Source organism: Callospermophilus lateralis, chromosome 11 (assembly GCF_048772815.1).
Source record: "Callospermophilus lateralis isolate mCalLat2 chromosome 11, mCalLat2.hap1, whole genome shotgun sequence".
Classification (NCBI taxonomy): domain Eukaryota; kingdom Metazoa; phylum Chordata; class Mammalia; order Rodentia; family Sciuridae; genus Callospermophilus; species Callospermophilus lateralis.
In genome coordinates this window covers 95,958,265-96,102,443 of record NC_135315.1, presented here as the reverse complement: position 1 = coordinate 96,102,443, position 144,179 = coordinate 95,958,265, and positions in this window count along the sequence as shown.

The following is a 144,179-nucleotide window of genomic DNA, read 5'->3' as shown; positions in this document are numbered from 1 at the left end:
GAATAAGCAAAGAATCAGATTTGAGAATTTTTAAATTCTCAGAATAAGAAGCATTAGTTAGACAAGTGTACACAAAAGTAACCATAGCACAATTTTGAAATGTTTAGGAATGTCAGCATAAATTTTTGTCAAACATTAATGGATTAAAAAAACTGGCATATATACCCAATTGAACACCCTTCATCCATAAAAAATGAAGGAAATTTTGTCATTTGTGACAATATGGTCAAACATAGAAGATATTATATAAATTAAAATAAATGAGGCACAAAAAGACAATAAGACAAGATCTTACATGTGGAATCTGAAAGTGAACTTGTAGGAGTATAGAGAGTAGATGGTGGTTACCAAAGGCTGGGAGAAGGGAAAGAAAGGAGAAATTAAGATGTTGGTCAACGGGTATAGTGTCACAGTTAGAGAGGAAAAATAATTTCTGGTGTCCTATTGCACAGTAGGGTTACTGTACATAACAATAGCATAATGTGCATTTCAAAAGAGCTAGAAGAGAGGATTTTGTTCTTATAACAAAAAATGATAACTGTTTTAAGTTATGAATAGCTAATCATCCTGATTTGATCATTATACAATGTATGGAAACATCACAATGAAGTCCATAAATATGTATAAATCTTTTTATAAATGAAAATTAAAAAATAATTTTATTCAGATGTTTTGAACCATAGTCTAAGTGAAAATAGATGTTTCAAAAAATACTTTGAAGAACAGAAATAGTAAAGTATAAATCAATTTAAGTGATTAATAAGTAGCATAGTTTGTCTGTGAGACAGGCAATTACAGCATTCTAATATCTAATGTAGAAAATAACAAATGTGAAAACTTCAGAATAAAACAAACATTAAAAGTAGTATGAGGAGTTCTATATGTTGAAAGAGACCATATATCAAAGAAGACAAGGGGGGATAGTAGTGGATAGGAAAGGTAGCAGAATACAACAGTCATTAATATGGTATTATGTAAAAATGTGGATGTGTAACCGATGTGATTCTGCAACTTGTATTTGGGGTAAAAATGGGAGTTCATAACCCACTTGAATCAAATGTATGGAAGATGATATGTCATGAGCTTTGTAATGTTTTGAACAACCAATAAAAATAAATTAATTCATTTAAAAAAGAAAGAGACCATATAATGAACAAGAACATAGCTATGAATACAGAATGATTTATTGCTACTTGAACACACATAAATATGACAAAACTTCAGATGAATCAAACATATATATGCTAAAAGACACGGCTATGGTAATTAGTATAACATGAATTATTACCAATAATCAGAATTATGATTTGTAGGGGAGGAAAGAGATGAAAATAGAGGGATGAATATGAAAAAATATATACACAGAAAAGTAGAATATTTTTTCTCACTAGTGCTTAAAAATGTTTTGCAGCACAAATCACAGAATTTCTTTTTGGAGTGCTTTGTTTATGAAAATTCTTTGTAGAAATCAGTGCCTAAAATATGAGAGTATATGTCTGAAAAAGATTTTTGGAAAACATGAGTTGAGGGTCATTTTCTGTTTGGTTACTAAAATTGTTTTAGTAGTTTGTGGCATTGTAAAGTGCTTATTATTCAAGAGCTTTTTCCTCCATATAAAACTGTTAGATATTGACTTCAGCTGTAGATAATATCTTCCCAGATCAGTGAAAGTAGAAAAATTCTCTCTAAAATATTTTCAATTTAAATCAAGCTACTATTTTTGGTTTATGTAAAATTCATGCCATCAAACTGTGGAATTTGACAAAGGGCTCTAAATCATAGTAAAACAATAAATAGTATGGATGGTTCTCAATTAAAAAGTCAAACTATATCAGAGAAAACATTTGGTTTGGTTTTTTTGAGATTGGCTTATTTCACATAGCATGATATTCTCCAATTCCATTCATTTACTGGCAAAAGCCATAATATCATTCATATTATTTCATCGTGTGTGTGTGTGTGTGTGTGTGTGTGTGTGTGTGTGTGTGTGTGAGATAGAGAGAGAGAGAGAGAGAGAGAGAGAGAGAGAGAGAGAGAGAAAGAGAGAGGATATATATATATATATATATATATATATATATATATATATATATATATATATAAATTTTTTTTCCTTCATCCATTCATCTGTTTAATGGTACCTAGGTAAGTTTCATCATTTAGCTTTTGCAAATTGAGCTGCTATAAACATTGATGTGGCTGCATCACTATAATAGGCTGATTTTAAGTCCTTTGTGTATAAACAAAGGAGGGAATATATGGTTCAAATAGGGGTTTTATTCCAAATTTTCTGAGGAATCTCCGTACCACTTTCCATAATAGTTGTACCAATTTTCATTCCCACCAACAACGTATGAGTGTACCTTTATCCCCATATCCTCACCAATATTTCTTGTTGTATGTATTCTTGATAATTGCCATTCTGACTGGGGTAAAATGAAATCTGAGAGTAGTTTTGATTTGCATTTATTTAATTACTAAAGATGTTGAACATTTTTTTCATATATTTATTGATTGATTGTATTTCTTTCTCTGCAAAGTGTTTGCTAAGTTCCTTAGGCCATTTATTGATCGGGTTCATTATTTTTTGGTATTAAGTTTTTTGAGTTCTCTATATATCCCAGAATTATATAAAAGGGGGTGGGCAGCTAGGGAAGAATAGGGTGACTTAGATTAGGTGAAGGGAAGTGAAGGAAGGGGAGTGCATATAGGGGGTAGCAAGGATAATTGATTGAATCAGATATTATTACCCTAAGTACATATACATCTATACATCTGGTGATATTCTTTGTCATATACAGCAAGAAGAATGATAAATTATACTCAATCTATACGTGATGTATCAAAGTGCATTCTATTGTCATGTATAAATAATTAGAACAAATTTTTAAAAATTAAAAATTTTAAAAAATCAAAATATAAAGTACTAGTAATACATATTTACATTTAATAATATCAGTTATTACTACAATTAGGCAAACTGTGTTGGGGGCTGAACAAAAGCCAAAATATTATAAAATCTAATTTTATCATAAATCATCTTTAAAATTTTTACTATTATACTGAAGAAAGTAGAAATTATACTAAAATCAAATTTTGAACATTTATTGATACAAGCTTATCTAAAAAGGTAGGAGATAGAATTTTAAAAAATAAATGAGGAGATATTTTTCTTGTAAAAAGTGTAATATAATTTTGTATTACTATTTTTATTTGTCACATGTTTGTACGGTTACTTATTTATGGGGTAATGGTGTGATTTTTCCACAACATATACAACATGGAATGATCAATTAAGGTCCATTGTGTTATTCATGTTTTCATTGCTATGACCAAAATACCTAAAGATAACAACTCAGAGGAAGAACAGTTTATTTTGAGTTCAGGGTTTGAGAAGTTCAGTTCATGCTTGGCAGATTCCAATGCTTTGGACTTGATTGAGGCAGAGCCTCATGGCCAAAGGGCACATCAGAGGAAAGCTACTCAGTTTGTAGCATTTGGAAAGCAGAATGGAGAGGGGGGAAGAAGAGACAAGAGGACAAGTTATAATCCCCTAGGGCATACCAGCAATAACCCAGCTTTTTAACCAAGCTTCACCTGCCTACAGTTACCACCCAGTAGCCCATTCAAACTAGAATGGATTGCCTAGGTTACAGTTCTCATAATCTGTTTTACCTCTGACTATTCCTAAATTAACACAGGAACTCTTGAGCGACACTTCATAACCAAATTATACAATTAATATATCCATCCACTGCCATAAGCATTTATTATTTCATTGTGTTGAGAATTTTTATAATATAATTTTAAATTACAGGCATACATTTGAATAATAAAATATTTATTTAATATAGGAGACAGAAAACTATTAAATATGTCAACCAAAACAAGAGAAAATCAGTTGTTTTAAAGTAAATTCTAATAATGTATGCCTTTGAAATTTTAAAGTAAACCATAATTTTAAACAACATTTTGACACTATTAAACCTAAATAATAAGAATTTTTAAATATGTAAGTATGAGTGTTCACTTACTTTAAAAGGTAAATATCTTAGTTCAGAGAACATAAACCACTTTCTCTTCTGCAGAACAACTCCTGTGAAGGGGCCATTTCTCGGCAAGCTTTTACAACATCTGCATCTAGACCTCCTGGTAAGTCTTTCATTGTCAAGAATAGAACAAATGTTGAGGCAGTTTCAAGATGGTGGAGTAGAAAATGTTACTTTCCTGGCTGCTCTATGGCATAAGACCAAGAAACAGATAGGGAGCTTCTCAGCAAAGTGGTTGAACAAAACTTTTTTCAAAAAAATTGGGACTTTCCTGGAATATAATATTGGACATTTTAAACAGAATGGGGGCTCAGGCAGTTGGATAAGGAGAAAATAAGAAGAAAATTTCCAGCACTACAGCCACTGCTGCAGCTGGAGGAACCAACCAGAGTGGTCCCTCCATAAGAAAAGTGGAGGAATAAGGTAATTAAAGAAACACACCTTTTTACAAGGCCTGAGGAATGTCTGGGTATGGAGAGTTTATAGATGAAAGAAACTGTCCAACTAAACTGAAAGACATGCTGCACAATAACCTTTTGCAGGTAAAAATGCTCCATCTCTCCTGGCTGCATGTACAGGCCAGATGGAGGAACAATTTTGCAGTCACAGTGCAGGAATCAGCAGCTTGGGGGATGGGGTGGGGATGATTCCTGGCAAATTCCTGTATGGCCCTAGATACAGATGTGGCAAAACCACACTGCACAAAATAGTGAATACCTAAGTGATCAGAAGAAAATCAAATGTGAAGAGAGGTTTTCAGAGAGGTGAACTGATAGTTGTGAAAACCCACCTAGCTTTTTCCCTCCCCTCAAATCTGGCTGATTGAAGCAACAGTTGGTAGACATGTGCCTGACTGGGAATTTTAAAGGCTGGAGGCAGGAGAGATTTAGTTTGGAGAACGAACCCGAGATTCTTAGTCGTGGACTAAGAATTTGCTTCTCTACCACAAGAGTTGAACCCAGGTGCAGAATTCCAGCATAGATCTACATTTCCAAGGCTTGGAGTTGCTCTTATTTAAAATCTCCAGACCAACTGGCATTAAGCAAAGAACCTGGAGCATGCCTAAGCCTAAAAACAACCCCCAGGAGTTTGCTTATGGGATTACCTCTCTCATTCCAGCAACACTACCCTGGAGGTGAAGCAAGAACCATGCTTTAGATGACCCTCCATAACACTCTGAGAAAGGAAGCTGAGAATGATTTAAACTCCATAAAAAAAAATTGTTTAACTTTTCATCAAGTTTTTTTCCCCCTTTTCTCTGTTTAATTTTTCTTCCCAATCCTAGCATTTTTTTAGGCCAGTTATTTTTTATTGGTCAGTAGTTTGAGGACTAGGATGTTTGATTATTATATTTCTGTTTTCTTTTGTATTTTTTTTATTTTTACTTTTTAAAAAGTTTTGCCTTAAATATATTTTTTTTTCTCTCACATACTGTTTTCCTTGAATATCATTTCCTCTTTTCTTCTGCTAAAACCAACCTCTATTATTCTTCAACTCTTTCTTTAATTTCAATCTTCTCTTTTCTTTCCTCATAATCATCATATTCTATATCATTTCTGTTTTCTCTAGCCTACCACTTAAAAAAATAAAAAATAAATAAAAATTATAAATCATTTTGCAAACTTACTGTTTTTATTGGAGGCCATAACTGTTCACATCATTTCTGTTCATTGTGGCAATTAATATTGGGACATCTTAGCATGAATTATTTGGTTTAATTCTTTATATTCTTTGCATTGATTGTTATTATTGTTTGTCTTCCCCTAAACAATGAGGTACTGGAAACCCTCAGGACACTATAAGTCTATAAGAATAGAAAGTCTACTGCCTCAGATTTATATTGTAAGATGGGAAGACACACAAACACATTAAAAAGTAAGAAAGCAAATCACACCCAAACAATCCAAGATACCTTAAATTACAAAATCCATCAACAGTACAGTGGAAGAAATGCAGACAAGAAGTTTAAAATATACATTGTTAAACTAATCTGAGAGGTAAAGAACAAATTAAGGTGCAAAAAGAGAAAGCCCAGGATGTGAAAGATCAGTTCAATAAAGAGATATTTTTAAAAAATGTGAAGCACAAATCCTCAAAATGAAGGAATCAATAAACCAAATAAAAAATTCAATGGAAAGCATTGCCAATAGATGAGACCACTTAGAATACAGAGTTTCAGGAAATGAAGATAAAATATATAATATAAAAAGTAAATTTAACTATAGAGAAAAGATATTAAGAGATCATGAAAAGAACTTCCAAGAAATATAGAATAAGAGGAAAAGACCAAATTTAAGATTTATCAGGATAGATGAAGGCTGAGAGATACAAGCCAAAGGAATGTACATCTTTTCAGTATAAATAATGTCAGAAAAATCTCCCAAACCTAATGAATAACATGGAAAACCAAATACAGAAGGATTATAGGACTCCCAATATACAAAATTATAACAGATCCACCCTGAGTCACATTTTATGAAAATGCCTTACATACTGAGTAAGAATAGAATTTTAAAGGTTATCAGAGAAAAATGACCAGTCACATTTAGAGGGAAACTAATTCAGATCTTAGCAGATTTCTCAACCTAAACACTCAAAGCTAGTGGGTGTTTTAATAATAAATAACAAGCACTAAAAGAAAATGGATGCCAGCCGAGAAGACTATACCAGCAAAATTAAGCTTCAGAATTGATGATGATATAAAACTTCCATGATAAACAAAAGTTAAAAGTATTCACAACTAGAAAGCCTGCAATATAAAATGTACTCAATAAAATATTTCATGAAGAAGAAATAAAAAATAAAAGTGAAAAATAGCAAAGAGAGGAACTACACTGGAAGAGTCATCAATCAAATGATAGACTAGTTAAAATTAAAAAAAAACTAAATAAGTCAAAAAGACAGGGAAGGAAAATTATTTCTAAATAATAACATCAAATACAAATGGTATAAACTCATCAATAAAGAGACATAAACTAGCAGATTGGATTAAAAAAAACAAGACCCCAATATGCTCTTTCCAAGAGACTCGGTTTATAGGCAATTGCATGCACAAACTGAAGATAAAAGGATGGGAAAAATTATATCTTGCACATGGATCTTAATAAACATGATGGGGTTACTTTCCTCATATCAGATAAAGTTGACTTCAAGCCAAAGTTAACCAGAAGAAATAAAAAGGGACATCTCATATTGCTTAAGGGAATAACACATCAAGACATAACTATTGTAAATATTTATGCCCCAAGTAATCTAACATCTATGAATATCAAATAAACTCTTTACAATTTCAGGAATTAAATAGAACACAACACAATAATATTGGGTGACATTAACATGACTCTCTCATCACTAGGTGGATCCTTCAAACAACTAAATAAAGAAGCCATAAACTAATAAATGCAATTAATAATTGAGTCTTAAAAAACATATGTTGAATATTTCATTCATCAAGGACTGAATACACTTTCTTCCCAGCAGTATATGGATCCTTCTCTGCAAAAAACCACATCATAGGCCACAAAACAACTCTTAGAAAATTTAAAAAAATAAAGGTAATACCTTGCATTCTGTCAAATCATAATCAAGTGGAATTTTAAGTCAACAATAAAATAAAAATTAAAGCTACTCTAACATCTGTATACTAAATAATATGTTATAGGTAAATGATAATAGCAACTAACAAATTCTGTGATACTGTGAAGGTAGTTCTAAGAGGAAAATTCATTGCATTCAGTTCATTCACTAAAAGAATAGAAAGTTACCAAATGAATAACCTAAAATTACATCTCAAAGCCCTATAAAAAGAAAAACAAATCAATACCAAAAGCAGTATAAGATATGAAGTAATTAAAATCAGACCTGAAATCAATGAAATTGAAATTAAAGAAACAACTCAAAAATTAATGAAATAAAAAGTTTATTTCTTGAAAAAATAACATTGATAAACCCTTAGCCAGATAACAAAAATAAAGGGAAAATTTAAAATAAAAATTTCATAATGAAAAGGAAATATCATAATGAACATATAGATGATATTGATAAAATATTTCGAATATTTATACTCTAATAAAAAAAATTGAAGACATTAACAAAATTCCAGAGACATGTGTGCTGCCCAAATTAAATCAAGAGAACATACACAAGGGCCACAATTTATTTAGGTTAATTTCAAGCAATGAATTTGAAGATACCATCAGAATTCTGCCAACAAAGAAACCCTAAGACCAGACAGATTCTCAGCCAAGTTCTACCAGATCTTCAAAGAAGAAATAACACCAATATTCCTCAAATTATTACATAAAATAGAAAAGCAGAGAATCCTTCTAAACTCATTATATGAATCCAGTATCACCCTGATACCAAAACCAGAGGAAAACACATCCTGAAAAGAAACTTCTGATTAATATTGCTGATGAACTTAGATGCAAAAATACTAAATAAAATCCTTACAAATCACATATAAAACACATACTAAAAAGGTAATACACCATGACCAAGTGGGGTTCATCCCAAGCACACAGGTTAGTTCAACATACAGAAATCAATAAACATAATTCTCATATGAGTATCTCAATTGATGCAGAGAAAGCATTTGACAAAATACAACCTCCATTCATGTTCAAAACAGAAGAAAAACTAGGGATAGTAGGAACATACTTGAACATTGTTAAAGCTATATATGCTAAATCTAAGGCCAATATTATTCTAAATAAAGAAAAATTGAAAGACTTTCCTCTAAAAGCTGAAATAAGACAAGGATGCCTTCAATTATCATTTCAATTCAACATTGTCCATGAAACTCAAGCCAGAGCAATTACACAGAAGAAAAAAATTATTAGGATACAAACAGGAAAAGAATAATGTGAAGTCTCCATATTTGCCAATGACATGATTACATATTCAGAAGACACAAAAAACTCCACCAGAAAACTTCTAGAACTGATAAATAAATTTGGCAAAATAGCAGAATATGAAATTAACACCCATAAACCAATTGCATTACTATACATCAGTGATGACTCAATTGAAAGAGAAATTAGAAAAAACTATCCCACTCACAGTAACCTCAAAAAAATAAATAAATAAAATATTTGGGAATCAATCTAACAAAAGAGGTAAAATTTCTCTACAATAGAAACTACGTAATGCTAAAGACAAAAATTTAAGACCATTAGAAGATGGGCAATTCTCCAATGTTCTTGGATAGGCAGAATTAATGTTGTCAAAGTGGCAATATTACCAAAAGCTCTATAGAGATTTAATGCAATACCAATTAAAATCCCAATGACATCCTTCATATAATTAGAAAAAGTCAAGAAATTTATTTGGAAAAATAAGAGTGACAGAATAGCCAAAGCAGTCCTTTGTGAGTAAAGTAAAGCAGGAGGCTTCATAATACCAGTCCTTAAATTATATGACAGAGCTATAGTAACAAAAACAGCATAGTATTGGCACCAAAACAAACATAAAGACTATGGTACAGAATAGAAGATACAGAAATATAAATACAGTTTTCTCATACTAGACGAAGAAACCATAAAAAGCAAATTTGAGAAAAGGTAACCTGTTCAAAAAATGGTGCTGGGGAAACTGGAAATTCATATGTAGCAAAATGAAATTAAACTCCTCTCTCACATCCTGCACAAAATTCATCTCAAAGTGGATCAAGGACCTAGGCATTAGACCCGAGATCCTGTAAATACTGGAATAAAAAGTAGGCCTGTCGGGGTTAACAGCACCCCACTAGAGCAGATAACTGCTTGAAGGTGTGAACTGGCTGGGAAAATAAAAAGGTCTATAATAAATATGGAGTAAAAGACAAGAGACAGAATATAGCTTTAAAAGTGGGGAACCTAGTGGGTCTTCCAGCCATGATAGGAACTGGAACTGAGTAAAGAAAAAAGGGCCTAATCTTTTATAAAAGGGGAAATACAACAAAATGTTTCAGTGTGGCAAGCTTCTTGAGAGAATCGGGATAAGAATGGGGAAAACAAGTTGTTTGGGGCCTGGAAGGTTACTCCCATCTTCAGGTGGCTGCATTTGAACTTAGGGCCGTGAGCTAAGGCAGACCACCAGCATGATCTGGGCTTTCTCAAACTAGGAACTTACATCCAGGATTACCAGAAAAGAAGCCTCCCTGCCTTATGTTGATTCAAACAAATCCACAATTTATACAATATTTCCAAAATAGGCCCAAATCTCCATCAGGTCAGCTTAGGAACAGAATTCTTCATCAAGACTCCTAAAGTGCAAGAAGTAAAATCAAAAATCAATAAATGGGATAGTATCAAACTGAAATACTTCACGGGAAGTAAATCAAGGAAGTAAAGAGAGAGCCTATGGATTGGGAGAAAATCTTGGCCATCTGCACCTCAGATAGAGCATTAATTTACAGGATATAAAAAAGAACTCAAAAAACTTAACTCCATAAAAACAAAAACCCAATCAATAAATGAGCTAAGGAACAGACCAGACACTTCACAAGAGAAGAAATATGATCTATTAACAAATATATGAAAAAAAATGTTCAACATCTTTAGCAGTTAGAGAAATCCAAGTTAAAACTACACTGAGATTTTATCTCACTCCAATCAGAAATGGCAATTATCAAGAATACAAGCAACGATAAATCGTGGTGAAAATGTGGATATAAAGGTACACTTATACACTGCTGTTAGGACTGTAAACTAGTGCAACCACTATGGAAAGCAATATGGAGATTCTTCAGAAAACTTGGAAAGGAACCAACATTTTACATAGTTATCCCACTCCTTGGCATATATCCAAAGGAATTAAAATCAGCATATCATAGTGATACAGCTACATCAATGTTTATAGCAGCTCAATTCACAATAGCTAAGCTATGGAACCAACAAAACAAAAGTACCCTTCAAGAGATGAATGGATAAAGAAACTGTTCATACACACACACACACACACACACACACACACAATAAATATTACTCAGCCATAAAGAAGAATGAAATTATGGATGAAAATTATAGATCATGCTAAGTGAAAGAAGCTCATTCCCCCAAATCCAAAAACTGAATGTTCTCTCTGATGTTTGCATGCTTACACACTATAAGGGGAATGGGAGATGGGAAGAATAGAAGTTCATTGTATTAGACAAAGGAAAATGAATGTAAGCTGGGATGGGAATAGAAAAGATAGTAAAATAAACGTAACTTTCTTATGTTCAAATATGAATACACGACCAGTGTAAGTCTACATCATGTAAAACCACAAGAATGGGAAGTTACACTTCATGTATGTACAAAAATGTAAAAATGCAGTCTCTTATCATGTATATCTAAAAAGAACAAATAAAATGTATATATATGTATATATACAGAGAGAGAGAGAGAGAGAGAGAGAGAGAGAGAGAGATGGAGAATGAATATAGTCTTTAACTATCAGTAAGAATGTTTTGGTAAATATCAGCCTAACTGAAAAACAAAACAATTCAAAAAGAGCAAAACAAAAACAAAGCAAAACAAACAAATAATAATAATAATAGCAATAACACCACCAACAACAAAAACCTGAAGAGCAGTCAAGGAGTGATACTTTGAGATAACTGAAGAAAAATTCAGCAAAGCTGCTAATCTCAGAGACATTGGCCTAACATTGTAAAGAAAGACAATGATGAGAAGAGAATAAAGAATAGCTCTTAATGTTCCCTGTTTATTTTCCATTTACATGAAAACATTCACACGTGAACCAAGAGGGTTAAATTGATTAAACATTTGTATGATTTCATTTTTTTCTCTTTTACTTGTCAGTTCTAAATGATTTTACTCCTATTTAGCAATCATTTCAGAATGATAGTATATTTCCTTTATTTATTAACATTAAGTTGTGTTAGTACTTTTACAAATTCCAGGTTGACATCATCGAACACTAATTCTCCTTAGCTCTTCTTTTATGTTTTGTTTATTCTTTCTAACTTTATGAAATGTTTTCCTTATTATAGACTCTATTTAAAACAAAATATGCTTTTCATTTCTTGTTTCTAAGTTGCCATAGATGACCACGTTTTTTTAATTGAATAATCCTTGATTATTTTTTCTCATACTAAAAAAAAACAGCCTCTTCCTCAGAGCAAAGACTATCCAAGGAAGGGACATGACCTTTTGTCCTTGGAAAGACCGACAGAGCACCCCTAGGCACATTCCCACCCTGCTAAGTTGTTTATCTACAAATAACAGGAGAGATCTGCTGTGCCAGGTGTCCCTGACTCAGTCAGGCTAGATCCATAGCAACCCCCTAGCAGCCACCAATCAGCATGAGACAGGGAAATACCTGGGATGCCAGATGACCCTCCCAGTAGTCTATGGTGGTTGATAACGTGTTGGGAAATCATGTAGTTCAGCACGAACACCCGTCTTGGCTTAAACCAATCAGTTCAAATGAATCCCCCTCTTGTAGTAACCAATCACCCCTACCCAACTTGTTCCCGCCAGTGAATGTGCCAATCATGTTTTAGAGTTGTTATTTGACTTTCCTGTGGTGTGTGATGATTTGCTAAGAGATGCTATGATGTCTGTGGGGGTCCCTGCCTTCTCCAAAGAATGTATAAAACTGCTGCAAACCCTGAGCTCCAGGGCTCTCAGCATCACCAGTTGCTGTGTGTGCACAGAAGACCCAGCTAGCTTGCAATAAACACCTCTTTGCTGCTTACATCAATCTTGGATTCTGGTGGTCTTTTGGGGGTCCTGAATTTGAGCATAACAATACATGTATACAGAAAATAACCTCTCAATTTCAATATATATGTAATGTCTTCTTTTCCCCTTTATTTCTTGAATACAAACGTTAAGGTTAACAAATATTTTCATTCAATATTTAGAAGGTTCCCATTGCATTCTGGCTTTCACTTTTCTGTTATCAGTAAGATCGCAGACATAATGTAGCTGATTTACACTATTGTGTGTTTTTCTGTCTCCTTTTTGGTTTTTGCAGATTTTACCATGTCGTGTCTTATTGTTTTTGTTGTATTTGTCCTGTTTTTTGGTTCATAAGACTTCTCATTTCCATGAATTGTTTCTTTTGTTAGTTTTGGAAAACTTTTCTCCACCAAATCTTTCAATATTGATTATTCTGCTTTTGTACTTCTAGAACTCTCATTACATGTATTTCAGATCTTTTCGCTGAGTTCAACATGGCTCTCCCCTTTCCAAATTTTCATCCCTTTGGGCTATTTGTGTTTTTGTACATTTTCTCAAACTCATTTTTCAGTTCACTAATTCCCCTTTCTTCTACGTCTGATTTACACTTAGCCTAGTCTGCTTAATTCTTTAGAGATTTAGATGCATGTTTTCCTCAAGAATTTCAATATGTTTTATTTTTAGTATCTTATTTTTCTTAAAATTTCTTGAATATATTAATCATACTTATTCTAAAGTCCATGCCAAATAATTCTATTATTTAAATTCTTTGAGGCCCTTTTTCTTTTACCTCTCTCACTCTTTTGCTTTGATCAAGTATTATGTCATTTTATGCCTAAAGTACTTTTATAGACTTCTGGTTCTGGCATATAAAATGTTGTCCAGAAATTGTTAGGCTCTGGATAATCTTAACTTCTAAGAAAAAAAAAATTAGTTTTGATTTTGTTAGAGTTGATTTAGTATCTTCTCTCCATAATCTAGTTAGAGATAAAGATGATTAAAAGTTGAGTTTTATCTTTTACCATTCATCCTTACTCATTTTTGGAGCACAGAAAGAGGGAAAAAAGGAACAAAATTTGATGCTTCTCAGGGTTGTTGTTTTTTATTTATTTTGTTGATCAGATCCTGAATTCAAATTTTTTTGAGGGGGCCCATAAAATTGCTGAATATATGCTCAATTTCTCAATTGCTCTACCATAACTTTCATTTTTTTCTTTTAGAGGTAAAACTAGGGCCACATACTAAGTTTATGTCTTTTGAACACCTTACTTTCTTACAGGTTGGCTTCTCAAATTCTTAATTCACAAAAGGTACATTTTACAATTGTGCATCTTTATGGAATATTTAGCTGAATGGTGAGTTTAAGACCACAGTCTTATATTTCTAAACATCACCTTGCTTATGCATTCTATACACTCCTAGAAGCCAACTGTTTAAATCTAAGCTCACTGTCCTGAGAATTCTTCTGATGTTTGCTCTAAAAGTTACAACATCATTGTGAAAAAAGAAAAGAAGCTGTCTTTCAGAATCACCACAATGAATGACAGGCTCTGGATTGCAAAAAATAAGGAGATAACTACATTTTGCACATAAAAAAACAGTCTATTTTCTAAGAAAAAATCTAATATACATATCATAAATATATTTAATGCTCAGAGATAAATTTGTAGACATAATCCCTAAACTTACTTTGTTTTCAACATCCTCTCAGAATATTATATATATATATAATATATATATATATATATATATATATATATATATATATATATATATATATATATATATTACTATATCAAGTAGAGAAAAAAGAACACTAAGTAATCAGAGGTAAAAAAGAAATAAGTAACAGATGATCACCAGACCTTATAAACTACTTAGTACAAATTCATTAATAAAATGTTAGCAGAGTATATTTATTTCCTTTTCATGTAATATATGATCAATTAGGTAAGTTTCCAATCTGAGAGATCTATGTGAAGATTCATATTTAGAGTTTCCCAATTTTTATTTACTATTAAAATACCAAGTCTAAAAATATCCAGTTTTTTTGGAACCACTGCTCCTCATTTACAACTTGATGTATTGTATTATCTGACATTGTGGTACCCATGTCAGAGTTATCAAGAATTTCAATAATTCTGTAGGTGTCTACTAGTGCTTCATGCTGCCAGAAGTGGTTTGATGAAGAGAAATAACCATATTATCTTGGTAATTTAGAAGGTACCAAAAGATTCCACTGGAGTAAAAATGATATATAATCATAGTATCCCTTTTCCTATTCGGCATTCTCACCTTGAAATAAATTATGAATGAATTAAAAACTGTCTCCAGATAAATCTAGCAAGAACCAAATCATGTTACAGCATGGGTTGTTTCTGATTTAGTTTTCGGTGTTAGCTGGAATTGGCAAAGCATCATCTTTAGGCCTGCATTCACAGGAAGGCATCCTCATAGGGAATAAACTGTCCTTGAAGAATTTTCAAAGACCAAGTCATAAAGCCTGAAGTCACAGAATTCACTATCCAGTTTTCCCCTGTCCTTTCTGAGCACTTTTTCAGCCTCATGTATCCAATGCCCTCTTAATTTTCTGCCTTAGGATGTTCTACTTTTCTTATCTGAGTCATTTTCCTCTGATTAATTTATATTCTACTTCTCAATATTAAATTAAATAAACTACAGCTCAAAAATTCTTACCTTTCCTGAGATCAGGGGCACAAGCTTTTGCTTCCCTATCAACTGAATGGGCATGTTATTTACTAAAAACCTAGGTAGTTGCCAAAGAGTATATGATTGTTGCTAAAAATGTCGATTTTTATAGTCTTCATGGAGAAAAGAATTGGCAACATATCCACATGTATGCACATAGATTTATTTGTAAGGTTTATCTCAATGCTTTAATAAAATAGCAAAAGTAAAGCCACTAGGATGTTCCTTAATTTAGGAACTATTGAATATATTTGTTATCTCATGGTGAAACATGATGCAGGATTCATTGCCCCCAAATGGAAAGATCTCCAAAATGTAAAGTTAACTAAAAACTAAAGAAGCAGAAAAATGTTTATAGTCATTTGTACATATAAGCTATAAACTATACATACCTGCACAGATATATCATCACAAATCTAGAAAATTGAACCCAAAAGGTTAACTATTGTTATTTCTTGGGGGAATAGATAGGCATGTTTGTTTACATGAAGAGATATTTACTTTATCTATGCTTGTAATATTTTGATTTTTCCACAATTATTATATATTATTTTCATAAGAAACAATGAAAATTGTACCTGCTTAGCAGCTAAGATTCAGCTTAAATGCCAGAAACACAACAAAATAAAAGTTTTAATAGTGATGATGAATTAGGGAGGGCTTAGGAGTTCCTGGCTGTCTTCAAATAGTCAAAACAGTGTATCTTGAATTTCATCAACAAAGCTTTATGACTCAAAGAAAGAAACACGATACAATTTTCCAGACAATTCTGGAAAAAGGAAAGGTTACTCTGAATTATCCAGGGAATGATCATATTTTTCTACTTCCTTGAACAGTGGGAAGTACATGAGTCTGAAATGTAAATCTCTCTAATATATCATAATGATTTTGCATCTTATATTACATTCCTAATAGCAATTATTTCTGGCTAAATAGTAACTTATCTTCAAGTAATAGAATCTGTCTTTTGAAACACCATATCAGGTGTTATCACAGCTCTTAAGAAGTTTCCATTCTATAAAGTCAAAATAGACAAAAGGCAATCAATCTATTTTTTAGTTAATGTTGCCAAATGGAAAGTATAACATAGAAACCAAAAAAAAAAAAAAAGCACTCACAATTCCAGGAATCTTTTTTTTTTTTTAATAAAGCAGATGGCTTGTTACACTGTGATAGTAGGAGTGTAAGAGTTAATTTGGCTTCTTTAATGCAAGTTAAGTGATTCACATGGTATGCCTGTTTTTCTTTAACTTTAGACATTAACCAAACTGTGTCAAAATAATAAAGGCTTTTAACATTAATTATGTTTTTATTTTCTCAGTCATTTAATGTGATCATTTATAAATGTAAAATATTTAGCTTTGCAATAGCATTTTAAAGTATAAGGATGACTTGCTTTGTAGAAGACATGAAGACGACTTTTAAAATATTTTTTTTTTCTCCAGCAATAGTACTTAAGTTAAAATAACTTAGGTATCCATACATTAAGCAAAATTTTATCAACTGGCATCAATCCTCTGGGAAATCTGTTAGATATTAAAGAAGAAAGGACAGCAGGAAAGCATACCGTGGAAAATGATGGAACTGCTACATCAAAGATTCAAATGTTGGCATCATGGAGCTTCCCTCATTCTATCTATTATATCCTACCAATTAGCTTTACTTTATGATGAACTTTTAAGTTCTGGTAAAAATAGGGCTGGATAAACATTTAGATATCCAGAGCAGAGATTGCCAGTAGTAGATCAAGAGAGAAAAGTGCAATTCATCAGTGCAATAATCAGGTGAATAAGGAGGAAATGATGTGCCTTGCCTGCATGTTGTAACAATATCTAACAATGAAGATACCCTTATCACATTTCAGACATATTTTAAGTACCTGATAACCTTAAACTCTTTTAAAATGCATAATAACTCTAAGAAGTTATTATTATCCTATGTTTCTAATGAGAAAATCCAGGCTCAGAGGAGTTAAATAATTTGCTTCAAGTTGCATAGTTAGTAAATAGGATTTATATCCTGAGTGATCTAACTCGAGTCCAGAATCTTAATCCCTATGCTACACTGCAAATGATATTTCTCCTTAAAGGGAGTAAAGTAGTTTGTTATGTTTTTCTTTTCCTTATAGAATTTGAAGAAATCACTTCATTAATCTTAACACTAAACGAAACTCTCAAAATCATCACTTTAGCGCCTTTGAATTAATACTTCCACTACAGTGATTCATGTAGGTCATGCACATGGGAGCATACTGCTGATTGATACAAATAATTAACATCTAACTTTACATACTAAAAATTGGAAGTCAGTTCATATTTGTTCACAACCAACTCTCACCGGGTGTCTCGTAGTGACAGAGAAAGTTGGAAACTTGCATTCATCTTGTAGAAAAAACATTCTCACTAATATTTTAGTCCAGTGCAGCTAAGTGTAAAAGCTTTGAATATTCGATGGGACGGAATGTTAAATCCACGAATAAACCGCTTACTCATTTTGGGATATCTCTATCCAAAAGCAAGGGGAAACCTGGTAGAAACCCCAGATTTGCCCCTTAGAGGACAGAATTGATGTTTAATGAGAGTATACTGAAAGGTCTGTGTCCTTGGACTCTTCCTCTCTTGAAACTGCACTAGAGTCCTCCATTTTTCAACAGTTGAATTCTTTTCTTACTTTCAACAGACTATATTTGCAAACTTTGTTACAAATTATGGGTTCAATATGTACCCTTTATATCCTTCAACTGATTATTAGTACCATCTACATATACACACTGCTCTTAAAATACATTAGTGAACTCAAATACCATTAACCCTGCATGGTGTTGGCAACACATAAAGTAAAAGCCAGAGCTTCATGTTCTTCTAAACATCTATTGCATACCTTAGAAAAATTATCCAGAGATAGTGTTCTAAAATTATTCAGGAACTAAAGAACTTTTGTCAAACACAAATATTTTCTCAAAATGCTAGAAAAAGGTAACTTTTGGAGTCTGTTTTTGTTCTCTGTATAAGGGATCTCCATAAAAATTTAGTAAACATTACTGAACAAAGACAAGCTGTCACATTAGCATTATCATTACGTGGAGAAGTCTGGGGATTAGCTATTTGACTTAAAAAAACAGATGTGAAATTTACACTTTCTAAGTTTCAGTACAAAGCAATATCAAACCAAAACAAGTACATTAGAGGATTTCAGAAACATATTTTAATAGTTTCTTTTTTCAATTTCTTTAAATAAAAATTTCATGACAGGAGAAAGAGCTCTGGTGAATGGAAAGATGAAGACTATTATTTGCCCTCCTCTTACAGTGTCTCACCAAGGTATTTAGAAATCCTGGTGAGTCTGTTATCCAAACACTTTGTAGTCCCAGCTCAGTGGGCTTTCACCCCCTCTGTGCCAGGTTGCCCTGCCTCTCCTGTGGCTACACTGTTTTTCCACTGTCATTTTTATTGAAAAATAAAAGCTAAATTGGAGTTTCAGAATACCTTCCATTTAACTCCTTTAATAAAACGGGAAAGATAAAAGCAACCTAGTCACAAGAGAAGTGTTTTTGAAAGCTGTGCCTTGGATATCAGAGATGCAGAAATAAAAGGATGCTTCAAAAATAGAGCCCACTGGCCTGGCTCTGGCCCTGTGCAGCTCTCCTCCTGTCCTAGACCTGCTTTTAGCTTTAATTTTTTATTCAAGAAATTAAATGGGAGACTTGAAATAGTTTGGATCAAATATTACAACAAATGAAAAATGGGCAGCAGATCATTCTTTTTTAATGCATTATTCTTATACATCTGGGCCAGACAACTTCATCAGGCAATTTTACACATGTCTGTTGGAAAAGCAAATATTATTTATCTTATTTTTCTTTACATGGAGAAAAATACTTCCTTCCACTAGTCCTGGGGAAGGATTAGCATTCATCAAAGTGTGTAGTACTTAAATATCCTCATTGGCATTACAAAATGCTGTGAATAAACCTATAACAAAACAAATCTATCTAATTTGGGAATTGTTTATGGATTCCTTTAAATTGTTCCATATATTACTAGCCAAGGTTCTAATTTAGAGTTATGATTCTAATCTTCAGTTTTACTAATGATATTGTTTTAAAATATTTTAAAGAGAAGGCCCCTCCTTAGCTGTGTGATTATAGCTCTATTTGGTATACTTATGTTGACTATTGAACAATACCTTCCAAAGATAAAATAACTTCTGTTAATATTAATATCTAAGTCTAAAGTAGCTGAGAAATAGCAGTCTTCAAGACAGCACAATACAAGAGTATTAAATATAATGTTGCACTAACAAATAAAATTAAAAAGAACCAGTAGCTTTAGTCAATGGAAATCTTTTGATTTTTGAAGAAAATTTTAATTTTACTATTAAACATATGCTTGGAACAACACTGTTCAATAACTACAAGGCTCTGATTTATTTTTCCTATAATTTCAACTAATAATTTAATGAAGCCAATTCTAAAATACCCCTCATCTTTTACTCCCTTAATTAATGCAAAAGACTCAATTTGAGCTTGTAATATTCCTTTCAAGCTCTTATATATCTTTAAGTATAATTTTTTTTTCAAAAAAGAACACTCTGTATCAGTCATTTCATACTATTCCAACCAATCAAAGAGAAACGGGAAATGGAAGCCATAATGGTATTAAGTACATCTCCCAGCATAGGCCAGTCTGATGAAGGATGATTTGTGAAGAAGCGACTGCCCTTTGCCACCGCCAGATTCTAAGGCGTGTGCTAAAAGCATTCTAGTGGCCTTCAATCAGAGCTGCTTCATTATTGTGAGCATAGTAATATTTTAAATTAGCTTTTTATATTTAATTAAATAACACCTAGTCTACAAAGTACCTCTTATTGCCATGCCAGCATTTTGTACGACTATCTTCAAAATAAGTTTCATAGAATAGGCAAAGAATAAACAGAAAGCAATTACTCTTGCTTCATGGAGAAAAAGAAAGAGGGAGGAAAGTGGGTAAATTTGGCAGCCTGTCTTTTGATCCTATGAAACAATCTTTCTTTCTTTCTTTTTTTTTTTAAGCACCATTATAGTTAATAATTACATAATTCTCCCTAGGCTCCAACAAAAACCCAAGCAGAATATTTCAACAATACTAAAATGTAAATAGCTTTAGCATTGTCTTATGGTCTTCAAAAGGGTATACCTGATCTGACCCAAATAGTGAGCCTTACCAAATCATTTTGCTCATTCAGGGAATCACTTACTTTCTTGATATAATTTTCTGTGGCATATAGTCTGGTCAGAGACAAAGGATAATTTTGAAGGTGCTGAATACCATATTGTCTTTCAAGTACTCATAGAAAAGTTTCCTTTGTAGCAATAACATTAGTTTTGCAAATGCAAAGGAGAAAAGTACAAAATCATGGAAATTCTAATCTGAAATTTGTTAGTTTGATATAAAGTGTACAGTAGGGTCACATTAAAAAATATATATATATAGTATAAAATACTGCTTTGTAAGAGAATATTTTCATCCAGATGTGATGGCACATATTGACTTTCAGGTTTTGCTGAAATAAAATTCATTAATTACCTAACATGAGGATGTAAAGTTAAATGCATCCTAAGTTAATTTACATGATATATATCTGGAATCATTGACATTTCTTTAATCCCTAAAGTAAAGGATACTAAATATATGAATTTTTTTCTGCCTATACTATAAATGTACCATATGTTCATTTCTTATTAATTGAATAAACAAGCACATATTTAGGCATAGTATATGTACATTGTTATTTTGAAAGCATTTTCTCACTAAAAAGATGTAAGGAAAATATGTATGAGCTAATTGTAGCTTGATGATTCAAATTAATTATTATTTCTCTAATTGTTATATATATTTGGAGAGAATCAATTTCTTCAACAGTGCATATACTTGTACATTATGATAAGGCAGTATTTACTTTTGGCCTGTGTTCATTATAAGTGACAGTCGGCATTGAAGGTGACTAAAATTTCACTGATTAATTTTTTTCTGCAAAATACTGTTGATACAAGAAGCAAAATGAATGTAAAAATTTTTCTTTCATTTCCTACATTTAATATTTTTCAAAGTCTGATAAAAAATAACTTCCAAATTTTCAGATACTTTAAAGACTGATATGTACTTACATAAAAATGGTAGTAGCAACCATTTGGTTGTTTAGATTGAACTTTTTGAGGTAATTTTAGATTTACATATAGTTGTAAGAAATAATGCAGAGTTTGTATGTACACCTTCCCCAGTTTGCTCCAATGTTAGCATCTTGCAATATTAAAGTACAATACTTTGTCTAAGCTGTTGGAATTGATAGTCACAACATAAAACATTTCCCTCACTTCAGAGATCAAAGATGCCCCATAGTGTTTTCATTTGTTTGTTTGTTTTGTTTTTTTGTTTTTTAGTAGCCATATCCTCTTTCCTCCTACCTCATCTCTTCTTAACTCCAGGAATTATTTGTTCTCCATTCTCTTATTTTTCACTTTGATTACATATTATGAATGGAAGTATATAGTATACATCCTTTGATATAGACTCTTTTGTTCATAATTATCTGAAATTTTATTCAGATTATTATATCTATTAGTAATTTATTACTTTTACTGCTGTATAAGGAATCACTGACATTTCTTTCCTCCCTAAAGAAAAGGACACTAAATATATCAATTTTTTTCTGCCTATACTAGAATTGTACCATATTTTCAAAGACATATCTTACTAATTGAACAGACAAGTACATATTTAGGCATCATATGTGTACATTGTTATTTTGAAAGCATTTTCTCACTGAAAAGACACAAGGAAAATATGTATGAGCTAATAATAGGTTGATGATGCAAATTAGTTATTATTTCTCAAATTACTTATTATTGCTCTAATTGTTAAATATATTTGGAGAGAATCAATACATAATGTATGTACCACAGATCTCTAAACATTTATCGGGTGAAGAGCATCTTGGTTATTTTCCCTCTCTTTCTTTTTTTTGTGGTTATGAATAAATTTGGAATAAATAATTATTTTCAAGTTCTTTCATAAACAACATGTTTTCTTTCTCCATAGTAAAAGTCCAGGAGTGCAATTGCTGGTTTGTATGGTAATAGTACAATTAGTATTTGGTTTTATTTTCTGTTTCTAAATAACTGCCAAACATTTTTCTCCAGAGTGGCTGTATCATTTTACATTCTCACCAGTAATACATAAATGGTATGTTTTTTCTCCATGCTTACCAACATTTAATGTTACTTTTAAAAAATGTAACAGCTCTAATGGAGATGTACTTATATCTCATGGTGGTTTCATTTTCATTATCCTAATGGCTTACAAAGCAGAACAGATATCCATGTGCTTAACCTCTATCTTTACAACCTCTTTGTTGAAATGTCTTTTGCTCATACCTTCTAATACATAAAGATGTTAAATTATTTTATTATTGTTCTTTTACTGGCTTTAAGAATTTTTGAAATTGTTACTTATATATTTTTATTTGCTCTTTATCAAGCTAAAGAATACCCCTTCTATACCTACTCTTCTGAGAATTTTTATCATTAATGAGTGTTGAATTCTGTCAGTTTTTTCAATATAGACTGATATGATTATGTGGTTTCTCTTCTTTACATTGTTAAAATAGTGGCTTTCAGTGATTGATTTTGAATATTCAACCTGTTGTGCATCCTTTACAATAAACCCAACATGTCCGTGATGCAGTGTTTCTATTTTATATTATTGAATTATAGTTAAAAATTTTTTTCTAAGAGTTTTTAATCTAGGGTAGAACATTGGCCTATCAAGTACAAGGCCCTGGGTTCAATCCTAAGTACCACATAAAAGTAAATAAATAAAGGTATTGTGTCCTACTACAATTAAAAAATAAATATTAAAAATGAGTTTTAATCTATATTCTAAAGCAATATTGATCTATATATTTTTTGTGTGTCAGTAGTTTTTGTATCATAATAACGTGAGCTTCACTAAATGAAATAGTGAATGAACTCTTCTGGTTTTGGAAGAGATTATAAAGTATTGATATCAATTCTTCCAAGATTTGGTAAAAAATCCCAGCTAACCCATCTGAAACTGGGGACTTTTGTGGGGGATGATTTTTAATTAGGGATTCATTTTCCTTACAAATTGTAAGCCTACTTAAATTTTTATTACTGTTTGATTGAATCTGTGTTGGTAATTTTTGTTAAAAAGAGGAATTGGTTAATTTTATCTCAGCTGTCAAATTTATACATGTAGTATTTCTTGTTCTATTTCTGTATTATCCTTGTGATGTCTTCCAGGTCTGTAGTGATATCCCTTTTTATTGGATATTATTAATATTCATCTTCTTTCCTCCATATTCATAAGTCTTTCTAGACCTCTGATAGTATTATTACTCTCATCAAAGAATTGCTTAGATATTTTAATAGTTTTCTTTAATGTAGTAGTGTTTTCCATTGCTTAGATTTTGTTTTTATCTTCCTAATAGCCTTCTATTTGTTCATTTTGGATTCATTTTGTTTTTGTGTACCTAGTTTCTTGTGGTAGGAGTTCAGATGATGATCTTTTCTAATACATGCATTCAGTACTCTACAGTTTCCCTCTCTCAGTATGATTCCCACTGCTTCCACAAATGTTAATAATGTCCTGCATTTTCAATTTCATTCAGTTCAATATACTTATAAAAATTTTCCTCCCACATTGACTTTATATATTCAATTGTTTCTAAGCATTTGAAAATTTTCCTATTTTTTGTAGTTGATTTCAAATTTGATTCCATTACATTCACAGATTAAAATTATTATGATTTCAATTTAAATGACCTGAGGTTTGTTTTATGAACAAATATATGGAATACTTGGCATATGTCTCATGAGCACATTTAAATATGTTTTCTACTATTTCTAGAGGAAGTAATTAGATACTATTGCTCAAGGTTTGGTTGAATTTCATAATATGTATATTATGTTTTTACAGCTCTGTTTTATGGTGCATACACATATATTTATGATTACTGTTCATGATTGATTCTTTTATCATTTTTGAGATCTCACATTTCTGTAATTTTCTTTGCTCTGACGTTTACATGAATTAGTTAATATAGCCACTGCTACTTTTTTTGATTCAGGTTTGTAAAATATATTTTTTTTAAAATTTTGCATCTCTTTAATTGAACTTCTGACATTGTTATATTTGAGTTTCAATAGTATGTGATAATATGTTTTTCTAAAATTCTATTTTTCCATTTTTGCATTTAAATTATTTGCTTAATTTAACGACTGATATAGGAATGTTTAAGTCTACAATTTCATGTTTTGTTTTCCTGGTTCTGTTTTTCATTTCTTTTTTTTTTTCCCTTTATCATCCTCCTATAAGTTACTGGAACTTTTATTTAGAATTTAATTTTTATTTATATAGAGTGTTTTTTTTTTCAGAACAACTCTTTGTAGAATTTGTTAGTAGTTCCTTAAGTTATAATATACGTGTGTGTATGTACGTATCTGTGTATTTCCATTTTTTAATTTATTTCAAGCATATATATGCTTAAAATATACATGCATTTATGTGTTTATATATTACATATATACATACACACACACACATATATATACATATATATATACATACACACACACACATATATATACATATATATATATATATATATATATATATATTCTTCTTTCTGATATTCTCAGATTTGTTTATCATTTCTGTTTATTAAACTTTCTTTAGCCATTCTTTTAGCATAAGACTGCTGGTAAAAACAAAACAGAAAACAACTTTTAGTTTTCCTTTATGAAGACATTCCTTTCATTCTTGAAAAATATGTTCTCTGAAACCTATAGGTTTCTGAACTGGTGGTTCTTTTTTTTCAGCACTTGAAAAAAATGTTCAGCCACTTTTCCAAGCCTCCATAGTTTCCACTGAGAAATCTGTTGTCATTCAACTGGTTTGCTCCTATTTGTAAAGTTTGATTACTTCCATAATGTCTACAAATGTTTCATCTATATTTAGTTTCAAAAGTGTGACTATGATATGTCTTGTCTTAAATTTCTTTGAGATTATATTACTAGGGTTAGTTTTATTCTTCAACCTATGGTTTTTCACAAAATTTGGGGTGTTTTTAGCCACTATTCAAGTATTTTTCAATCACTGCTTTCTTTCTCTTCAGCCTCCAGAACCCTAATGATACAGAATTTAATACTTGGCAAGTGTTAAATACTTGTTGTCCTTTGCAGCATCTCTGAGGTTCTCTTTCTTTTTTACTGCAGCATATTTTATCCATTTCAATATTGGGTAATTTACCTGTGATTTCAGGTCTCTGATTCTTTCTTCTGTGTCTTCCAGTCACTTTTTCAACCCATATGCTACAGTCTGAATGTTTATGTACCCTCAAAATTCATGCATTGAAACTTAACCCCCTTGGTGATTGTATTAAATGGGAGTGCCTCTTTGAGGCCTAGTCATCTGGGTCATGAGGCTCTGCATTCACAGATATGATTAGTGCCCATATGAAAGGACTGAAGAAATTTGTTTAATTTTTTTCTTTTTTAATTTCAGTATATGTTTTTTTAAATTTATTAATGTATTCTAATTTGTTATACATGACAGCAGAATGCATTTCAATTCATAGTACATATATAGAGTGCAATTTTTTAATATATCTGGTTGTACACAAAGTAGAGTGTCTTCATACATGTACTTAGGGTAATGATGTCCATCTCATTCCACCATTTTTTCTGCCTCTTGCCCCCTCCCACCACTCCCTCCCCTTTGGCCTCTCTAAAGTTCTTCCATTCCTCCTATGCTGCCCCACCCAGTCACATTATGGACCAGTATCCACATATCAGAGGAAAAATTCAGCCTTTGTTTTTTTAGGATTGACATACTTCACTTAGTGTGGTATTCTCCAACTCAAATCATTTACCTGAAAATGCCATGATTTTATTTTAATTCTGAGTAATATTGCATTGAGTGTGTGTGTGTGTGTGTGTGTGTGTGTGTGTGTGTGTGTAGAATGTAGTAGAGGATAGATAAGTAGACAGATGGATGGATAGATAGATGATAAGAACACTAGACAAAAATATGTCGATATAATTTTAAAATATTCACTTTGAAAAGGAATATGAAGGGTATAATTCATATATCTTACATCCTTATTTCTATCTCTGAATATTCTTAAAATTTGTGATTATTTAAAAACCGACTGATATTCAGTAAAGCATTTTTCTAATCATATACTAAATATGGCTTTAGGGCTTTCAATAATGCTATGCTGGCTCTATATAAATAGCTTCAGAGATGCACACAGATGCACTAATTCCATCTTCATTTCTTTGCTTACAATGCTGTCCTATTTATTGCCAGCTGTCTCAAGATTGTTTAAGATATCTTTTCCCATGACTCCAATTTTCTACTTCATCTCTGGATTTGAAGTTCTTTTCTTGACCACAAAAAGACCTTATGTTACCCTATACTAAACTGTCTATCTTTCAATGAATAAATATACCTACCAATTGAATAAATGTCATATGTTTGGCTTGTTGCTACTTTGCCTCCATACTGGAATACATATTAAATCATTGTTGCCATGACAAAGGGACATGAAATTTGAAGCTGCCAACACTGACTGCATCCACCCAATTTTCATTCATGTTATTTTAAAAAATGATAAAAAGGGATAAAAGGGGGATATGAATCTATTTTCCCCCAGGATGATGTGATTTTAGTACTTAACATTCCTTAGGTAAGATCGTTATTCTGGTGACAAGCCTGCCTATCACTATTATCATTAAGTTCACACATTTCCATCTTGCACAAAAGAATATTGAAAAGTGTCTTCTTAATCCAAATATGCTATTTCTATATCAGTCCTCTAGAATATCAACTTAGTCATTTTGTCAAAAATAGGGAATGAAGACAGTCTACCATACCTTTTTTCTTGGTGAATATGTTCTGACTTCTGCTAATGATGACCTTTTTCAGTACTCAAAAATCATCCATCCATTTAGAATTCCCTTCAAATATTTTACTGAGCATAAATGTCAAGATCCCTGGTCTATAGTTTTAAGACTCTGCCTAACCTTTTCAGAAACTTGGGACATTTGCCTTTCTTTACTCTCATGGCAGCTCCCCTATTATCAATAACTCTTCAAAGATTACTGACATCGATCTTATCTTCAAAATTACTCAGTGCCCTAAATTAGATACTTTCTGAACCAGAAAAGCAAGTCATTCAGAAAAAAAATTTAGACCTTTTCTGTCATGTCTCTGCAACTTTTGTGCTTTAATTTCTCTTCATCATTTAGTTTCATCCTTCCAACGTGAAGAACATTCTCTTTGACAGAAAAGAAAGGAAGCAAAATTGAAGTTAAGAAGATAGTCTTTTTGTCTTTTACTATTCCCAATTGCAGTATTTGGCCCAGAGAGAAGAACTCTTATAATTTTGTTCACAGCATAACTTAAAACTTTTTTTTGGTAGGGAGTTTGAAAATATTAACCCATTCATAAAAATCAACTTTCTTATTATTATTCTAAAATACACCTAATGTCTTCTCATATTCTTTAATTTTCCCTCTTTTTTACATATTTTAACTTTAATTGTGTTTATTAAAGAATGTCATATACAAAATTTTTATCTTCCTAGACAAATTTTCCTATTCTTTTGCACCAAAGTTTTTCTTGACTCCATGATCAAGATACTGTTTTAAGAGCCTCTTTCAGACCAATCTCTTCAGGTAGTCTGCTAAGAATGACGTCTCTGAATATATTGAATTATTCTTATTAAAGTCTGAAGTTAATGAGTTTAATATTAACATTTTTCTACATCATTTGTTGACCTTTAATAGCTGTGGAGAATACCACTAGGAATAGTATATATAAAACTACACCTGGTGTAATCAGTTTCTCCTAAAGTCACAATCATTGTCACTTCATAAAACAGATACTCTATATTGGTTAATTTAGATTTATATTACAGTTCTCATTTTCTCCCTTTTTTCCTTGAAATACAAAGTCATTCCAAAAGAAAATATCAGTATTTTTTTAGTACCTGAAGGAACACACACACACACACACACACACACACACACACACACACAATTTTTCTACACTCTTGCACAGAACAATTTGAAGACTAGAAGTACATTCCTCCCAAACTGATGAATTCTCTGACACCAGCTGATTGTCCTACAGTTCTGACACTGTCTACCTCAGTTCACATTAGCTCCTAAATTGGAAGGCTCGGGGTTATAAGTGCATTCCCAGTTGAGGTGCCTATCACAAGTCTGATTGGGTATAAATTGGGGGTTTCTCAGGATTCCCCCTTCATTATTGACAAATGGTTAGAATGGATCATAGAATTCTGGGAAACATTTTACTTAGGTTTATTGATGCATTATAAAGGACACAACTCAGATACAATAAGATGGAAGAGATATATAGACAAAAGAATTGTTAACTGGGCAATATCACTCCTCAGTTCTGGTCTTCTTGAAAGAAACATTTCAGCCAAGACACTTAGAATAAGCAGAAAGGTTTTATTTAGTAAAATGGAAATATATTTTAGAGTGTGTGCAGTGGGCCATCCCAAGATATTAAGTTGTATGAATTTTTTCACATGGTTGGGTTTGGTGTTTGAAATCTCCCTCCTGATATATTATTGTATTTGGACAATAATCAAATTTTCTGCCATGGGTTAGTACCTTTATGCTCTACACATGCTCCAAAGTTGGAAAAACCCTTAGGCTGGTTACACTGCTTCTTTTCAGTGTTAAGAAGGTAGTCTCTCCATGGCCATGAAGAAGTCAATTTTATGGGCAATTTATTTGATCACCTGAAATGGAGTGAGTTTTCTTCACTCAAGATGCAGCCAGTTCTATTCTCTCTCCCCCAACTCCCCTGCTCATACCACCTTTCTACTCTTGCAGTATAAGGAGTGAGGCAGAGGCCTCTATGGCCCATCTGGGCATTATATAACTCTCAGTCCCTTGGTGGACAATAACCTTGAAGATCATAAAATATTTTTTGGGAATTTTTGTAAAATTTAATCTCAGTTCCCCTTACTTTCCTGAAGGTTGGGGAGTGGGACTAAAATTTCCAACCTTCTAATTCTCTAATCATTTGATCTTTCTGGTTACTGGCCCAATCCTGAGACTACCTAGGGGCTCCACCCTTAGTCAACTCATTAGCATAAACTTTCCTATGGTATGAAGGAGCTCATTAGGAATAATAAAAGACACTCTTATCATGAAAGAAATCGCAATGGTTTGGGGAGCTCTGTGCCAGAAACCAGAGACAAAGGCTAAATTATTTCTTGTACAGCCTTACTGTTATTTGAAATTCCCCCATGGTATCATTGACACATTTGCAGCTCAGTTTTGAGATCTGTATCTCACTAAGTATTTTTAATAAAGGTGCTCACATGCCCATTTGCAGGCAGCTTTAAAATGGTCTAAAAGGTAAAGCCAGTTAAATACCAAATATTTAAGTGTGTGAAGTTGAGGCCAAAGCTATGAATGACATCTTTAATATCTACCCAGATGCTTGTGAAAATAAGCCATATTTGGGAAACATTCATGTATTTATATCATACTTCTATATAAATGTAGCTTTTATTCTGCCAAATTCTTTGCATTTTGATATTTTCTTCCAGAATTTCACTATTAAGTTCTTGTATTTCCAAATGACTTGGTAGTACCATTGCTCTCCCATCATGTTCCTTTATTCTCATGTTTACAAATCCTTACTGTATTCTATTTGTGGATCTAAACATGATCCCATCAACCTGTAAAGTCAAAAGTATCCTCTAGGTAAATATTTATTCTGTTTGCCCATTGTTAATAACCTTTTTGTTTGGAGATTTCGTCTAAGAAATTAAACTGTGACTTTCTTCACTCATGTACCACACCACGTAATGTAATGCATTTTATTATCTTTGTCTCCAATCAATTTCAGCTTTTATCATTTCTTATTTTAAAGCCCTCTCTTTCCTACTAACAAGTCCCCTAAAAATCATATCATCTTTCTACTTGTTTTTGTTGTTCTTGTTGTTTCTATTGATATGCAGTTAGGTAGTGAGGAGAGCATAAATATTTTTCTGCAAGAATTTCTTATATCTGAGACACTTAAATTCCTAAAGATGTATTATTTTACCCTTATAAAAAGTAAAATTTTATATATTTGACATATTTGAGGTTGAGGGAGTGAAATAATATATGGTTTCCATCACTGCATAGATATCTCATAGCCTAGAAAAATAAATTTCATTTATACATATGAGTTTGTTTACATTCTACTCATGATTCATTTATTCAAAAAAATTTTTTAGCATTTTGTATTCAGCATTTTCTATGAATAGAATGTCACAAGGCACAAAAAGGAAAATCTCTTAGGTAAACTAAGTGTACTGACCTAATGGAGATTCCAACAAATGAAAAGCAATTACCAAAGAATAATAAATTCTATTTTAAGGAAAGGCCTAACTACTGTAGAATGGACACTCAAATTCTACTGGAATCCAACAACAGTAATCACCATCCTGAGAGCAATCAGAAATTTACCAAAGATTCCCCTTATTTAAAAGACAAGAAAAATCTCTCTCTCTGTGTTTTTTTTTTCTCTCAGAAAGCTTAGAATCATTGCTTGTGGGGGAAATTCTCAAGTATGTTTGTATCTTCTTTACTTTCTCTTGTTTTCTCATGTACTCAGTTTGCAACTCTAGCCTTGATTTCTATCACCTTTGCTCATTTAAGCTTACTTTTTCATAAAACTATAAATGATATTAATCATATTATAAGTTCAGAAGTTCGCAATAATAAAATATTTAACTTTATATCTCACATAAACTTCACAGTATGTGATTTTTATCTCTGTTTTAAAGATGAAAAAATTGAGGCAGAACAGTTAAATTTAACAAGATTTACCAGCCAATTAGTGGGGAAAATGGACTATTTATGGTTTTATTTATTCCACTATATTATATCTCATATCTCCCACATGGATAGTATATCAAACAGGAATGATACTCCAATTGTGAATAACCTGACATAAACTAACCAAAAAAAAATTAAATAAAATGATTGTGTTTAACATGGAGGAGGCTGAGTAAGAAGTGGTGATTGAAATCAAATATGTGAAAAAACAACATTTGTAATACAAGTAGTGTTGTTCCAAACGGAAGTTTTATTCATATTTTGGATCAAGAGATGGAAGAGAATTTTAAGTATTATTAGTATTTGTCTTGAATGACATTTCATATGTCTTCAGCGGGGCTGCTAGCCAATGTGTGAAATTTTCATGTCTCAGCCTATGTGAATAAGTATGAATGCAGATATATAAAATGGAAGTCTTCATTAGGATATTAAGGAACAACTGTCTTCACAAAGGAAAAAAAATCCTATAAATAGATGCCTATTTGATAGCACCCTAATGTCAAGTCATAATAGCACTATTTGAGAAGAACTTTCCTGATTTTACTTTTCTGAATTCATCTTTAAATGAAATGAAATACAGATAAGAACAATATTTTAAAAATCACTTGTGGACATTTTACTTGTAATTGAGGAGTTTTATTTCTATCCATGTTTAATATATCATTTCACAAATGAAACTTGATAAGAAAAATTTTATATGTGAACTAACTGAGGTGACTCACATCACACAAAATAAAGGTCTAAATGCAAAGTAAAAATAAAAAATGACATGTAACTTTTATATTTTTAACACAGAAAAAAGTATCAGTTATTTAAAGGACATTTGCAAGATTTACTATAGAGTTGGATGTAGAATATTAAAGAAGGAGTAAAGATGGGATCTATGAATTGGGGCTGAGAAGCAATGTATTATAATTTATTATGATGGTTAATCTGAGGGCCCAGCTGTTAAGAAGTTCTATATAAATCAAACATCTCTATAAAAATATTATATTTCAGTCCTATAGTAAATGTATGTATGCAATAATTAACCTTGATGAGTACTTAGAATCCACAGTACACCCTTTAAATACATGAACCCTGGATTTTACAAAGTTAACAGATTTGGAGTCAGGCAATCTTGCAAGTTGTATTTCCTGGCCCCATGAGATTTGCTGACAAACTCCAATTTTTGTGTATTTGGAAATGGAGTATGGCATCTCTGACTCAAACCTTGGAGAATTAATGGATATTCCATGGTAATAATTTACCACAAATAACAAAAAGCAGATAATACAAAGTTTAATTATTGTCTTATTTTTTCTGGTCACATGGATACTATCATAAATTTGATCACTGAGAAATCTAAGTAATGTTCACAATAATACTTAGCACTAAAAGACAGAGCTACCAGGTAACTGATTTCATATTGCTGTTTTCCTCCATATACCCCTCTGCTTCCGAAGGCAGATGTGCTATAAGCAGTCTAATAAATACCCTTGATCAAATCTCAGTCCACAACTAGCATGTATTAATTTTTTTAATCTAGAACTGTGAAGATGTTATTTTTTCTTTTGTTTGTTTTCCAAAAAAGCAAAAAGAATGATTCTAACGCTATTTATACCTATTACAAAGAATTAACCATACAAAAATTATTTACATAAAGATAAGAATAGGCTTATTGCTATACACAAAACACACCTATTGATTCCCTCAGTGTGAATGCCTTTCAGAAATTCCACATTCCATCTTATTCATGCTGGAGAAAAAGTACATATAAAAATTGGGGTCTTTAATGCTATTTTTATGCACAATTATTTTTCTTTCATTTGTGCTAAGAATAATATATATATATATATATATATATATATATATATGTGTGTGTGTGTGTGTGTGTGTGTGTGTGTGTGTGTGTGTAGACTCGTATACACACACACATATATATGATTTAAATATTTCATCCTGGATTATCAGAATAAGGAAACACATTAAAGTATTACCAGTTTCCAAACAACCAAGAAAGTTTTTGTGTATCTCTTGTTTAATTGGGACTTAGGGACCACAGTCAAGTCTAAATTGCTTTACTCTGTGAGAAGAGAATATAATTATGATAACTATTCAGAAAATTTAGGGAAAGCAAGACTTATTTTCAAAAACTATTCAGAGAATTTCAGGGGAAGCTGGAACTGATTTGATATGCTTGTATATCTGAATATGAATGCATTTGCACTTAGTTTTATGGCATATGTATATGTGAGGTGTCTAAATCTGATGAACAATAAAATTTAAGCCAACAATAAGAGTAATTCAATTAAAAAGCATGAGAGTTGGAGGAATAGCTCACTGTTAAAGTAATTCTTTAGCATGGGTAAGACAATGGATTCAATTCTTAGAACACCCCCCCCAAAAAAAAAGACCTATTGTTAACATAGGGGTAAAACTCATGTATAAGACAATGCAAGAATGTTCAGAGATGAAAGATTAGATTAAGAGAGCTCTGACTCTATCAGTAGATTAACCCATTAATATGAATTAACTGGATGGTATCTGTAGACAGGTAGAGTATGGCTGGAGTAAGAAGTCACTGGCAGATTTTTATTTTGTCCCTGGTAATCAGAGCACTCTCTCTCTCTCTCTGCTTGCTGGTGGCCACATCCTAAGTTGCTTTCCTGTACCACGCCCTTCCACCAAGATGTTTTCCTTCACCTCAGGATCAGAGGTGTGGAGTCAGGCTACCGTGAACTGAACCTTAAATAATCTTAAGCCAAAATAAACTTTATTTCTCCTTCATGTTCTTCTTATCAGGTCTTTTGGTGACAGTAACACAAAAGCTGACTAAAACAACTATTAATCAACATACTTGATGGTATGTTTTAGTTAACTGTTGCATTGCTTTGTCCAAAAACCCAACAAGAACAATGTAGAGAAGGAAAAGTTTATTGGGGGTTCATTGAATTTTGCTCTTAAAGACTGTGGTAAACTAGAATACATCAGTTTTCATCCAAAAATAGTAAGAATTAATTTCCAAATTAAGCACCCTACTCTACCTATTGATATTTGTTAACTTTGACAATAATTTGATTAAAAATTAGTTCAGGCTATGCCAAAATAAATAATTAACCAAAAGTGAGCTATTTCAAAGTAACATGTCAGGTATTTGTCCTTCTAGAAAAACAATGATATAAACTCCAATAAAACACCATAGTTTTTCTTAGGGGAGCAAAGTTACCTTTGAAAAAGCAATTCTGATTTCATTCAAAACTTAAGAGAATTTAAGTCTCAAGTATCTGTGTGTTTCTATGTCAATATTTTCTAATCATAGTGTTTATGATAAAAAACTGTAAAGAAAGAGAATGGTAATTTCCTATAAATATAATTAGAATACAAAATGCAATATAATATATATGTATATATTTACTTATATATATTTGATAACTAAAAGCAAAAGGTAGCTGCAGTTTAATAAAAAAACAAACTGAATCTGCAAATAAGTATTGGAGGAAAACTGTTGCTTTTCCCAGGCAAATCTACCTGTTGTGACTGATAGTTTGAATTAACTATACTGTGTTAACATTTTGGGGATTTGTTTTTTGTTAAAGATACCAAAATTTACAATAATTTATATTTCCTCAGTTACCCAGTGAATTTAAGATATGCCAGTGACTTGTGGCTATGCATGAATATAATTTTTCTGGGGGATATGATGAGTAGATGGTAAATATACATCTCTTTTGAGTTTGAAATATTTGGTTGCTAATGATCTGGAGATGAAAGGCTTTAGAACCCAATTATAGTTTCTTTTCCTATTCAAATATTTTTTACATAACTTTTTAAATAATGAACCATATTTTCATGTATATTACACAATCATGAAGGGAATATAAAATGAACAAGATACCTTTCCCAAACTGCTTATATATTTTATGAGATTACTCATTGGTTTTGAGTGGATTTGTTATACAATCTTCAGGCATTCTTAAACTCACAACTTAAAAGAGAAAATGAGCTACACTTTAAAAGTGAAGTAAGAAAATAATACACTTTTAAAGGATTTTGGCTTTGTAGCCAAGATTTTACATCTTCCTCTTTTGACTCAATGAGACCAGAATTTCCAGTATTTAAACAAGCCATATAGTGTGATCAGAGCAACTGCAGGGAAACCATATGAAACATCTTTTAAAAAGTCTGGTCCGAGGAAGTTTTTAATGCTATTGACGCTCTCCCCACTCTTTAAAACTTGATGTCTGTTGCTAATATAATTTTTTAAAGCACATGAAAAATGTATAGTCAATAAAAATTTTTCAAAACCAAAACATGCTCAGTATTACTGTTAATGGTTTCTCCTTTCCCTCAGTTTATATAATATTATTTTATTGGTTGAAATAGGGTATTGATTCCATGTGTTAAGCTTTCAGACTTTTCTCCTTTGATAGAAGTTTTTTGAATGTGGCCAACTACTTCTGGATCTTGAAGTTATGAATATGACTATCTGCATAATTTTCTAAATAAAGAGATATTTCAGATGGCAGTATATATAATATGTTCTTACAAGATGCAGGCTCTGATAAAAGAGATTCCATCAACAGGGTGGTAATTAGACTTTGTGGCACAGAATTTTAATATTTTAAAGTATCAACATTTCCTCATGCTATAAGAAGCAATATAATTAATGGCTCTTTCAGTCTTTTTTTATTTTTATTATTTTGCAGTCTAGAATTTAGCTGAAAATAATTTGTGCCCAGGTAAAATGTTTTCACTTTTGTATTCCAAAGATAGACCATGTATGGGTACATTTTACCAGTTATTGAATTTTTTAATGACTTTCCACTTAGGGGCAAAATCATATTACCACTTAATACAAGATTACAAAGAAAAGCCTATTTCTGAAGGAATTTTAACTTTATGAAAGTAGCAGTGTCTGGAAATTACATGAATGGGCTTCATTCTCCCTTTCAGGTTTGAGTGGATGAGAACACGGTGCTTCACATATGGAAGAAATGTCTCCCTCTGCTCATCTCCATCCAACTCAGAGTTTCCTTGAATAGAGAGAAGTATGACTTCGCTTAGGGAAGAGATGCAGCAACTCAGTGTGCTTCTGTTACACTACTTGGATAAAAAAGCATTATTCAATTTTTCCTGCAATTCTGGGTAAACATTTTATTAAGGATATTTTCAAGAATGTATACAAGTAGAGATAATAATATACTAACCTATATCTACCTATTGTCATTTTCCAGAGTTATAAATATATGACAGAAAAGACTTTATCTATAACCCTCACATTTCCTTCCCACAGGTTATTTTGAGTAAAACTCCAGACTCCCTATAATTGGATCCATAAGTATAATCGTGCACATCCCTAAAATATAAGGGATTTAAAGACCATTTAATTGATTAAAAATATACAATTATTATGTACAACATGATGCTTTAAAAAACATAGTTTGATACCTCTTCACACCTAAAGTATTTTAATTCCTTAATATCATTAAATTTCTCACCAACTTACAATGTTACCGCAATATTTTAGAGAGTTTGTATGGAACTGTCCAAATCGATCATGTATTTAGCAATCAGTTGGTATGTTTAATAAGTCTTGTTTAATTTATAGGACACCCTGTCATTCCTTCTCTTTTTTCCCTTGAAACTCATATATTCAAAAAACTATAAATTGGCCTGCATTTTTCCACAATCTGAGGTTTACTGATTGCCTCATCCAGGTATGTTTTTAAATATGCTTCATTTTACACTTTATATCATATAAATTGTAAAGATATAAATGAGAAATAAAATTGGTAAGAGTTAATTTTTAATAAGAACACTTTATAAATGAAACCAATAGAATTCTAATACAAAGAATATTATATCGAGCTGTCTACTATGATCATTGACTAAATTAATTTGTTAGATGTTGAAAAACTTTGTCAATCTTTGTTCATTAATTAGCTGAAATGTTCCACAAAGAATAATCTTCCCTCATCTATCATTAAGGTATCGTGAAGTGTAGTTTCATTAAAAGTCAGTATAAAAGCTTACTATTTCCTTTTTATGAGTACTTTATTAAATATGATTTTTTTCTAGTGTTCTCCAAAGTGAAGTTGAACTTTGTTGGCCAAATTTAGATATCTTTTCAAGTGAAAGGGAGTATTATCAGTCATTATATTAGGAGAATAAAATAATCCAGACTGCCTGCCCTTGGTAAAACAGAACAGATAATCATTTTAGGCAAAGGTGATTATCTATCCATAAGGTTTCAAGCTTTGGTTTTTGCTTTGCTATTTAAATTATCCTCATAAACTCATATATTTAAGTATACTTGATATATTGCAATACTTGCAGTATTTATATCATTGATTCTCAGATAATCGTGACAGAATATGATGCTACAAAACTGTACTTATTTACCTCCTGATACAAGATTTTCCAAAACCATCTTACATGTTTCAGGCCACAAATCAGGAATTAGCCATTTTATAAGTACCTCTTTTCTCCTCACTTTTAGAAATGATATTTAGGCACAAAGATCTGGGCACCCGAGTGTTTATTGCTAACGGTTTGGTTGTTTATTGATCTTTTTATTTTGTATTTTACTTTTTCATTTGTTTTAATTAGTTATACATGACAGTAGAGTGTATTTTGACACATTGTTTACAAATGGAGCACAAGTTCTCCTTCCTGGATGAACATGGTACAGAGTCACACCAGTAGTGTATTTATATGTATACATAGGGTAATAATGTCCATTTCATTCCACCATTCTGCCCATCCCCACACACCCCCCACTTTCCTATGCACAATCCAAAGTTTCTTCATTCTCCCCACCTCCCATTATGGATTAGCATCTGTTTATCAGAGAAATCATTTAGCCTTTTGTTTTGGGGTTTGGCTTATTTTCTTAGCATGATATTCTCCAGCTCCATCCATTTACCTTCAAATGCCATGATTTCATTCTTTTTTATATGTACCACATTTTCTTCATCCAATCATGTATTGAAGGGCATCTAGGTTGGTTTCATAATTTAGCTTCTGTTAATTGATCTTCTACAACCATTGATGTGGCTACATCACTGTAGTATGCTGAATTTAAGCCCTTTGGGTATAAACTGAGGAGTGGCATGACTGGATCAAATGGTGGTTCAATTCCAAATTTTCTGAGGAATCTCCATATTGCTTTCCATAGTGATTACATCAATTTGTAGTCCCACCAGCAATTTGAATGTACTTCGTTGCAACATGCACGCCAACACTTATTGTTGCTTGTATTCTTGATAATTGCCATTCTGACTAAGGTAAGATGAAATCTTAGAGTAGTTTTCATTTGCATTTCTCTAATTGATAGAGATGATGAACATTTTTTCATATATTTTTATATATATTCATATAAAGTATCTTGAAATATTCCCTCTTTGGTGGTTATTAGTTTTGCCATCTCTTTGTTATATTAGGTTAATTTGTTTTATTTTGCATTAGATTTTTATGGGTGAATTTTTAAAGATATTTTTAATTATACAAAATATTTATATGACTTCAAAGATAAATTTATAAAACAGATCTATTCAGAGGTATCTCACATTCATTACTTACAAAAATATATAACTACATGCACAATTCTTTTATCTTATCACAATAAAAATCATTTTTTAATATTGTAGTTTTCTCTTCTCCCTTTTCATTTGACATAAGAAAATATGTCTTGTGTATTTGTATTTTATGAACTTTTCTGAGAAAAGTGTCGCATGCTATGTACATTTTCCCCATTTTGCTGTATTCCTTTAGGGAAAAACACTAAAGTTATTCTACAGTCATATGGAGCTACTCATTCTTTTTTTTCTTAATTCTTCCTTCCTTCCTACCATGCTTTCTTCCCTCCCCCTTTTCCTTCCTCCCTCCCCCTTCCTCCCTCCCCCCTTCCTCCTTCACCCCTTCCTCCTTCTCTCCTTCCACTCTCCCTCCCTCCCTGCTTTCCTTCATTTCTTCCTTCCCTCTTTCCTTCTCTTATCTTTATTCTTTTAGAATTACTTAGTGTTCCATGTGTGACTACAACTTATTATGTCCTGGTCTACTACAGATGGACATGAATCTTTGTTTGGTCCTTTGCTCCTTTATATAGTACTACTATAATAGTTTGCCTCACACACCTCTCAGACATTTGTCAGGATAAGTTAATGCAAGATTCATAAAAATGAGATTTGTATATTAAATGGTAAGTGTATATACAATGTTACTAGATAATATTCAAATACCTCTTTGTTGGATTTTTATAACTCTTCATGCCCACTAAGAGTGCTTATTTTACCAAAAACTCATCAAAAATTAATATTATCAAAATTTTGAGTATCTGGGAGATGGTACATTAGTATACATTTAACTTTCCTTTCTGTTGTTATGGGTATTTTAGAATTTTGTTCATATAGGCTTTGTACATTTTTTTGTGATGTTAATACCTAACAATCTATCTATAATGTAGAGAAAAAGTGTTCCCTTTCATTTTAGATTTTACTCATTTTTATATGCATACATAATTATAGATTTTATACTGACTTTATATGATAACACTTCATCAAATTACCTTATTTTTTATAACAGCTTTCTTCATGGATTCTTTGGGCTTTCCATATGTATTAATTTAATCTTGTAAATATGGGGAATTTCCCCTTTCTTTCCATTTATTATGTCTCTATGCACTGTATTCTAATTGCATTGCTTAATATTTACAGTGCATATTCTGGGTAGTTCTCATCTTAGTATTATTGTTGACTTTAGTACGAAAACTTGTGCTTCCACATTAATTAAGAGGTTGGTTGTTAAAGTGTATATCTGATCATGTTAAGTACTTTTTTTTCACTTTCCTTTCTATTTCTTCTATGATGATTCAGACCATTTTATTCCAAGGTAACTTACTTTTAAGTTTTAATCTTTAAAAAATTTTCTTTTCAATACAGTCTGCAAGGCAGTCTCGTGGTTTCAAACCATAAGTTTCATATCACCTTTATGCATAAAATGCATGCACCATTTTAAGGGTCCATTTTTATGAGTTTCAACAAACGTTTTAGAGTTCTTTCTCTATTTTTCCCAATGTTATTAAGGAAACAGCCTTGTACTTTATGAGGATTGGTGCATCCTCCAGGTTCATCTGAATCCTTTTTTTTCCTTTCTTTTTTTACTTCTAATGTTATTTCCAGGCCCATTTGGATTGTGCTTCCCACAAGCTATCATCCTCAATACAGGGATTTTTGTAACTAAGTTGGCTCCAGGATGTCCTCCTTTGGCAGTAGGCAAAGTTGATGTTTATCATAACTAATTCAATAAGCCAAGATGGCAGAAACTTATGATTACATGCATATAACTATGTAAAAAAGGCAGAAGCATCTATTTTGCTGGAGTTTTTCTCACCCTTGTTGACTCATATGCCATAAACCTGATTTCTCCCTACTGTTATGTTACAGTACATGTTAACATGTACATTATCATGGTACATTTATTTTATTACTTTTTATGTGATACTCTTTTCTTGGAATAGAATATTTTCCAGAATAACACATTATGTGTAGTATCATATCATCTTATCCTTTTATGGTCTGTGAAAGGCTCTCATATTGTCCCTGATTTCATTAACTTTGAGAGTATTAAAAACTGTTGTTTTTAACTCAAAGAACTATTAAAAATTCTACATTTTAGAATTTCCTTTTACTGAGATTTGTCAATGTTTTTCTCATGTTTCGAAGGGTGTGATGGGTTCTGAGATAAAGACAATGGGGGTAAAATGGCTCTTTTATCATATTAAAGCAGGGTATATACTATGCATATGACTAGTTACTGATTATGATCATTTTGACCACCTGGCCAAGGTATTATTTTTAAGGTTTCTAGATGATAAAATGCCTGTTTGCTCATTTCCATTCTCTGACTTTTGAGAGACAAGTCGCTAATCGCAACCCATACTCAAGGCGTGGGAATTTAAGTTCCATCTCTTCAAGCAGGGATAGTCATATAAACTAACTGAAGCTCTTTTTTTGCAGAAAATTTACCTGTTCTCTTTCATTTTATACTTAATAATTTGTTTTATTTTTCTTAAATGAATCAATTATGCATACAACTGAGGTTCAGTGAGAAATTTTACCACATTATACAGCGTGTGTTGATCAAAACCAGACTCCCTTTATCTACTATCCCATCCCAGTGACCCATGCTCTACCTGCCTCCTTTTACCACTCAGCCAGTTTATTCAAACTAGGATGAACTTATTAGGTTACAGTTCTCATAATCTAACTATTTTACCTCTAATATTCCTGCATTAATGGGAGCTTTGGGGAGTGACCTTATATCCAAATCATAACATTCTGCTCCCAACCCCAAAACCCATGTTCATCTCACAGGACAAACTGTACTTAGCTCATCTCTAAGAATCCCATAGTTTTGATAGTTTGAGTATTGCCGAAAATCCAAATTTCAAAGTCTTACCTGAGACTCAAGATAAACTCTTTGATGTAAGCCCCTGTAAAAATCAAAAGTTATACGTGCCTAATATTCAATGGCACAGAGTAAACATTCCATTCCAAAAGGGAGGAATAGGTGCACAGAAAGAAGGGAGAGTCCAACACCAGCTGGGCAAACAGGTCCTCTAACTTTTTTTTGCATACAGCATCAGGACACATGGCTGCAAGATGTGCTCTCCACAGGACTTGGGCAGCCCTGAACCTTTGCTTTGCTAGTTGCAGCCCCCATGACTTCTTTTTATCCTGGATTTCTCTTCAGCCAGAACTTTTTTCTTGGGAGATAGGCCATGTTACTAAAATCTCTTTATTTCTCAGTTGACCATACTAACTTCAGCTTCACCTGCAATGCTTCATTCATCACCCTATTAAGGGCATCCCACAGGAACTCTTGTATTGTTACAATTTGCCTGAGCTCCTAGGCCTTCCTTCAATATTTTAGTGAAAGCTTTCATGACCACTTAAATTCAGCATCCTGCATTCCTGTAGAACCAACACCATTTGGATGATGTCAAAGTCTCCTGTCAGTATGGGAATATCTAGACCCCCTGGGATCATGGGTGCAAGAGGCTATAGGGGGATATAGTCCTTCCTATGCTAGTATGGTTCCTCCATGATATTTTATCAAAGAGATTTTTTTTCTTTCTACATCCTTAAGCTTGCAGGGAGTGTGGTCTTGCAAATTCCTAAAATGCCCTTGAGGCAATTTTCCTATATCTCTGTGTAAAGTAATTGGCATCTCTTTAGGGTCTCTAATCTTTTCAATAAACACAACTTTCTTGACCCTAATTTTACATGCACTTTTCTTATCAAATTGCAAGTTTTTAAAATCCTTTAGCTATGTTTTCTGATGTCAGTTCTTACAGTAAATCTTCTAAAAGCTAACACCAATATCCAGGCCACTGACTGAATGCTGTAGTGCCTTGAAATTTTTTCCACCAGATAAATTAGTTTATCATTTTTAAATTCAGCCTCACACAAAGTCTCAAGACATGGACAGAATGTAGCCAAATTCTTTTCCATAATATGAGTGGCTTCTAGTCCAATTCCTAGTAAAGTCCTCGGTTCCCTTTGAAACCGCATAAGTATAATCTGCAGAGCTATCAGCATTTTGGTCTTTTGAGCTCCCACCAGATTCACCCATTAATTTCCACTTATATCAATCTAAAACTTTTATTGTGTGCATCAGCATACTTTATATAATGCCCACCTACCATCTCCATAGGCTTATGATCCACTTTGATGAGGTTAGACACATCGATAACCCCACTTCTCAGTACCAATTTCTGTTTAGGCAACTTTTTATCACTGCAGCCAAAATACTTGCCAAGAACAACTTAGAGGAGCAGGTTATAAGTTTATTTGCGGCTCATGGTTTCAGAGGTCTCATTCCATAGGCTGGTGAGTCTATTGCTTTGGCCCCAAAGGGCCAAATAAGGGGCTGGTGGAAGAAAGCTGCTAAACTAATGATGGGGTCAAGAAGCAGAGACAAAGAAAGGGTGGGCTCACATGGAAGGTGTCCCCTTCCAGATGATACTTCCAATGACTCCCCTGCTCCCAACCTTCCTCACCTGCCTAGAGTTACCACCCAGTAATTCTATTCAAACTAAGTTGGACTTACCAGGTGTCACCTTTCACAATCTCATTATTTTATCTCTGAATATTTCTTTATTAACAGGAGCTTTTCAGGAAGATCTTATGAACAAACCATAACAGCCACATCACATTACTTATTTTGTTAATCAGAATGTTCCATCTCTTTCATAGAGCATGTGCCAAGTTTTCTACCGTGTCTCTTTGATGTATTCCAATTTTTCTTTGTTTTTGTTTTTATTACTCATGTTCTTACCTTTCTGTCATTAAAAGTGACCTAGCTTCATTCATGTATTTCTTGCCTAGCCCTCAACACAGCCATTTCACCAAGGAGCTCTGATTTCTTTTATTTATTGGTCACGAGCATTAAAAATCATTATCAGAACACTTGACTATATCCTTTTCAGAGGGCAGACCTAGGAGAAATATGGGAATGCATACCAATTCCTGTATATGTACACATCTATAATTATATATATATATATATATATATATATATATATATATATATATATATATATATATATATAAAGAAAGAGGGAGAGAGAGAGAGAATTTTTTTAATATTAATTTTTTAGTATTTGGCGGACACAACATCTTTGTTTGTATGTGGTGCTGAGGATCAAACCCGGGCTCCACGCCTGCAAATAGAGTGCGCTATCGCTTGAGCCACATCCCCAGCCCATTTATTTATATATTTGTATTTATATAGAGATAAGTAAGAATTCATACTGATATATTTGATCCCAATACAATATGATTCACTCTAGCTTTTCCCTTTTGCTTAAGTCTATGTCCCTCTCTACTAGTAAGAATCCTGGTTCCTACCATCCATCCTAATTTACTTGTTTGCTTGATTTTCAGAACACATATTCACAGTTACAAAATTTTCTATAGTCACATGAGAACCAATTTTACCAACTATAGTACAGTGTTTTATTGTAGATTATTTAATTTTATTCTTATAGTTTCCAGTCAAAATATCATTTTTCAAAGGTATTCAAGTTATTATTCTTGTTTCTCCACACCCTTCAGTAAGACATGTTGTATTAAAGGGCTAAATATATAGTAATTTGTTATGTAGCAACAGAAGATTAATGTGTCCTTATCCTGAAAGTAAGGTTTTTTGTTTGGCTAGATTTCAAATTTCAGAGGCCCTATATTATTTCATAATTATTCAAACTTTGTGCTTTTCACTGCACACTGGAGCTTGTGAAGCACATCTCCTACTTAGGCTATTGTCCAAAGTACCCCCCTAGGCCTTTCAGGGGAAACTCTTGGTGAATTCGCAACAGGCCATATCTTGGTGATCCATCACCACACAGCACTGTTAGGAATTTGAGAGATACTTTGCCATGAGCTTTTGCTATTGATAATTTTTGGTGGGTTTGGATTTTTCTCTTATTACTATTTCCATAGATTCTTGAGGAAGCTCAAAAACTATATTTCTATCCCTATCAAATATACTCAAATCTTGGCATTTTTTCCTCAAAGGTATTTATTTTTTATAATGGGTTCAAAAGGGATATTTGTCATTCTTTACTGGATAAAAAGAGATAACAAAGGTTCAATATAATTCCAAGGCACACAGTTAATTATTGAGGCAGAAATAAGAAATAGGGGTTGGCAATTAATTTCATAAGTACACACAACACAATCTTCTGAGTCTCTCAGGCCATTATGAAATTTCTTCTCTCTTTTGGTGCAGGAAAAGAAGTTTTCCCTCAATATGTATCATTTTCTTAGAATAAGTTAAGTAGGTAAGTAAGGTAGTAGTCCAGAGTATAGATTTTCACAAGCAAAGTCAGGAAAATATGTCAAATTTGTGCATTTCATTATCGTGATTCCTTAGAACCTTGATTTATTTTTGTTTGTGGTATTTTAACTTAATACCTAGAACAGTAATCTCAAATTTAAATTGTTATGGATCATTTTGAGAAATTTTAAAAATTTCAGATCCTGTAAATCTGAGGTGATAACTGAGAGTTTGTATTCCTAACAGGTGATACCCATGTTGCTGGCTCCTGGAAGTCACATTGACTAGCAAGGGGTTGGAAGATCCATTAATGGTCTTACATAGCGGTTAATTTTTCTGATTTTATTATATATAAGAGAAAAAAGAGAGAGGAGATTTATATTTTTCATGAGATTTAAAGTAATTCTTGCACTAAAAATGTTAGGGACCATTAGACAACAAGATAAAGTTCAATCTTGATAGGATAAATATAAAGTACTCTTGAATATCCTCATTTTATTTTTCTCCACTTCCTTCTGAGGATAGTGGATTCTAACCATGCTCAATATTTGTCATAGCATCTGAAATAATACATAATTTCTAGGTCTATCACTTTAAAAACAATTGAAATCTTCTTTTGTTTTCACAAATCACCTTTTATATGTGTCCAGTCATTGCTTCAGCTAGCATTTACTAAATACTTTAATTACAGGTATTATAGTATGTACTAAATATTAGGGATATAAAATATGCAGTAGACTCTTCCTGTGACATCACTATCATTATTGTTACAAGATAACTTTACTTTAGTTGAAGATCTCTTTTGGAACCATCCCTTTGGTTGAATGAAGAGAGAGAGAGAGAGAGAGAGAGAGAGAGAGAGAGAGAGAGAGAGGACAAAGTAGGCAAGCATATAAAGAATCAGAGTAAAAAGAAAAAAGAACTGTATTGGACAGTCTAAAGAATTCTGCTGTTAGAAATTTCACAACTTCTTAGGTAACATATCATTTATAAAAGACTATAAGATATTTTCATTTAAAATATGTTTTGAAAGTGATGATCTATAATATCCCAAAGTTCTAAATTGCAAGATCGTATTGGGTACTTGTGTTATTTTTTTCTTATAAATGCAATAAAATTATTAAGAATAAAAATTAGCATAAAGGTCTTTTCAAAATTTCTGATTTGAAAGGAAGCTATTCAATAAGATGGGACAGCAGTAAGCAAGAAAATAAATATTCAAGATGGTTGAGTGGGACTGTCAGTATTTTATTGATACAAAGTTTCACTCCCAAAAGGCTTCTGATCACTGGATTTATAGAGATGTCAGAGAGAGTGTTCAAATATTGGCTTATCATTTATAGTGGGTTATTTTCATGATGGAATGGTAGTGCAGGGATTTTTTTCTGCCATGCGTGTACCTTCGTTGCTATTGTTCTCATGCATATAGGAGATATGGAGGCATTGTAGGAGACACTACCAGGAAATATTACCATTTGGTCAACAAAAACCTACTTTGTTTTGTTGTCCTTGTGATATGTAATCCATGGACTGAACTAAAAATTAATACTTCCTGTACAATACTATTCTTTTGTGAGAAAGTCTGGTATAAGGCAGATTGATAAATAAGAGCAAATAATGCTGCATGACATCATTTACAATACTGCTTACAAAATAATTCATTAAATACATGTGTAGGCATTTGAAGTTTCATCTACTGGGAGGCTTTACTGTAGAGAATATTCCTTGTCCACCTCAATGTGTTTAATTTGCTTCTGCTCCTCATGCTCAGGTCTGGCCTCATTATTTGCATGCTATTCCTGGTGAATTGGAAAGAAGTTGCATAGATACCTTGCCATTATTAATCACTGCCTCTATTGTCAAAAGCTATTTGCAGATATTTTATCTCATTCTATCTAAAAATTATTCTGATGTATTTATGGTTTGCTCTTCTTTTGTACTATAATTTGGTACATGAAAATGGTGCTCTACAAATCAGGGAATAGTGAAAGTAATAATTTGTCCACACAAATTAGACTCTGATGTACTACTATTCTCTAATGTCTCTCATATTCGTCTTTGCATCACCAACCACTGTGGGCTCTTTCAGATGTGCAAAGAAAATTGCAGCTATTTAAAATAACCTAGAGAGGGAGAATTATAGGCAATATTCTAACTACCTGAGCCCTTTACATTTCAGCACCCTTGTTGTCAAGGAAACCACTTGGGACTTTAGGGAAATTTGTGGATATTTAAAATGGATTGTGCCTGTATATGGATAGACATTTGCACAATTCACATTGCGGAATAGAAAGCTTCCAGCCCTGCAATATTAATCCTAGAATTTTAAGGGCTAAGGATGAGAAATAACAAAATGCAAAGGTTTATTCACTTATATTCCAAAGTGTGTGAAGTGTATATTATTTCAGATGATTATCAAGCTAAGATGTTAAAAAATAGTCTGTCTGGAAGAGTAAACCGTGCAGTAAAAACCTTATAAACATTACATGGTTATTTGCATTTGTACTTTGTGATTTTTAACAATGCATCATCATTTTGACAATCAATCCCAAGTCTGATTTTGTTTTAAAGTCTTAAGGGTAAAATAGATGAATTCCTTGCTGGAGCTCTACTAGAAACTGACTAAATTCTATAAAAGTGCTGACATGAATCTTCATTCACAATACTGTAAAATGCAAATATTATAAAAGAAAGTAGATAGGCTGTCATATCAAAACACGAACAAGTTTTTCCATTTCTGTGTGTTTGTATCTTCTTATTTTTATCCCTTTACATATTTCTGCTGAAGATGGTATATGGTGAGACAACTGACTGCTGAATAGAAAGCAGCTATACAAGTGGATTCCTAAATGCTGTTTTTACATAAGTGTGTAGTTAATTTTTGGTCTTGCTCTCCCTGGACATGAGGCTAAGTTTTCCTTAGTCTCGATCCACTTCTTTCACATGGGAAAGTGAGCTTCACTCTGAACATTTGGAGTATACTTTAGTCCTCACCAGTACATTTTAATGAACTGCAGAATATTTCTGCAAAATATCTGCAAAGAAATGAATCTCTACCAAAATAATGTGTATGCATTGTGATAACAAATATTTAACTGATAGATGTATCCTAAGAGCTCCTATCTTTCAGAGTTCTAGAGTGTAAATAGTGAAAATTCATGAATTCAGAAGTAAAAGAGTATAATGGTAGCTTCAATTTTACCACAGGGCACCCAGATATTTGGTTAAACATTATTCTGATCTATGAAAGTGCTTCTGCCTGAGATCGATGTTTAATTGGCAGACTGAGGAGACTAAGGAAAGGAGATTGTCCTCTTCAATGTGGGTGGGCCTCATCCATTCTGTTGAAGGGCCCAGAAGAACAAAAGATAAAAGAAGAGAGAATTCATTCATTCATTCTATGACTGTCTTCAATTGGAAACATTGGCCTTGTTCATCTTCAGACTCACACTCAGAGTGGAACTTACACTATTAGCAATCTTGGGTCTCTACCTTGCTGAATTTAAATCAAAGACATGTGTTTTCAATAAAAGATAAACATTTATAAAGACTTCACTTTTATATACCAGGTGACTATTCATAATGAGCATAGGTAGCTGTTTTTTTTTATTCCAAATTCCTTCTAAAATTGGAGTAACAACATATCAGCACCTGATGGTAATAACAGGTATAATATCTGCAATTCAGCTAGATATTTTCTAGATAAAGTTTAGTTGAAATTTTAAAAATAACCACCACAATAAAGTAAAAGCAGAAGGCAAAGTAGAAAGTAATGAGAAGAATATTTAGACCTAGAATATGAACCTAACTGATCCAGGTAAGAACTCGAGAATGGGTAGTGGACAGGAAATGTAGGAATGCTGTGGAATCACTTCCTCCTACTGGAAACATAAAATCATTAGAAAGCGATACCAGGGGGAAGACTAAGGGGATCTCCAGGTACAAAGGTGAGTGGACAGCAACAGCTATGTTACCCCTGTCCCAAATGAGTAGGCATTTCTCTGCATGAGCAGGCCTACTACCAAGTACAGAGGACATTGATTTCAATGGGACTTCGAGGAAAAAGCTGAATGTACACACCTGATTGGGGGGGAAAGGTGGTTATTCATAATAATCTCACAAGTTAAAGAGTTGGCAGAGATCAATGCCATGACACATGGTCTGTAAAAATTGTACACACATTTATCTGAGTTGAGCACAGCAAGTTGCAGAGGAATGACTAACTTAAAAAAAAAACTGCAGAATACAGAAGTATATTTTAGAAAGTGTCTGCTTTGTCTTGCAGTAAAAAGAAAAAGAAATGAACACCATGAAACAAGAGATGAAAGATGAGAGGATAAGACAACAGACTGAGATATAAAGAGGAGCTAGGTGGGAGCCAGACAGAGGGCAGAGGGAGCTAAGCAAGATAAGGGAAAAATGAAAGGAAACTGAAGATACAATAACTAATTTTAAAACTGCTTTGAAAGCAGAAAGGAGAAGATTTGTACTATAAAAACTAAATCAGTGATGTGAAAGCTGAACTTTGAGCTCCTTAAGTTTTCTATTATTAAGTAATAATAAATTTCTCATACCTAAACTAAATTTTTAAAAAACACAAATGTAAGATTAATGGGGAAATTAATGAAGATTATACTTTTTAATGATATATTTTCAAAGAATCAAATTTTGAAATACCTACCTCACTAAAATAATAGATGAATAAATAAAAGTTCAGAAACTTTTCAAAAGTTGTGTATAAGTAAGATAGATTAATTAATACGCATGTGCCAATATGACACAATTAAACTCACCATTCTATACAATTAATATGCACCAAAAGGATCAAAATGCATCAATTAGAAAGTGGCTGAAAAACAAAAAAGGGAAATAAATACATAGAAACATAGAAAGGAATGACTATGCTAATACTTTGAAAAAACTTGCTGAAATATTAAGTGTTTAGTAAAATATAACGGTTCTCCCAAAGGTCAATGCTTTAAAAGAAAAATAATCATAACATAGATTTAATAATTATCTTGGAGATTTTTCTGAGGAATGTCTCCAGATTTATTTGGTATTACAATTTCTTCCAAACTTACAAGAAAAAAGTAATTATCTTCTAGAAATGCTTTGAGGACACAGTAAGGAAAACATTAATTTGTTTCTAGAAGATAAAAACCCAGTAGCAAAAACTGACAGAGAAACTAAAGGTAGACTCATTTATGAGTATTTTTAATGAAATTGTAGCAAAACAAAATCAGAATGCTATTAGTCAAGTAATGAACACATTACCAAGTAGATTTTATTTTAGTAAGTTTGTAAGGAATCAATATTAGAAAAACTTATTAATATATAGTCCTATCTGAGAAACTGAATAAAAATTACATAATCATCATTGGTGCTGAAAAGACATTTGCTAATATTACTATTCATTTCTGACAAGTGGTATTTGATAACAGAAAAAACAGAATCTTAATATTATTAAAATACATAAAACCCTGATTAGTAGTAGTATAATGATGACATTTCTCCCCTGAATAGTCTACAGAGTCCTTTCATTCTTGGTCAAATCAAAGTTGGTGTGTGTGTGTGTGTGTGTGTGTGTGTATGAACACAAATCAAAAAACTCTTTCTAAGATGTATATGAACAAGTCAAGAATATAAATAATAATAATAATAATAATAATAATAATAATAATATAATAAATAAGCAATTAGTTATCAGAATGTGGAGTTCAGATGAGATATAGTTCTCTAGAGAATAATAAGTGTGTGTACATAGCCTGGGTCACTGCATGTGTGACCAACTCTGCCAAATACTACCTCTCTTCAAGGAAGATGAGTGCTTAAAATTGGTCATTGGTTTGACAGTCTGGAGGTCACTGCTGACTCTGTCAAAAGCTATGTTGGTAGAGTGGTGGGGTCAAATGACGGACTTAAGTGGGTTTAAGAATAAAACATTCATTTTGACATAGATGTTACTATTAGATGATATTAGCCTTACAAATTTAATTTTTTTAATCATGACAAAAGTATTGTGGTTTTGTAACAGAACAATCTTATTCTCAGTTGACATTGCCGATGTGTGAATTTACTTTTAAAATATTAAGAAAGTAAATTACTTATATAGGGACAGATAAAGCAAATGTGACAAAAACAATGGAAAGAATTGGGGATGATAACAATTATGATTTGGATCTAGATTTGGATCTAGAAATTTGGTCTGCTTAAAAGTTCCTGATTTAGAAGCATGATCTCTAATGCAGAAACATTCAGAGGCAGGGACTTCAGTCAATGATGAGAGCTATCACCTCATGAGTGGATGAATCCATTAATAATCAAATGAGCAATTGGGTAGTAACTGTAGGTAGGTGAGGCATAACTGGAGGAAGTAGGTCATTACACGTGTGCCTTTGGGAATTATATACTGTCCCGGGCACCTGCTCTGTCTGTGTCCCAGCTGCCAGGAGCTGAGCAGCTTTCCTCTGCCACACTGTTCTGCCATGATGTTCTGCCTCATTTTATTCCCAACCAGAACAAGGGAATTGGGTGACCATGGTCTGAGACCCCTAAAACCAAAATAAACATTTTTATCCTTCTTGTCAGGTATTTTACACAGGTATTTGATATAAAATGAGCAAATAGAATGAAAACTCAGGTGTGAAGGCATGGCTGAGAGATATTTAACTGACTGATACGACTATGTACTTGAAGACTAATAGGAATAATCTAGTAGAAAGTGAAAAGTAATGTTGTAGAGAAAGAGGTACAGTAGAATCAAAGCATTAAGGATCTTACATTTAACTTCATCTGAACTTCATCTTTATTCTCTGAGCAGTTACTCACTCTAGCTTGTCCATTGTGTAATATGTCAGGAACTGTCCACAAACTAATCAGTAAATAAAACTACTCACCATTTTTCTTGAGACTGAAAGGATTGAAAACAGGTTGCAACTAGGTGATTAAGATCAGAAGTGCATCATCTGACCACAAACCCTGAACCTTCACCTGTTATGAGAAGAGCCCACCGGTCAGCACGTACTCATACCCATCACTTACCTATATAATTCCTCCCTGAATCAGCCTCTCCAAAAGATGAACTTTTGATAAAAGCTCTTCATCCTCTAAGTCAGCTAACTTTTCAAATAAAGCCACCTTCCTTGCCTTAACACCTCGTCTCTCCATTGTCTTGTCATTCAATGAGTAGGAGAATGTGGGTCTGCTAACACAACTGCAGACACAATGTTAGTAAGTGAGCAAGATGGATGGAATCTAGTGCATCATTGTAGGCATGACCTAATTTTAGTTATTTTCTTAATTTCAGATTTCCTATAACAAAGAGATATCATTATCACACTGTGACTACTAACATAAACACTATTTTATGTTATAAAAACATGTAAATTTTCCCACAAATGTGCCATCACTTTCTATAATATATTAAAAAGCAAGAGGGATTTAGAAGCAATTGTTGAAAACTGAGCAATAAAGTAAAAATAACCCATATGAAAAAATGACAAATAATATAGTGTGAAACTATTTTGTGCACATTAAAATATTATAGATACTGGGTTTAGTGAGATGATTTCTGTATAAAGAGATATATGTATATGTTTGTGTATCAATATGTATGTCTATATATGAGTGTGTGTGTGTGTGTGTATATATATATATATGTTATATACATGGAGAGAGAAAGATTAAAAGAGAAAGAATGACTTTTTATAGAAGTCCTATTATGTGTCCATTTGCAAGCTTGAGACCCAGGGAAATTTATAGCATAATTCAGTTTCAATCTGAATACCTCAGAACAAAGGGAGCCAACGATACAAATCTTAGCTTGAAGACAGGGTGAGATGATATGTCTACTTCAAGTAATGAAACAAGAAAAAGGGGGCATATTTTCCTTCCTTCATCTTTTCCTCTACACAAGCCCCCAAAGGATTGGATGATACCCACCCACATTCTTGGAGAGCAACCTGTATTATCAGGTCCATCATTTCCAATGATAAACCCATCTGCAAAAAACCTCATAGATATAGCCAGACAAAATAGTTAATCTGCTTCTGGGCATCCCAGGACCCAGTCTAGTTTACATGTAAAATTTAACCATCACATGGTCCTTTAGGAAAAATATTTCCCAACCATAAAGCCTTAGTGTTCACAGTGTAGTCTCGAATCTGGCAGCAGGACCATCACTTGGTTGCATATTAGAAATGTATAATCTCTGGGGCTGGGACTGGGGCTCAGTGGCAGCATGCTTGCCTGGCATGTGTGACATATTAGGTTCGATTCTCAGTACCACATATAAATAAATAAATAAACAAATAAAGGTCTATCAACAACTTAAAAAATATTTTAAAAAAAGAAATGTATTATTTCTGACTGCAGCCCAGACTCAGAGAGAAACTTTATTTTGAACAACTTCCCAGGTTATTCAATGCATGTTAAAGTTAGACAAGCTGTTATGTAGAGTGTACCCAGGGTTATAAAATATATTTTCTTCTGCAATGCAGATGAAGTTCCTGAGTTCTTTGTCAACTTTACCATGATCAATGAAGCAGTGACTAAACCTTTTAGTATACTATTAGTATAAAATAATAAAATTTCGAAAACTTATTATTTAGTCTGTCATATTTTGAACCAATAATCACGGAAACCTCAGCAGAAAACAAGAACTAAAGTGATCCTTTTCCTCGGGTTATTTCTTATGAAGAAATTCCATAATACCTGTGACGTAGATTGAGCCATTTATGTTGATCAGCTTTCATTGCTCCAGTTTATAAGCTGACTACTTTCTGTTTTCACTAAATTTAGATTTGATACGCTCCACCCCTCACAGCAACCCTCAGGGAAATGCGTAGCATTCCAGACAATATGCTATGGTTGGAAAAGCAAAACCAGGGTGTCAACAAGTTTATTCAAGTCATCTCTTAATTATCTAATAGGAAGTCAAACATCACTACTTCTATTTTATTTGGAAACATAATATACATTAATATAGCAAAGTCACTTTTCTTATATTCTGTGAAAGTTATATTTTAATTGCATCACTATGTAGAGTAGAGGCTAATTGGAAGGTTGAGGAAGATGCAAAGAAGAGAAGACTTCAATGCATAATAAATTATTACACTTAAAGCAAGTGTTTATTAACCTCTGTGAAGTGCAGTGTACGTGAACAAGTTAAAAAAATTCTCAACCAAGTAACTGAAAGTTGACAGAATTATCCTACAATCCAGAAAATCATATGCAATTGAATTATTTTTTAACACTGCTCAAATATAAGTATAAAAAGTTCTAAACTCTATTTATTACATTTCAATACCTTGGAATTAGTTAATTTTTTCCCCACAGAACTAGAGAGCATCCAATCTTCTTAAAATACTCTAGGATAGTGATATTTTACATAATTTGCAAAATAAATTTAAAAATATTTTGTTTTCTTCTTGGTTTAGGACCATGTGAGAAGTGTCTCACAGCTATATCTGTGTAGAGAAACAGTATTAAAACATAAAGAGTATTTTTGTTCTGTGCCTACAATAAAAGGTTTCCATGTAAAATTAATGTTATTTTATGCTTGAATTTCACTATAGGTAATTAAACAAAAGTTTTGTTTACATTAAGGGTTTAATGATAAACTTCAAGAAGGCATAGTTAAGTTCTGTTAAATAAGTTAAGCTCAAAAATTATGTTTCACATTTTTCCTCAGTTCTCCTTATCTTTCAGTATATTAGTAAGTAATTTTAAATTTCAGGTTTTTGGACTGGGGATGTGGCTCAAGCGGTAGCGCGCTCGCCTGGTGTGCATGCGGCCCAGGTTCGATCCTCAGCACCACATACAAACAAAGATGTTGTGTCCGCCGAAAACTAAAAAATAAATATTAAAATTCTCTCTCTCTCTTTAAATAAATAAATAATGTTCAGGTTTTTACTTTATTTTTCTTTCAGTTGTTGACTATGAGGCCTTTACATTTTTGGTTATATATAAAAGCTAAATTAACTAAATAGTATAAATGGTGCCATCTTTAAACTTAATCTTGACCTAGGTAGGAAAATCACAAGAATAATACATCAACTTGTTTATCTTCTGAGACATATAAAGAGGTAAAATTTTTCAAATGCTAATCACTAAGAGAATGAAAAAGCAAAAAGATCTCAGTACCATATATGAATATCCATTTTTTGAGTGATTTTATGGCTGCACTTAACGTGTGAATATTTCAAAAATAAAAATTTTTCATTTTCCTATATTAATCAATTCATCATTTCTCAAACATTTATCAACTAAGTCCTGTGTGACAAGCATTTGTCCTACATACCTAGGACACACTTTTTACCTTCTTAGAATTTCCATTCTATTGGAATGTTGGAGTGCAGATAACAATAGTAAATGCATATGAAGTCAATTCTAATAGTGAACACCATTCTAAAGATAATGAAACAGAAGTCAAATTCAAGCTTTGCTGTGAATTATGCAAATGAGTTGGACTGAAAATTACTTTAGAGAATAGTTTCTCTGCATGGAAGGATGGGATGCAATGGCCCTCTGGCATAGGCTTGGAGAATTTGAAGGTCAGCAAAAGACTATGGCTGGAGACAAATAAAAAGAAGATGGTCAGACAAACAGGAATGACCAAGATCAAAATAAGACTCACATATAAGAAGTCTAGATTGAGTTCTAAATGTCACCATTTATGCTATTTAGTTAATTTAGTTTTTATTAAATTACAATTAAATTAGTTCTAAATGTGATTGAAATACATTGGAGGGTTGTAAGTAAGTATGAAATAACTGGACTTATTTTTTTTTTTTGAGAGAGAGAGAGAGAGAGAGAGAGAGAGAGAGAGAATTTTTTAATATTTATTTTTTTAGTTTTCATTTGTATGTGGTGCTGAGAATGGAACATCTTTGTTTATATGTGGTGCTGAGATGGCATGCGTGTGGCCTGGGTTTCTGTTAAGGTCTGTAAACAAGTCAGGATGGCACCTGGTATTTTGCCAGAGAAATGTTAGAATCTGTAAACAAGTCTGCATGGTGCCTGGCAAAATGCCAGAGGGTGTGGTTTGTGAAGTAACAAAAGCGAGCCATTAAGTGTGGAGATTCCTTATTGGTTGACTGCTGTATCTATTTTATGCTAATTAGATAAGCTGTGTAAAATGTATAAATACCCCTCCTGTCCTACAATAAATGGCTCCTACTCCTGCTGCATCAATCTACACAAGTAGTTTGTCTGGCTGGGCACAATTCAGGAGCCACTTGCAAAAGAAACTAACTTTATTTTTAGAACCACACACGCCAAACAAAACAGCTCCTCAGGAAAAAAAAAAAAACCCTCAGAGCTCAACTGCCACCACTGGCTTCCCACAAGCCACACACCACAACCCAGCCTCTTCCTCCCACAATCCTCCTGCTCTTGAGGCCGATTGGCTGGGTCACATGGGCGGAGCCTAAAAAGTCCTCCAATGAACAGCTCCATGGTCTGAAAGGGCAGGGAAACAGCCCAATGAGCATCACCGCAGAGGAGCAAATCAGCTAGATGTTGCTAGATGTTGCTGGGGCCACTGTGAGCCAATCATCAGCTGGTAGTCTGAAAGGGCAGGGAAACAGCTCAATGAGCATCTCCAATGAGCATCACTGCAGAGGAGCCAATCAGCTAGATGTTGCTGGGGCTGCTGTGAGCCAATCATCAGCTGGCAGTCTGGAAGTTTGCTGGCAGCTGAAAGTTTGCTGGGGCCCCTTTGGCTGTGGCTCTCAACATCTCCCCCTCTCTGTTTAAACAACAAGCATGTGGCTTAGGGACTGTGCCTGCCTTAGGTTGTCCAATACTACATATGGTCCTTACCCATCATCAGATGAGCTAACCTCAAGGTGTCAGCCTCCTGTCTTAGGTTGGTACCATTGCAATTGGATCTTACCCGTCACTGACTACTGGTCCAGTAAACAGCCACACCTGTGGAGAGGTCTTTGTACCAGCGGGGGGTGAGGTTCTTTGCCTCACCTCTGTTGGCCCCCAAATTTTAGCTGAATGATCATGACAAGAAGAAGGGAGGAAGATACACCACGCCAATTGACGGCTCCTTTTGGGAAAAATTGTACCACCGATGACACCATCAGCATAAATACCTCAACACTACCACAAGTTGCTGCACTAACACATAGTTCACAATGCATACAAGTGAGTTCACAATGCATACAAGTGACACATAGTCCAGGCAAGTTCTGCAAGCAGTTCAGTGATGGCTATTACAGAAGCTGTAGATTGGTTTTATCTTTGTCTTCACCGGAACTGGGATGAAGATAGGAATTCTGGCAATAATGGCTAAAGAAAAAATTATGTAACATTCCAGAAGACACTAAAAGAAAACAATTTTCTTAACAATTTACATTGTCTTCACTGGCACTGGAATGAAGATAGGAATTCTGGCAATAATGGCTAAAGAAAAAATTATGTAACATTCCAGAAGGCATTAAAAGAAAACAATTTTCTTAACAATTTACATTATCTTTAAAAGAATTATTAAACATAATGAAAAGGAAAGGTGAAAGTAAACAAACAGATCTGTTAACCTCCTTTTTTGTTCACATATTAAAACAATCCTCAACAGTTGTTTACCTAATTTAAATTAAACCATTTAAATCACGTGAATAAAAAAAAAATATTTGGATCCATTTTTTCATGAGCGCTCATCATATATGACATGTGGACATACGCACAATCAAACATATAACACAAAACACAAGTGTGCACACATAATACATACGACACATAACATAATAGTAAAGGCCTTATAACTTTTTACAGGTGAAATCTCCATTGCAATGTTTAAAAACTCTGTAGTCAAAAAATAGAACTGATCAGCAAAACATTAACCTTGGTCTGTATGAGCTCAAAAAAAAATAGAACTTCATGATATGGGAAAGGGCAATAATAAAATAGATATTGAAAAAAGCATTCTGGTTCTGTTGCAGAAGTAAGAATAACTAAACTGGAGTTCTAGATATCAGCTGTTATGGATTTGAGCCAAATCATCTTCTTTTTGGTCTGTAGAAATCGCTTTAGCTAATCTCTCTGGAATCCAGATCAGCTGCTGTTCTCCCTGTGGAAACACATAAACAGACCCCCAACTCCAGGCAATCACTGGGTCAGAACCTTAGTTAATCTCTCTGGAATTCAAATCAGCTGCTGTTCTCCCTGTGGAAACACACAAACAGACCCCCGACTCCAGACAATTACTGGGTCAGGACCTTTCCATTGTCCTGTTAGAATATCCTTCCAAAGTACCTTGGGCTTATGTACATTTTTTGGACACATATGCCTTTCCGCAGCACTAAGCCCTGATGAATCCAAATTTAAAAAGTTTAGAGTAAAAAGGGTTATTTTAAGTTTATCTTTGGGGAATATATACCCCTTCCCAATTCCTTCTTTTTGCTTTAATTTTAATAGTTTGATGAGCTCCTTCAACTATGCCTTGTCCCTGTGGATTGTATGGGATTCCTGTTATATGAATAATGCCAAATGATGAGCAAAATTGTTTAAAAGAGGTAGAAGTATAACCAGGGGCATTATCTGTTTTTAACTGTTTTGGAACGCCCACAGTGGCAAAATTTTGTAAGCAATGAGCTATAACATCTTTAGTTTTTTCTCCGGCATGAAGGGAGCCCATCAAAAATCCAGAAGAAGTATCAACTGTAACATGCAAATATTTTTATTTTCCAAATTCTGGCAAGTGTGTGACATCCATCTGCCAAATATGGTTGGGTATCAGTCCTCTAGGATTGATTCCAAGATTAACTTGTGGTAAAAAGGTCACACATTTTTGACATTGTTTTATTATTTGTCTAGCTTGTTCCTTAGTTATTTTAAAATGCTTTTGTAAAGTATTAGCATTGACATGGAACCTTTTATGAAAATTTGTAGCTTCTTCTAGTGTAGAGAAAATATGTATGTCATGTGTAGTTTTATCTGCTAAATCATTGCCCAAACTAAGGGCTCCAGGCAATCCTGTAGGTTCCCTGATATGTCCTATAAAGAATGGATCTTTTCTGTCCCAGATTAGACTTTGTATAGTGGAAAGCAAAGAGAAAACAGAATAGGAAGGGGAAATCCTACCAGCATTATCAAGGGATACTATAGCTTTAACTATATACTGACTATCGGAAAATAAATTAAATACAGAATCTTTAAACATCACAAAAGCCTGTAATACTGCCTTAAGCTCTACCTTTTGAGCTGATTGTTTGGGTACTAAAAATGTAAAAGTTTGATCAGGTGTAATTATTGCTGCTGTACCATTATTTGATCCATCAGTGAATATATTTTGAGCATTCCAGATAGGTGTTTTTCTTGTCATTTTTGGAAAAATTACAGGATGCGATGACCAAAAAGACAATAAAGGATTAGATGGTAAGTGGTTATCAAATGAAACATTAGATTTGCATATGATTATTGCCCAAATATTTAACTAATTAGCTAACTCATCGATTTGATTCATAGTATATGGAGTAATAATTTTATTGGGAGAAATTCCAAACACTCCCTTTGCTGCTTTTATTCCTTTGAGTATTAATTGTCCTACAGCCTCAAGATACCTAGTAAGAATAGTGTTAGAAGAATAAGATAAATGTATCCACAATAATGGACCTTCTTGCCAAAATACTCCTGTAGGAATATTTTTTGTTGGTAGTACAATAAATAATAAAGGCAAACTTATATCAATTCTATCCAAATGCATATTTTCCATATATGTTTCAATGATTTTTAATGCCTTTCTTGCTTCAGGTGTTAACATTCGGGGTAAATTTGGATCTGATGGACCTTTTAGGATATCAAATAAAGGTCCCAACTCTCCTGTTGGTATACCTAGATAAGGCCTTATCCAATTTATGTCTCCTAATAACTTTTGAAAGTCATTAAGTAATTTGAGTTGATCTACTCGTATTTGAATTTTTGGTGGACGGACCATGGTTGAGGATAATAGAACTCCTAAATAATTAATTGGAAAATTTAATTGTACTTTATCTATTGCTATCTCTAGATTATAATTTTTCAATAAGTTTGTATGTGTGGCATAACATTCTAGCAATGTGTTTTTAGCTTTGTGTGCTAATAATACATCATCCATGTAGTGAAATATTTGTAGTTCAGGATTTTGATTTCTAAGTGGCTGGATTGCTTTGTTAACATAAATTTGACACATAGTTGGGCTGATAGCCATCCCTTGAGGGAGTACTTTCCATTCATATCTCTGATCAGGACCTTCATGATTCAGTGCAGGGATAGTAAATGCAAAACGTGGACTATCCTCAGGATGAATTGGAATTGAAAAAAAAAATCTTTAATATCTATAACTAAAACATACCAAGTTTTTGGCAAAGCAGACAATTGAGGAATCACCGATTAAGCAGGTCCCATAATAACCATCTCATTATTAATGGCTCTTAAATCTTGCAATAATCTCCATTTACCAGATTTCTTTTTGATGACAAAAATGGTAGTATTATGGGGAGATACAGAAGGTTGTATATGTCCTTCCGCTAATTGTTGTTTGACCAGATCATGGGCTGCTTGTATCTTTTCTTTAGTCAGGGGCCACTGAGGAACCCATACTGGTCTTTCTGATTTCCAAGTAATTTTTATTGTCTCAGTGGCCCTTTCTGAAAATCCAACCCATGTCTGTCTGTTCCTTGATCTATTTGTATTGGTGCTGCTATACCTTGTTCTTGTTTTTCTAATCTTTTTCCTTTTCTAAAACCTTGTCTAGTCATAATAGTGGGTGCATTTTGGTTGATGTTATTTGTTAATGTCAAACCTAATTGATCTAGGACCTCTCGTCCCCATAAATTTATAGGAAGATGATCCAATTCATATGGCTGTATAGTTCCTTCACATCCTTCAGGATCCTTCCAATCTAATACCATTGCACTTCTATGGGGATTAGTCGCCACTCCTAGGCCTCGAAGTGTTTGAGTGGCTTGTTGTAATGGCCAAAGTTTTGGCCATTCTTGACAAGAGATGATGCTAAGGTCTGCACCTGTATCCAGTAGCCCATTAAATTCATGTTCTTGAATATTTAGTTTTAGCATAGGGCGAGAATCTAAATTTAAAGACAGCATACCCCAATCTACACCTGTGGAGCCTAATCCCTTGGAACCTCTTTCTACAGCCCGACTGGAAAATTTATCATGTAGGCTTGGTATTATTAGTAACTGTGCTATTCTATCTCCTGGTGAAATTACTGATATACCATTTGGAGAACTGGCTATAATTTTTATTTCACCTTCATAATCGGGATCAATTACCCCAGGACTTATCATAAGTCCTTTTAGTGTAGAAGAACTGCATCCCAATAATAAGCCTACTGTTCCTTTGGGAAGAGGCCCTTTCACCCCTGTGGGAATGATTTGAACTCCCATCTCTGAAGTTAGTACTTATCTGGCAGAGGCGCAGATGTCCAACCCTGCGCTCCCTCTGGTTTGTCTGATGAGGGATCTGATGGACAATGTGTCCTGGGCACTACCCTGATGGGGTTGCTGGGTTCCTCCAGTGCTCCGTATATTTGTGGTTTGGGGCCCCGGAGCATTGGCCCCCCCTGTCCATTTTAGGGCAATGGAGTTCGATGCCTTTCTCCACGATATCGTGGATAAACACTTGGTCCTTGTTCATTTTTTGATAATGGAGTACCCTCTATGGTGTTTTGAGAACGGCATTCATTAGCCCAATGTCTCCCTCTACAGCATCGTGGGCAAATACCCGGTATTCTACTCCTTTGATACCTAGTTTTGTTAAACCCTCCTCCTATGGGGCAATTCCTTTTAAAATGTCCTGTTTGTTCACAATTGTAGCATGTTCTTGGCTTGGCATCTAAAGCCTGTTTTACTGCAGCTGCCACAATTTGCCCTAGTTCATTAATGTCTCTGGCATCTAAAGCCTGTTTTACTGCAGTTGCCACAACTTGCTCTTGTTCATTAATGTCTCTACATAATTTAATATATGTGTTTAAATTTTCATGTTTCCATGGTCTAATGATATCTCTGCACCAACGATTTGCTTGGTCATAAGCCAGTTGTTTTATTAATGGCATTGCTTGTTCTGTATTCCCCAAAACTCTGGTAGCTGTTTGAATAAGCCTATCTACAAATTGAGCATAAGATTCATTAGCTCCATGTATTATCTTAGATAATTGACCTTGTAAACCTCCATGTCCTTGTAAAGTCTTCCATGCCTCAACTGCATCTACAGCAATTTGTAAATATACACCAGGATCATATGCAATTTGTTGCTGCTGATCCTCATAAGGTCCCTTTCCTAACAACATATCTAGATTTCTCTGAGGATAACCAGCTGCTGCATTTTGCCTAGCTGTCTCCTTGCAAAATTCCTCATTGGCAACTTTCCATAACAGGTATTATCCTCCATTTAGCACAGCTTTACACATATTAGCCCAATCTGCTGGAGTCATGTTCAAGTTGGTAAAGGATTCGACCAAGCTTACAGTGAAGGGTGCTTGAGTACCATAGGTTGTTACAGCCTCTTTTAACTGCTTCACTGTTTTGAAATTTAAAGCATGGTAAATTCGCTGCCCTCCTACCTCAAATACAGGGCATGTTAATACTTGACATCCTGTCTCAGGATCCGAACTGTCAACTGCGGGGGTTGGGGGCCTCTCAGCATATGGAAGTGGCATTGTCAGTTGGACACTTACATCCTCTGGTGATAGAAAGGTGTTAGTAGCAGTCTCCTGTAGAGATGGTGCTGTTGGTTGGACACTTAAGCCCTCTGGTGATAGAAAGGTTTTAGTAGCAGTCTCCTTTTGTAAGTTTCCCCCTGATGGCTTTTTCTGCTCTAAACTTTCTTTCTCTGTCTGATTAGCTTGAAAGACCTTCTCTTTTACTTGAATCTTTTTCTCTTTCTGACTAACTTGAGAGACCTTCTCTTTTACTTGAATCAATATGTCTTCTCCTTCCTCTACCTTTGTCTGAATTGAAGGCTTTGAACTAAGCAAACCAGATAACAATGCCCACAATGGCAATGTGCCAACTGCCAGAGTTCCTGGGCTGTTCTTTTCTATTCTTTTAAAATCTTCACCATGATGGTTCCATTGTGATATATTTAACAACTCCTCCTTAAAAAGTCATGGGCTACATTTTTGTATTGTATCAACATATGCCCTGACTGCTCTTGATTTTACTGAGATGCCTCCTTCCTCTAACAATTTACTTAACACTCTTTCAGTTTGTTTTTTACTAATTTCTGATCCCATATTTCTATTATAATACAACCCAACAAGATAACGCCTAAGAAAACTGAAACAGAGAAAAACAAAATTGGAACAACACAAAATCATTAAAATAGCCTCCTGAAATGTCCATCCATCCTTTTCTCCCTATCTGTTCCTCAGATGTGAGGGGTTTTTCTTCCATCTTACACATCTCCAGGGACAGGCAAATTAAAACAAAAGTGAAGCAAAACAAAAAAAGAATCTTAAAATGGCTACCCATCCTCTCACCTTGCCCTCAGGGGCGAGCAGTTTACTTACCCTCAGTCACTCCCCGTGCGAGCCACCAAACGCCACAGTCGGGCTGGGAACAATTCAGGAGCCACTTGTCAAAAGAAACTAACTTTAATGGTTGTGCAACTGAAGTGATTCTGCAATCTGTATATGGGGTAAAAATGGGAGCTCATATCCCACTTGAATCAAAGTGTGAAATATGATATATAAAGAACTATGTAATGTTTTGAACAACCTACAATAAAAATTAATTAAAAAAAAAGAAACTAACTTTATTTTTAGAACCACACAAGCCAAACAAAACAGCTCCTCAGGAAAAGAAGCCCCCCCCCACTTACAAACTACTTGTGTAGATTGATGCAGCAGGAGTAGGAGCCATTTGTAGGACAGGAGCGGTATTTATACATTTTACACAGCTTATCTAATTAGCATAAAATAGAAACAGCAGTCAACCAATAAGGAATCTCCACACTTAATGGCTCGCTTTTGTTACTTCACAAACCACACCCTCTGGCATTTTGCTAGGCACCATGCAGACTTGTTTACAGACTCTAACATTTCTCTGGCAAAATACCAGGTGCCATCCTGACTTGTTTACAGACCTTAACAGGAACTCAGGCCACACGCATGCCAGGCAAGCGAGCTACCGCTTGAGACACATCCCCAGCCCCATAACTGGACTTTTAAAAATTGCTTTATGGGGCACAATGGGGTACAAGAGTACATCCTGGGAGAATAGAAGGAGAGCTAATACAGTCCTTTAGTTAGGAGAGCATAGAGGAGAGAAGTAGTTCAAATCTACATATATATCAAAAGTAAAGCCAAAAATTGTTGCTGATGGGATGGAAGGTATGAGAGAAAGAGCAAAACTGATAATTAGGCTTAAGTTTTGGGTCTAATAACAATTATGAAGATGATGGGGACTGTGTTAGTCAGTTTTGTTAGACCTTGAAGTGAAAACTTCTGTAGAGCAAATGGAATGAAATCCTGATAGAAAGATGCAAAAAAAGAGAAATAATTTCCTTTGCTAGACATATTGTGAACTATTTTGGCTGGCAACATTTTCTGAACCAGAACACCTGAAAAGTTTGCTCAAAATATAAGAAACATCTCTTTCAAGGCACAGCTGAATTGTCTGAGAAACAACTACAATGAGAAACCATAAAGAATAGTGATTGTAAAAGTATATACTCTGAAGTTCCCGCTCAACCCTGGAAGCCTAAGCCTGAGTTTAATGACCAAGAAGCATTAAGAGACAAAAACATATCTGAGAAAATTAAAAGTGAGGTTAGCAATCCAGTGTAAAGCCAGGGTGCTCTACATTGGGTGCAGTTGAAAACACCCACTCCAAAGAAAAAGACTTGATTAATTTGGCCTTTGTCATAGATAGGATTGGTGGAGAAAGAAACTCCTCGGAACTTGAAAAAAGAGCCAGCCTTGGTGTGATATGAGAGCCAGAACACACACCAGCTGTGTGGCCCAAGACTAAATTGAGTTTAAAGTAGTCCCAGGTTCTGAGAGCCACCAGTCATCCAGCAAAAACAAAGTCAAAAGCATGGAAAAGCACATTATAATGACCAATATCCCCCCCCACCACCAAACCCGGTTTCTACATCTGTTATAAGTGCGCGCACACACACACACACACACACATACACACACACACACACACACACACCCCAAGTTTAAACATGTATATATTCACAATTACATTTATATATCTTATTGGTTAGGTACTCTAGAGAACCCTAACAAATACACATATTAAAAATTTGATTAAAAGAAGCTAAGATTTCCAAGATAAAAAGATATTCACATATAGAGAGTATGCAAATATCCAAAGACAATTTTTTTAAAAAAATAGTCATTAAAAATCACTTGCAAAAAAATAAATAATAATCAAGGACAGTTGATTTCTCAAAGGCAAAATACAAGCAAAATAAAAGCAGGGAAAACATGAATAAAGAATACAAACAGACCAGTAAAATGGCTTGGAAGTCCTATGTACATAGTTGTAAACACAGTACTCCATATTTCAAAAATTACATTTTAAAGAAAAACTAAAGCCATTGTTAGAGGAGAAAAATGGGATGCATTCATTACCAATAGACCATTAAAGGAAAAGTCAGTTACACATTAGCAAAAAGAGAAAATGAACATAGTTCTGGAAGGGTGTTGGCAAAATATTAGAAGAATGGTAAGAAAAAAATCATTGTAAACTTTCAAAGAAACTCAAATTATATGCCTGATTATGAAAACAATGATGGCTAATTTGAAAGTTTAAAAATTTAAGACAGATCAAGAATCTTGAGAATCACAGCTACCAAGTCAAAAGGCTTTTAATAAGAACAAAATAATTTCTAAGGAAGAGGATAAAGATGTTGGTGAGTCTATACTAATTTAAATTTGCTATATTTCTAAAGAGAAGGTAGTCTAGAGCCAGTATGTTTCTAAGTGGTGGGGAAAAGGCAAAGAAATAAAAAAGATGAAAGGGAGGCAGGGAAAATAGGAAAACAGCACAAAATAAGATGATGAAAATGAAGCTAGATGTGTTAGTGATCCTAATTCAATATAAAGACACAAAAAGTTTCAATTGAAAATGAGGAATTAAACCAAACCCAACAATGGATGGTGTACAAGGAAAAGATGAAAATTAAAAGTCTGGGTAAAATTAGGAAAACAAACCATGTGGTACTTTTAATAATAGTATAAAGAATTACTAAATTATGAAACAGCAGTAACTATAGAGTGAGAACTTCAAAGGGAACTGCATTGGTTAACAGGAGATAAGAGATATGGAAAGAGATGCAATGTCAAGAAAGAGATTCATTGGCTTGTGAGATTATGGAGGCTGAGCAACCCCTGACCTTGAGTCCGAAATTTGGTGACTCAGGAAAGGCAGCATTACGATCTCAGTCTGAGTCTCAATGTTCCAGGACTGAGTCCAAATGCATAAGGATCCTAAGTCAAAAGGAAAGAGAACCAGGTTTTCTGATATCTGAGGGCTGATATCTGTGTGCCAATTCAAGAAGAGAGTGATTTTGCATCTCCTTAACCTTTTTGTGCTCTTCAGGCCCTTAAGAGTAGAATGAAGCCCAATCATAATGAGGAGGGTGGATTCCCTCTCAGTCAATTAATGGCCATGCCAGCCTCTTCAAGAAATATCTTCACAGAAATAATACAATATCAGCCATCTGAACATTCTTTATTCCAGTCGTAGTGTTACATAAAATGAACAATCCCTACCCAAATGGAGCAGGAGAATACCCAAGAAAAGACTATTTTGTATGAAGGGAGGGGCACCTCTAGGCTAGATTTCAGATCCCACTGAAGAAGGTATCATTGCAGCCCCTCAGATGGTACAGGTTCCTTGCTCCTGATTGCCTGAAAGAGCTGGAACAATCCTCCAGGTTCAGTTGAGCTGAGGCATTTACTTGTGGTGCAGAGAAAGCAAGTGCATCTGAGAATGCACTCTGTGGGGAGCACAGAGGTAAGTTGGGGCACCATAAGAAAGGACCTTCTGAAGTGTAGGTGAGCCAAGGTTGGTGAGCATTAAGTTCATGACTTTCTAATTCATTTATCTATACACGTGAATGGAGCACAGGTAAATAATCAGGCATTTTCAGAGGACACAATAGCATGTGTCCTTGTCCTCGTGAGTCAACAATTTAATGTTTGGCCCTAGCTAGAAGTAAAAGTGTAATATACTCCAGAAATAATACTCTCTCATATTGGGCCATTCAATTATCCCTAGGTTTTTTTCCTCATCCAGTTTAAACATAATATATATTTTTTAATTTTCATAGAATTAATTTTCTCTCTTTAAACATCTCTACTTTTGTGAATCGTCTCTAACATCTTTCGTATGTCTTCAGTGCATTGAACAGAGCAGAACACCTAATTAAAAGAAGATTGACATTTTTATCTGGCTCATTCTTACAAGATTCATCTTTTAATGTATTTAGCAACATGTTAAACTTGTGTCCAACTAGTGCTTTCCAAATTTACATTTTGCCTTGAGTTTGGGCTTCTTTATTCCTATTTTATTCCATCCTGGTTTATATGTCATCTTAGTTAGAGAATCCTTGTTTTCTCCACTAATTGAAATACTCAATAAAACAACTCTTAAAGCATAAGACAGGATACTCTTGCTACCCCAAGTTTTTCCTAAGCCATTATATTTTCTCTTCAGTCTTTAAGTTATAACTACAAACCTTCTAAGAACAGAAAGGAGAATACATCAGAGGTGTCCTTGCTAATCAGAATGTTATATGGGGTGGAACTGAAAGCCTTTTTAAAAAATCAAACAATATGACATCTTTTTGTCCCCTTTGCCTAGGTGACCTGCCTGTGGGATATGTTCTTTATAGAGACAGGTGTTGTAACTAAGATTTTTCTAACAGATCCCAGGATTGATTGCTGGTTATTCCATTGTCTTCACAGTCTTTCACTCTGAACTTGCCCCTGATTTAGAGAATAAGCATTTCTTCCTTTTAAAAAAATGGGAGCAATATTCTTCCTCCTTATACTTCATATATTATCAAAATCATGAATGTTTATTATCCATCATTTATTTTTTATTACAACCGAATTTAATATCACTTTCTTCACTTTATTTGTGCTTCTTTCACAATTTCGTCTTATTATTTTTCTGAAACAAGTAATATAACAAAAGTAGCAACTATATATGGACAACCCAATTGTTAAATGCCAAGAATAGCCCTACAAAATATGCATATATTAAATTGAATGCTCTTGACATTGTATGAGGGTATTATTATGCCCATTTTATAAGAGAGAAAATTGGTGCACATAAAAATTAGAAGTGTGTGACCAACAAAGCTACAGTCCCATGACTTTCCTTTTTTTCTAGAATCTGTACATTAATCTCTTACTAATATTCCCTCATACATTTTTCTTTCCTTAAAGCATATGAGGAATGATTGAAACTTTACCAAAGCTCTTACATTGTTTATGTATGAGTGTATATATGTATGATATAAAATAAATATAATATATATCTTACCTGTACATCATCCTTAATACTTTCATTATTAAATTCAAAACTATTAAATTATTCTTTAGAATCTGTTTACCTATTTTTATAAATTGACAAAAAATAATTGTATGAATTTGTGGGTGTACAGTGTAACAATTCATTATATGTATACAACATGAAATGACTAAATAAGAAAAATTAACATTTCTTTCTCCTTTTCTCCTAAAACAATTATAATTTGTTTGTATTAGAACATTTCAGATCCCTCTCTTGTAGTATTTTTGTTCTTGTTGTTGTTGTTGTTGTTTGGTACTGGGATTTGAACCCAGGGATGCTTACCTATGGAGAGACATCTGAGCCCTTTTTACTTTGAGACAGTTCTAGCTAGGTTGCTTAGGCCCCCCCTAAGTTGTTGACGGTGTCCTTGAACATGCAATCCTCCTGCCTCAATTTCTAAGGCACTGGAATTATAGAATATGCCAACACATTTGACTCTTCTAGTTTGTTTGTTTGTTTTAATAAAGTGCTTATGAAATGTTGTGACTCATAGTTACCCTACTGTCCTGTAGAAAAAACATGGAAACTTTTCCTTCTATCTAATTGCATTTCAGTAGTGATCATCCAGCCTCTCTCTATTGGTCCTCCTCTGCCCTTTCTATTCTCTAGTGACTCATGTCCTGGTTCTTTACTGATATTAGCTTCTGCATATGAGGTGTACTATGTTTTAACATTACTATTAACATGTACTATTCTTCTTTCTTTGCCTATTTCTATTTTACTTAATGTAATAGATACCAGTCCCACTCATGATGCTGAAAATGTTAGGACTTCATTCTTTTTAATGGATGAATAATATTCCATAATTCATGTGTATCAAATGTCCTTTATAGATTCTCCCACTGATGAAAGGTATAGAACAAAGGATATAGAACATCTCAGTTGATTTCATAACTTGCCTATAGTGAATAATGTGTAATAAACACAAAATCTACTTACTGACATTTTTAGAATATCTTATGGAAAATAAATTGTGTATATAGTCAAGAATATTTGTCAAATAGTTGTTCAGAATTATGCAGGAATATCGTAACTGAATGTGATTCATAAGAAGGATTTAATCTTCCAATATCTTGTACTTGAGTTCTCAGACCGAATCACCTATATTCTCTGAGTCTTGGTTACTCATTTATCAATAAGAGGAGTTGAAATTGAGACCCTGAAATCCATTTCAACACCAGCACTCTGTGTTGGTTTTGTTTCCTTTGATAAACTAGTGAGTTGTTTTTATTTAGTCTTTAGAAGTGATTTAGATGAACTTGATCATCTAGTTCCTTCATACCACTGAGTTTGTGTGTCTATGTAAATACAGTCAAGTGGAGGAGGAACTAGTAACTGACAGCAGTACAGGGCATTCATGTGAATCTTTGCCTTTGCACAGCATGTGGGCAAGTGGAGAAGGTGTATTTTTTATTTGATCAGCCCAGAGCACAGTTATGTTTGTGCTCTCATTGCTCTACTTAAAATTCTCTTATGTTTTTTTGTCCAAAAGTGACCTGTTCTATTTCACACATGAAAGCTTCACATTAAAAGAATATGAGTTAGCAAATATCTTTACTGAAGCACTGTTGGCAGCTGAAATCACTGACAACTTCCTGGCTGTGATTCATAATATATATTGGTGCCTTTGAGACAGCAGGCTATTAATTTTTCCCTGTCTATAATCCAAGACCATATACAGAGCTTGTTAGACATCTGTGGGAATATAAACTGAGTTCTGATTCAAGTGGGGAAGGCTCTCTTAGCAGGACACTTAGTTTTTGTTTTGGAGAAAATCTTTATACAACTGTAACACTGGTGAACTTCTTAAAAACAAACAATTCAATATAAGCTAGGCCACAGGTTTGGGGGTATAGAACACTGTGTTTTTTTTTTTTCTTTCCCCAGATTTTAAATAAAGTAACTATCTCCAGTGGTTAGTAGACTGTGTATTAAAAAATGGTCAAGGCTGTTTCTCTTCATTCAAAGGAAGCTTACTAAACACTGAACAAAGTTATTTATTTCTCAAGCTTTTAGCATACCTGCGAATCCTTTTTTTCTTTTCTTTTACTTTTTTTTTTTAATACCAGGGATTAAACTCATTGCTTAAACACTGACCCACATCCCTAGCCCCCCCTTTTTAATATATTTTATTTAGAAACAGGATCTTGATGAGTTGCTTAGGGTCTCGCTAAGTTGCTGGCTTTGAATTCAGGATCCTCCTGCCTCAGCCTCCCACAGGCATATGCTACTGTGCCCAGCAGATTCTTTTTATTCAGTTAGACTAAGTAGGATAGATTTTAAGTGTTGAGAGTAATAAATGCATGGCACATATCTGAATAAAATTTCCAGAACTGTTATGTGATATCAACCAACTATAGAGCTGTTTATGAATAAATGAATAGGACTTACACATAAGTCTTTCTAGATCCGAAAAATGTTGTAACTAATTTATAAACCATTGTGTAAAAGTCTCACCCAGATTTTTGAAAGTTTTTTTTTTTTTTTTAAGGAGAGTTCTTAGAGAGAAAATAAGAACAGCACAGGTTTTCCCTTGAAGTATTTTCTCAAGTAACAAGGTAAGTAATGTTTATTCCAACCCTTAATGAGAATGTGTTACAAAGTCAGGTGTACAAACATTTCTTTCAGCAGAGAAAGCAAAGAAAATGTGATTTTTTTAATACCTATTAAACATTTAGACATGCTCATAAATAAATACTATCCCAAAATATATAATTTGTAAAGAAAAGTACCTAAATAATATATGTGGTTTTTACTTTTTTGAACACTTTTTATATATTCACTCTAACACTATTTTTATTTATTTTAATATAAATAACATCTAACAGTTACAGATAATGTATTACATGCTAAAAACTCTTTTAGTTGCTTTTCCTGGATTACTCATTTGACTGTCACAATAATTCTGAAATGATTATTCAGATATGAACACTGAGACTCAGAAATGTCAAATGTCTTGCCAAGGTCACACCTCTGATAAAGGTTGGAGTCAAACTCAAGCTCAGGCAGACAGGCTCAGAAGCCTGTACTCAATTGCTTGTCTAACTCTCTATGGACTATTTTAAACAAACCAGGTAATAATTTTATTGACTCACCTTTGTATCACCTGCAATATCTGGCATTTTACTTTATGCATAGGTTCTCAGTAAATACGTATTAAGATAAATTATATCATAGGACAAGCATGTAAGAAAAATCAAATTTACTTAGACAAAGAATAATCAGTGTTCAGTCCTTTGTGACCTAAGACAGCACTCAGAATGTTGTTTCTCACTGTTTCTTTAATCAGTGCTTCATTCCAGTCAGATCTGCCATCTCTAGTTGTTTGGCTTCTGCAAATATTCTAAATTATGATACTATTCAATGATAAAAAATGAGAATTTTATCCAAATATTTGTTTAAAATATAATACTAATTTTTCAAACTATACAGCCATTCTTCATCCTATCCCATACCACTGTCAGAGGAACCTTTACTTCTCCTCACAAATCTCTTCATATATAAATGTATCTAATTTTACAAATGCTTTATAAATCTTTACAAGCATATTAAATTGTCTGTTGAAAATATTAATATTCAAAACATCTCAATGCCTAATATTCATTTTGTAAAAAAATTGTGAATGTAATAAAATAAAATCCATCACATAGTTGAAATTTATCAAAAAGCTAAGCAAAAAACAGATCTTCATTTAAAAAGATAATTCTCCTAATACAAAACTAGGGAAAGATAATGGCAATAACCATCATCACCAAATTGCACTGTAGCGGAAATAAAATGAAATGCTTCCAATTACAAGGCAATCTTTGAAAATCATTCTCTATCGGAACAAAATATTAATTTGCCTATTTAAAACTCTTCATGGGATTTAGAAAAACGCAAATAGAAATGGAAAAGGATGGTAAAAGAATAGATTAGGATAAAAAATCACTTGATGATATCAAGAGGAAAACAGGTAAGATTAAAAGATAATTTTAGCAAAACTGAAAACACAGGAGCAGTATTAAAATGTTATTCTGAAGCAATGAAGAGTGAAATAAATATATAGCAATAAATTCTGATAAAATAATATCATACGCAGCTAAATTGAAATAAATATAAAAATATAAAATAAAGAAATACATGGAAAAATATTAAATTCCTAAAACTGCCAAAGAAAACATAGAAATTTGACTAAGCTAAATTTCATTAAGAAAATTGCGATAAAAATAAAGATATTTAGGCGAAGATGATTTTGTAAGTGTAAGTTACATATTGTCAAGGAAGAAGAAATAATCCCTATTTCTTGAATTGCCATAGTAAACAGAACAAGTATAAAAATATTAGTTAACCTATTCCTTCAGGGATAGAAAAGAAGGCATACAAAGTAAGACCTATCTCAACAATAGGAGGACAGTTAAAAGCTGGCAACTCTATTTTTGAAATAAATCATTTTAATGAATTGAGAAAGGAAATTCTACAAAACACTATTAATATAAATTTCAAACCTTAGTTAAGAGTTTTATAACTGCCCAAGACTATAAAAAGAATTTCCTCTAGGTCATTCTACCAAAACTTGCAGCAAATATTATGTTTAATTGAGATAAGTTAACCTGTTACCTTTAAGATAATGATGAGAATTATGACTCCTCTTTTATTAATAACAATGAAGAAAGGGAAAAAATATCCAGTTTAACAACCAGTGTTAAGATTAAGACCCAATTATTTTGGATTTGGCCATGATTGTAAAATAGCACGTGCTGCTGGTTACATCTCTGAGCTCAGAAGAAACTCCTGGGGGAAGAGAAGAGACTAGAAATTTCTGAATTGACAGGTCTCCTCAGCACTGTAATTTGTGGGACATGAGTAGTAGTTAGTTTTGCTGTGTACAATTCCAGATGTCATTTGAAAGCTGTCCCTTAACTTCATGTAACCCAGAAAACTTGAAGAGGTGGCTGCAGCTCAGAACAGAAGGTAGATGGAAAAGTCCCAAGACTATGAATCAAAAGAAGAGGCTTGGCTCTTTTCTATTCTCTACCCTACACTATTGTCTATGCCAATTTTTCTTGCCATATGTTAGCAGCTACATATAATAAAGGTTCATATCTCTTGTGAATGTGTTTAACGACATAACATCAAGACAGTATTAAAAGGCGCCAGGGAGAAAAGCAGAAAAAAGTCAATGTCCTTCTTGGGCAATTACCTTTTTGCCATTTCACCTCTGAACAGTTAAGATTGGTGAAAGGAGACTGTCCCATCATTGTTCTTTATCCATGGGGATCAAAAATATGCTTAATAATATGCCAAACTAGCCTGGGAAAATATTAGTAAAAAATAAATCATAAAACCCTGTACGCCAGTAGACATGGAAATTAAATATCAAGTATGAGTCATTTAATATGAGTACAAATTATTCTCCTTTCCAGATTTTATGATTGTCTTTCCAGAAAATGAAAGAGAATCAATGAATCAATGAAACAAATATGAGCATTCAGCAAGATTGTTGATAGGTACAAGATTTGCTTAAAAAATTAATGAGTTAGCAGTTATAGTATTTAATAGGAACTGGAAACTAACCTAACCAGAAATGCACATCCTTTATGATAAATATGTTCAGATTATTAAAGATAACCTAAATAAATGAAAAGATACATGATGTTCATGGATGGCAAAACATAACATAATAAGATGTCAATCAAATTACAATTCAATTAAATTGCAATGAAAGCTCTAGCAAGATTCGTGGCATTACATTGAAAAACTGATTCTAAAATTCTTAGGGAAGAGTACAGTTTCATCCATAGCTAAGGAACTTTAAAATTAAAGAAAGATAATTTTTCTCACTGGATGTTAATATATTTTTAAAAGTTTAAATATCACAAAATAAAAGAGAATTATTAATAGAAAACAAAGATCAATATATCACTGAAAGAAGAAGAATTAATAGGCTTTACATAAATTATTAAAGAAACATAAGAACTACTTAGTAGATGTTTTTTGGGAAACTGGGTCACAATTTTTTAAAAAGCCAAGGAGATCTATACATTATAAAATACAAAGAATTGATGAATTAAGGATTTCTATATAAAATATAACTAGAAGAAAATATCTTTTTGGTCAAGAGGGGAAAAATATTTGTGTTTCAGTCATCTTTTGTGTCACTGTGACCAAAACAACTTAGAGGAGGAAAAGTTCATTTGGAGCTTTCAATTTCAGAAGTCTCAACTGACTCTATTACTCTGGATCCAAAGTGAGGCAGCATACCAGGTCTGTAGGACCTAGTGGGGGAAAGCTTCTCAGCTCACGGCAGAGTCAGAAAGCAGAGAGAAAGAAGGAGTTTTGTCAAATAGAAAATACTCGTTTCCAAAGCAGCATGCCCCCAGTCACCAAAGGCAGTTATCTCCTCCCTTGCCCCATCTGCACGAAGTTATCACCACCCCATCAGTCCAGTCGAACTAGGATGGACTAATTAGGTTACAGCTTTCACATTCCAAATATTTCATCTCTGAATATTCCTGTGATAATCAGGAGTTTTGAGGAGACACTTACTATCCAAACCATAACAATTTCTTAGTCAAAATTCAAAAATCATAGCCAGCCATGATGGTGCAAACCTGTAATTACAGTGGCTCCTGAGGCTGAGGCAGGAGGATTATTTCGAGTTCAGAGCTAGCAAAAGGAGGCACTAAATAACCCAGTGAGACCCTGTCTCTAAATAAAGTACAAAATAGGGCTGATGATGTGGCTCAGTGGTCGAGTGAGTGTACTGAATTCAATCCCCAACACTCCTAAAAAAGAACTCAAAAATCACAAAACAATGGGATTAGATTTATTAATTTAGCCTTCTCTAAATGATAAAAAACCCTGCTGTTTAAAAAACTATGATCTTAGATAAACATAAAGAATAATAAAAAAACAAAAAAAAATTCAATGTCTAGAGCTTACAGGAATTAGTATCTAAATATCCAAGAAACTCTTCCAGATCAGAGAAATACACACACACACACACACACACACACACACACACACACACACACGAAATCCAATGCAAAATGAATGATCAAATGATCAAAGTATATAAATAAGGAAATCCAATAGAATAATTATCTTATGAATAAAGAAATTAATTTTTTTTCTAGTCAACAAAGAAGGATGAGAAATGAAGAAAACCACTAAGATCACACAATTTTTCTATCAGTTTCAAGGAAACAAAAGTGAATATCACAACTCAAAAGAAAAGTTGGAGTTCTAGAACCCACTTCCAATCTCACTCATGTGGTTGATGACAACATCATCCTCCATAAAATGTTACCTCAGAACATGGCAGCTGGTTTCCCCTTGGGTGAGTGATTCAAGATAAACAGAGAATAGGAACACTGAAGATGAAGGCCAGTCTTTTGAAAATCTAATATTGAAGGTGACATCCTATTGGGTATGACATATTTTGTTAGAAGTAAATCAATGAATTCAACCATACCAAAGGGGAGGAATTTATAGCAGGGCATAATACTAGGATTCTCTAAGAGATTCTCTAAGAGATTCTATGGGGAAAAATGGAACTCCAGTGATTTATGCCTTACATATGAATGAATTTTATGTTATGTGCCTTAGTGAAAATGGAGCATCCTTAAGTAAGAGAGATGTTAGACACTATAAAGATGGTAGTAATTTTTAGTTTAGTTTAGTTTTGTTTTGTTTTCCAGAAAGAATGGTCTTCCCAGTGGGCTTTTTTTCCCCTCAAATCTTGTCTTCCCTGTCAAAATAGACGAGTTTCTGTTGGGGATAAAAAGACCTTCAAAGGTTCATACATGAGAGATAATCAAAACCAGAAAGTTCTGAAATGGCATAGCCTACAGGTCACAAGCCAATAGTATCAAAAGGAAATGAGTGATAAAAGAATCAGCAGGAAAGAAAATAGTGATGATTAAAAAAAAAAGCATGGTGTGAAAGAAAAATAAATGTAAAATCATAGAAATCCAAAACAAGAAACAAAAGATGATTGTCCATTTACAAAATGTATTGACTACCTAACCATATAAGAAATCATAATATTAAATCATAATATGATATCATTATAGGAATAATGCAATGTCATAGGGAATAATGATAATCAATCAGATAATGTACTGACTTGTGGCTAGTATCTTGCTAAGTACCCTTATGTTGGTAATTTTATTTTTTATTACAATCTTTGAAAACATTTACAAAGTCATCTCCTTTTGAAGGATTAGAAAATGCACTGTCAAACTCAAATGGCCAAGTTCTTGATTTGGGACACAATAAATTATACAAAGTTTGGAGTCATTTAAGTATAATTTCAACCCAAGTTCTAGTACTTAGGGCAGTGAGAGATGAATCTAGATTTTTAACATAACTGAACATGTTTATTCAATAGCAAAATATGCATAATAATATATGTTTTAAAGGTGTTTCAAAATTAAATGATTTGCATGATCCAAGAAACAAAATATTAGTGAGGTGACTTAATTAAATTTAAAAAACATCTGATCTGTGAAGACACTGTTAAGGGAATGAAAAGACAGGTCACCACATGGAAAATGGTATTTGTGAAACACATATGATGAAGATCTTGTAGGAAAACAAATTCTTTAAATTCAACAAAGAAAACAAACAATCCAACTATCACATTATATGATTGATATATGAAAAATATCCACATGGCAATATTTTTTAACATCCTTTGTCATTATAGAATTAAAGCAATAAAGAGATATCACTGCATATGTGTTATGATAACTAAAATTCAAGAAAATCTGACAATATAAAATTCTAGACAATATAAAGAGTAAGAGAAACTTTGGAAGACAATTTAGAAGTCTTCTATAAGACTAAAATACCATATAATACAGCAATAAAACTCAGGCAATTACCAATTTGAGAACATGTCTACACAAAAATCTAGACACAAATGTATGTATTCATGATCATCAACAACTTGAAGCAACCAAGATATCATTTAATAGGTGAATGGATAAACAAAATATCGTATACATCAATACAATGAATATTATTTAGAGTTAACTGCAAGTTCAAGTAAGAGCAATTAGGCAACAGAAAGAAGTAAAGAGCATTGAAGTTGGAAAGGATGAATTTAAATTAGTTATCCATGTTTTTAGATGGCATGAATCCTATACATGAAAAAACCTAGATACTCCATCAAAAAAAAATTGTTGAAACTTACAAAGTCACCAGATTTAAAAATAAAAATAGTAGCATTTTTATATACTTATGATGAATTTACTGGAAAGGAAACTATGAAACAATCCTATTCACAATGCCTACAAAAAAATAGGAATAAATTTGCCAAGGACATGGAAGATATCTGCAATGAGAGCTACAAAATAATGATGAAGGAAAATCTGGAAAACACATACACACACACACACACACACACACACAAAATGGAAACATATCCTCTGTTCATGGATTGGAAAAATCAATATTACTGAAATGATAATTATACCCAAAGTGATCTTTCAATTGAATGTAAGTCTCATCCAGATACCAAAGTCTCTGTTCACAGAAAGAAAAAAAATCCTAAAATTCAAATGGAACCACAAAAAAACTAAAACATCCAAAGTGATCCTGAGTAAATTTGTAAAAAGGATGGAAAATGGAGGCATTACAATAGTTTACTTGAAAATATGCCACAAAGTTATGGTAACTAAAACATCATGGTATTGGCATATCACAGACATATAAATGAACAGAACAGACTAGAGATAAACAGAAATTAATCCACATTCATACGGCCAACAGATTTTGATATAAATACCAAAAACATGCAGTGGAGAAAAAAAATAGTCTCTTCAATTAATAATGCTAGCAAAGTTGGATATCACTATGTGGGAGAATGGTATAGATCTCTTCTTCTCACCATACACAAAAAACATTTGAAAATGGACTCAAGACCTAAGTCTTAAATATGAAACTACTACAAGAAAACAAGGACATTGACATTGGTATAGCCAACTATTTTTAAGATAGGAACCTAAAGCACAGGCAACAACAGACAAATGAGATTACATCAAACAAAGAACTTTCTGTACAGCAAAGGAAATAATTGACAGAATTGAGACAATCTAAATAACATTTGCAAATGGTACATCCAACCAGGGACTGACATCTGGATTACAGAAGGAATTAAAAAAATGAAGAACAGAAAAGCAAACACTCCAATTATAAAGTGGATAAGAATTAAACAGACACTTCTAAAGAAAGATATACAATAAAAATCCAATAAATATATGAAAAATGTTTAATTTCACTAATCATTAGAGAAATGTAAATCAAAACCACAATGATATATCATCTCACCCCAGTTAGAATGACTACATCAGAGAAACAATAACACATGGTGGTGAAGATGTAAAGAAAAGGAACTCATACATTAGTGGGAAGGTGAATTAGTACAGCCATTATGGAAATTTCTCAAAAAACTAAAAATATAATTATCATATTATCTGGCCATCTCACTACTGAGATGTCTTTATAAATCCTTATACCAAAAAGATACTTGCATCACACATTTATTGCAGGACTATTCACAATAGTCAACCCAGATGGCCTTCACTGGATGAATGAAGAGTGATTTTTCTCCAAAGAGTATAGAATGAAAAGAGGATATGGACATTAGAAGGCAGAGTAAGTTTACAACAGAGAAATATGATGAACACTATGTTAACTAGGTAATCAGGATTCACAAGACATACTGATAGCTTCCAAAAATCAAATTTCAATGGGGAGGCATTCTGCAATATCCTAAACAGTATTCTTCAAAGCTGTCAAGGTCATCAAATACAAGAAAAGTAATGAAAATGTGACATCCAAGAGGAGTCTAAGGAGACATGACTAGTAAATGTAGCAGAGCATCCTGGATGATATTACAGAGGAGAAAAAAATGCAATAAGATTAAGAAAATGAAATAAAGCTTTGACTTTAGTTAATAATAATGCATCACCCTGGATTCATTAAGTATAAAGAGGCATCATATTAAGTAAGATGCTGGTGATAGAGAAAAATGTGTGGGGAAGTATTAGGACTCTGTATTAACTGCTAATTTTTTCTGTAAATCTAAAATAATCATAAAGTTTATTAATAAAGATTTTTAAAATAGTAAAATTGTTAAGTACTTCCTATTCTCTTTAAACAGTTTGTCACACAGCAACAGCTCAGAAAAGAACAACAGGAATGAGTAAGAATGTAGCTTCCACGGCTAGCAAATGATTATCAACTCAAATTTAAATATCATTATACCCATAGATTGTATTATCAAGGAAGGAGAGTGGTGTTAGGTTTGTAAGTATTAATGTAATTTTATCCAAATCACTATTAGATCATTCTCAAAGAAAAGTGTTGTTGTTGTTATTGATGTTGTTGAGTAATTCATCCTTTCATTTTTTTTTTTTTGCTAAAATAACCTTTTCTTGTAAAATAATTTAAGATATTATTTTCAGGGATCTAATGCCCTAAAATGAACCATGCTGTCGTCTAGAGACAGCGTCACATTACATCACGGGTGGAGAAGCATCTATGTGAGGAAAGTAAAAACCAGGAAGGGAAGGGTCCTGGAAAATAGACTGAATTTCAAATGAAAGAACAAAATAGGAAAAATTACTACCCTTAGTTAGTAAAAGATCATAAACCATTGTTCTTTCCATATGAAGAGCTCCTGGTATGCTAGTGATGACAAATTTATTATTATCATCAAAGAGGCCACTTGATTAAAATACTAATAATTTCCTCTTTTCTTCAAGAAAGCTTTAAATGGAATCAAAAGAAAAGTTATGGATTAAATCATACACATGGTTCTGCTCATCAAGCAATTTATTCTCCATTTTTCAAGTCTTTTGATGGGATTTCTATCTAATATCTGATATTTATAATTATTGGTGGGAGATTTAACTTTTAGTCAAGAAGATCTAGAATATTACTACTTGTGAAAACAAATGCATTTCAGCAGTGATATATTATAATTAATTTGTATAATCAGAGAAGTTCAGTTATGAGAATGTTTTATGTGAGAAATATGACTTAGATATGGCAGGAGAATGGGAAGAAAGAATCAAATTTTAAAGTACTTTCCATTGAAAGTTAATTTCCTTTTTAAATTATTTAAGAATATGAAAAGTGTTTGAAGTAGCAATTCTTAGAAAATGTGTCAGCTTACCTAAAGATATGAAAATAAGATAAAATTGACTAGTGCTGAATTTTAATATCTAGTATTAGTTATCTAACTTAAAAAGTATAATTGCTAATTTATATACTAATGAATAAGCAGGCATTTTTCACAAAATTAAGAGAGAATTAGTATGTGATAGGCTCTGAATTTCTTTTATATTTAAGTGGAATTGTCTAAGATCTGTAGCCATTTTATAGTACAAATAACAAGAACCAATTCTGGAATATTATCTTAGGATCATATATTTCTTTAATGGTCACTATGAACTGTACTATTCATATCCAAGTCATAAATGTTGTCTGTTTCTAAATTTGTCTGCTTCACTGGGCAAAAATGGGAAGAACAAAGAAATTCAGCAAGGCTTCTATTCTTCAGAGAATAAAAAGAGGTGCTTTATTCTTTCTCCAGTTAAACCAAGAACACTTTTTCTTTCTCTCTCTCTTTTTTTTTAAATTTATTTTGTTATTTTAGTGCACTTAATAGAAATCATTTGGCCTTTTATTTTTTATTTCAAAACTAAAATTTATGAAGCCACAGTGCTTATCAAGTGATAATTATATGTGTGTGTGTGTGTGTGTGTGTGTGTGTGTGTGTGTGTGCGTGCGTGTATTTTTAACAAAGAAGAGACATGGACAACGAGAGACAGAGACAGAAACAAAGAGATCAGGGTCTTTCTTTATTGTTGTCTTGACAAACTCTGCTTATTTGTGAATGCATTGCTATGGCTTGTTGGAATTTTAGGTTTGAATAGCACCGTACAACTTGCCCCCACATTTGCACTAAAAGGTCAAATTAATTAATTATTAACCAACATTGGCTGTCTAGGGCCTTCCTGCCCATTACATGTGATACATGAGATATGGTGCCTGTGTTAATCAGTTTTCCATTACTTTGACAAAATCAACTTAAAGGAGGAAAGATTTACTTTGGCACACGTTGTAATACTTTTCAGGCCATGGCTGTTTGGCCTCGTTTGTTGTTGTTTGTTTGTTCTTAATTTTGCTTTGGATCTGTGGTAAGGCAGTATATCATGCCAGATGCATGTCAGGGAGGAACCTCTCACTTCATGATCAACAGCAAGCAAAGAGACACAAGAAGAGACCAATGTCCTAAAATGCCCTTAAAGGACAGGCCCTGAATAACCTAACTTCTCTCCACTTCTGTCTACTTTAGTCCTTACCTCCTGAAGGTTGCACTTCCTCCCAGTAGACCCACAAGCTGGCAAAGAAGGCTTTAAGAAATGAGCTCTTGGTTTTCTAGATTTAAGATCTGACCCATACCAATGGACTCAGACAGGTGGGGGTCTATAATACCAAAGATGCAAAGTTACATGCAAATGCTATAACAAATATTATATTTTAATATCATGAGAGTTAAATGAACCTTCTCTTTTTCATTAACTCCTCTTTTCCATTGTCTTTTGTAGGGTGTCATGGATCTTCTTTTTTCTCACTCCCTATCTCTCTTTCCCTTTATGTGTAATTCAATTCTATTAGTGCAATAAAGTTTTTAAAATTAAAAATTAAGAAGTTAATTAAAAAGAAAATTACATCAGTAATTTCAAATGACATTGAATTGGAAGGCATGGGATTCTGCTCTTCAGTTTAGGCTGTATGTACCCACATACGAATAGGGACCCTACCCTTACCAAGTATAACTGTGCATCTCTTCTAGATGCAATTTGGTAGAAGGGACTACCTGCCTCTGAAGCAGCAGTTTCAGCAACATTATGGCCTTGTAGTTTTCAGAAGGCCACAGACCTACTTTAACTCATTCACTGAGATAGGCACAGGAGAAACTGATCCATCAGCATGAATAACCTTCCATTCCACACAAAAGTCAAGAGTAGGCAGTCATCTGAAATATGGACTGAATGGGGAAAACAGATCCTCAAACAACAAAATGTTGCTAGGTTCCTTTGAAATAAATATTTAGTGATTAAAATATTCCATCCTCACGTGGTTCACTAATCACCATAAGAGTCTCTTCAGAGCTCTCTCTCCCCTCCTCCCTGTCACCCTAAGCCATCTTCCTTCACTGTGCCCTATACACATCAGTCTTCTAGGTCCCCAGATCTCTACTCTTGCAGTGAATGAAAGACTTTGGAAAATTCCTTTTCTTCTAATTGAAATGATCCCCCTGCCCTCTGCCCCCTGCTCCAAGATCGTATGATTCTTTACCTTGTTTTTCTTTCTCATTCTTTTTCTGTCAGATTAAAATACAGTTACTCAGAATCTGTCCCATTTTCTTTTCATTAGTCTTACATTGTATTCTTTCACAGCACTGAGACTTTCCTATAACGTCCTCACTACTATATTAATATAGACATTATAATTTATGGCTATCAGTGGGATTATATTTAATGACTTTTGCCCTTGCATAAACTTCAGGAAGACAAGATTTCTCTTGTTCATCACTGTATTTTGAATGTATAGATAAATGTGTGCTATATATAAAGTGTGTTGAATGTGTAGATGCATGAGAACAAATTAAAGTCTGGTGATGCCAATATTAATGAGAAAGTTAATATAAATTTTCTTGTGAGCTATATAATAACCCTTTAGATATGCATCATAGCATCATTTTGCTATTATCACCTTGATTATTATCAGCTTGGTAACAATATAACTAATTCCAGAGCAAATTGACAAATATACAGTGCAGTTCAAAGAACTGTTCTAAAACATTGCTATTAAGACTTTTGTAACAGGCCAGTGTTTTATTTGTTGTTTTGTTTTAGTACTGGGGATTGAACCCAGGGGTGTTTAATGACTGAGCCACATCCCCAGCCCTTTTTATATTATATTTACAGACAAGCTCTCGTTGAGTTGCATAGAACCTCACTAAGTTGCTGAGGCTGGCTTTGAACTTAAAATCCTCCTGCATCGGCCTTCCAAGCCACTGGGATTATAGGCATGGACCACCATGCCCAGCTAACACATGTTTTTTGCTGTGAGAAAATTTGTGAGTGGGAAAACCCCAAACCTCAGGCTTTTCTCTTATTTATTTGTTGCTGCTCTTTTAAATATTTCAGGTAAAAGCAGGTTGAAGAAGAATACTAGGAAATAATTAATAGAGTAACACAGATGCAGAGTAGAAGAACCAGTCTCTAAATCAATGTAGCATGCTGTCAGTGATAGGGGACTCTTATTAGTATGCCAGGCTCCTGATAAGCAACTTCGAACTAATCTGCAATAGTGATATGATGTATTCTGCGTAGTATTTGCTTGCCAGAATCCCATTTTCTTTCTTCTGCAATTTGTTTTCTCATTCTCCAACTTCAAAATGTCATTCCACAGCCATGGCCCTCCTACCTCCAGGTAAACCTACTTAGGTTTTCATTAATTAACACCTCTGGAGTATCCCAATACTCCTCCTTCTGTCATGGGCTGGATCCTGTACTGCTTTTCTGTACTGAAACTTCATCACAAAGTTGCTCATTTTGCTCTTGCTCTGTCCAGTGTAACCTCCTATACACTCAAATTGTTTAAGACTATATAACATTTACATTGTAGATATACAAAACACTGTAGAGATTGAACTACACTAAAATCATTTATATATTCATGCCCTCATCTTGGAATATCACTACTTGGCTATTTGAATTTTTTATTTTAGTGTTTCATTCATAATGTATTTTAAAGCTATATTTTAAATTTTGAATATTTGTTAGTATGAAATTGACATTTTTTATTGTTATGTTTCAATCCATGATTTTTTTTGTGTGTGACACACAAAGAAAGCATTATAATATATTAGACATTGTAGTGGAACCAGGAGAGCTGGATTCTCAGGCACTCTTACAACCACCCACAGGACAGAGGAGGAGACATTTAACTCTTATGTATCTCTACCAGGAACTCAGGTTAAGTGATTATGAAATGTTTCCTACTCAAATGCTTGATAATGCCATGTGTGCAGTGTTTTCCGTAGGGAGATGGTCTATATGGAACAGAAAACTGCCAGAAACTGCCAGACTAACTTAGTTTGACACTTGGATATTAAAACCTCTGCCTTGGCATAGAAGACTGAGTTCTGTCTTCATAGAAATGTGGCTATCTGGACTCTGCTTTTCCTCAACTGTGATATAAGCAGAGCTAACAACATGACATCACTTAGGCACTTGAACATTTTTTTGAAATTTTAATTGTTTTTATCATACAATGAAGATGAGCACACATGCATATAAAAATTATCCCATCAAACTTCTGATTTTATTTTATTTTTTTAAGAGAGAGTGAGAGAGAGAGTATTTTTTAATATTTATTTTTTTAGTTTTCAGCAGGCACAACATCTTTGTTTGTATGTGGTGCTGAGGATCGAACCCAGGCTGCACGCATGCCAGGCGTGCGTGCTACCACTTGAGCCACATCCCCAGCCCAAACTTCTGATTTTATACACATTTATATTTAAAGGGAAATTTATTTGAGGTTAAAAGGTGAATAAAACCAATTATTAAATAAATAAATTTTATTTCTTTAAGCTACATGATAATTTATGGCAAAAACTACAAAAAGTATCTGCAAAAATCTGAAGATTGAAAACACTGGTTATGTGCATCCTAAAGGGCTTAAATGGGATCCTGACCTGTTGTCTTTTGTAACTTTTTTCTTTCTCCTGCATTCCTCTGATGCTGCTTTCCACAGTTTCAGAGAACATACTCTTTCATGTAGTCCAGTGTTTTGCAGAGAGACAAAGAAGAGTTTGTTGATGATGTTTGTTTTGACTATTTGTACATTTGACTTTATCATTATTACAATTCCTGCTAGCTCTGCTCCATTGGAGAATATAACACACACAGGCTCTTCAACATTAATGGGTTTTCTACACTACTGAATTTTACTGTGACTTTGCCTTATCTCTAAAAATTGATCTGACAGCATAGGCAACACCACCACACAGGAGCTGACAGTCAGTGACAGTCACTGGGAGGAAGAAGAGCTACGGAAAATAGCATTAACTAGAAACCTTATTCAGCAAGGCATCTGCAAGCCTACAAAAGGTCTTATTATTTTAGGGAACATAGCTTCATTAATAAACTAGGGGTTCAAAGCTGAATTCATCACTATTTTGCTAATTTCAAGACCTGTTATTTCAAGTTCTCTTTGTGAAATTATTTGTATCCAAGTTTTAAAGAATTTGTTCAAGGTCCATTTCACTTTCGAAGGTAGGGTAACTGAAATTCATTATCTTTTCAGCCCTATTCCCAGACTAACTTTAATCAAAGAGAGTTTTATACTGAAGACATACAATTTCTATTTAATTAGATAGGCTAAAGCATACAGATGAGCTAATATTTCTAGTGCCATATTTAAGGCTTTTTACAAGTGCCATTGTGTTTTACAGTTTCACAGGAAAAAAAAAGGGAAGTTAAATCATGATTTTTATTAGGGCTTTAGGGATTAAAAAAAAGCAATTGCCTTGCATTGTAAACAGAACTATTCAAACTCCTTCTCCCTTAAGTAAAAAGTATAAGAGTGGTTTTTAATAAGATTAATACATAAGGTTCATTCAGTATTTTCTTGATTATTAGAAGATGACAATCAAGTTAATTGGGAAGGTAAGTTTAAGTGTAATATCTAGATGCTCAAGAAATATTATGAAGCCAAGGATCAACCTGATTCCAGGCGCTGAGGACATTCAAGTTCTGTCATCTGACATCCTCGGTTTTTCAGTGTGGGTATTACCTATTTACTGTTATCTATTTAAGGCAACCTTAATATTGAAAGATACAAATGCTATTGATTCAATATTGAATAAATTCTGATAAATGATGCTCTCTGATTTTACTCTAGTCTTTACAGTATCTCTCAAATAGTTTCTTAAAATGTCCTACAGTTCTTGTAACATGAGGGATGCTCACAGCCAGTAACATACATTAGCGTTTTATGTGGATGATATTCAGTCTGCATCCTATCTTGAGGTTTTAATCAAACTACTATGCTGATCATAAATCATTTTGAAATTTTCTGACTTGAAATTTGTAACAATAAATCCAATAATATTTTAGAGGCCAATTGAAGTCTTTGCTTTAAAGTTTCATTTAAATTATCCCAAATGCATCTTATTCTCAACTATTTATCTTTTTTTATATGTCTGGTCTACTGATGTAATTTTGTTTCTATTTTTAGAAAAGCAAGTGCAATATGTTTGAGAGGTATAGTGGTCTTTACTGTATTATCAACTTTGTTTAAACTTTACTACAGAAAAAAATTATTTTCTCTTTTAGTTCAATAGTTTATTGTTATTTTAATATAAATAGTGAGGTTTCTACTAAGAAAAAAATAGCTTTTTACTTAATCCTAACATAAAATATAAAAGAAAATTCAATGAGCTAAATAGCCAATAAATCAATTAGAATTTATTGAGCACTTAATATGTGCTAATAGTAATGTTAAAGAAGTACATGCAATACTTACAGATGTGAAACTGCTTATTGGTTTGTTCTATCAGTAAAATATGAGACAAGTGGAGAATGTTCTGAAATGATTTATTACTGAGAATTAAATTACATGCAAAGAAAGTATTACTTCTTTTTAAATTAGAAGTAAGATAAGGACAGGGACAGGAAACATGCAAGAAAACTGAGGAGGATGGTAAAAGGAACAGAGATTGCTCCCATGATGAGAAAAGTACATCTGGTTTAGGTACATTTCAAATTCTGAACTAAGTAACTAAAATGAAATGCAAACTCTGTAGCCTCATGTCAGAAGAACTATAGAACTACACTGAGGTAGCTATCACTGGAATTTGAGTTTGCTTCCACTTCATGGTGTTATTTTGTTATCCAAGATTCAATATCTAAGATCAATTGATTATATTTTTTTAGAAATAAGCAGTCACTGGTTAATTTTATTATTTTCCAAATAAAATAAATTTTAATTCTAATGGATTGACAAAATCACTAGAATACTTAAAACTATGAAAATAAAGCAACAAAAAGAAAACAATTTAAGGACAACCATAAGAGAGAAAAAATGCAGACCTAATAAAATCAGTTTGGTGCATCTATATTCAATTGTTTTTAATATAAACTTATGACATATTCTATATTTCATTTTTCCCCTTAAATCCAGAAGCATCCAGTATCCCTTATAGAAAATCATGGCTTTACCAAAAGCTATGAATGCTAGCAGCTTTGGCTACCAAATTTATTCAACTTTTTATCTTAAATGGAAGATAATGTTTATTTTCTTCCTGTTTGTATTTTTACAAGCACTAGAAGTACACATGTTCTTACATGAAATCTTGAAAATGCAAGGTAGTAAAAAAGAGCAGAGAAATCATAATCCATCTTCATTGATTTGTTTTCCAAATATTTACCTAACACTCAACCCAGCCAGCACTGGCAATTCAACTCTGAGTCAGATACCATAGCTCACTCAAGGCTGCCAAAGTTTAGCAAAGAAGACAAACACATAGGTTGACATTTTGGAGCTGAATAGGTTGAAGACCACAGGAGCACAGAGGTCTATATGTAAGCTAGGCAGAGGATGAGCAATAGAAGAACTGAATCTGTAGTACTTTTCTCTTTTCCTTCTTTCCTTTGGTTTATAGGAAGGAAGGAATCACATATATGTTTTGACTGAAATCCAGATGTGAAGAAAGAATTTTAAAATAGAATACTAGAGCCCAGAATTCAGATGCAGAAAGAAACACAAGTGAAAAGTTAGTTTAGAACAGCAGTGGTACAGACCCCCATTCTCTAAGACCAATAATTATTCTTTTTGATGTGATAGAGGTGGGTTGAAGAGGGAGACGAGTCAGATACTTTTTGAGATGAATGATGAAAATTTGAAGTAGTCATTGAAAGGAAATGGGGAATGAGTTGATCAAGGATCAATACAAAAGACTAGCCTGAGAAGTTGAGGGTCTGAGTTTTTTTTGGGGGGTTGGGCTACCAGGGATTAAATTCATGGACCCTCAACCACTAAGTCACATCTCCAGTTCCATTTTGTATTTTGTTTAGAGACAGGGTTTCACTGAGATGCTTGGCACCTTGTTTTTTTGCTGAGACTGACTTTGAACTTACGATCTTCCTGCCTCAGCCAAGCGGCTGGAATTACAGGCATGAGCCACCATACTCAGCAAGCATCTGAGAATTTTAACATTGGACTTGCAATGATAAAAAAAAGTACATAGTCGGTATTAAAAACCTATTAGCAATTACTGTTATTATATCAGTATTACTCTATTATTCTTTTTTATTAAATTAGCACTAAAGTATGGAGAAGAAAGAGAGTGGGAAACTGCTGTCAAGCTCATTTTTCTCAAATATAAATTAAAGTGAGAATAAGTTAACTATCCACCTTATTTTTAAGTTGCTAGAATTTTATAAACTGATAAACTCTTTTAGGGAATATTCTTTGTGTGTGTATGTGTGTGTGGGTGGGTGTGTGGGTGTGTGCGCACACAGGCATGCATGTGCACACGCGCCAGGAAAAGAACCTGGGGTGCTGAAACACTGAGCGACATTCCCAGGCTATATATATATATATATATATCATACAAAATACATATAATATATTATATGTATAATATATTATATAAATATTATTTAGAGACAGGGTCTTGCTGAGTTGCTTAAGGACCCTGCTAAGTTGCTGAGGCTGTCTTTGAACTCATGTTCTTCCTGCCTCAGCCTCCAATTCCCCAGGGTTATAGGCATTCATACTGGCTAGGGAATATACCTCCTAATGTATACTCTTCATAGCACATATCTTCAGAGTGTTTCTAATAAGAATGCCTTTGTTCTCAACTCTTCATGTTCAAAACTTACCCATCATTTGAAGCTGAAATAAAGTCAGCCTCCTATATAAAGTCACTTTTATTTCTTCACTTATTCCTTGAACTCCCATTTCAGGCAAAAATAACCCTTTCTAATGTAAACATCCAATATTTTATCATAGAGATCAGTTTCAAGACAGAGGATGATATTGAAGTTAGTAGTGATCAGACATAACTTGGTCTATTTCCTGCAAGCACATAGGACCCAGTGCTAGTCCCTATAGCTTGGGACAGCCCAATATTTGCTTTGCACAGAGCTAGGGCTCCTAAATCAAGGAATTACATTAAAAAAAGGAAAATGACCACCTTGAATAAACAGTTATTTTCATTCCTAAAAATACTGGGGCTGATCACAAGGGGGGAATATTAAATCGATGTCAACAGGAGGAGGTCAAAGTGCAGAGAAAGGTGTTATGGAATGCTGTATCTACTTTTAACCTGAGAGGCAAGAAAAGTTACAGTTGTCAATTTAGTGTGTAGTTTTGTAAATATTTTGTCATTTTTCAAGTATTTAGAAGAATTGATCATAATCTTGTGTAGAGGAAGTATATTTTAAAAAAGAATTTATTAATTCACTACATTTTAAAATGCACAAAAATCTCTGCCCTCAGAGGACAAGTTAAAACTCTATCCTAAGTATGCCGTAAGCTTTCTCTTGGCACTGAATCATTTTACATTATATCAAAATGAGTAGTTCTTGTTTACAACTCTAGGTAATAATTTAATATGAAATTTCATACAAAACCTGGTGAGTCAGTTCTGATATATCCATTTCCAATTGATTGACATTGTCCTTGATATGTACATTGTAAGGAGGGCTTTACTTTATTTCAAATTTGAACATTTGGTCCAACAAATACATTTTTATTTCCCAAATTAGATAGGGCTATAAGAAAATTTCAGGGAATTTTATCAGAGAAAAGGCAATTTAAAAGAGGATTTTAACCATAACATGTCAAAACAACAATGACCACGAATGTAAATACTAATTTTCATATATACTCTTAGAAAATAAATTCTTTGCATTTTATCTTTTCAGTACTACCTCTGGGCTCTAATTTCTCCCCCACTACCAAAGAATTGCAGTCTTTGTGTTTCTGCCTGATTTTTATAACTGGAGCCAATACTTCCCACACTGTCAGTCACATATGCTAGATTGGAAATAAGCAAACTGTTGAAAACAACAGGGATATTTCAAATAATTACCATGGCATATTGGGAGATTTGTTTGGGTAAATTGGCACAGCATTCACCAGTTCTTTTTATATTATTTGTCTGCTGATTTTGTTACTGTATTTCTTATTGTTTAATATACAGCAACAAGCTCAGGCACCTGCAGAGATGCCCCAAATCAAGCAGTCTCCAACTACATAACAGCATTTTCTTAATTCAAATAAAAATTTATTTTCTCCAGTTTTCAAAGATTTTGGCACAGCATGCCCAATTTCTACAAAATTTTATCCAAATAATATTGTGGTAGTAATGTTGATTTTCCAAGCAAGATTGCTCTGAGGAGGAAAAATAATAAACAGGCTTTCTTTTTATTGGGACGCACACTACAAACACAAGCATCTTCTCCCAGACCACACCAGGTGGGCCTGCTTCACTTTCCAGAGGAGCAGCAGCATAACCTAGTGGAAAGACCCCAGACCAGGGCAATAGGTTCAAGTTCTCAAGACTAACCTTGAGACTGCTAATCACTCACCAAAGCTGTGCCTCTAGCACAGGGTTAATAAAAATCTGGCCAGCGTAATCAGCTCACAGAGAGAAAAGGAAAGAAACTGAAGATTTAGCATTAGGTAGATTCTAACATCTAACAGAGCCTTTTAAAAATCATAATCAAGAGAAATCATATGTGTAATCACATTTCAACTATTTACTGTTCATAGTGTCCACATCTACACATGAAACTTAAAACTCTGGATGAGTGCATACATATTGGAATGAATTTATTTGTCTCAATAGTTAGTGTTCTATACATGATTTTGATATTTTAATTTTAAAATATTTTAAAATGATATACATGTATATATGCATTTGTGGGCAATATATACATAATTTGTAAATAATAAACCTATATGATATAAAATCATAGATCTTTTTTTAAGTCACACAGCACATTTTCTTGAATTTAAACCTAACTTTATTTTGGCGTGACTTAGGGAACATATTTTAAATTTGTCCTTGCAAGGATTATGATTTTTAGCAAATGATTTAATTTTATGTAATGTAGTGATATTTTCATATAAATCGTTTCAAAGATTTATCCAGAAAGTATTTAGGACCAGTAAGGAAAAAAAAAGTATACTTTAAATTTCCTTTTTCCATCAGGAAATGAATTAGAGTGTTTATCTTCACTTGAATACAACTAAAATTATTCACAGATATGTGATTAAAACATAAGGGCACTGACGAATCTCAAATCTTATCCATATATTAAGAAATAAAATCTAGCTGCTTTGACAATCATAAATATTCTATATTTAATCCAATTGAGATATATTGCATATCTCATTTATGGATATGGAAATTAGGAGAAAAATATACTAGAGTATCAGTGTATGAATACAGGAGGAATAGAAAAGGTAGCTTTAAAATTATAGCAATCACCTTTGCCATTTCTATTCCTTTTCTGGAAAGATCTTTAGTCAGTGGTACATAATTTCACTGGGATTAATTTGCCAGCATTCTGAAGACACTTATCTTATTTTCTGGAATCCATAAAGGGATCAGCCTGCACACAATATATTTCACTTATCTTTCAGAACAGCAGTACATGATGAAAAGAGATTCATGTTGAATGAATATATTTGTCATTGTCCATGGTGCCTAGATTATATGAATATGACCCAGATGATTTTTTTTTCTGAACACAATGGGACATACTTATGCATAAATAAATCCTATGCAATTTAATAATTCTCAGTCTTATTAGTTCCCATTTTTTTCATAATTGATATCCTTACCTTTGTCCATAAGTTATTTTCCTGTAAGAAGAATATTTTCTTCAATAGAAAGAAAAAGTGGAAGCTTCCTTTAAGCATTAGTACAATAAACCATTATGTGGTTTATTTCGACTTAATTATGTTTGGACCAATTTTAATTACAAACCACCTTGTTAAAATAGCATCTATGTCAATGTCAAAAGATACATGAGTGCTATTTTTTAGCTGTATAGAACACGCACACACACACACACACACACACACACACACACACACACATAAATTATAGTAGAAAACTCTACCTATGAGAAGAATTTCTAAATATTCTGTTCTTCCTTTTACTCAAGTGAATGTGGTTTCTATGGATTTTACAGATGAAAAGGAAGAGAGAAAATAAGGGACAAGCAGACTCAATAAAACATAAATCAAAGTGCTAAACTTGTGAGATCTTGATAGATGCAACTTCTCTAGTAGTGACAATATATGGGACGCATTTCACTTTTAAACTTTTTTCCATTAGTTTTTTGACAGGAGTACACTAGTTCAGCTTTAATGAGATTCTAGTGTAAAAACTTCAGGGCTAAATAAAAGAAACAAATCAAAAGGACCGAATGATTGTCATTTATTGTGAAAGAATGAAAGTGCAAACAATCATTGTATGACATCTAGCTGGACTAGTCACTGCAGAATGACAGGTAGAACAATTCAAAGTTACTGATCTAAAGACGGAATAACAGCTTATATGTTTGAAGTGCTCAGAAGATGAAGAAATAAAACAGACTCCAAGATAAGACATGGTTAAACCTTTTAAATTCCATGCCCTATTGTCAAATCATTTGAATGTTTTGTACACATTTTTTTCCTAAATCATGAGATAGAGGGACTTAATTTTTGAGCTTTGCTTATGTTTTTAACACTTTAGTCTTCAGAGATTTTTAAATTTAAATAAGATTATCACATATAATATCCTTGCATAATCAAAAATGTGTTCTACTGGATGCCACTCGACATTATAAGAAGTCATATTTAGGGCTATATTGGTAGATAAACTTACACCCACCCAGATTCTACATTGATTTGAAAGATTATTTTCATACTCAGAAATAGTTTTAACTTTATATTTTCCTTTTACTAGTTTATATTTGAAAATAAAGAAAATCATTAATTCTTTCATACCATGAGCCTTTTTAACAGTGAAATAACCTATTCTAGTTACCACTGGAAACAATAATCTGCAATTGCTGCTTTCAGTCCTAATTTGTCCTATCACTACTTTTTCATCTCAATCTAATCTAAACTTATTTGAGCAAATAAAATGATATTTACCTCATCCTCTGTTACAAGCTTTCAAGATTACAGGCTTCAGGAAAAATCAATACAAAATACCAGCTTAGCAGCAGGTTTGTGCTCAGTAAGAATGCTAACTTTTCTTCCCAGTATTTCTGACTCTCAGCTATCCCAGAGTGAAAGCAGAACTCAGACCATTAAAAAGTAATAGGGGAGAAAACCCACTTCAATGATGGGCTTGGTGCTGGATTAGTAGCCACTTTTAGTTTACAAGCCAAAGTGGAGTGTGTGGTCAAGCTCCCAACCTTTAACTATTGTTTCTGCATGACACATCTCATGGAGTTCACAAAAAGGAGGTTCTTGAACTCACAGATGATTTTTTTTCAGACTCAAATACCATCTTCATTTATTATTTATTTGCTTCAAGCATTTGGGACTTGAGGTATCATCATACCCGACTGGTTGATTTAAGGAAGTGACCACCTCTCTGTGGGAGAATCTCATGAGAATAAAATCCTATTACTTTCCAAAAAGATTACTTCATTTACTTCCCAGAATAAGCTTTTGATGAAAACATTAGAATGTTGAGTTTGTAAACAACCAAGAATTCTCAGAAGTATTGCCTTTTTTTTGAAATTTCAAATGGAAGCTTATTTTACTTTTTTTTATTTGTGTGTGTGTGTGTGTGTGTGTGTGTGTGTGTGTGTGTGGTGTCCTTTTTAAACTTAATATTTTGTACAAACTAGTAGGTTGGTGAACAGAGTTCTTTCTAGAATATAGAATTATAACATAATGATGTTTTTAAATAATCTTAGAGGCAGAACTGATTTTACCTTTACAGACTTCTCATACAATTTTTCTCTTCCTCTTCTCATCCCCATCTATCAGCTTTCTTTCACTTTGAATAGATTTGTTTTGAAAGTTTTCTGTATATAAATTACTTTGTCTCTCCAGCGTGTTGAGATGCATAATTTGAATATTTCATTGTTTATAAAATCATGTTGTTGACCAAATTTCTGGAAAGACTATACCATCTTTTCTTCCTATGCTTTCCTTTGTTAAAAGAAAAAAATTAATGAAAAGTATCTGGTAATTTTTTGAGTACCATAACAGAGCAGTAAACTCTAAAGAATTCTTAATATTTGAATAAGAAAAATGTGGGTTTTTTTTCTATTATTAATTGGTATTACTTTTAAGAATATCCTATTGTATGAATCAAATAAACTACAACATAAGGAAAGCTAATACTAAGAATATTCATTTTTATAATACAGATAAATTTCAATATAAAACTGACCATTGTATGGCCATTCCTATAAATCTGATATTAAAAAAATACACCTTTCAAGGTCTTATTTCTTTAAAGGCTGTTACTCTTATCATATAAGTTTAAACCTTTCAAATAATGTCATTATATAGTGCCATTAGATGATAATTTATATTTCTCCTTCGACTAATACTTATTAGGTTTCAAAAAAATGCCATCATTTTCTGGTGACATATCCTTTTATATTAAGGAAAGCACATGTGTTTAGTAGCAGTAATCACAAGGAATTTCCAGGCATAATTTGTTACATTCAAAATTTCAGAAGCCGTACAAAAAGTAATAATAATACAGTAAAGCAAAGTAATTTTTAAAAATATTTTATTAGTTGTTGATGTATTTTTATTTATTTATATGTGGTGCTGAGGATCAAACCCAGTGCCTCACACATATGCTAGGCAAGTGCTCTACCACTGAGCCATAACCGCAGCCCAAATCAAAATGATTTTGATAATTCTTTGGTTCTTTTCATAGTGCAATTTTACATCTCAATATATGACCTAAATTACTGGACAAATAGAAACATTTCCAAAATTCTCCAACATTAATTCCTATATTATCACCTAATAAGCAAATCACCAAATGCATATAATATAAAATTATAACCAATATCTATATATGTATATAACATATTTGTTTTGAAAAATTTGAAATTGAAGCATGGACAATTTGAAGTTTATATTAGTGAGAAAATGCAGAGCTTTTAACTTATTGTCTGCAATTATAGCCACAGAATTATAATATTTGGCAGTATAGCATATCAACTGAACACTCTGAAGCAGTATTAAGCAGAACTAAAAATATGTGCTCATTTATCTCTAACTAAATTCACTAAAATGTCTTAAGTCTTATGTTAAAAACTCTAAACACAGAATAGTAATTTTTCTGGAATCTGATCTTATATATCAAATTTCATCTTCATGTCATCTTTACGTTAGTCAAAGATGATCAAATAAATGGATTTTTTGTTGTTGCTTTTTAGGAAACCACATACAAGATATACAAAGGCATTTTTCTTAATATATTCTATAGTCTAATGTAAAAATCACTAATTCAAGCATCATTTGAAGGCTATCATTTCTGAAATTAGTTAAATCAAGCTAATTAACATTCTTAGCATTACACATTGTATACATATACATCATAGAATCATTTTGTAACCCATAAATATACACAATTATCAATCCTTAGTATTAAAATTTAAAAATTTGTGTAATTGATAAACAAAGTAAGTTGATCATCAAATCCCTGAGTATTAAGTGGCTCTAAGAAAACAATTATGCCCTTCTGTAATTTTGCTCTTCTGAAATTAAACATTTTTTGTTACAGACTTATTTGAAAAATCTGAAAATATATCATTGCTAGAGTTTATTTCCTTATCTAGGTATTATAAAAATAGTGTCCTGTGATAGATAATGATCTATTATTAATGTCGAGATTATTCAATGACTTTTGGTTTTGTGAAACAATTTGATTTATAAAGATTGAAATTAAACTTATTAGAGCTTTTGCTTTTTAAAGGATAAAAAATTCAAGAACTCATCAAAATAAATTCCAAATGATTAGTGTAAACATACCATCTGAGAATAAGAAGTGCTTCTAAAGGTTTCAAAAGTCCATACAGATTTTCTCATCAATTTTCACATACTACTATCAAGTAAGCAATAAACACAAGCAAATTCATTGTCCTAACTACGAATTCAAACAAGGAAGAAATTAAGTAACTTGCCCATTGGCCATATAGTCAATATGACTATGATCTGTTCAAAAACAGACTAGATATTTTTCTAGCTCAGCAAGACCCTTGAGCAAAATGGATGGAGGTGACTACTCAATTGATGACATGCAGCCAACAGTGGTGACCTGGTAAGGGTATGGGAAGCTAAGATAAAAGTAGAATGTTGTCATAGTTTTAGTGACTTGGAGATTAAAATATTTACAAAAATACATAGTTTTTGTAAATATGCATCCTAATTTTTTCATGACACTATAAAAGGAAAAGCTAAGACCTGAATACTCTTTGTCAGAATTAATAGCATTCTATAAGCATTTTTAACCTCCCTACTTGATTCTTTGTGATTTGATTAATTTCATCCAATATAAATTTATAAGTTTTTGTAGTTATGGGATACCCCAATTCTAAAAGACAAAATGTGAGAGTTTAGTAATTATACTAAAAAACTGAGACTAAAAAGTAGAAGGGAAAAATAAACAATGTAGAAACAGTTCTATCAACATGAATTTAATATAATCTAATTTTTGAATTACCTCTTGTATAAACACTATTGGAAAGCAAAAGAATAATATTTAATGTATACCAACACAAATACACATATGGAAACATACATATTACACATCATCAAAACTCAGTGGAATATATTCTATGTTTGGCCATTCCAGTGTGTGAATTCTTGAGTATTTGGTGCTTAAGTAAATAGCACACATACCATTTAATGGAATTGAAACTGTTTTAGTCAGCATTTTTATTACTGTGACCAAAAGAATAATTAAAAGAGGAAAAATTTATTTGGTTCATGGTTTCAGCGATCTCAAATCTAGAGATGGCTGATTCCACTCTACTGGGCCCAAGATGAGGCAGAACATCATGGTGGAAGGGTGTGGAGGAGGAAAGCGGAGCTCAGGACATGACAATCAGGAATCAAAGAGAGTTCATTGCACCAGAAACAAAATATGAACCCTAAATGCACACCTCCAGTGACACAACTCTTCCAGCCACTCTCCACCTGCCTACAGTTACTGCTCAGTTATTCTGTAGCAGTGGATTAAGTAAAAGCTCTCATGACCAATCATTTCACCCTTGAAAATTTTTGCATTTTTTCACACATGACCTTGTGGGAGATACCTTATATCTAGACCATAACATAGACTGTTATGTATGTATTTACTGTTCATATAATGTTATAGATATTTGGAACAATGTTTGCTTAAGCTTAAAATTCTTTTATTTGGAATATTAAACTCTTGACAACTATTTGATTTTAATTTTCACCCAAACAAAATTCTTAAGAACTGAATGCATTTCTTTTTATTTTATTTTATTTTATTTTTAGTTGTAGATGGACAATGATACCTTTATTTGTTTATATTTTTATGTGGTGCCAGGGATCGAACCCAGTGCCTCACGCATGCTAGGCAAGCGCTCTACCACTGAGCCACAACCCCCACCCCTGAATGCATTTCTTGATATTTATTTCCTAAGTAGGAGGAAATATTATTTATTTTTTAAGTTTTCTTTTACTAAACATTTAACCTTATTAACAGCTTAAGAACTGTTTTTTTTTTACTCTCATTATCATGGTTTTACCATACCTAACTAAATTAACAATAATTTGCTAATATCCATTCCAAATTCACAATCTCTTGTGTCTCAAACACCTTTTCTTAGAGTTGGTTCAAATATGTACTCAATGCTCAAGTACAATATTTAGATGGTTTATTTTCAAAGTCTCTTTTATCCTATAAGACTTTCTGTATTCTTTCTGTTTTTTTCCTCTTTATTTTAAATAAAAACTGAGTCATTCAACTTGTAGAATGTCCAACCATATGTGACATCATTTACCTTGACCTTTCATGGTTAATATTTGAATGGGGTAGATTAAGGTTCAATCATTTTAAGGAACAATGATTCATAGGTTGTTTTATTTCCTTCCTGTCACATCACATCATGTGACAAACAGTATCATTTCATCTCATTTTGATATCAATAAGTTATTAATACAATAATGCTATCCATCACTAGAAAGCCACAGAATCTCAGAAATATGCAATGATAAGTTTTTATTCTCAGAGATCTGTGTGTCAGTTGTTTTCCAGTCAATCTATAAATCAGGATGGTGGTTGTTTTTCAGGCTCCAATAACTGGGGGAACTCTGCTTCATATGTCTCTCATCTACCTTGGAGCAATAGATTAATTTGCAAGAGCAGTGGAAAAGGCACAGGTGGATAAGTGGACACCCATACAGCTTCTTAATGTTCATTTTTGGAACTGGCATAGTATTTCCATAATATGCCATCAACCAAATCAAGTTACGTGAGCTGGCCACATCAAACTTGGCCATACAAGAGGGCTGAACCTGCTTCACACTCTTAGTGATGCTAAAATGAATCATCAGGTTTATATTGTGTTAACCTGATTCTCTAATAATAAAAGTGTGCCCACAAGACCATTTCCTCAAAGTGAAATCAAGGATAGTAATACACACCTCTAATTCCAGTTACCTGGGAAGCCAAAGCAGGATGATCACAAATTCCAAGGCAGCTTTGAACAACTTAGTAAAACATGTCTCAAAATGCAAAATTAAAACCGCTGAGGATATGGCTCAGTGGTAGAGCATCCAGTTTGAGTCATCAGAACTGCAAATGTGCATGCACGTGCACACACACATACACACCAAGAATATTACCTCATGTGTTACCAGAGTCCTTGTGGGCAAAGACTCTGGCCCTGTGGTTCCAAAAGACAATCCAGTCACCTGCCCACATATGCCAATCAAAGAAATGAGCAGTACTGAAGAGCAAGAAAGGAGCTTTAATCAGCAGGCCACACCAGGAAGAACAGCCAGGGGGCAAGGTGACCAAAGATTTGTCTCCAAGGAGTTGACAGAAACTTTGAAGTTTTATTATAAGAATTTAACTTTTCAAGAGGAAAACAGAACTAACATTAGTTTGATTCTCTAAGAAATTTATTTAAGTGTGATATTTTTAGAACTTTTATTAAGCAAGTAAAGCTTGCTTCCCATTCAGGAAAAATGACAAATTAGAAATTAAAGTTATCACATTTGAGAATACCTGGAAATTTTAAATGAAAACTATTTAGAATCATGGAAATAAAAAAATAGAAAGAATATGAGAAAAATAACAATCAAATGGCACAGAGATTTTCAGATTCAATGAAAGACATAAATCCTCAGATTCATGAAACATAAGAAAGTTTCAGTCAGAACAAATGAAAATAAATCTACTTCTAGACAAAGTCTAGTGAAATTTAAAAATTACAAATACCAAAATATAGCACAAAAGTAATTCACGATCACTGTTTAAATTTTTTTTTTTAAATGATGGTGACCTCAGTCAGGAGCCCAGTGCTTTATGTATTCCCCTTGGTGCTCTTCCTGAGAAAAGATCTGATACAGCATGAGACAGAGAAAGATGCAAAGAATAAAAATCACTTTTGAAAGTTTGGAATTTGTTCTTCAAGGTATGCTTATACAGAGAGTATAAGAGAGCAAGAAATGCAGAGTCAAGTAGTTAATTATTACATACAAAGGTAAAAAATACACAATCTTAAAGGCAAACTGCTTTTCCTAATTTTTGTATTTACTTGTTTCCCATAGTTGATTTGAAATTTATACATTTCATTTTAACTAGAAAACATAATTAGATCTATGTTTTAACAACATTAATAATTAAATTTTATCTGTAAGCCCCAATGTACACCATACAGCCCAATTTTATGCCCATCCTTCCTCACATAATTTCTCAAGCCCAAAGACAAGATGAGTCCTAGAAGTGGACGCAAAGGTTAGTCTATATGGTGGGAATAATGGGCTCTATTTTCAAATGTGACAATAATGGCTAGCATTAATTACTCTATGTCAGACATCATGCTAAGTGCTTTACATAGACTGACACTTTTTATTCTTAGAACTCTATGATGTAGATGTCATTTTTAATCCACAGATAATTGAGTCCTAATTCAATATTTGCCTTAGTAAACAATTACCATGGAAATGATTTAAACTAGAGCATATTATTCCAAAAGATGTGCAATCCAACATTCCTCTCTGAAATCAATGATTTGTCATTATTCTTGTTTAACCTATAATCATGTTCTTTTTTTTTCTTGTGTGAACTGGGGGGCAGGGATTGAACTCAGGGGCACTCGACCAATAAGCCACATCCCCAGCCCTATTTTGTATTTTATTTGGAGACAGGGTCTCACTCAGTTGCTTAGCTTACAATTCTGGATCCTCCTGCCTCAGTCTCTCCAGCTACTGGGATTACAGGCTTGCCCCATTGGATGTCCTTATGTTAACTCAGATATTTTCTTTCTATATGTTTATTTAAAACTTTTCACATACTTTCTGATGGTTGATGAGAGAAAATGCTATTCTCAAAAAATGTGCTTTAATTTAGATTATCAATTAATACATTCTTAATTAAATCTGATGATCTGTACTGATTAACATGCAACAATGTCAATAATTGTATCCTATAAGTAAGCCAATTTATTGTAGGGAAGAGCTTCCTCAATTTATAACATTAGAAAGTTTCAGAGTATATTTTTGTCCTAGAAAAATATGACAAACCAATTCACACTTGAATTTGAATTCTGTGAGTTTACAATATGTATTTAAAAATGTGAAAGAAAATTCATTCCAATAGAGTCCCCAGATAACAAGCTTTTAAAGTTTTCTCATATTCCCGAGGGAGTCCTGGGTTCTAGGACTCCCTAACAAAGAATTGAGTGAGATGCCAGAGGCTGCCAGGCAAAGCAGATTTATTGAAAGCAAAAGTAAACTCTCTGAGACAGCATAGTGGGCAGAGCCACCAAATAGCTCCAGGTCCCATCTACACAGTGGAACTCTCTTTTATTGGTCTGTGCTAGCTCCTCCCTTTATCTTCTGGGTGGATCTGAGGGTTGACTGACACCTTGGTTGACAGCAGAATATGACAAAATTTCTTCTCTTCTGCCCATGCGTAAGTTTCATTTCCTCCCTAGAAAATGCACAGAGGGGAAGCAAACAGTAATATGTTAACTAGAAACAAATTAACTTTAGGTCATTCCCTAGTGCTATAGCATATGCTCAAGACTGGGGCTTTTTCTTCAGGTTCTTGAATTCCCCTCATGGTTGTCTGGCTTCCTTCCTTTAAGCAAGATAGTGCAGTTTCCCCTCACAAGAAGATGTTAGATGGTGCTGAGGGGCCCTAGCCCATCCGCCTTCCTTGTCTCCTACATAACTGTGCCTCCTCTCCCATTCTTTGGTTTTGAATGAGACTTTAATTGCTTAAAGCTGAAATAATTTCTATATATAGTAGCCTTTCTTTTATGAATTAAACTTTTAGTAGTTGATGTATGTTCATTACCTTGAGTGGGATGTGTGCATGTGTGTTTGTGTGTGTGTGTCCAAGCTTATCAAATCTTACATTTTAAATACAGCCATCTTATTGTATATCACTTATACTTCAACTAAGCTGTTGTGGTGAAAATAGATTCCTCCATTTTTATTTCTTAGCTTCAGTTGCTTCTTTAACTTAAAACAGGCACCATTATACTTTCTATCTTTCAGATCTGTCACTATGGTCAAAAGAAAAAATGCATAGCATTTTTTACAATAACCAAGATATAGAAATAACCTAAGTGTTTACTGATAGATAAATGACAAAGAAAGTGTGGTATCTACATAGAATAGAATATTATTCAGCCTTAAAAGAGAACATCTTGTCATTTACAATGTGAATGAACGTAGAGAATGTTATGCTAAATGAAATAAGCCAGAACCAACTGGACAAATACTGCCCGGTTTGAGTTAGGTATGGAGTTTTAAAAAGCCAAACTTAATATTAACAGAGAATAGAATAGTCACTACCAAAAGTCAAAGGTTAGGGCAAATGGGAATATGTTGATCAAACTTGTACTTATAAGATAAATGAATTCTGTAGACCTAGTGTATATATATCCTGGTGACTGTACTTAATAATATTGTACTATTATTTGAAATTTGCTATTACAGAAGATCATAAGAATTATTATACACACACACACACACACACACACAATCATACACACATAATGCCAGGCACAGTGGTGCATGTCTGTAATTCCAGCAACTCAGGAGGCTGAGGCAGGAGGGTTGCAAGTTGAAGGTCAGCCTCAGCAATTTAGCAAGACCCTTTCTCAAAATAAAAATTACAAAGGGCTGGTGATGTAACTCAATAGTAAAGTGCCCCTGGATTCAATACTCAGTAGCAAAAGAAAAAAGGAATCCAGCAAGGGATTGGATATTGCCTTATATACCAGCAGTCACTGACCACATGATCACCATTTTTGTGGTCATCATGTACATAGTATAATCCTAATAAAATATCATCTCTATACCTTAAATATGTATAATTTTTGTTTGTCCATCATTCCTCAGTAAAACTTGGAGAAAAGAATGCTGCATGAAATACATGTAGCACTTAGTAAGTGCTCACTAAATATTTGCTTTTATTTTTTAGTATTTTAGATTATACAATACTTGCTTATTTTTACACCATTACTCCAAATTTTTAAAAAATATAACATTATAATTCTAAATTTACTTCTAATAACTGCTTCTTTATTATTCTTGATTTGAAAAAAATGTGTTTTCTATTTCTGCTTGAGATTTTTTTCTTGTTGCTTTTCAGTTTTTATTTTTTAATATATTTTTCACCACCACTAAAAGGATACCCTTACTATTTTCATTGATGCCTATTTTAATTGAAATTGCATTAAACTTGAAATTATTTTGAAGAAAGGTTATCATTATAAATATGTTGTTTGCAATTAGCATTATAATTACTTTTATCAGAAAAAAATAACTAATTAAATCATGTAATTATTTTTTGTCAATATGATACCAACAGCCTGGTTTAACTTATTGTTTAGCATTTACTCAAAATTGCTCTACTAGTTTGGATTTAATATACTGGTTAATTAGGTGAAGCTGAATCATCTGTTTTGAATTTAAAATTGCTTCTGTGATAGTTAATTTTATACATCCTGCCATTTGAGCCTGCTTTAGAAACATTCTGAGGGTGCATGACAAGCATCATTGCCTTTAGTTATTAGAAAATCATTTTTTCCCAGATTCCCACTGAAATCAAACAAAAGACCAAGCATAAATTATGGAAAATCTCTTCAAAAAGTCAACATATTCTGCTGATCTCTGTATCATAGTCCACAGTTAGGAGTTAGCACATCAAAAATAGTTCTTAATAAAGACCAGCTATTGTAGCATCCCACCACAAAATTATAATAAAATTGAGGTTTCTAAATGTGCTCCTGTAATAAAATAATCAGAACGCATGGCCTCAGCTTATTATGGCACCTGTTTCGGCTCTGACTAAAGTCAAGAGGCTGATAGATGAGCTTTGCCTATCTGGGTCTTAAGGGCCTTGAAGTCACTTAGATGGATGACTGCTTAACGAGAACAACATAAAATTTTTGTACAAGACAAGAAATCTAGCTTGGTGCCAATAGACTCCAATGCTTGCCTAAACTCAATATTCAGATCATGACTATTTAATTTATCTGTCAATGACTTGCTCCTGATTTGCATTACACCTATTTGGCATGTCTACACAGGCAGTATAGTACAGCACTTTTATTTTCCACATACTGTAAAAGGAGTATTCTGAGCATTCAAGAAACAATATTTTTTTAATTCTACTTTTTATTTCATTGAAGCACTTATGTTTTAATTGCTGTGGCTAGAAATCAGATAAAGGGACATATGAAATGAAACCCATAAATATTCCAATAACTTGGCAGTCTCAACGTAATTTAAATTAAGATATGGTGCTACACCAGCACATCAAACAAAAGTGAGTAAGAAAGGAAAATAATTGCAAAACAGGTCTAATACTAATAGAGAAGAATAAAATTTTAAATTTATATCATAAAATCCCATGTGTAACTTAAGAGGATATAAGGCAAGTTTTTGCAAGTTTTTGAAATAACATGATCCGTATAAATTATAGAACTATGCTAAATCATGCATTTATTATATCAAAATAATGATTGGCAAAGGCCCTGGATATATAAAAGCAATGTTTCATTTTGTATTATTTTCATAATCTGTGCTCAGGATAAAATATTATTCACTAACTTCCAATTGATATCATAGATGTATCTAAAGCTTTAGAAAACTGAGAACCTGCATACAAAATGATATGAAAATAATTTGTGATAAATATAATCTGCTGGCTGAGAGAAAAATACCACAGACTGCATGATTTAGACAACAGAATTTATTTTTCATACTTCTGGATGCTAAAAATCCCAACCATCAATGTATTTTCTGACTTTTCTTGGTATAAGCTCACATGACCTCATATTTGTGCATATAAGCAAAAAGACAGAGTGGACTCTTCAGTGTTTCCTCTTGGAAGAATATTAATCCTACTAAAGCTATAGCCTTATTTAATTCTAATTGCCTTCCAAAAGCCCCGTATCCAAAACCCATCACATGGAGAATTAAGACTTCAAAATGTAAATATTGAGGGGGGGGCGGGGGGAAAGTCTATACCATCTAAAAAGGGATCAATTGATAGAAGCATTTATTATTTTAAAATGCAATTTTTATAATAATCAATTTACCATTGTATTGATGATCTTGATGCAGTTCTTGCCATTTGGTAATTTCTAATCAAGGGAAGAAGGTGAACATATATGGTCATAACTTTCATATGAGTTCAAATGCATACCATGATGGAAATAAAAGCTCAGTGTTATCACAGTGCAAAATTTCAAAAACATTGTGTTGCCTAAGGAAATCAGAATCAAATATGAAATTCTAAAGTATGCATTATCATAATAGACAATATAGCTTTAAAAGCCCCACATAATGATATTATTATTTTTGTGATAAGAACACTTAACATCCACTCTCTCATTAATTTTTAAGTATAAAATGTAACAAACCCTATATTTATTTCCAAACTCATTGAACAGTATACATCAAATGTGTACAGCTTTTTAAAATTCAATCATACCTCAGTAAAAAAAAAATTCCATTGAATTTTTCTGTTCATATATTTGCTAAATATGAAGGTTTGGAACAAATAGACCTATCTCTCTTCACTAACCAGTCCATACTATACACTATGTATTTTAGTTTTTCCTTTCTTACAACAAAAACTTCTATCATCATTGCAAAATGACTTTTAAAAATTAAAGTCAACTGCAAAGAAGAAAATCAAAATGCCACTAATTCCATTCAGAGTTATCACTGTATTGTCCCTCTGACTTTCTATAAGTAATGTTTAACACATACAAAAATATAGTTTTGTTATCAGATCTTTTTTTTAAAGAGAGAGAGAAGAGAGAGAGAATTTTTTCTTAATATTTATTTTTCAGTTTTTGGTGGACACAACATCTTTATTTTATTTTTATGTGGTGCTGAGGATCGAACCCAGCACCCCACACATGCCAGGCGAGCACATTACTGCTTGAGCCACATCCCCAGCCTCTGTTATCAGATCTTAACTCCTAATTTGACTTCTTTTCTTGTCAATATGTTTCTTCATGTGGATATGTATTTTAATTGATTAATTACATAGTAGTAGGATGCTTGTGTTATTCCTATTTTTCTCTGATATAAATAACATTGTGATGAACATTCCCATAATTAAATCTTTCACACATTATTCATCCATAAATTATATTTCTGCAAGTAAAATTACTGGACATAGATAAAGCCCATTTTAGAGTGTTTAATATAGTTTACCTTAGCTTTCAAAAGTGGTGTGTTAGAGAATGCTATCCACATAGCATGAACGCCTATTTCTTGGAGCCCCCCTGGGTTATGGCATCCCGCAGGAAGTCTGTCTGTTGAAAGAGACAGAAGCCAGGTTCTAAACCAAATTTGGAGAGTCAAGTATTTGTTAAACTCAATTTTGTCTGTTGTGTTCTCTCTAAATCTGTGCCTTTTAAACACCAAAACATTTTGTCAGATAATAAAATTCAGTAGACAAAGCCAATTTATTATTTGTTGACCATTTGCAGCATATGCAATTCATACAATGATAAGAAAACATTTGTGAAGTTATAAAAGTAAAACATGAATTCTTATCAGCCATGGCAAATAATTTGCCATTTAATAAAAGAAAGGGATGCCACTCTACTGTAATCTTCATCCTGCAGGACGAATTGCCATTAAGATTGAAAACTGAATTGTCACTGTGATTCATTTTCAGTATAACTTCCCAGGATGGCAAACAAGGATTTAGTGGTATCAGTAAGTCCTACTCTGAATTTTACTTATATTGGTACCATTAGTTGAAATCCCTGTCTGTGGAAATTAATAAAAGAATAACGATAGGGGTAAATTGAAAAGTGTCCAGCTGCTTTCTATAGAAATTCAAACATTAACTGCTTACAATCATCCTTTAAATTTGCTTTCTTAAGAACATCTGAAAAAATATTTAGTGTCTCCCATAGAAAGTATGACAGTATCTGCAACATTTGAATCTTTCCAATGATTTTTCCCGGATTGGTTTAATATGATTCGGGGTGGTCAATTAAATAAGCCCTTCCATTGTTCTGGCTGAATAATTATTTGATTTTCCAAGCCTACTAATCCATTATTTTAATTAGCATTAAATTCATTAAAAAAATCCAAATAGGTTTTAAAGGATCTTAAAAACCCTGAAATAAATACCACAAATACAATTATCAGAAAGAAAGACAATAATAATTCTCATTTGGGTAATAAAGTAGAACTGCTTTCACAGAAAATAATTAGAACAATAAAACCACACTTCAGACATATTTGGAAGTGTTTGAATGCCATTTATATTAATGCCACCTCTAGGAAGAAACTTGGAATATAGTTGAAAAGGAAGACACCTACTCATTTATTTATTAGTCTGTTTGACAGGGTTCATATGAAAGAAGTAATCTAGCATACACTGAAAAATACCAAAAAAGGCTCTCAAAAGTGAAAGAAAAAAACAAAAATTCAAATGTTCATGCATATTTGGGGAGAGGTGTTTAGGGAAACATCTCCTGAACCAAAGAAATTATTTTGATGTTCCAAGAAAATAAGGCCCCAAAACGGGGTGGTGGGAAAGTTTATTTATATGTTAAACTATATATTATATTATCTATTTTCAGGGTACAGCATCTAAACAGAGAACTGTACGAAGGAGTCAAATGCACTAATTAAACAATTATGCTTACACAAACAATACTAATATTTTATAACTTTTTTCTGTATTTACTCTTTTAATTTTCTCCTCACCTATTGATTTTTGGTTCACATGTTTATTCCTTGTTTTAATTCATTGCCTTGATACTTTGTCCAAGTACTTTTGCTATTATAAATAATATTATAATAAACACAACTTCAGCCAAATTTCTATGCATATTTTACACGTCTCTTTTATTCAAGAATCATTCTCAGAATGATTAGTGTGACATCAGTGCATGAACGTAGAGGTAGAAGAGACAGGTGAGCTTATAGGGAGAACAATGCCCAGTCTCACTTTAAATATTTTATAAGGATTCCTCAAGAATCAAGAGAATGAATTATTAGCAGCAGCTCAAGCAGATTGATGTGAACTCAGGTGGAAGGGATGGGCTCTGATGCGATCTCCTGCCCTAGCAAACAGGTGCCCACTGGAGAGAATTATTAGGAAGTGCTCTTGGAGTAAGATAAGCAGGCTTGGGCAGGAATGGTGAACTTCCATGCAGACTCACTTATTCAGTGCCTCAGCCTTTCCCATAGGGAGCTCTGAAGATGATGTAGCTCTTCAAAGTTGTCTGGAATACAGGTAAGGCAGCTGAGCATTTACATCCTTGATTTAATTAGTCATGGAGATGAGACATTTGGACTAGGACAAAACCCAAAATTCCAGGCAGCTGGGGAGACGGGCGCCTCAGTCCTCAATGGTAGGTGTGGGTAGTGCCTCAATAGCTACAATAAATCCCAGCCCTCACTTTCTTTTAAAATTAGAGGGCTGATTTTCATAGTAGCATGATTTTTTATAGGATGTATTTTCTGCTCAATATTTATAAATGATGAATATTTACAATGTTCTGTCTTTGAGATAACCTTTTTACCTCTGACTGGTCGCCTTCTCACTTCTGAACTTCATAATGTTGAGGATTCATAATCTGAAGAGTGTTTGTTCTTAAATTCAGAGTTCATTCATGCAGACAATGTTAAATAAATTAACCCCAGCACTATAGTATTCTATTATTAAGCATGACATTTTTCCTCTAAATCATATCTCCTAGACGGTACCAAAACAAAAGAGAGAGAGAGAATAGGATTTATTGTAAATTTTGGTGTGAATCCTTGTTATTACATTTTTCTATGAAGCTTAATACAAGTTTTATTTTTAACCCATTGAGATAGATACTTGCTCTGAAATGACAATGATGAAAATTAAACAATATTTGGAAGTTTAATACTCAAAAATATGTTTAGTGTTAAAGAATATCAATGACACTTATGAATACAGTTCTATATTCTAGATAGCTGCCCCAAAATGTAGCATAAAACTAAATAATAAAACCAATTTAAAAATGATAATTTATATTAGCATTATGAATACTAATGAAAATAATCACTTCACACATCTCTTCAAATACTTATTCTAAGGATTTCTAAATTATAAGGCCATTAGTACACAATGCATTGTTTTAAATATCAGCATTCTTTCTAAAGTCATGTCATGTTATGGCACACTAATTTGTATAGCAAGAGAAAAATATCACATTACATTCATGACTTTGAACCTTGCACATGAATATTAATGGTCTCTTTGTTTTCTTCCATTCAGAGAAAACCAATATTTACTTTAATATTTACTTAGAAAACAAGACATCATCATGTCAACTGAAGCATTTATTAAGCATGCATATGCTTTTTTTTTTTTTGAATCATCTGGTACGGGGCTCAAATTCTCTCATAGTGGTGGTGTATGATGCAAGAAAAATAGTAAAAGCACAGCTTAACATGCACATGACAGATGTTGTGTTTAGGCACACTAATCCTTTCTATAATTAGCCTATCTGCATTTCGGGGTCTAGGTCAAGCTCTTCATTATACTTTATATTGATACCCAGTGATTATGATATTTACATATCCTAAATAAGTCTTTGAAAAGCATCATACAGAGAAATCACTCTTCCCTGGAGTATGGTAAATAGAAGGTGATGGGCTACATGAGGAAGTTAACTCTATGCTCACTAATCCCGTCTTAGACCTTATGGAGATCTCTGATCCATCCACCATATCAATTTCTCAACTCTTTTTATCTCCCAATTTTTTCCAGGTATCACTAACCTTCTTATCTAACACAGATTTCATTCTCTATAAATATCTTGACTTTTTAAAAACACTGTCAATTTCCTTGCTTTTTACTCCCACTGTTCTCAGTGGAGAAAGCTCCAACCTTAGATGATTCCTATTAGCTGTCTTCTCAGAATCATCAGAGTTGGTGGAGAAAAGTAATACAACCAGTTCACTAGCTGCTCTTCTGTGCCAGGATGACATACCAACAATGAGCACTCAATACTTTTCTCCCTCTTTGTAAATTTCCCAAAAGCCAAACATTCCTAACATCCTTCTTCCTCTCTTATATGACCCACTCTTCCCTACTCTCACTTTCAACTGATGGTTAATTATAACCAATTCTGATCTTATAATGAATTGAAAACATTGCAACCCCCAAAATGAATTTCTTCATATTCCTGACACCAAATTTAGAAATCTACTTGCATATTCAAATATTTTTTGTTTCTTCTTTCCTATTTCACTAATGACAACAGCCATCTTTCTTGCAACAATTTTAGTTCCTTCTCCTGTACTCAACACAGTCCCTTCCCATCCCTTTCAAGGATTTCACCACAATTCTACTCAAGGAGTTCTCTTCCTGAAAGCATGGATTCTCTTGAATATCATTCTCTCACTTTCTTCTGACTTGTTCTCATTGCTCTTATAAGGATGCAGCCAAGTTATAATGAACCATGTTCATTAATAAAATAACAAGAAAACTTTTCATTTAGTCCTAATATCCTTTTAAACACTATGTCATTTTTCAGCTCTCTGTCCAGGCAAGGTTTCTTAAAGATACTTTCTTAATTCACTGATTTAATTTCTTCACTTCCCATTTACTCTGACCCAGTGAAATCTCATTTTCACCCTAGCACATTTCCTATGGTTTGGATGTTGATTGTCCCCCAAGGTTCATATGTGGGAAGGATAGTCATTGGTGTGGCAGTATGGAGGTGATGCAACCAATACGTGATGGAGAATACTGTAAAGTAATTAGGTCATAGGACACCACCTGGGTAGAGATTAATACTTGTCTTGTGGAGCAAGTTACCTGTATTAAGACTAGGATGTTACAAATTAAGGGTACCCTATGTGTTTGCCCTCTTCTGTACACAGCCATTTCCATTTCTACTTGAGCCCTTACTAGACACCAAACAGATTTTAACACCTAACTTTGGACTTCTAGCCTCTAAAACTGTGAGCTCAATAAATCTCTTTACTTTATAAATTTCCAGTCTCAGTTATTCTGTTATAATAAGAGAAAACTAAACTAAAACAACATTATTAAACTGTTTTTTTCCAGAACATTAATTATCTTTGTGCTACCAATTAAAAAAAAGAAATTTTTCCATCTTCAGTTTAATAAACTAACTATTCCCTTATTCTATAAAACAATCCTGACTCTGCTTCTGTGATACCATATTTTTGTCTTCTTTCTCTTTGTTATTTCTGTGTATCTGTCCCTAATTTCTATTTCTCTGTCAGATCATAAATGATGTTATTCCTGTGGACACAGAGCTGTGTCCTTTGATTTTTTATTCCTATACCTTACTCCTGATAATCTCATGTAATTCTCTAATATTAAATGCTATTATATAGTGACAGTTCATAAATTATATTTACACCAAAGAACTTTCTTCTGAGTTCCAGATGAATATATTTACCTTGCTGTTGAACATTTCTAGTTTCACATTTCTGTCTCCCAGATAGCTCAGACCTAACTTGTACAAAATGAAACACTTGATACATAAAGCTGTCCCACAATCAATCCACATAGAAATCTTCCCCACCTTAGAGCATAATGAACACTGTCATCTGATAAATTGTTGAGCCTGGAAATCCAGTCATCACACTTTCCTATAATTCACATATCCAACAAAAATACCTTCAGTTCTGCCTACTAAATATGCCTTAAGTCAACCCACTTCATTTCATATAGTCTGCCTCCATCTTAGTCTAATCAATATCCCAATTTGCGTCTATTCACAAGAGTATCTGTTATATAATTTGAGTTATGATAGTTGCTGGCATAACAGTTTTACATTGTACTTATAATAAAATCCTGAATTGTTTCTGGCTTTCCATACAAACGTACACATACCTTCAGGTAATTTTAGTTCTGCCATGTTCTACCACCAATCTTCATGATCTACCTCCATCTTTATTCTTGCTATTCTCCTTAGGCTTACTCTGCTCCAATCACACTGGCTTTCATTCATTTCTTCAACCCTCTTTCCCGGCTTATGGTCTTTACAAACTCTCAGAATATTTCTACCCCACCAACCCAATCTTTGTCAGTTTAAATGACCTCTCCTTATGTATTCCATCTAAAAACACATTCTTTCAGTTTATTAATTTTCTCAAAAACTTTTCATTGAAAAGCCTATAGAATATGTAATTTATTACATATCCACTTTCTTTTGTTTAGTTCATTTTATAGCATTGCAATGGACTATCAAATTTATGAGTACCACAATTGTCTCATTTTTTAACATAGTAAACTCATCCTCAGACCTCTAAACATACCGCATTACCTTACACATAGTAGGCACTTAATATTTATGAAATGAATGAATATTATGTCTACTATAATTACATATACAATGATATACTATATATTATATATACCATGTATCATTAGAGTAGCCCATGTGGTAAAATGTTCTCTACCTTTGATGTATGATATGATCCTAGGAGTTACAAGAATAACTATTATTTTTTTCTTATTTTAATATGTACACAGAAAACTGTATTATGTTATAAATTATATTTCATATAATTATATAATAGATTGTACATTACATAAATTGTAATAATGATGAAAACTGGTCATGTGCAAATTGTGAGAATATAATTTGAATTTTTAAAACTTGTGAATATTCGTCTAAAATAAAGTAAAAACTTGACAAGATAGTAAATCCACTTAGCTAAGAATAAAGTAGGTAAAGGCTACTACATGGTTATTAACTTGCTTTGGTAGATTATTTTATTATGCACTAGACTTCATTGCCCATCCCAGGGGAGAAATTAGATTTCCTACTCTATTTATGTCAGGCTTAGTCATGTGACTTGCTTTTAATGAGTTTCTTTGAAAAATAAAAGGTAAACATCAGTTTTGGGTTTAGAAAAAGCTGTAGTCAGGAGCAGTGGCACATGCCTATAATCCCAGTGGCTTGGGAGGCTGAGACAGGAAGATCACCAGTTCAAAGCCAGTATCAGCAATGGCAAGGCGCTAAGCAACTCAGTGAGACCCTGTCTCTAAATAAAATACAAAATAGGGCCGGGGACGTGGATGAGTAGTTGAGTTCCCAGTACCAGAGAGAGAGAGAGAGAGAGAGAGAGAGAGAGAGAGAGAGAGAGAGAGATAACATGTTCTCTTTTTACCCTCTGTCATGGGAACCAACAATGTTCCAGTTGAGAACTGATCTATCAGACCAAGTCTGAAATTTGAGGAATGCTTAGCTTGCAAAGTGTCTACAATTCTCTTCTACTTGCAAGCTAACAAAATAGTCTGCCTCAGTGTCACAGGTGTTCTGGCAATAAAACAAACAATAACAAAAAAAGGATTGTTGCATTATGACTCACAGTGATGACATATTGTCATCAATATGTGAAGTATCATTTGCCCAAGTTCCCTGAGTCTCACTTCTCACAGGGTAACATAAAGTTGACCAGAGATGCCACATAGAGAGTGGATTGCTTTATCAGTGAGGAATAACTAGCATAGGACACTCAAATCATTTTAACAAGTAGAAATCTGCATGACCATTGCCCTGAACAGACTTTATCATACTCTCTTTTTTCTCTGGAGAAATATATATATATATTCTGTCTTTTAAGCCTCTTAGCTATGCAATCATTGAAAAGGAAGTTCAGGACAAAAGCAGACATTTCTAGTTGCAAGACATACAACAATCCAAATGCCTTGTAGAAAATTGCCACCCAACATAATCAAACAACTACAGATATGTAATATGTGTGACACTTTAACCCTTATTATTACTATACCCTGAAATTTGAAAGTCATTTGTAACCCTGGTATAATCTACACTATCTTAAATATTATATCTCGATCTGATGACTTTATAGGGATATGTACATAAAATTTAGGAATTTCATAAATCTCCAGAAATCCTAGGAAAATAATTGTGCAAGAGTATATTCAAATACTTATTTTTCTTTACGTAGAGTTTTTGTAGCATTTATCAAATATTTTAAAATGAATTTTCACTGAAAACAATTTCAAAATGGGCCAAGAAAGTATTTGATAGCACAAAGTATAGACACTTTGACTATCTATTTATGTTTAAAGGTAGAAAGAGTTCATTTTTATTTTTTAAAAATGCAAAAAGAAACATATGCCAGCAAAATGGAAAGTCCCATTGAAAACTGATAATTTTCCTATGAATAAAAACATTTTGTTCTGATTAATTCATTCTGATAAAAGAATATTTTCTTATACCCAAAAGTTGAAAAAACTTTACATGTTATGTTTGGAATCTGAATGTTTCTTCAACCTCTAACATAATGTTCACTTGGATTATATTTTTCTCTTCCTAAAATCATTTGGTATTATATATAACTGCTTTTAAAATAAAATGATTCAAATAAGGAAATAAAAGCCACACGTTCTTTATAGGCACAAAAGACAATCAATTCTCAATTTTTTCTTATATTGTAGTCAGATATCTCATTGAAATGGTGCCAAGTAGACAGACTTCTTTTTAAATCTGGAAGTATTTTAATCAAATTAAGAATTCAAATAATACCACCCATATGAGAAATATGTCTACATGATAGGTGTTTTTATAACTGATCTTTTATTTATAATGCAAACATGTGTATGGGTTTGCGGGGGCAGTGTGGTGAGTATGTATGTGCGAGAGAGAGAATTAACTCATAAGCAGAAAAGTGAAAATTTTGTGTATTAGGGCTCCAGGATCTGGTGGCAGCCAAGTAACCCTAATGAAGGATTGAGTTAGGAAAGTCCACAATTAAGAGAGGGGCAGAGTGTATCTCAGAGTTAAAGGGAAAATTCAAGTCAAAGAAAATTAGAAAAGGTGAACATTTGAAATCCCAAAGAGATTTCATGAAGTGAGTGCAAAGGCCCTGAATGAAAGACTGGCATCAGGGTAATGAAGCCAACTTCCAACTGCAACATGTCTACAGGTACAGTTTGGAGCTGAGGCAGTTAGTGCTTCTATAATTCTCTGAAAGAACTTTGGCTCACTAATTCTTACTCCTACTTTTAAGTAGTTTGATCCTTATTATGAAGCACGAAAAAAAGAAATTTGTGCAGATCAAGGGTTATGAAAAATCTTTATCTGTATGAATGTATAACTGAAGTTCAGTATTTTATTCAAAGTAAATGGAGGCAATTGTTATGATTTAGATATGCAGTGTCCCCCAAGAGCTCATGTGTGAGACAATGCAAGAATGCTCAGAGGTGAAATGATTGGATTACAAGAGATTTAATCTAATCAGCAGATTTGTCCATTGATAGGGATTAACTGGGGGGTAACTGTAGGCAGGTAGGGTGTGGAGGAAGTATGTCACTAGGGGTGTACCTTTGGGGTTTACATTTTATCCCTGGTGACCAGAGCTCTCTCTGCTTCATGGTTGCTATGTCCTGAGTTGCTTTCCTCAAACATGCCCTTTTACCATGGTCTGTCCAGAGCTTAGAGTTGGCTGGTCATGGATAGAACCTCTGAAACTATGAGCCAAAATTAAGTATTCCTCCTCTACATTGTTCTCATTGGGTCTTTTAGGTCCCATTGACAAAAAAAAAAGCTAATGAAAGCAGCAACAAGACACAAAGTATTAATAGTAAGAGTATCAGTGTCTTTGTCACAAAATCAGATATTTTTATATCACATTATAATTGTTGTACTTATCTAAAATGTCTTTTGTGTTTATGACTACTTGAAATGTTGGCACTTACACTTACTACTAGATATTATTTAATGCTAATAAATAAGCACATATATTACAAAAATTATTTTTTAGTAATAATGACTTTTTATAATTGGCTTCCTTTGTAACTATGTATTGTTTTTGATGATGCAAAAATAGTTTTAGAGCCTTTGATACAGATTTACAATTTCCAACTATTCAAGAGTTCACAGTTTTGGCAATGAACTGCTTTTATCTTCTGAATTTGGAGGAAAAAGCTTCTAAATTTCCATTAAATTTTAAAAATTAAATATATTCTAGTAAATACTGAAACTTCTGAATTTATTGTTCTCAAAAAAACATGCCAACCTTGTGTATGCACAAATATATCAGTAATGAAAGTTTCCAAAAATCAAATGACAATCTAAATACTGCTCCTAATTGCCTCAATATGCAACGTGGAAAGAATCATGGATCAGGAATTCAGTATTCAACAGCTCCAACTCTACCTATAAAAAAGTAATTCCTTGGACTGAGGTTTTTTACCTGAGTAGACTGGGCTGAGAAATCTCCATGGTTTCATCCAATTTTATGACAGTAAATTTAGTATTTATTAAAGAAATTATTTCTGATCTAATTAATACCATGATGAGTAGATTAAAAAATGCCAAAGCTTTCAGTTTGACATAAAATAACCAGATTAATTCAAAAAGGGAAATAAAATATGTACATACATTTTTTGACTAACATAATTTTATAGCTGCAAAGATTGATTAACTATAATAGTTAATAATTATCTACTTTTAAGTTGATTTACTACTATAAGATATTAACTCAGAGACAAGCAGCTTTATAAGAAACTGACTTTGTTCTGTAGAAGTAGACAATCTATGTATGATAGACCTCTTTCCAAATTAATGTTTCATGGAATAAGTGCTGTTGTTCAGATATGTCAAATAGACATTTCCTAGAGTTGCAAGATCAATATGACATTCTAATTAAATAATGCTTAAAAACACTAAACTTCAAAACTAGTGAGAGAATCCACTAAACTTTACCTAAAATTTAAGAAATTTACCAAAGCTTAAGAAATCCATTGATGATGACAAGCTACAACTCAGAATAGTACATCCTGTCTCCTTCATAATGAATTCTCCAAGTCCTTAAATTAAAAATTGCTCCTCAGAAATGCCATGATACAGAACACTTGCAGACTGACCTAGGAGGGCCATCTAAAAATTATCAAAGATAGGATGGAAAAAGGATTCTTATAAAAGCATTTGAAACATTTTCTTTCTAAAGTTGACAAAAATCACTGGTATCCAAATGAAAGGCCTCGAAGTCTGTTAGCCAAGCAAGATGGAGTGAAATGCAGTTAATGTATCTAAAATTGTAGAATTGTTTTTAAAAGTGCCTTTCTAATTACATCAAAATGCAATTTTCAAGATAGAAGCATTGTAACATGACTTTGTGTGCTGCATTGTGTACAATAAAGCAAGCAAAATTAATCCCTTCCCCTGACGACCTCTGGAAATGAAAACCCATTATAGTAATAATATTTGTACTTAGGTCTTGATGTTTTTGTGCTGAATTTGAATGCCACAAAAATGATTATATGTAGTTGTTGATGGGGACATATATGCAGGTAATTACATAAATAATCCTCTTTACTTAGGTGCAAGGTGACTTTTTAGATCAGGCAGAAACTAGTTGCTACCTAATAGAACTCATAATAATTGTCTTTACTGCTAAGGCATGAATCTTATTATCCCAAAAATTGATTGGAGACATTTTGCTTTCCACGGGGAACCAGTGACAGAATTTTTCTGCAAGACCATTGGCCAGATGTCTCTTTTCAACATACAAGCACCTACTCAATTGGTGAACATCCCAAACAGGTCCAAGGATCTGCCTTGTTCCTTTGCTTAGAACAAAAAAAGGTAACCACCAAGCTCCTAAAGACAGGCTTCATAAAATTGACATTTAAATGCCAGAACAGGTATATGGCATAGAAGAGAGATTTCTCTGGCTAAACACTAACCCACCCTGATTGATCCTCTCAAGCAACCTTTCCATTTTCCTTTAGCCATGATAAGTATTTTTAAATGGTGGAACAAAAGGTCTTTACATTATTCAAATAACTTATGAAAAAAAAAACTTCCCCTCTTGCCTTCATTTTCTTAATGGTTACCTCTTTTATTTCATTGCAAATTAACTTTTACACCTTCAATTGAGCAGAATGCCCACCTTAAAAATGACCAGTTTCCTAGCAAAATGCATTATCTTTCCCAGTTCTTACTCTACTTGGCAACTTTTAGGAATTTTCCATGTAATCCTATTTTCTTAAAATTCTCTTCTATCTTCCTCAGGCTCTCAGTAGTAATTCTTTTTTTAATGAGCAAGTGCTTAAACTCCCCTGGTTTACCTTTTCTACTTTAAGTTCTCCTCCTCTGACAACTAATGTGGAAGAAAGAAAGAAAGAAAGAAAGAAAGAAAGAAAGAAAGAAAGAAAGAAAGAAAGTCAGTCAGTTAGTTCACTATGATTTAATCACTAAGAGATTAAATTAAATTCAAATGCCTCCTAGCATTAAAACCCCAAATAAATTCTAAATTTATTTTTATTAATAATATCAATAGCTTCTTGTTTATTCAAGCTCATCTCAGTTTTATTCTGAATTACTCATTTTCCATTCGGACATGCAGCTTTCATTCTGTCCTGTGTTTCCTCTTATATTCATTCTTTTTTTTTTAGTTGCTCAAGACAATACAATGATCTTGACATATCATACATTTGATTCAAATAAGGTATGACTTCTCATTTTTCCCCGTGTACAAATTGCAGGATCACATTGGTTATACATCCATGAGTATACATACAGCAATCCTAGAGTCAGTCATTCTTGCTACCAACAATCTAGTTCAGGTCAACAATTTATTCTCTCTGAGGCTTCATGTAATCATATGCTTAGTTATGTCCCTGAACCTGTAGTGCAATGCCTTGTCTATAGCTGACTACAATTGTTCAATAGAGAAGTGTCTGAAATTAATGAATTTTTCATACATAACCTCATATGTTTCCAAACCACTTATAATAAATTTTTCTTCCATCAAAAACAGGTCTGAAAATGCATTATATTGCAGCTAAAAAGCAAAACTGAATATTTCAAGGGTTCACATTACTTCATGAACAAGATCCCAACCTGTCAATTCTCCAAAATCTTTCCTAAAATTAACCTTGTTTTCTGAACCATGATCCCATTTGTCTTGCTTTTTATTCCTGAATTCCTGATATTAACATGTAAACATTGTTTAACATTTCAGTACCCATTACACTAGAACTCTTACCTACATTTTGCCAGTCTTCTTTCCAGTAATTACAACTTTCACTCTGACTCTAAAGCAGTGAGTTAAAGTGTATGTAATTCCTAAGGAAACTGAACTGCCAACATGGATTCTTTACCGGTTGGCATTTCTGCAACCTCACTCTGCAAATGTCTTTCTATTTGTGTGTATCAAGACCAAGAATAGCCATAAATTACAAACCCCAAGGTGCATTTATCCACCAATTTACTTTTGGCACAAAAATGAACGAGTTTCCCATAAGAGGGTGAATTTGATTATCAGGTCTCAGTTCTACTTTGTCTACTTTATCTAAAGATATATTTCTGCTGCTAAAATACCTTAAAACATGCTTCCTTTCATTCTTATAAAAATATGAAGTTCAATGTATTAATTGGTAAATATTTCTTATAAACTCATGGGACTGTAGAATGATTAAAAGTATCATTTGTTTTTTTGGGGGGGCATTCACTATAATTTTTACATTATTTCATACAAAGAAAGTATCAAATATTTGACAGATAAATCTTATATTCCTTTATCATCTATTTTTAACCTGTCTTACAATTATGTGGAAATTGTTTTTTTGGCTCTTGACTTACAGAGGAAGTATGAACAGCTATTTTATCCATGTTTCCTGTTACTGAAAATACTTCCAAAAATAACTTGATATTAAGAAATTAAGAATCACAGCAGTAAAAGGTCATAGAAAAGATTGAGCATTATTGATGAACTTTCACATTTTGATAAATTTTAAGAATAAATTTTTCTTTCCATAGGTCATTATATAGTCGCTTGATATATTTTAAAATGGCAATATTTTCATGTATGTGTAAATTATTTGGTGATTGTGTAGTTTATAAATTTTCTACTTCTCTTAATTAAAAACTAAAAAGCATAGAGTTTTAGGAATAGAATAAAAAGTTTCAGTAGTAGTGCAAATTTTCATTTTGCCAAAACAAAATCTAACAGAACTTGAAGAGTTATAAGGGGAACACAGTTCTGAAGAGAAAAGACTGTGAGAGAAGTCTTTGAAATCGAAAGTCTTTATTTCCCTGGATTTACATTCTCTGGGTTTTGTTGTTGTTGTTGTTGTTGTTGTTTTGTTTTGTTTTCTTTATTGTTATTATTAGCTATGTGTGATCACTCACCTACATGAGACATTTTTCAGGATACATTCTCTTAAAATAGGTGTGACCAGGTGATTAAATTGCTGTGCTTCTCATCCTCTTTATAAGAATTTCCATCAGTTGTGATCCAGAGCTGATTTAAATAGAAATGTTAGAGAAACAAAAGAGATGTAAACAGGGAACCCATATGAACTTATGGAAAAGAGCCGCCTGCTTACCATCAATTGCTTTCTTAAATGTGAAGTTACATAAGGCATATTTTTCTGAATATTTGCACCTTTATATGGTAAATCTTTTTGTTTTTGCAGCTTACCTAATACCCTTCTTCATTTATCAGGCTAGCTATCTGGACACAGAGAATATAGAATTTCAGTGATTAATGGGACCTTAAAAATGGTTTGCCCACCAGGGCATGGTGGCACACACCTGTAATCCCAGTAGCTTGGGAGGCAGAGGCAGGAGGATCACAAATTCAAAGTCAGCCTCAGGAAAGGCGAGGTGCTAAGCAACTCAGTAAGACCCTGTCTCCAAATAAAATACAAAATAGAGCTGGGTATGTGGCTTAGTGGTCAAGTGTCCCTGAGTTAAATCCCTGATACCCACCCCTGCCCCTGCCCCACCAAAAAAATGTTTGCCCAATCACTTACCTGCTTGTTGATAGATGAAAAATGAAGTAGTTTTCCTTAAGTGCCTATATCCTACAATTTTAGGAAGACTTTTGTCAACAAATTATCTAAAAGTTGACTCACCATGCCTTCCTCCATTTAAGCATCAGTATAAAAATGTCTGCCAATGAGAGCAACCAATTTGTATATGCCACTTAGACATTCATGCTGTAGCACTACCAACCATCCCTATGCAGCCTGTTGTGGTTTGTTTATAAGGTGTCTTCCAAAGGCTCCTGTGCTAATGCAGGAGCTAATGCAGGAATATTTAGAGGTGACATGATTAGATCATAAAAGCTATAACCTAATCAGTCCATTCTGGTTTGAATGGACTTACTGGGTATTAACTGTAGGACAGTGAGACATGGCTAGAGGAGGTAGGTCATTAGAATTTTGCCTGGAAGGGTTTATTTTCCCTTTGGCCCCTTCCCCTAACTCTCTCTGCTTCCTGGCCACTTTGAACTAACTACTACTCCTCTCCTATGCTCTTCCACCTGCTGTTCTGCCTCTCCTTGGGCCCAGAGCAATAGAGTTGGCTGACCATAGACATAGGCTAAAATGAACCTTTCCTCCTCTATGTTCTTGTTGAGTATTTTGGTTTCAGTGATGAAGAGCTAACTAACATATATGTATTTCCTTTCTTCCAAATGAACACAATGTAATTGTAGTTCCAAGAACTATTCATTTATTAAAACACTGGATCACAAATAGTTAATAAATATTTGCTACATAGAAGGAACTGTGCTTAGTCAAAGAGATAGGCATCCCTAAGGGTTCCTGTCTTCATTCTTATTTAAAAAACCATCATTAAAAAAAAACTGAATGAGCAAGTCTAGTCAACAGTATTAAGGGGAAATACAGGCTGTATTGCAGTATGAAACAGGAGGATCCAATGTGGCTCCCTGATAAGAGTGTAAAGTCTGTTGTTTTGAATTTGCTTTGATACAATGTATTGTAGCCATAAAGTTCTCTAATTCTTTTTCCTTTCATTTTGGCCAATAGTAAAATTTTGAAGACATTGGGGAGAAATGTAAAGACATCATCTTCCACAATGTGGTATTATCGCAGCCAGGGAGTAAAACAGCATCAGATTTTATCTATCTTTTTTCTGGGGAGCAAGCTGGAGAAAAAAATCATTTAGTCAAAATCAGAAATTTAGCAGGAGAACATGCAAAAGCAAATTTTTGGCAGTCTACCTAGAAAATGCCTATTTTCCAGCTGGCCGTATGTAGACTAAATAAGTATAATTATGTCATTCTTTCAGTGTATGATTTTCATAACTTTGAGTTTCGGGGTTATTGGAAAAATGAAATATGTGTGTGTAAAGGAATTTTATGAAAGATGTATCCATTTTAATATGAAATACTAATTTTGTAGATTGTCATTTGATCTCAATAATTGCAAATAACGTGTAATAATGGGTTTCACATTTCTAGACAAGAAAATACTGTGAAGACACTAAATGAGAATGTGACTGAAGAGATATATCAAACCTAAGTGTTGATTTGAAATTTTAAACTCATGATTGCTAAGGCAGTAACCACCACCACAATAATAATTCTAATAATGGAGAGAGAAGAAGTAAGTAGTCCTTCATCCTCACCCTTTTAAACTCATATCTGTACTGTCAGATGTTCTGCAAAAGAAATGAAAAGGGAAAAAAAGGACAGATGGCAAGGCAGAACCCAACATAAGCTTGGATAGTACTTATCAAGAGAAAAACGCTTTATAAATGGAAAATACTATAATGAAATAGGTTAATTCACATTACAAGGATTTAGAAGTCAAGGTCCATCTGGGTGTAGCAAATATGACTAATAAAGATGTTTTCCCACTTGGGTTATAAGAGGCTCAAACAATGATTCAGACCACATTCCAGAAACAAGCCATATATAGAAAATTCTTTCACTTTTCAAGGGCAGTTGCAAGTTTTGTAGGCATATTTTCAGAAATAATAGAGAAGATGCTTTTAAGCAAAACTTCATCATTGACTTTAATAATTGCCAAAGTCTTCACACTAGTCTTTGTGTGTTGTTCCATCTACAAACTCATCATTCTTTTAGAGGTACCATTGAAACTCAAGAATGACATTGTTATATCATAGTTACAGGTTTTTGAAGGGTTCAAATAAGACTCATATATATGTCTAATAACCTCTCCCCTCTTTATTTACCTTTAAATAAATACTGGAAGCCTAGAAAAACTACAACTTGCTCTCTTTGGGCACTGTGAAACACAAGTAAAAATATATTTTGAAATAGAGCATTGCTCACACAGATTGTTATTGATCATGCAAAACAAGTCTGCCTGTCAAGGTGCACATTTTGTGTAGAAAATGCTTTACTGTGAGGACCATGTTCTTTATTGATGAAAAACATGCACCTGCTTGCAGCTATGAGTCCAAAGGCCCAATTTGCTAAAAATTGGTGATCCATCAGATTGATAGGCATAAAGCAATCTGCACTGTTGGCGCCTTAAAATTTCTTGCATCAGTCACCAGATCATGATTTACTAATAGGGTTTCAGGGCTTGCAAAATAGCACAATTCTAACCACATATTAATATTTAATCTTGCATTTTAAGTGCACCTAACAAAAGACCCTAGAGCTGCTGACAGGACCCTAAATTGTGAATTTCTTAAAAAGGGAATTGAGCAGGTCCATAGTGATTTCATGAAAAAAGAAAAAGGAAAATAAATGTGTTTCCACATTTCTTCTGTAGACCTCACAAGCTAGGGCTCTCATTTTTCTTAGAAGTATTTATCATGCATTTTTAGATGTTTTACTAGAGAATCACAAGATTGAGTCTGGCGGCTAGCTGCAAAATCCACAATTAGATGATAGCAGATGCATTTTGGTTAATAAATTTTATATTAGACAATTTGCTCCTAAAATAATTCATTGGCACTTCCAAAATGTTGCTAAATGAGAGAAGATATAGGCTATAAATCACTTGAATCACCTTATTACTTGCTTTTAAGTAACTAAATCTGTTCTGAAGTGGTAAGTTAAAGAAGGTTCTCAGACACATGGGTTTGCTTTGCAACCTTATTTTCAGGGCTCAAGATGATCATTAATGCCAATTTCCAGAGATATCCAGATCAATTTCAATGAGAGACAGGGAAAGTAGGGAAAGCAACCTTACCTGCCCATGTTATTAAAGACATGCAATTACCTTATTTAATGTGTATGAGGTGTATAGAGCATAGGTATGGTGGTACCTCCATTTGTGATGAAAATATACCGTAATTTATGAAAGATGCTTTTGTAATAACAGGATGCCACCTGTAATAACAATGTTTATTAGTGCACAAATGAGGGTTCTAAATGATGTTGCTTATCTATGGAACAAAACACAAAGACAACTTATTAGCAAAAGATAAATTGCTTAGCAAAATCTCAATGAGATGCTAGGCTTGTCATGAAGAAAAAAAAAGCTTTTTATTTGCACAGACTGCCGCAGCCTGGCTGGCTGGGCAAAATAACCGGGGGGTGACGAATGACTTGTGTAGATTGATGCAGCAGGAATGAGAGCCGTTTATTGTAGAATAAGAGCGGTATTTAAACATTTTACACAGCCTATCTAATTAGCATAAACTAGATACAGCAGTCAACCAATAAGGAATCTCCACACTTAATGGCTCGCTTTTGTTACTTCACAAACCACTCCCTCTGGCATTTGGCCAGGCGCCATCCAGACTTGTTTACAGACTCTAACATTTCTCTGGCAAAATAACAAGTGCCAATCTGACTTGTTTACAGACCTTAACATTAGACCAATGCCTTTATAATCCATTTAAAATAATATACTTGCCACTAGGTGGCTATTTCTGATCAGATCATTTTACCATTTTAATTACATTTTTAATATCCTGGCTGCATAAACAAAGATAAATTACAAGCCCTGCACACTCTGGCTGCTGGCTCAGGCATAGTCAGTAATAATATCAGCTTTTGTTTGTGCCTCCCCTAATTATATTCTGAAATCTAGGCTTTGTCAATCAATAATTTTAATTTTAGAATCGCCTTTTGATCTTGCATTTCATGTTTGTTTGGGAAAATGATCAGTAGGACAAAGCTGATAATTTATGCAGAAACAATCTCTCAGCAGAGCTACATGCACATTCCTCCCCATCACCAGAAGCCTGCAGACTAAGCTTGACACAGGTCTAATTAGCATGCAGATATGTGTCGCCTCATTGGCAATTCAAATTGCTTTTTTATAATGTACCTCAAATTGTGCTACTCAAACATTGTATTTGATTTCCAAAGCTCCCTGGGCATCCCATAATGTCTCCCTTCATCCTGGGTATGAGGCATTTATTGAACAATCTGCTGAGACTGGCTGTCTTTTCAAAAACACCCAAACATCATATCCCTGGGACCAGCTTTTCTTCTTGTCAGAGAGCAACTTGTTCTGCACAATTCCTCATGCCATGTTTGTGGGTTTGGAGATGAAGCGTTCTCTCATGAGTTGCTTCTCCCATGTGGTTGATCCATAGAGGGCTTCACTCCTATACCACTCATTTTTAAAGTGGGGGAGGAGGTCTGGTGAGCACACATTAATATGCGGCACATAACCACATCTCTGAATGCCAGTCTTCCATTCTTCATTAAACAAAAATGGCTGGATTGCAGGAATTGTTTTTCCTTTCTCCCACATACATATGCACACATACTCACATTTGCTTTCTTGGGCACACTTCCTTACATGCACACCACCACATTCACACACACCTATGCACCTACCCAAGACACCGAGAGCACATCATTGTCAGGATTGAGTTAAGTGTGAATGTTGTCTGCTGCACACATGATAAATAAGGGGATTCCAGCATACACTGGGGCTTTTTTTATTCTCCTTTTTTCTACCATGCAGCAACAAGTGGCAGAATCAATGGTGTACAGTTATTTAGCAATGTAATTCATTTCACTGGCTTTGGCTCCTAGCCCAGATCTGCCATCTGTCTCTAGCTCTCCCTCTCCCACTCTCTCCCTCTCCCTCTCTTTCACTTGAATTTGTCCTACATTTCGTAATGTTACGTGTCTGCCATCCTTATCCTATGCCAGAAGTACAACACCAGTCTCAACACCATTCCGGCGTGGAGTTCTCTGAGTTCAGTGGCACTTGGGATATTCCACTTCAGTGCCATGGGAAGAAAAGGGTAAGCAAAAAGCAAAAGAATTAATGCAAAAAAAAATTACAATGTTTTGGTATCCAATTGCTTCTGCTTCAGTCTTTTATCTAAAGCCTTGAGATGAATCTGCCTCATCCAGGAAGTTTTCCTGCTTCGTTAGAGTACCTTCGTTTTCTTTATCAGATGCTGGCACTCCATGACAGTGCTCGGCTTCATGGAATGTCTGCTGTTGGACACTTGCAGAGCTCTGCCACCAAGCAACCTCCTGCATTGGAAATCGGGGGATTACTCCAGGATCTTATGAGTGCTTGCTTGTTTGAAGCTGCAGAAAAGGGAATAATCAATTAAGTATTGATTTATTGTAAGATTTGGTAAATTTCAAAGGCAAGACAAAGAGGATGGCTTAAGGAAACACTACAGGGACTTGGCGTAAATTAGACTACTAACGGAAGCGCAGAATAAAATAACACCTCAACTGAAGATTTCCTTGGAAGAATTAGCACTAGCTATTGGAAGACAATGGTGGATTTAATCAAAACAGCAGGCATGCAAGAATTTTACTCGTGAACCAGAAAAAGGAGCTAATTATAACCACCTTTTTAATGAAGCTAATTTAAATGGATGCAAATGAGCTTCATTTATGGATGAAGAAGCAAGCCTTACTGCATGATCTTGGGATCATCATATCTGCTAAGCTTTGCAGCTCCTGTTACCTTCAGTAATTTCTATTTCTGGAGAAGGTATTTATATGTAAACAACAGCTAACCATGCAAAAGATTCATCCGAACAATATACTATGGTATATGAGATATAATCATAATTTTGCAGCCTCTCAGGATTTCCCCTCACTTGGGGGTTTTGCAACCTTTGCGTGCAATGGGTTATGGTAAACAATAAATGGATGATGCTAAACTGTTGTGATTTTTCAATGTGTAGTTTATTAATTTTAGTTTTCTTAACATGTTGATTCTGGATTATTTGGCAATAAGTCCATAATGAAAGGGAAGGAATTGTTGGGTGGGGTATTTTTATGCATTTGCAGTCTTCTTAGAGATCAGAATGTGTAGGTCCCACCAGCCCATGAGCTCTATAATTATAAAAGAATGGTAAAAATTTTTGACAATTTGAAGAATTGGTTTTATAATGGAACAATGTGTTATAATCAGTAAATGGAGAATTGTTATGTTTTATTTTTGTCTGGGTAGAATGTTCTTGAGTGGTTAACTCCTCTGCTGCTGAGGAGAAGTGAATATAGCTGGCAAGAAGGGGAGAATGTAATGACAATGCTTTCTTCCTATGCATCCTCACATTTCAAGCTGAAGTGCATTTATTTTCCTTTCTATTTTTTTTTCTTTTCATCATTTCTGTCTTGCGATCTACATTCCCTGAGCAACCATAGGAACCAAGTTACATTAAGCTTCAACACAAAGACCTTGTAAGAATAATGAATCCTCATTTGCATCGACATTTGTATTCAGATTTGCCAGGCTATAAACTTGGCAGATCAAGTGGAATAATAAGTAGAGGCTTCCATGGTAAATTGTGGCTCTTGAAATTGCTAAGTACGCCCTCCTCTTTTTCTTTTTTCTTTTTTTCCCCTCTATCTGTGGTATCAGGCGAAGTCCCATGACTACTGGCTTCTTAAGGAGAGCATTGGCCCCTTCATCTTTCAGTGCATGATGTCAGTTCCCAGCAGAGGAGGGAAAAACCAGTACCAGGTATTCTGGTCGAAGGTATAAAATGACACGTGACCAGAGCATTAACTCTAGTGGCCCAGCAACAGGAGAGAGGGATCTTTAAGCAATGGAGGTCATGGGAAAATTAATTATTATATGTGAACCAAGTCTGATTTTTCTGGCATGTTCCAAATACATTCATGTCATAAAAGGTCACACACAGTTTTTAAAACTTCTAAAGGTTATCAAGGACCCAGGTAGCTCTTTACTTCCACAATTAATCCATTGTGCCATTCTGACTTATCCTCAATGATGTATTCATGCTCATTCTGAAAATATCTTAAATGCCTTATTTTAATAAGACATTGTGGATAGATTGATTTAATCCTTAGTTTTGCTTTGTTCTGAAATGGTAAAACAGGAATAGTTACAGTTGCTTCAAGCAAACTTATGAGTTCAGAAATTTGTCTTAGAAGGTCATTTCTATAGCACAGCAAAATGTAGACTTCAATTTCCATGCTCAGGCCAGTCTACATGATGCCAAACAAGTGAGTAATTGGAAACATTTGTGCATGACTTAATTTTTCATGCATCGGCCCATTGTTTCAGACTCATAAACAAAGCATAATCTATGTTCTACTAACAACCTCCCACTTCTTGCCATGCTTCTCTCCCTCAAGAACTCTTCACAAGTGGAGAACAATAAAATGTATTACAATATCATCCTTGTAACAAACTTATCATGGACATTTTAATTCTATTTTTTAAACATAGCAATTCTGTTTTTTAAACAACAAATTATGAGATGTCATCTGGGTTTATAATGCAGCCACCCCTTTAGATGTAAGGAATGGTGAACTTGTAGCAACTCCTCCAAGCAACTGACTCAAAGTAATTCTTACTTTAGGTTCAGGTAAGATTTAATTATATGTGAGTACATAGAAGAATGTTTTATGAAAGATGCTAGACTTTTTTTTTCTCAAAAAACATGTACCAACAAAGATTTTGACTAAAGGATAATATTTTATTAGCTTCCATAAACTTGTTAAAATATTTATAAGAATCTTGTCATCATGTATGTTAATATGATTTATGTTAATATGTCACAATGATTCTAAAGTATGTTTTAGATATTGTTCATTATAACTGGGTTATAGGATCTGAAGTGATAAATACAAATTACGACTTTGGGGGATTTCCATGTTTACATTCCACAATCTGACCATTTTTAAGAAGGAAAATAAATTATTAGATAATTTGATACTAATATCACCTATACTGAAATACAAAAAGTACTACCACTACCAGGAAAAAATTTACTTTCATATTTATTCTTTCATATAAAAAATTATAAGCATAATAACTGATATAAAGTTGCTTTGATCTAGAATAGTTAGAGATGGAAATAGACAATATTTATATGGACTTCTCTGGGAGTCTTAATGAGAGCACCTTATAATGTAGTCAATTTTAAAACAAAATGCAAACAATAGAGACTAATATATTACTTTGGGATAATGTAATTTATAGAAGTCATGCAAATTCCTTTATATATCTTTTGTAAAATTATTTTTGCTATTTCAAATGGATCTGAAACTCAACTTACTAGACTTCTAAATTCCATTTTTACTAATGTAGAGATTGAGTGTTTACCCTTTATTGTAGAATAAATAAGAGTAAACTTCCTTGTATTCAAAGAATATATTTTGATTGTATATTCAAATAGAATTCAGAAAGTAAAAGATTCACATTTATACCTTCTTTCAACACTGCCCATCAATTTGAAACTGCCTTCTTTAATAAGTGCTAATGATTTGGTTGATTACATTGTGCATGTACTTACCCTGCAGTTTTGGGAATCAACCACTGATGAATCTCTATCAAGAAGAGAAATTATAGCATTAGCTCATTTGCTTTCTGAACAGCAGGAGTGAGAATTCTATCCAAAATGGTATTAGTGATATTTTTTAACATCCACACAGAAAAGCATGTTTTATTTCTTGCCTTGCTTCTCAGTGTTTCTTAAGTAAGGCACTCGTGTTTATTAGCTATGGTCACTCTTTTTATGTATAAAAATACAATTGGATGTATAATTTAAACCATAAATGCAAAACTAAAACCAAGACAGATGTAAAATTAAGGTTTTTAAATTGAAGTTTCTTGTCCAAGTTTGAGAGTTAGTGAGCATTGGAAAATCGCCTAGCAGCATGAGATCAGGGCAATTTCACTTTGTTTTTTTTTTTTTTTTCTTTGTATCAGAGTACTTTGTACTAACTGGTCAAAATGCACATTACCAAGGGGTTTCCCTACCATAACTTTGTTAGTCACCATTAACTAATTAACAAAAAGTTGTTAAGGCTCAGGAACAATGCCCAAAGGACATGGCTGGGCATCTCAGGGCAAGCCAGTCCTTGCATGGATTAGAGCAGCAGAGCTCTATGTGTTATACTGAGAAACTGGGCTTTGCTGAATTTAGAATTAAAATATTCTATTGGTCATTTGTCGGGTGGGAGTCTGAAGGCTTGGCCAAACTCAGGAGGCACTTGGAATCGAGAGACCTAAGCCATGACACTTAGATTCCATGCACACTTTTGACTTGATCTTGAAAGTCAGTGCAAGATTTCCACTTCTAATGAGGGGAACCAGTAAACAATGCAGTTTTGATTATATTTTCTTGAGTTTCTGTAAATAATTAGGAGATATTTATAAAGTAATAATTACTTCTCAACTCTGTGGGGATATGAATAGATAGATATGGAGATAGATTTCAATATCATTACTTTTCTCTCTGATTTTCAGGCATACAGACAATTCTTGATTTGGGAAATAATAACAATTCTTAACTACAAATGCTTTGAATTAAGAATAGAAAATTCTCTCTCTTTCTCTCTTTAAAAAAAAGAATAGAAAATGTATGTGTACCTGGTACCTCTATGGCATAAGCACTTTTTTACATATACATGGTCAAAATATGTTTCAGTAGTAAGAGTGAATGGTTGGTGTATATAGATATCATGATGTAGATGGCAGAAGACAGAAATCAACCCAAATCAGTAGGATCAGAGAAAAAATATGCTGGCATATGGTATCATTTGATGGTCTCAATTTCCAATTAAAAGCCCAGGTTTAGCATTTATATTTAAATATTTACTCTGCTCTTTTTATAGATGATTCAGGCAGATGTCATCCCAAGAGTAAAAGACTTGACTAATTTTTCTTATCATTTTGAGATTGTTTGAAGGATTTTGCTCAAATCATGAAAGAATATATGATATTTTGTGATGAGTAAAATGGCATAAGTGAATTAATGTGTATTTAATGATTTACCTGAAGAGTTTCTTTTCATACTATTGTCTCTTAAAAGTAAATCAGAGTAAGATTTTATACAAATGATATCTGCTTTATGTTATCAAATGTTGCTCTTAAATTTTTACCCAAAATTTCAAATTGTCTTTTTAAAAATAGGTCTGTTTCTGACTGAACTAAAATTTATTCGGCATAATAACTTCCACCTAGGTAGCCATAAGAAATCAGCTAAAATTTCTGTTTATATTTCAAAATTATTGTCTTTTTCAAATTGTACCACAGGCGTGCTTCCCAAACCATTGTAGACATAAGATCAAACATCACTCCCTCTTTCTACATAAACACTCATGCCAAATCCAGTTTTTCTTTCAACATAATAATCATGGGTTGGCTTCTTTCTCACCTGTTGAACATTCTGACATCAATAGGCATGGCTCAATTTCAGGACCCAATTTGAGATTGATTTCTTCTCAGGAAAACAAATTTTCTAATTTTCATTCAAGTACTAGGGTAGTCAGCTCTGATTTCACATGTGTGGGAAGAGCATCCTGCCAGGGATTTTAAAGTACACACAACCATCTTCACAGCTTCCTCTGGGTGCTATGGACTTCTTCCCTGTGCATACAGTAACTACCTCTCAGGTGGGTCAGTTTTACATTCTTAGCCAATGTCTGTGCTCTTCATACCTTACCTCTTTCTTAAATGAACTTACCTCCTCCACTTAAATATTTATTATTCAGAATATTTCATGCTGTTTTTTAGTTTCCTGTTCTTTTTACTACTACTGGTGCTTTACAAGTACCTGCCTTTACATTTAAAACCTTATTTTATGAAGCTTTCCTAATCAGAGGGCTAGAAAAGAAAACTATTACCATTTCAAACAGCTAAATTTGCATCAACCATCAGCTTCATGTTTATGATATATTTATTCAAATCATCATAGTGGCTGTGAGATTTTTGTATATATTAATCAGAATACCCCCTTGTGTGAATGTCTATATTCATTCAGTTATTCTTCCAACACAGTCCCGTTGAGCCCCTATTTTATGACATGCACTACTGCAGATGCTCTAAGTCTATAAAAGTGAACTAGACAGAGAACACAAACCTTACCATAGTGAATAATGGAAAAAAATCTGGCCAGGAAGATGCACATGAACCCGAGGTTAGGCATTTTTGTCCATTTTTATGGATATATGAAAGATAATTTGAGATTCAAATTACAATTTGAGATGGTCCTAAAAAAGTATGTTAACATCAATAGTATACTAAACTAAAATAATTCTATTTTCCAAAATAAAAAAGGAAAATATCTTCGTACTCACTACACTTTTTGGAAGCTCTTCAATGTGCGGCTTAACATAAGATTCTGAACTGCATTCAGTCTTTTGTTTAAATTAAGGGGATGAAGAAAATCCATCTTCTGCAAATATAGAATTGAGAAAGGTAAGAATATTTTAGTATAATTTTTAGCTAAGGGTGACTCTCCTTCTTTAATATATACCAAATGTCAACAAATAGTAGTCTTTTAAAAGTTAGTTTTAATATGATATATGAAACTGTATCTATGAACTTTTCATTCTTCCTTATAATAAAATCTATTGCATATCTGGCATTCTTAATGAATCTTGGATGTATGCCTCATTTTATAACATCATGAATTGGTCCTTTAGAAAATGTTAATTCAATGAGTTATGCAGATTTTTTAAATGATGATAAATCGTTTAATTGTATAGTATCAAAAATAACCATATTAATATAATCATCATAATCTCATCAGAAATATGATTAGAGACTAGAAATCTGATTTTTTGATGTGCCAGATTCACTTTGTAATTTTCAAATAGATGTCTACAAAAAAGGGCTAGCTACTTTAGCTCAAATTCAGTCACAAGTGCATTACTTTGAAGTGACTATCCTAATTTATGCTTCAATAATCAACATTTTATGGGCACTTCCTATTCTGAAATTCACTGCTTAATTAACTGATTAATCAAAGATCAAAGATGCAGGGGTGTGCACATGCACACAAGTTTGTCACCCTTGCATAAAATAAAGAATATAATGACTTCTAGTATAGTTTGTTGTAATCTTATTTCTGCTAAGAAGCCAAGACTTCCAAAGCTTCAGCACTGCATGCAAATTTGAACCCACTGAAAAAGATCTGTAATAACATTATTATTACGAAAATAATTGTGACATTAAGGATTATCTGAAAATACTTCATTCTGGGTGCTGCAGAAGTCAGGTCATCCATTGTGAATCAGTAACCTAGAAAAACCTAAAACACAACCATAGTGAATATACACTAATTCTCATCTAATTTTCAGTATTATCTAAAGTTTAACTGAAACTCATTACCACCTATGATAATAACACAACATTTGTAAATTAAAGCAAAGCATTTTATGTATACAAACAACATTATATAGATATATATGATGTTATACATATCATGTGTAATATAGATACATATATTCAAATAGTATGTCTACATCTTTTTTGTTTAATATTTCAAAATCCAATAAATTCTCACTATTTTTATGAAAGAGAAAATTATAGCTACAAATGACAAGTTTATCAAGGTCACAAGACCAATAAATGACAAGATCTAGATTTATATCTAGGTTTTTCTGAAATCGAGTGTTCTCATTTAATCATAGCTCCTCAATGTAATTCTTTTACAGCTTCCTAAAAAATTATTTAAAAAAGTGAACAAATCCTATACAATTAGTTTTTTTAGCAAGTCTTTTTTTAAATTTTATTTATTCTGTTATATATGACAGTAGAATGAAATTCTGTGTTTTTACTAATTTTTTTATTTATATATGACAGTGGCATTTAAGCATTATGAGAACATTCTCCTCTCTCTCTCTCTCTCTCTCTCTCTCTCGTGTGTGTGTGTGTGTGTGTGTGTGTATCTCATACCCATTCAAACACTTTATGGCATGAAAGTCCCATTTCACATCTATTTCATCAAAATTCCAAACTTTGCTATAGTTAGATGATGTCCCTCAATATGCCTAGTTAGTATTCTTAACCATTATAATAATCCCTAGCTGATTGGGTCATATATACATTTCATGGTTCAGTTATTCCAACCTTCAAAATGACCATTTCAAATAAGTCTTGCTGTCTAATGAACTGAGTACAGATCAGCTGCAAGTGTGCTGACCCACAGGAACTTTTATAAGTTTTTGGAGTGCAAAAGTACAGAGAGGAGAAGTTTAAAGATAATTCTAAAATGTATGAAGGGCTCTGATATAAAACTTTGTAACTCAGGACAACTGAAGCCCTAGATCCTAGCCTTGATGTTAACTAATTAGCTATGTGAGCTAAGGAAATACTTGCCATCACCATGTATTGATTTTCTAGTGTATTTAATGAAAGTAAATTACTGTATGAGCTCTAGCTTCCCTTTGGATTTTAATATTGTATGATTTTGACATGGAAATAAAAGTACCTCTTTGGCATTCATAATTTATAGTTTTCTTAACTTATAATTTCTCTTCATGCCAGTCTGACTTTAAGCTCCATACTAAATTTTTAAATAAAATTCATTGCCCAAATTTACATATAAAGGATGTATAGAAACACTATTTTACCAGTCATGTAAGCCCCTTAAGTATTAAATTTAATAAAATATGCTCAGATTATGTTTTCTTCCACTAAACAAAAATGAATTCTTTTATGATATTTATGATATAATAAATTTGAGATGGGACTTATAGAGAATGATTTCCTCTCCTAAACATAAACTATAATCATGCTGAAATATTAATAAGAAACCAACAAGAGCAATGTTAGAATGGGGGAGGGGAGAGAAGCAAGTTTATGTTTGGGATTATTGAAATTACAGAAGAGGTTTTACAGAGACAGACACAGAATCACAATTATCTAGCCTGTAAAAAATTGTTCTTATTTCTGCAGCCAGGATAGAAAATAATACGTAGAATGAGCCCCCCCCCTTTTTTTTTACAGAGAATCCTCTTTTTCATACTGAAATATTTGCTGTTTGTTTACAAAACATTCATCTCATTGAATCTAATATTGAAATCAGAGACATCCTATCATCCCTCAGAATGTGTTTTTAAATTAGACTGTCCTCTCATACCTGGACTTTGCCATATGCAAACCACAGACTGTTGTAGATAGCTTATCCTCTCCAAAACTCTATGGGGAAAAAAATAGAATCATGTTTCTCTGGGCAGCTGGAGAACATTCATGCAATACCTTAAGTATCAGATCACTGCTCTGCCTCCTGCACAGCCTTATCCTCTTCTGGATAATGGGAAGTGAACATCACAAGAAAAGGTCTGGCACATAGTAGGTATTTACCACATAGTGGTTCCCTGGAGTATTTGTACCTATCCCTAACACCAAACTGAACACTTTTAAAAATGGAAAATGCATATATGATAATGAAAACAAATATAGAAAATGACAGTTTTGTAGCTATTGTTGTTGTTATATACATAAAACAAAAAATGGGGGATGTCACTGGCCATCATTAGTGAACTATTCAATTAAATTAAGGTACATAAATAAAACAGAATACTATGTAGCAATTAAAAATAATAATATTGAGGGTTGGGGATGTAGCTCAGTTGGTAGAGTACTTGCCTTACATGCACAAGGTCCTGAGTTTGAATCCCCAGCACCCAAAAAATATATAATCATCATCATCATCATCATCATCATCATCATCATCATCATCATCATCTTATTATAGGGTGATTTCCAAGATATGTTAAATTAGAAAGCAAGATGCAGGAAAAAAAATATATAAAATGCTCCCATTTATGTCAAGATACGTAAATACATATTATTGAGAATGAAAATAAAGAATCACAACTGATAGAAAATAGTTGACTGGAAGAATACTTAATTTTTACTGAATATGTTTCTGCATAGTTTATTTTTTTTAACATGAGTACATTAGTTTTAAAATATACACTAATTTTAATGTAAAACAGAGGTGATTTATGTATTCATAAGGCCAGTCCTTGATATATCCTCTACCTAAGAACTAAAGTTGAGAAAGAATAGTTTATCATTAGTTGCTTACATACTGCAAAACCAAAAAAGGGCTATTTTTAACATTTCAACCCATGAATGCATTAATTCAGAATAAATAGAGTCAAAATATATTGTTAGTAGGACAGCCAGATAAAATACAACATTTTTATTTGGGGAATCTGGAACCCCTAATTATTGAAAACTAAATGATTTCTCAAGATTCTCTTAAATATTCAATGTCAAACATTGAGATTATTCCAGATGGTCAATTTCCTCTCACTACTTAGCTAAAATACCTTGTTGTTTTAACTGGATTTTTAAATAATATTTTTAGAGTGAGACAAAACATAAAAGATGGTTTGTTTTTAAAATTTATATAATAGGTTATTTTTTTTATTTGCTTTCTTTTTAATTTTTTTTATTATTTTATTCATGCAATACCTTTACACATAACAGTACAATGATCTTGACATATCATACTTTTGAATCAAATGTGGTATAATTTCTCATTTTTCTGAGTGTACAGGTTGTACTTCTGCTCTAATCTACATTTTCATAAATATCTTTCTTATATCTCAATACCTTCATATCATTCCACTATGTTACAAACACATTAATCCTATCTGTTATCCAGCAAATTTTAGTTATCCTTATTTACTCGCTGGGTTCTGACTCTTCTACCTTTCTTTCTGTGTTCATGCTGTTCATGGATCTGAAATGTCCTCAAGAGGCCTATTCTAACTGCTTCAATTGAAAGGTCCTTTTCATTCTCCGAAATCATTTGCATAACACTTGTTTTACAATGTCATCTATTATTGTAACCTGTGTACATGTCAATGTTCCTAATAGATAAATTGAAGTACACAAAAGTGGGAAGCAACCACTTCATCCACATCTTCAATCTTTAATCACTGCCTATGTGCCACCAGTCTGGCCCAGTCTCTTCCGACAGGATATATCCAATGGAATCCAATAGATGCGTGGGTGAATGGCAGTAATGGGTTAGCCCCTCTGAAGATTAAAACTCCAGTCAATTTAGACTCTCATAAAAAAATAACTACCTCAATTCAACATATAATAATCCCTATTTATAATTGAAGATAGTTCCTAAATTGATCTTCAGACATATTCTTTCCAGCTTAAAAAAAAGCTAAATTCTATGTCCTTTACTTAACATTTCCATTTTATTTTTTAATCCTTTAATCAGTCGTGCACTGCTTGCATGAACCCCCAAGTTCTTCGATTGTTCTTTGGGCTGTGGAGTGCAGAGCTGACTTTCTATTCCAGTGAATCAGACCAATGCTGAATAATTTCCTTCTTCACATTAAACTGCTTTGAATCTTCTCAGTATAATTTTTTATGAAAGAACATATTAATTGTTCTTTAGACCTATACCTAGTCATATCCTATACTATATTTGAACAATTTAATTCTCTTTTAAGAGATCCTTATGAAGTGATCCTTGCAGATTAATTTAGTGCCCACACGCACACACTCTTTTTTTAGCAAAGCCATTTTGATTGCTAATCCAAACTACAAGGGACAGTTTCTCCATTACCTTTATGACACCCTTGGTGTGCAATTCTTCCTGCCTTCCCATCAATTATGTTTAAAACAGTGATTCTCAAATCCCTGGCAAGTACTGTCTCATGATGAAATTCCCTCTGTTCCATATATAGTCGAATAATAGATATATTGTAATAAGTTTTTTAAAATTAGGCTTTAGAAAGTTTTTGTTCATTTTTATATCTTAAACTATTTCTCGCATCTCATTGACACTCTCTCTTGATACTAGATGACAGCCATTGTTTTTCAATAATCATTAAACATCTAGTGTACTTAGGCCAGGCCCCTTCTTTTATTCTTTACATTTTTTTTTATGAGTCCATGGAATATCAACTTTGGGAACCACTAAATTGATAATATATGAAGAAGTAGCAATGTAAGAATAGATAATAATTGAAGTTACCTATTATGTTCAAAGGACTATTACCTATTTTGTACAGAAAGCTGTGGATGTTAATGTTACACCTCTGAGGAACTGATTATTATTGTTCAAATAGTAGTGATGAAGCAATTGAAAAAAAAAGTAGGTAAAAGATATCCAAAGCCACAAAATCTGTGCACAAAGGAGCTAGAGTTCACTGGAGACATCCTCCAGAGCTTATACTCCTAACCACTGCACTGAAATTCAGTGAATGTTGTATTTCAATCTATGTTTGATGTCCTGGTATTAAAATTGAGCTGTTAAATTACTTCAATTCTATTATGGAAGCATCTAATGATGTTTCTCTGCATTTTAAAAAATATTTTTAAAATCTTTCATATGAGGTAGTACGTAAAGTCACAATAGATTTTTGCCAGTATCTCTGATGTATATATTCCTTCAGTTGTCATGTAGAATCTTCTCTTTTGCTACAACTAACTACATGTTGATTGTTAAGATAATTCCTTCATGAGTTTTCTCAAAGGAAAAAAAAAGTGAACTGAAAACTAGATGGGAGCAAACCAAACATTTATCCGTGGGTGCTAAAGGAGAAAATAAATTTTTAAAATAAAGATTTTGAAAAGTTACCATGTCATTAGCAGAGGCTATGAATTAAAATAGAAGCAATAGTGCTCCATCAGAGACAACTGAATAGATCCATTTTCAACATAAGCACAAAATACAAATATATAAGAAAGAAAACAAAAATGTAGGTGAGCTAGAAGAAAACAATTGATGCTAGAGAGTACTAAGTAACCAAGTTCATATTCTTGGCATTGAGAAATATCTTTTTAGATAGAGGACCTTACAGAATTTTTTGGTTTTGTTTTATTTATGTATTTATTTATGTATTTATTTATGTATTTATTTATTTATTTATTTATTTATTTATTTGTTTATTTTTGCAGTACTAGGGATTGAACTCTGGGAAGCTCTCTATCACTGAGCTACATTCCCAACCCATCAGTCAGTATTTTAAAGGTCAGGCACAGATGAAAAATCTTGAATTTGGTTGAGGCAAGAAGCATAAACCTATAAGTTAGTGGTCCTGAGTTGATAAGATAATAGGCTCTGGAAAAATTCAGCAGCTCAGAGAAGCAGATAAGGACCTATCTGGGATTATGTATGAGAAAACAATCCTTTTTTTCAAGTAAATTAAATTCTAAAGCCTATGTAAAATGTTCAGACAGAAACAGGTAAAAAGGTTCACTTCCCTGACCATCATGAAGGGTTATATGCAACACCTCTATTATAAAATACAGGTTAACAAGACAAAAGCATAAAAAATACATTTGGTCATGGTTTCATGTGACATGGGAGCCTTCATAAAGAAAATGCAGAGATTCAGGGTAATCCATACATTTTTATGCTGACATTCAATGAAGTATGAACAGGAGTGTAGAAATGTGACTGGCAAAAACAGGTACAATTTACAATAATAGACTGAAGAAAGGAGCCCTGTGAAAGTCTGCCTTGCTTGGATTCTTCTTGGTATCTCCCTGCAACATCACTTCCTTTTGGTTATAGAGCAGGATCCTGTCTGAAATGGGCATCTTATTTATGACTTATAACCACACAAGGTAGGTCCAAGAATTTTCTTCTGGACAGCTCTCACACAGAAAGGTTGGAGAAACTTAGAGTGAATTATTTAAGGTTTTATAGCTGAGTTTAAGGAAAAGAGGTCCTATTTTCTAATTCCCTTTGGGGAAGAGGAATTTTAGTTTCTATGGCTTACATCAGGGTGAAACAAAAAAGGGCTGGAGAAGGTCAGAGAGAATCTTTGCTTCTGAGGCTACATCTAAGGCCTTCATCTTGGGGTGTTTTCTGAGCCCTAATAGATACAAATATATGGAGTCTGAATTTATCTCATTCAAACTACAGCTATACCAACTGAAAACTTAACAAAAAACTAAACTTAAAATGTGAAACTTTTGGTCCTTTAGCAATTATTCATTATCAAGGTCTCATCCCAAAGAGTTTAGGATGGCAGAGGTAGACAAATCAACTCGACCAAAAAATGAATTCACATTGAAAAATCATGAACTATACATAAAAAAAACTTATGATACTTATCTTAGAACTTAAGATAAAAAAACAAACAGATAATACTCTATAAACATTAATGGAAAAGATTTTTAAAAAGAAAGGGAAACCTTAATTAAATAAAGTACACTAGAGAAAAAATAAATTTTGGAAAAAAAATGATTGCTAAAATTCTAAGTTCAATGAATGATTTACCAGATTAAATATTGCTAACGAGCAACTTAGTGGTGGAATCTATATCTGAGAAACTTATGTAGGATGAGACTTAAAAAATATGAAAGTATTTGTGGTGTGTGACCAGATAGAATAGGAAGAATTAATATATATTTAATAGATGGTTGAAAGAAGTAAAATGCAAAAGATGAAAGAGGAAGTATTCAAAGAAATAAAGATTAAAAATTCACAGATTTGAAGAAATACATACTCAGACATAAGAATCTTACTAACTCATGTTTTAGATAAATTTTAAAAATCCGACTCAGATATGTTGAGTGAAACCAATAATTAACAAAGAGCAGAAATATTAAAGTCAAACAGAATAAGATGACAGAATTTATAAAGAAACAACAATTATGCAGACAGCTGATTCTCACCAATAATAAAGGGAAGTAACAGAAATAAGAATTCTAAACCGCCAAGAACAAATGACTACCAGATGAGATATTTATATCCTAACAAATGACCATTCAAAACCAAAGTCATCTTCACATAAAATTGAAAATTTTATACATGATCTTCTACACAGATTGCCACTGTAAAATTACTAACATATTACTTCATTAACTTAAAGGGAAAAAAATGAACCAAGAAGGTAATATGCATGAAGCAATTCTGAGGGGAAAACCCAGGTCTAAATAAACACCGACTAAAAAGCAGTTAAGATGATAATTTTTTAAATTTCTAGAGCTTAAACTATAGAACAATGACCTGAAGGATGGGAATGGCATAATGCCTGTGTTGTTTACACTGCTAAGTTTTTCCATGATGGATCCTTAATGCCAGATGTGTACTTCATGCTCAATAAATATTTCTTGAATGAATCACAGAAACAAAGTTTCATGGCTAAAGATAACCTACACGTGATATCCAATTGCATTCCTCAGACTCTGAAAGTATCCTGCATTTTGCTTCAGGGATCCAATAACCAATGCACTTAGTGTTTGAAGGCTACCACATTTCTCAAAGTTGCTGACCATGTAGGTGCATCACACCCATTTGCCTTGAAGTGAACATGCTGCACCTCCAGAGGCTGCTGTCTGTCCCCACGTGCCTCCCATTTCCCTGGGCAGTAGTATGAGGACCCAGAACATGCTATAACTGCTCAAAGCAGGAATACTCAAGTGCATTAAGTGGAAAATCTATTAGATGCTTCTTACATTTGCCTTAGTGTGTTTAGCTTCAGAGCACTGAGATATCCTTTTAAACAACAGAGTCCTTGGGATATCACATACTTACTTATTCTGTCAGCATCATAATTTGAGAAGGTGATCTAGTCCTTAGAGCCTCAAAATGTGTTATCATTGTATATTGTAGGCATAAGCTCTATCACATGATCACTCATTCACTGACAATATTCTTAATCTGTTTTTTTAGTACCTGGGATTGAACTCAGGGGTGCCTAACTACTGAGCCACATCTCAGTCCATATTTATAATATATATATTGAGACAGGATCTCCCTAAGTTGCTTAGGGCCTCACTCAGTTGCTTAGGCTGGCCTCAAACTTGCAATACTCCTGCCTCAGTCTCCCAAGTCACAGGGATTACAGGCTTATGCCACTATGCCTGACCCTTCTAAATCTTTAAGATAATAAACATTGATAAAATCTCTGGTCCATTTCAAACTTTCCCTGCCTGTCAATAAAATTATTATATTTGTCAGTTATATGTATTTTGTAATAGCCTCATAATCCTTATCTCTACTGTGATGCAATTACTGTATGCCATAGTAATATCTGAACTATACACTCACTCCGATACTTTGAGTAAATTTCCCACATTTAAAAAAATAGTTTTTAGTTGTAGTTGGACACAATACCTTTATTTTTATTTGTTTAGTTTTTTATGTGGAGCTAAGAATCGAACCCAGCAACCGGCACATGCTGGGGAGACTCTACTGCTGAGCCACAACCCCAGCCCCTAAATTTTCCACTTTTGATAACAAACTCTGATGCCTCCAACTTGCTAATGCCATATGTCATTGAACCTTTTTTTGGCTTTTTGTTACCTCTAGCCATGCACTCTTCTGTATTCTTGCTTTGTATCAATACACTGTTATCTTCACCTTGAAACATCCTGTAAACAACACTGTGCCAGTAGAATAACAGAATGTCAATAAACACATAGTGAAAAGATAGAATTTAAAAACGTTTCCCCCTCCTCAGATGAAACCCAGCATCTTGCACATTTAGTGAGATGTAACCATCACTGGCAAAGGCCTCACTCTATGAAAAATATAGGGTATTTTTTTCTGTTATTCACTATCCTAAGCAATAATGTTTCATTATGTATCTTTATATGTTGCTTGCATGCAACTCTATTTAAAGTCTATTATGCATGATGCTACATCAAAATTGATAGTCCAGTGGCAGGTTCCACAGACAAAACATTTTCCAGGATGTTTCTAAATTGTAATTGATTTGAACACTTTTCTTTAGTTGCTTTAAACACTTGATTTTCTTTCTACCATGTCTGTACAAGGCCAGCTTCAGTTTTGAATTTTTAACAGAAACTTTAGTAAAGAGTGAATGAAAATAAATCACAGAAAGCCAAGCCTTTTTTTTGTACCATCTTTCTTTCAAACAATTGGTTCAAGGACCAAAAGTTGTTTTAACATTTTTACAGTCATGTTTTTCTCTTTGGTTCATTAATAGAGTCACTAAGATTGGATTGTAAATAAAACTCTTTCTGGCATTATTTCTTATGAGAACACTGTACAAAATAGTTCAATGTTAACTTATATGTATTTTAAAGGTAGTCCAGAAAGCATGGTAAAGCCTTTGAAAATTTGTAGTTGCTAAAGACACTCGTGTGCTTTAACTTCTTTGTGGTTATTTCATTACATATAGAAGTACATTGATGCTGGTATTATCTATGAAAATCTTACTTCCTAAAAGGTAATTTAAAAATGAGATATTTTTAAACACAGAAATTATTTAGAACTCCTGCACTGTGAAAATCACGTCTTTCTGCTCTACCATTTCTGTCTCCAATGCATAATAGAGTGTCTATTGCTTCATCCTTGCTGGCTCCTGCCATTTCTAAATAGCTGATCTAGAAATTAGAAGACTGTCTATTTTGTACCAGTGTTAAAAAATGTTACTTTCTTTTTGTATATGTGTACAAATTATAAGGTAAGTATGATCACTTCTATAAATGTAATTTGGTATCAATAATGGAAATATGAAAACTTAAAAAAAAATAAAACCAGAATCCATTTGTGGCAGAAAGAACTAGTAATATTCCTAGAAATAGGATGGAAAATAACAATTTTCATATTTGTTCTGGTAATAAAGGAAAGGACAGTGATATCTTTATGCACGTCTTCCTTTAACAGAGGTTTACAACTTGTTAAATAAAATGAAGATGGGGTTCCTAATAAAACATAAAAGTTCTCAAATACAGAAGATAACAGACACAAAAGAAACACTTAAAAGATAAAGACTTCTTCCAAATTCT